The following is a 125,388-nucleotide window of genomic DNA, read 5'->3' as shown; positions in this document are numbered from 1 at the left end:
GATCATTTTAAGATTGAGAGAATCTTGAGAGGGGCAGAAAGGGTGTGTTAATTGGTCTATCTAAGCAACATAAGAGTTCTAATTGGAATATGACCACAAGTGCTTTTTACACCACTTAGCAAACAGTAGCAAAGAAGTGGTCCTGGAGGGAAAGGTCAGGGTCCATTCTGCTCCTGCTGAAAGGATGCAAATTATTGGCTGCCCAGCCGAGTTTCTGATGCAAATTGGACTTTTTGGCAGGCTTGCTTCAACGTGTCCTAAAGACATTGTCAGCCCTGTCCTGGTTCCTGATGGAGCAACCCCTTTTTGGAAGTCAGACTCCTGTGACTGTTCTGAGTGTCTGTTCTCCCAGCAGTGCTGATTATGGAGAGATCTATGGGGGAGGGGCAGGGGGCAGGGGAGAAGAGCTGTTCTAATCTCTGAGGCCTCGTGATTTGTTCACGGATGGCCAGGCTGATCCTGAGGACCTGGGGCCTCTTGGAGAGTCAGGAAGGCGAAGCAGTGTAGGAAGGAAGGACCCCAGCTGATGCTCGCAGATCCTGGGACCCGCAGGGCCATAGGGCACTCTGTGGGCCTCTCCACAAGAGCTGGCGTGAATGGGAGACACCGTGCGCCTTACTCAAGTCTCCATGGCCCTGGAAAGAGATTTACTAAAATATTTACCAAACGCAGAAGCCACTGGCATAAAGTACCTCTTAGCTTTCTGTTTCCCTCCCCTTTGTTTGGTTCTCGTAGGAGCCTCGGTGCTGGTTGGTCTCATTCAGGAACATCCTCAGAAACAGAATAGTACAGTATACCACATGTACTCACGGGCCAGGTTCAGCAAAGCCCCCCAGGCCACTCCTGTTCATCTCTACAGCCTCCCACACCCAGACACTCCTGTGCACGCCACGCTGGATCTCTTCGCAGCAAAACGGCAGTCTGGCTTCAGAGTTCACGCTCTTGATCATTGAGATCTACTGCCTCTTAATACTGATCTCCTTCATTTCACTCTGCCAGGCTCCAGAAACCTTGCCTTCCCAGGTGTGACTGGACAGTCCTCACTTGGTAATAGTTGATACAAACAACCTTAGATGCCATTTGTAGACAGTCTGTGACTTCAGCTTTGCCCACTGGGTTATCTCAACAACCTGCTCAGTCCCTCGTCCATCACTCAGTGGGAGAGGAGCCATACCCCCACAGCTATCAAAGAACAATAGATAACATTTAGGTATTCTTGCTTCGGACATTTCGGGTGTGATGTGAGAAGAGCAGAAGCTTTGGGAAAGGTGAGTCCTAACTCAGCCACTTTTTAGCCAGGTGACCTCAGTCAGGTTCCAGACCCTGAGCAGCAGTTGCCCCGTGCCTCTCAATCTGGTTCGTTTTACTCTAGAGGGTGTCGGGAGGACGAATTGAAGGAGGAACAGTGCATGACGTCATGCCTAGTGATTTCCGGTGCTCGATAAAGGACCCTTCCCTTCCTGTCAGTGTGTTTGCCTCCCAGAGTGGACTGCAGGCCCGCCTCCCAGGGCTTCACTTGCTGGCTGACGCCTCGCCACACACTGTGCACTGGATCCTTTAGGAGCCTCCAGGTGTTATTGGCCTCGCTGTTTTCCTCTGCTGTCCATCAGGGGGCCTTGTGAATTGTACTGGGTTTTCAGGAGAAGGCAGTTACCACATGGGCTTGGTGAAAGAAGGCTGAAAGTGGACTTTTAAAAGTGAATATGCCTTGGACGTGAGCCACCTTCTGGCGGGGATGAAATCCCAAGTTACTGTGGACTTGCTGTGTGGAGTTCAACAATTCTCAGGGTGAAGGGTACTCCCGTGTGGGGGCCCTGGGTAATTTTTTTGAGAGATCAGCTTCCAAATTATTCCCCTTTCTTCAGTAGCTTGAAGGCACAAATGAATAATTAATTAGCAGTTTCACAGAAAATCATGCTGGGGCTCTGCAGTAGGACACGGGGCTCTGGCTTTCAGAGTCCTCATTACCGAGCCTAACAGTTCTTGAAGAGCAAATTCCAAGAGGACTTAGTTTGGAAACAGGAATAGAAAGCATTGTCATTCATTGCAAAGCTGTCACTTGATGTGTTTTAAAAAAGTAATGATACCGCGATGTGTCTGTAACTGCTGGTTCTGAAGCCACCAGCCTAATTCCTTTCCTGTCAGTGCAGCGACAGCCGCACACGCCGGTCCTCCCCTCCCGTATCCTCCGTGAGGCAGGAAGGAGGACCCCTGCAGCCGGACTCACCTGCACAGATGCTAACACCTGCCGTAACGTCCTTCCCTTCCCTCCCCCCCAAAGGACCTCCCATCACTATTTACTCTCTAGGGGTAGAAAAAGAAGGAAATCCCTTGAAATTGTGAGTTTCCGATGTTTTCGTGGAAGCCTGCCAGCATTTGTATGTATTTGTGTGTGTGTGTGTGTCCACCTTTGATAGCCCCGTATTGAACACATCGCTCTTGATCTGCCACCCAAAGATGTCTGCCTTCTTCTGAATGCAGTTTTGTTTTCAGGAACCATGTCTGATTCCGTTCTCTCCAACATTTACCACAGACTGCATAAGCATTAAACATGAGATACACAACCTTTGGGTCAGGGAAGTAGGAGGAGCGTCTGCTCAGTCCTTCCAGAACGTGTATGCACTAGACCTGGAGACGGTTTGCACACCGTGTGCATTCCTGTCCTCCTCTCCCCCATGCCTAAAAGGTCAGGAAGAGCAGTTGTGCACATACGCTTCACCTCACCCACTCCTCCAGGCCTCATTTTTCCTTGTGGGTCTCTTTGTACTTCAGTAGCCAGTCTGTCGTCCTCTGTTTTCTCATTATTCTACAAGCTTGTGTCTCTGACTTTAGTGTATTTCAGTTGGGTCGTCTGTATTATCTCCCTGCCTGCCAGTTCTGTGGAAAGGAGCCAGTCTGTTCAAAGAGCTTTTAATCTCTTGAGCTGTTGGGTAATAACTTAAGGAATGGAGACCAGAATGAGCATTTGGATGCTCAGTAATGCCGTGGTTAAGCATCTCTCTCCTTCCTTTGTTGTTCACTTCCCTGTTGTCACAGGAAGGTTGTCTGTCTTTGAACTCTCCTAGGACTGAAACTTTCCTCCAGCCTGGAACTATTCCTTTTCCATTTGATACAAGGCACAGCTGGCCACACGCTATTACCTCAGCTCTTTCAGAAAGCACATTAAGCCTTTGGGATTAGGCCTAACTTCCAAGGCATAACTTGTTCAGATTGGAATAAATTAAAGCCCATTACGAACTTCTTTTGCAAGCCGCTTTGCCTTGAAATACCTCTCCCTGCAGCTGCATTACTGGCTCAGTGCAAGGTCGGCCCATCTATTTCAGACCAGATTCTCCAAGAAACATTGACATTCCCTGCCTCCCATGGCCCTCATGGGTTGGGTTTTAAAAGGCGTAGCAATGTGTATAAAAGCTATATTTAAAGTAAAAGTATACTAAACATTGAAAATGGAAAAGATGGAAAACGGTATGTAAGGCAAATTGAATAAAAGCCATAGCAGTAATTTTAACCTTAGCAAAGGTTAAAATTAACCTTTTGCTAATTTTAACCTTAGCAAAACTATTATAACATGAACATCCCATCAGAGGCACAGGATGATATATGCTAGTAACATAATATCAAATGATATGATCATGTATATGTATGTTGCTAACAATATAGCCTCCAAATATACAAATGATTATGGACAGAGTAGAAATAGATCAACAGTGTTGTCCAAGATTTTAAGATATACCTTTCACAGGTGGATAGATCGAATAGCCAAGAACAGCAAAGATGTAGAAGATTTGATAAAATTAATTAACTTGATCTGGAAGATAAAAATAGGTATTTTTACTCAACCAAGAATAAACATTTTTTTAGGAATACACATGGAACATTAGTAAAAATCGGCTTACAATTTTTAAAATTTGATTAAAAATATAAACCCTCAGATTCAAGGAGTTCAACAATTCCAAGCAAGATAAATGGAGTCCTGGCCAGTGTAGCTCAGTTGGTTGGATATTGTCCCTCAAACCAAAAGGTTGCAGGTTCAATTCCTGGTCAAAGCACATGCTTGGGTTGTGGGTTCGGTCTCCAGTTGGGGCATATGTGAGAGGCAACTGATTGATATTTCTCACATCCATGTTTCTCTACCTCCCTTTCTCCTTCACTTCCCCTCTCTCTGTAATCAATAACAGAAAAAAAATTTAAAGAGATAAATGGAAAATGTACAGCAAAAGAATTTACTAGAGGATAACAGGGTGAACTGTGGAAATTATGGTTTGAAAAATGCTTTAACGTTGGAAGTTGGAAGAAGGGAGAAGGTAAAAGGTGACATAAGTGTTCTGATTTCTTACTCTTCTATTACTAGGAATAAAAATTAGTTAAAGTTGCTATTATTCTTTATAAGAGTAAGTACTGAAAGAATAAATAAAAATAATATAATGAGCTAATTTATTGGAGGGGATTATGAAGAAGTAAATGCGTACTATTATTTTGTCATTACTGGAATATGGTGCCTGTAGATAGAAGCTGAAGTACCATATTTAAAGAAAAACACTCAAACTGGATTATGAAGGGAAACCCAAATACACACTATATAAAAGAGAGATATCTTAAGTGATTCCAAACAGCAGAAAATAAAAGGATGGACAAAAGTACACCAGTGACACATGGAGAAAATAACAATAGCACTAACAGAGTGCTGAGAGGAAAATTCATAGCTCTCATCTGTAAGTGCAAAAAATGAAATTGTTAGGGAAACAAGAAGGAAGTGGGGTTCCCAGCCCTGCTATTAAAGCTGAAAGGGAGCAAAAAGCTGTAAAAGAGAGAAAGGACATCTGATGATGATAAAGTATATAACTCACGATGGAGATCTAAAAAGTATGAATATGTACAAAATGGTCAAATTTTAACAGAAATGATAGGAACTGCAAGGAGTGACGCAAATGTGTTAGTACGTGGAGACTTTGGTTCACCCTTGTTGGCCATGACAGAGCAAGTTAACAAAGGATGAATGTTGAGAAGACCCAAGCAACAACATAAAAGAAATCTGACTCATATATATCAAATTATGCCCCTAAAAACAGAGGCTGTGTTTTTTCAAGTTCCAAAACACTCACAAAAAATTATGCTATTTACTTACTTATTTAATGTTTGTCTGCATCCTCTGAGTCATGAGTTTTATGAGACGGGAAGGGACCTTGTCTGTCTTGTTAACCCTATTTCCCCAAAACCAACAGAGGTGACCAATATATAATTTTGAATAAGTGAAAGAACACATTCATAAAAGAAAAATACAAAGGGCCAGTAAGTCCATGGGGGGAAAGAAGCACAGCTTTAGAAACAAAGGTTTTCTGCTCAAATAGTGACACTATGCCATTTTACCTATCGACTTGGCAAAACTTAAAGTAACATGCTCTAAATCCTTGGTTTATATATGTAAATGCAAACCTAGATATAGTGTCAACTCTGAAAAATGTCAAGCAGCACAGATAATACAAATAGCTCTTCCCAATTTCTGATCCCTTCATGCAAACATCCAAAGTGAGCCAGGACCTTCCAGAAATGTGCTGCCTGTGTGTGTGACAGCCTGACATTCTCTTTATTTCAGTGGGTGCGTGGCCCCAGGCAGGATGGTGTAGCATTCCAGCGACCCGCGGCAGGGGTTGACTCATTCCTGAACAGCCTGCAGGAGCTCTCTGCCTAGCTGTTCTTGCCCCTCACTGAGAGTCTGCCCAAGTCTGCAGCTCTCAATGGAATATCTCCTTCAGCCTGGCAGCTAGCTTATTGCTGACATGAAAATTTGCTACCTGGGACTCAATGTACATTTTCACATAACAATAAAAGTGTACGTTTTGTGGTAAGATTTCCAGACTATCCCACGATTTTAGAACGTTGGACTCAGCCTATTGAGTTACTGGTTCAATTTCCTACCGTTCCTGGAGCGCCCTGATAGATTCTGATTAAGTATCTAGGATTAGGAGAGCCTACAACTGCTGAAGATGGACCCTAAATGCTGGTAGTAACAAACCAAAACAGGAAGAAGAAGATTTCACTGTCAAATAAGGATATTTTGCCATAATTCCTCCTTCAAGTTAGGCTTGGGATTTGGCCCCCTGCCCTCCAGTCTAACAACCTGCATTAATGGTAAGAACTAGTCTCAGCTACATCCAGAACAACAATTTGCATCCATGTGCATGAAGTAACCAGGGCGCAGGGGGATTTGCCATCTCAGCTCTTTACTGGATAAGAACAATGACAAACTCAGATGTCATGTTAAACCCTTGACATCAGTTGCTGATGTGTTGGCTCAGACTATGATTATTTGAATGAAGACCCCCGATTACTGATGGCCAAATGAACACATGCTTTCCCTTGGTGATAAAACAATAGTAAAGGAAAAAGGCCTAAATTCCCAGGAAGAAGAGAAAGTGAGCACAGATAAGAGCAATGAAAAAGGCGGAAAGCAAATGGGTAAGTGGTAACTCACTATGTAAATACAATATATATACACTATACCTGAGTGAACCTGAGAATGCTGAAGTATAAGCTAGCAATGCCGCACCTAAAAATCAGCCCAAAACTTTAACTGCAAATCCTCATAATGCTCAGGAATTGATATAACCAGATTCTCCTGGAAGCAATTGTGAAGATGGACTAGAAAAAAGGAGGTTGGTTGAAAGTCAGTCTAAAAAAGAACCCAGGCTTTCTCCTCAACCCTGGCAGAAGGCAAGTGACTCAGAAGGTGTCTTGGCTGATACAACCAACGTATAACCAGGTATAGCTGGAGGAAGAGGATCTGTACTTAAAAATATGGGGCTTTGGTGATAGACACCTACAATGCTGAGATCCCGGCCTTTGCCACACCCAGCCCCTGACGGATTTTACCCTTCAGACAGAAAATAAAGCATCTTCTCCTGGCAATCTAATAGGCCCAGGAGAAAAGACCTAAGAACACTAACATGGACTACCCAAAGACTGATCTATTTGGATGAGCCTTTGAGAAAGATCTGGGACAGTAAAACTCTACCAGGCCTCATGCATGGACACAGAGTGACTAGTGCCCTGCTCATATTCCCATACAATCAGCTAAGGATCCCAACACAGTTTTTAAAAGAGGCCACAATAAAGAAACAGGTAAGAAGCAGTGCAAAGGAAATAGAGTCTACTGAATGGCTGAATAATGATTGTTGTCCTGGATCAACATACATTTTCTAATATGAATGTGTTTTAAATAGGTGTTTTAAATATGGATTAAAATAATTGTATGTGCTGCACAGTGGACAAAACGGAGATTATAAAGGGAGATACTGAGAAAGTTAAAACCAATCTATACAATTCATGCAGAAACCCTGTTCAAGAAACAGTCATGTTTATGTGGCCCACAACAAAGTTGATTAAAACAAACCCCAACTTCCAGGATATACTGAGAATCCAGGATGTAGGAAAGTAAGAGCAATGCGCAGCTGGAGGAGATGAGCACACGATGCCGATATGAAAGCCATGAGAGATAGAGGACTTTGGAGATCCCAGATGTAGAGGAAGTTACATCCTCATTGCTCTTACCGCTTCACGTTTGGATTGGGAAGAGACACACACCTCTAGAAAACCACTGCAGTAATGACAAGAACTATGACTGAAAATACATTTTAAGACCTTTGATTGTATTTAGATCTTGTAAATTTTTAACTTCTAAGAAACCATTGGATGAGCTTACAGTGTATCCTGGTGTCTGCGTTAGACTATACAACTACTGCAGCCCGTGGGTCACATGCAGCCTGCCGCCTGTTTTTGAACAGACATAGAGCTAAGGAAAGTTATTTATTAAATTAAAGTTTTATTTTGAGATAACGGCATGTTCAGAGGCAGTTGTAAGAAGTCCTAGAGAGAGAGCCTGTGATTGCTTCCCTAGTTTCCCCATCGTTAACTTCCTCAGCCCCATAGTACAGTAGCCTAGTGCACCCAGGAGCTTGGCAAAGGCACAGTCGAGGGACAGAACAGACCACATGGGCCGTTCCTGTTTTTCTTCTACAGCCACACTGGCTGCCCTCTGGTACCTGCTCTCTCATTGCCCATGGCAACTACTAATCTGGTCTCTATTCCTATAATTTTGTCGCTTTAAGAATGTTATATAACGAAGTATAATTGTTCGAGCTTAACTTTGTTCACTCAGCATACTTCTCTGGAGAGTCCTCTAAGTTTTGTATGAATTCATTGGTTCCTTTATTGCTGTATAATATTCCATCACATGATGAGCCATTCTTTTTTTAACCATTCACCTGTTGAGGGACATGTTTTGTTTCCAGTTTAAGGCTATTGTTTATAAAGAGCCTTTCCACGTGTTGTGGGAATGTAGCCCAGCCCCCACTCAGAAAAGCCAGAGGGGAGCGAGGTCCTGGCACACAGGAGCCACACTCATGGATAGGTTCCTCCATGGAGAATCAGGCCTGCATTGTACCTAGGCTGCTATGAGATTTTCTTTTGCTAAAACTCCCTCACCCTGAATTGAGGCAGAAAGTGCTTACTGCAACTTCGTAAAATCTGAGCTAAACCTCCCAAGTATGGAGTATAACCAGTTCAACTACTTTTCCCCTTGATCTGCAATATCCTCCTCTTTGACGTAATTAGCAACATTCTTTCCTTTGTTATCTGTAAAAGGTAATGACCTACAGTGAACCTATACGTAGTAAATGAGGACCATCCTCGCATGTAATATACCCAGAAAAGCAATAAAAGCCTGTCCAGTCAGGGGCTGGGCCTCTCTCTCTTAGAGAGTGGCCATGCTGTCCTTTTTCTCCACAGGACATCTGCAGTCCATGTAAATTTGTCTCTTCAGCCACAACACATGGATCCTGCTGGCCAGAATCCACATCAATTGTTCATAAAGCCTCTATGAACATGCATGTGTAGGTTTGTGTGTGCCTGAACACGTCCTCACTTCTCTGGGATGAAATGCTAATGAGTGCAATTTCTAGGTCATATGGTGGCTGTCAGGTTTTTGCAGAGTAGTGACACCACCTTACATGCCTACCAGTAACATCATCCAGTTTCTCTGTTCTTGCTAGCAATTTGTGTTGTTGTTGTTTTTAATTTTTAGCTACTCAGGTATATGCATAATGATATCTTGTTGTTGTTTTAATTTGCATTTCCCTAATGGCTAATAATGTTGGACATCTTTTTAAGTGCTTATTTGCAACCTGTATATTCTCTTCAGTGAAATGTGTTTGTGTGTCTTTTATCCATATTCTAATTGGATTATTTACTTTTTGCTGTTGTGTTTTGGGAGATCTCTATACATTCTAGAGACTAGTTTTTCTTTGAATATGTAGTTTGCAAATATTTTCTTCCAGTATCTTTTATTGTTCTGTTAATAGGGCTTTTAGCAGAACAAGTTTTTAAATTTTGATGAGTTCCAATTTACTAGATTTTTCTTTTACAAATTGTGTTTTTTCTTTATGTCTAAGAACTCTTTGTCTTGCTTGTGGTTCCATAGCTTTTCTCCTATGTTTTTGTCCTAAAAATGTTATAGTTTTACATTTAAGTGCATGGTCCATTCTTGTATAATTGATTTTATAATTTGTTAATTACCAAAAAACGTAAATTTTTATACAAAGTATGTGTTTCATGAAAAGGCCACATATGCAGAGCAGTCCCCAAATGGTGAAGGAGCAGAGAGGTCAAAGAACAAAGCAGGCATGTCCAGCTCGTTGGTTTAAGGAAATTTAATAAGAAGCTTACTTGGGCGAGCAAAGGATAAAAAGGATACTTGCACCATTCACGCTCCCCACCCCAGACCACCTGTTTTATATCCCTCTAATAAACGGACCTGCTCACTCCTAAAGGAATGCAGGGGTGGTCGAGGGGAACAAAGGGACAAGATACTGGGGGTTCTGGCACCGGAGTGAGTTTAAAGATAGCAATAAAGGTGCCTTTTCCCCAAAAGAAGAACTAAAGGTGCAGGAAGGATTAATGGTAGTAGTTTGGATTAACCTGAAGTCTCTGTATACATTCCAGAGTTTACCTGTGGAAAATGGAGGGGCATGAAAAGATTCAGGTGGATTAGTTTTAAGATGGAATCAGCTTTTGAATGTAGAGTCAGGTCTATCTGCACAGTATATTACTTACCTGCCTTGTGTCTTGCTTGCTTTCCCTCTGTATTGGCTTGGCCAAAAGTTTGTTTGATTTTTGTCCCTTAAGATGGCTCTAGTAGTGCTCAGTTGTCTTTAACTTCATTAGAAATAATTTGTTAGATTGTATTGTGACAGCTTTCATACCAGGGTGCATTAAAAAAAACCATCAAAACTGGTGAATTTTTGTGTACTGATTTTAATGTTGAAGAGGGAAGAAAATAAGTGACATTTCCAGCATATTATGCTTTATTAGTTCTAGAAAGGTAAAAATGTAACTGAAATGCAAAATAAAGAGTTGTGCAGTGTAGGTGAAGGTGCTGTGATGGATCAAACATGTCAAAAGTGGTTTACAAAGTTTTGTGCTGGAGATTTTTTTGCTGGACTATCCTTCACAGTCAGGTAGACCAGTTGAAGTTGGCAGAGACCAAATGGAAACATTAATTGAGAACAATCAATGTTATGCCATGTGAGAGATAGCTGACATACTCAAAATATCCAAATAAGTACAGTTATTGGTGAAAATGAAAAATGTCTTTTAGTTGACAGGAAAAAAAACACACGAACTTTTTGGCCAACCTGCCATTAAGTCTTAAAATTGGGTAGATTGAATCTTCTTTATTCCTTTTCAAAATTGTTTTAGCTATTATAGTTCCTTTGCCTTTCCATATGAACTTTAGAATACTCTTGTTTATGCCTATGAAGAAACCTTGCTGAAATTTCAATAGGAATTGTGTTAAACCTATGAGGTCTATCCAGAAAGTATCTAGCCATATAATATTTAAAATGGAAATATTTATTGAGGAAGATACAAGAAACATTGTACATAGGACAGGGATGCCTCTGTCCCCTTCAAAGCTGTGACCTCTTTGAGGAAATCCTGTTCACTGGTAGCAGTTTGAACTATGTCATTAGTAACTACAGAACGATGTTCCTTCTGCTCTGGTAGCAGAAGCCACGGAGCAAAGTTTGTCATGAGATGTTTCATGCCAAGATCCTGTGTCCAAATCTTGGACACAGTAGTTTTGGAACCCCCAGATCAGTTTCTAGTTCTCTCACTGTCAGTTGCTGATCTTAGTTGATTGCAGCCTATGCATGTTTAACATTCTTAGGTGTTCTGCTTGTTGCAGACCTTCCAGACTGTGGATTATTTTCAACAGATTCCTGACCATCTTTGAAGAATTTGTGCCACACTTCTATTTGCACTCTACTCATTGCATCATCACCCCTGAAATCCTTCTGAACATCTGGATAGTTTTCATGGAGGAATGTTCAAGCTTAATGCAAAATTTGATGCAGATTTGTTGCTGTACACACTCAGTCATTTTTAATGAATGGCCACACAGTCCACATGCTCACTCAACTGTGTCTACCACCCCCACTGACTAGTACAGTGAAGTTATCATTGTTCACACATACACAATCCAGTCTGCTCTCTTTGGCTGCCAGGTTACACTGATGCCATGTAAACCATTCTTGTTATATTAACAATGGTTGGACTTTTTCTGAATAGACTTTGTATATTGAGTTTGAGAGGACTGAGATATATACTATGTTGAGTCTTCCAATCCATGGTATATTGTCATTAATTAAATCTTCTTTGATTTCTTTCATCAGTGTTTTAACATGCAACTCTTCATGTGTTTTGTTAGATTTACATGCAGGTATTTGATTTATTTGAATAATTGTAAATGGTATTGTTTTAACTTCAATGTCCATGTGTTCATTGCTGGTATATATCAATAGAAATGCAGCCGATTTTTTCTTTCTTTTTAAAAGTTATTTTAAAATTTATATTAGTTGTTGTTCAAGTACAGTTTTCTGTCTTTTACTCCCATTCCATTCCACCCACCCCCAGTGCTCACCATGTCCCTCCCATTTCCAACCCCTTTAGTTTCTGTACATGTGTCCATGTGTTCCTGTAAATCCTTTCCCTTTTCCCCTGAAATTCCCTCCCCTCTGGTCACTGTCAGCCTGTTCTCTATTTCAGTGTCTTTGATTATATTTTGCTTGTTTATTTGTTTTGTTGATTAGGTTCCTGTTAAAGGTAAGGTCATGTGGTATTTGTCTTTCACTGTCTGGCTTATTTCACTTAGCATAATGCTCTCCAGTTCCATCCATGTTGTTGCAAAGAGTAGGAGCTCCTTCTTTCTTTCTGCTGTATAGAATTCCATTGTGTAAATGTACCATAGTTTTTTGACCCATTCATTTACTGATGGGCACCTAGGTTGCTTCCAACAGTTGGCTATTGTAAATTGTGCTGCTATGAGCTTTGCGGAGCATAGGTTCTTTTGGATTGGTGCTTCAGGGTTCTTAGGGTATAATCCCACCAGTGGAATTGCTGGGTCAAAAGGAAGATCCACTTTTAGTTTTGTTAGAAAGTTTTGTACTGTTATCCGTACTGGTTGTACCAGTCTGCAATCCCATCAACAGTGAACTGGGGTTCCCTTTTCTCCACAACCTTTCCAACAGTTGTTGTTTGTTGCTTTGTTTATGATGGCCATGCTGACTGGTGTGAAGTGGTATCTCATTGTGGTTCGAATTTGCATCTCTCTGATAGCTAGTGATACTGAGCATCTTTTCATGTGTCTCTGGATCCCCTGTATGTTTTTGGAGAAGTGTCTGTTCAAGTCCTTTGCCCGTTTTTTAACTGGGTTGCTTGTCTTCTCAGAGTGGAGTTGTGTAAGTTCTTTGTATACTTTGGAGATTAAACCCTTGTCTGAGGTATCATTGGAAAATATGGCAAAAATGTTTTCCCATACAGTTGGTTCTCTTTATTTTAATCCTGCTTTTTTTTTTTAGTCGTGCAGAAGTTTTTTGTTTTGATGAGATCCCATTTGTTTATTCTTTCCTTTATGTCTTTTGCTCTAGGGGGCTTATCAGTAAAAATGTTGCTGCATGAAATATTTGAGATTTTCCTGCCTATGTTCTCCTCTAGGACTTTAGTGGTGTCACGATTATATTTAAATCTTTTATCCACCTTAAATTTATTTTTGTGTATGGTGTAAGCTGGTGCTTGAGTTTCATTTTTTTGCACATAGCTGTCCACTTCTCACAACACCATTTGTTGAAGAGGCTATTTTTACTCAATTTTATGTTGCTGCCCCCTTTATCCAATATTAATTGACCATAGAATCTTGGGTTTATTTCTGGCCTCTCTGTTCTGTTCCATTGGTCTATGTGCCTGTTTTTATGCCAGTACCAGGCTGTTTTGATTACAGTGGCCTTATAATACAGTTTGGTATCAGGTATTGTGATCCCTCCTACTTTGCTCTTCTTTCTCAAAATTGAAGCAACTATTTGAGGTCATTTATGGTTCTATCTAAATTTTTGAAGTGTTTGTTCTATGTCTGTGAAATATGCCATTGGCACTTTAATAGGTATTGCATTGAATCTGTAAATTGCTTTCGGTAGTATGGACATTTTGATGATGTTAATTCCTCCAATCCATGAACACTGTGTATGTTTTCACTTGTTTGTGTCTTCCTTGATTTCTTTCTTCAGTGTTGTGTAGTTTTCTACATATAGGTCTTTTACCTTCTTGGTTAGGTTTATTTCTAGGTATTTTATTTTTCTTTTTGCTACATCAAATGGGATGGTTTTTTTGATTTCTGCTTCTGCTGTTTCATTGTTAGTATACAAAAATGCCTTTGATTTCTGGATATTGACTTTGATTTTCACTGTTTTGCCAAATTCGTTTATTAGGTGGAGCATTGTTTTGGTGGAGTCTATAAAATTTTCCACGTACACTATCATGTCATCTACAAACAATGACAGTCTTGTTTCCTCCTTTCCGATCTGGATGTCTTTCATTTCCTTTTATTCTCTGATCACTGTGGCTAAAACTTCCAATATTATATTGTATAGAAGTGGTGAAAGTTAACAACCTTGTCTTGTTCCTGATCTTAGTGGAAAAAATTTTAGTTTTTGCCCATTGAGTATGATGTTGGCTATAGGTCCCTCATATATGGCCTTTATTATATTGAGGAATGCTTCTTCTATTCCCACTTTGCTGAGTGTTTTTATCATAAATGGGTGTTGTACATTATCAAAAGCTTTTTCTGTATTTATTGATATGATCATGTAATTTTTGTCTTTGTTTTTGTTTATGTGATGTATTACATTTACTGATTTGTGAATATCGAACCATCCTTGCATCCCTGGGATGAATTCCACTTGGTCATGATGTATGATCTTTTTAATGTATTGTTGGGTGCAGTTTGCCAATATTTTATTGAGGATTATAGCATCTATGTTCATCAGCTGTATTGGCCTGAAGTTTTCTTTCTTTGTAGTATCTTTATCTGGTTTTGGAATTAGGATGATGCTAGCTTCATAAAAAGACTTTGGGAGTCTTCCATCATTTTGGATATTTTGGAATAGTCTGTGAAGAATAGGGGTTAGCTCTGCCTTAAATGTTTTGTAGAATTCTCCTGTGAAACCATCTGGTCCAGGGCTTTTGTGTATCTGTAGTTTTTTGATTACTGCTTCAATTTCATCTGCTGTTATTGGCTTGTTCAGGGTTTCTACTTCTTTTTCATTGGGTTTTGGAAGATTATATTTTTCTAGAAATTTGTCCATTTCACCTAGATTTTCAAATTTCTTGGCATACAGCTCTGCATAGTAATTCCTTACAATCCCTTCTATTTCTGTGGTATCAGTTGTAATCTCTCCTCTTTCATTTCTGATTGTGTTTATTTGGGTTCTCTCTATTTTTTTTCTTGATGAGCCTACCTAAAGGCTTGTCAATTTTGTTTATCTTTTTAAAAACCAGCTCCTGGATTCATTGATCCTTAGAATTGTGCTCTTAGTCTTTATGTCATTTAGTTCTGTTCTGATCTTGGTGATTTTCTTCCTTCTACTTACTCTGGGCTATCTTTGTTGTTGTTCTTCCAGTTCTTGCAGGCGTCGCGTTAGTTTGTTTGCTTGAAATGTGTCTATTTTCTTTAGGTAAGCCTGTATTACTATGAACTTTCCTCTCAGGACTGCCTTCACTGTGTCCCATAAGTTTTGGGTTATTGTGAGTTCATTTTCATTTGTTTCTAGAAACTTTTTGATTTCTTTCTTAATTTCATTCTTGACCCATTTACTGTTTAACAGCATGGTATTCAATCTCTATGATTTTGAGTGTTATGGGTTTTTTCCCTTGGGGTTGGTTTCTAGTTTCAGTCCCTTGTGATCAGAGAAAATTCTTGGCATGATTTCAATTTTTTGAATTTGCTGAGGCTTGTTTTTTATCCTATTATGTGGTCTATCTTTGAAAATGTTCCATGTGCATTTGAAAAGAATGTGTATTTAACTTCTTTGGGATGAAGGGCTCTATATACATCAGTAAAATCCATTTTATCTAGGGCATTGTTCAACACCACAATATCTTTGTTGATATTTTGTTTGGAAGATCTGTCCATTTTTGACAGTGGGGTGTTAAAAATACCCTACTATAATTGTGTTGCTGTCAATATCTTTCTTGAAGTCCACTAAGATTTTCTTTATGTATTTGGGTGCTCCTATGTTGGGTGCATATATATTTATAATGTTTGTGTTCTCTTGGTGGATTCTTCCTTTTAGTTTTATGAAGTGACCTTCTGATTCTTTCTTTATGGCCCTTTTTTTGAAGTCTATTTTGTCTGATATGAGAATTGCTACCCCAGCTTTTTTTCCTGTCTGTTTGCTTGGAAAATTTGTTTCCAGCTCTTCACTTTCAGTCAGTTTAGGTCTTTTGTCCTGAGGTGGGTCTCTTGTAGGCAGCATATGTGTGGGTCATGCTTTCTTATCCATTCAGCTATCCCAAGTCTTTGACTGGAGAATTTAATACATTTATGTTTAAGGTTATTATTGAAAGGTACTTATTCATTGCCATTTTTGTACCTGTGTTCCTCTTTGTCTCTCTCTCTTTTTTTTTTTCCATTCCTTAAAGCAGTCCCTTTAGCATCTCTTGCAGAGCTGGTTTGGTGGAGGTGTATTCTTTTAGACTTCTTTTGTCTTGGAAGCTCTTTATTTGGCCTTCTATCTTGATTGAGAGCCTTGCTGGGTAAAGTAGCCTTTGTTGTAGGCCTCTGGTTCTCATTACTTGGAATATTTCTTGCCAGTCTCTTCTTGCTTGGAGCATTTCCATTGAGAAGTCAGCAGCTAACTTTATTGGGGTTCCCTTGTATGTTACTTCCCTTTTCTCCCTTGCTGCCTTTCAGATTCTCTCTTTGTCTTGGAATTTTGCCATTTTAATGATGATGTGTCTTGAAGTGGGCCTCTTTGGGCTCCTCTTGATTGGGACTCTCTGTGTTTCCTGGATTTGTGTGACTTTTTCCCTCATTAAATTAGGGAAGTTTTTCATCATTACCTTTTCAAATAGGTTTTCTATCTTTTGCTCTTCATCTTTTCCTTCTGGTATCCCTATTATTCAGATATTATTGCATTTCATATTGTCCTGCATTTCTCTTAATCTCTCTTTATTCTTTCTGAGCCTCTTTTCCTTTTCTTTCTCTTTCTGGGTGTTTTTTCTACCTTGTCCTTCAGCTTTCTGATTTGATCCTCTGCTTCATTGATTCTGCTTTTGATTCCTTCTACTGTGTTCTTCAGTTCAGAAAGTGTATTCTTCATTTCCTGTTGATTCTTGTTGATAGTTTCTATTTTTTTTCACATTGATATAGTTTGCAGTGAGTTCATTGTAGCTCCCCTGTAGTTTCTGGTAGTTCATTGTAAGCTCACTGAACTTCCTGATAAGCAGTGCTTCGAACTGAATATTTGATAGCTGACTTGCCTCTATTTCATTTAGCATTCTTTCTGAGGCTTCCTCCTTTTTTTCCACTTAATGATTGTTTCTATATCTTCCCATTGTTTGTGAGACTCTTCTTATTAGCTTCAGCTTCTTAAATTGATTTGTTCTGGCTCCCTGGGTTTATGGTGTGAATTTCTGTGGTGTAATACTTGTGAGATTTGGTGCTGTAGTCTCCTTGATCTCCCGAGCTCACTGGCTTTGGGCTGTTCTTTATGTTGGTTTTGTGTTTGTCTTTGGGTTTTGGTTGTTTTGGGGTCTTTCTATGTGGGTCCTTCCCACCAGCTGGTTGACTGATGGTCCCTCTGTCCACCACTTGTTTTAATGTGTACTTGTGAGGGCAGGTTGTGTTGAAGCTAGTTCTGTGTGTACAAGGTTTTGAGGATTCTCTTTTGCTCTTGTTCAGTTGTTTGCACTAGGTAGTTTTTCCACTATTGAGTTGTATTTCCAGATAGGTCCTGGATTGAGGTTTGTGTGGTTTCCACTTCTTCTTTCACCTTCTTCTATTCTTGTCTGTTCCTTTGTTGTTGGCTTTCTTCTTCCAGTGGGTATCCTGGTGCTCACCACTTCCACCTACTTTTTTGTGTGATCAGTTGGAGGGGAAAGCAAAATTGTTTAAGACAGCAAGAGAGTATTCTATGATATTTACAGTAGCAGCCAGTAGAAAAGAGATAGGAGATCCTTTGGCTATGTATAGTGTTAATTGTGATCTTCAACCCAACTAGCCACTTTTAAAAAAGGATGGAAAGAAGATAAGACTCTTGTCGGGGAGGGAAGGATTGTGAGTTGGATCTAGAAAGCAGTGAGGTTGTGGGAGGTCAGATTCTGAGGTGAGGTGAGAGTAAAGCACAGTAAATAGGTGTAGTGTGTGAGAGAATAGAGTTAACCATTACAGTAACAGAGTTCAGGAAACTGTCAAGTGGGCTAAGATCCGGGAGGGGTGTTTTGAAGTATTCACAATTGTATGGACAGCTATTATTTACAATAATATTAGAGCAACAATCATATGAGAGAATCTATGTGATCTGGATAACAAGAATAGGGAGTATAGGACTTTGAGTAGTGTGCTAATGGAGCACAAGTGAAGTGAAGGACAGTAAATTAACAATACACTGTAAAAGAGAGAACAAGGGAAACATTTCAAATGATACAATATAACCAGCCAAACAAAGAAGACTATACAGAAAAAAGAGGAATACAAAACTACTGTTAAAATAAAAGATGTAAGAATAATGAAAAAATAATGATACAAATATGCAGTAATTTGTAATTTCTCTGGAATAGCAAAGTGAAATTTATCTCACTGTTTCAACCATTAGGATTTCCCCTTTTGGGGTCCAACTCTGGTCCTTTTACATTTCCAGATTTTTTTGTCTCTCTTGTGGGTATCAAAAAAAAAAACTGGAGAAGGGAGGAAGAGGAGATAAAATTGGAAGAAAGGAAGAAGGAACAAAACAAGAAAGGGAAAAGAGGGAAAAGGTATTGAAAGATAAAACAATAATAAAAATTAAAAAAAGAGAGATCACTTTTAAAAAAAAAACAACCAACAACCTCTTGTTGGTTTCAAACTGGCCCAACTGGTTTTTCTGGTCTTGCTGGCTATAGCAGGCTGAGAGGCGATTGGTAGGGCTTTTCTCCCTTCTCGATGTGCACTCAGCCAGTCTTGTACTCACTGTCCCTAGAGCTAGTCTGGCGCCTCTCCCTGGCACCTTTGATGTGGGATCCATGTCTTCCTCAGAGTGTTAGTTCTGTGGGCTGGGGTGCGGGTGGGCATGCGTGGGTGAGCTCAGCTAGGCTGCCTCAGTCCCTTCCCAGTGCTATGGGAGTGCTCAGGGCCTTTCCCATGGCCTTCCATGTAACCTTCCGTGCAACCACAGGATTGCTACCTTGCTGGGTGGGGAGTAGGCTGAGTGGCTGTCGCAGAAGAATCCCCCAAACAGTTTTACTTTTTGAGAAATTCCTCCTACTAAAGCCTGCTGCTCCATACAGCCCAATTCTCCAGTCAGATCGGTGAATATCGGGGTCAGTGCATATCACTGTGGGGCTCTCAACTCTCCCAAGCCCACAACCGCAGACTCCGAAGGTGATCATGGCCCCTGTGTGTTTGTCCATTTGTCCTTATTCCCCTTTCTGTGACTTCAAGCAATCAAGTCTCTCCTGGTGCTGCTTAAACCTTGTTTGGCCAGGGAGGGAGAGAGCAGATGACCCAGCTCTCTCCCGAGGACTCTGTGGCAGGCCTGCTGCTCCCACCCAGCACTGGCGAGGGGTGCAGGGCCTGGGGCTACAGCTGTCCTTGTCCTCACACTGGTCCCTGGGACCTTATTGTCCTGAAACACTCTCCTTACTGTCTGGTTTTTCAGTATTCACTACAATTTTTAGTCTCTTATTTTCATATATGCAGGGGTACTGTTGGCTGATTGCTCTGTTCCTGCATAGATCAGCTAGGTTTTTCACCTGTATGTAGGGGGAAGTGGAATCTGCTCCCTCCTACTGCATCACCATGTTCCTTCTATCTGATTTTTCTTTTTTTAAGTATATTTTGTTGATTATGCTATTACAGTTGTTCCATTTTTCCCTACCCTTTATCCCACTCTACCCTGCATTCCCCCATCCCCCAGCATTCCTCGACCCTTAGTTCATGTCCCTTGGTCCTACATATAAGTTCTTTGGCTTCTCCATTTCCTATACTATTCTTGCCCTCCCCCTGTCTATTTTCTACCTACCATTTATGCTTCTAATTCTCTGTACCTTTCTCCCCATTCTCCACCCTCCCTCTCTGCACTAATAACCCTCCATGTGATCTCCATTTCTGTGATTCTGTTCTGTTCTGTTCTAATTGTTTGCTGAGTTTGTTTTTGTTTTTTAAGTTCGGTTGTTGATAGTTGTAAGTAATTTGTTATTTTACTGCTCATAGTTTTTATCTTCTTCTTATTCTTAGATATGTCCCTTTAACATTCATGTAATAAGGGTTTGGTGATGATGAACTCTTTTAGCTTGACCTTATCTGGGAAGCACTTTATCTGCCCTTCTATTCTAAAAGTAGCTTTGCTGGGTAGAGTCATCTTGGATGTAGGTCCTTGCCTTTCATGACTTTGAAAACTTCTTCCCAGCCCCTTGTTGCTTACAAGATTTGCTTTGAGAAATCAGCTGACAGTCTTATGGGAACTCCTTTGTAGGTAACCGTCTCCATTTCTCTTGCTGCTTTTAAGATTTACTCCTTATCTTTCATCTTGGCTAATGTAATTATGATGTTTCTTGATGTGGTCCTGCTTGGGTCCAACTTCTTTGAGACTCTTTGAGTTTCCTGGACTTCCTAGAAGTCTATTTCCTTTGCCAGACTGGGGAATTTCTCCTTCATTATTTGTTCAAATCATTTTTCAATTTCTTGGTCTTTCTCTTCTCCTTCTGGAACGCTTATGTCAGTGTTGGTACATTTAAAGTTGTCCTGAGGTTCTTAAGCCTCTCCTCATTTTTTTTGAACTCCTCTTTCTTCATTCTGTTCTGGTTGAATATTTATTTTTTCCTTCTGCTCCAAATCATTGATTTGAGTCCCAGTTTCCTTCCCTTCACTGTTGGTTCCCTGCACATTTTTATTTATTTCACTTTGCATAGCCTTCACTTCTTCCTCTATTTTGCATCTATAGTCAACCATTTCTGTGAGCATCCCAATTACCAGTGTTTTGAAATCTGCATTTGATAGGTTGGCGGTCTCCTCATTGCTTAGTTCATTTCTGGACCTCCCTGTTTTGATCTGTTCTTTCATTTGGGACTTTTTTTTTAATCTCAACTCACCTGTTATATTGTAAGGGGTGGAGCCTTAGGTATGCAGCAGGTGGGGCAACCCACTTAATGCATTTGTTAATATTTTGTTAAGGATTATTACATCTGTGTTCATGAGGGATATTGTTCTGCTTTTTGGAATTGTCTTTGTCTAGTTTTGGTATCACAATAATTTCACTTCATGAGATGGACTGGGAAGTCTGTTTTTTGGAAGAGACTGTAAAGAATTAATATGTTAATTCTTATTTAAACCTGTGTTAAAATTTTTTAGTGAAACCATTTGGGCCTGGAGATTTCTTTATTTTGGTAGTTTTTAATTTATGAGTTCAATTTCTAAGAGTTTTAGGGCTAATCAAGTGATTTATTTGATATTGAGTGGGGTGTGGTAATTTGTGTTTTTCAAGGATTTGGTACATTTCAACTATTTTTTCAAGTAAATATTTGTGTTCATAGCACTCATAATAGTGTTGTTCATAGAATTCCCCTGTTACTATTTTGATTTTCTGATTTCTGCATGGTCTGCAGTAATATCCCCTATTTCATTTCTGATATTGGTAATATGTGTTTTCTTTTCTTTCTTTGTCAGTCCTGCTAGAGATTTGTCAATGTGATTAATTCTTTCAAAAAATCAGCTCTTTGTTTTATTTGTTTGTTGTTTTTCTGCTTTCAAGCTCTGATTTATATATTTTAAATTTCTTTTTCTTACTTTGGAGTTATTTTGACCTTTTTTACTAGAGTCCTGAGAGAGAAGCGTAGATTATTGACTTGAGACTTTTTCCGATTTTTAGTGAATGCATTTAGTGCCATAAAGTTCCCTCTTGTCATTGCTTTAGCTGTTTCACACAAACTTTTTCTTTTTTTAACTCCTTACCTGAGGATATGATAAATAATTTTTCTCCTCACCCAAGGACATTTTAATTTGCTTATTTAGAGAGAGGAAGGGGGAGAGAGAAACATCAATGAGAGAGAAGCATCCATCGATTGCCTTGGTTCACACCCAGACTGGTGATCATAGGTGTCTGGAGCAGGGATGAACCCACACAACTTAGAGAGAGAATACATTTTACTGATTTTAGAGAGAGAGAGAGGGCAGGATGGGGGAGAGAGAGAAACAGAGAGACAGAGAGACAGAGAGAAACATTAATGTTGGTCAGTTGCCTCTCGTACATGCCCCAACTGGGGATCAAACCCATAACCTAGGCATGTGCTCTGACTAGGAATTGAATCTGCAATCTTCTGGTGTATGGAATGAGGCTCCAAACAGCTGAGCCACCTGGCCAGGGCCTCACAAAGTGTTATGCTATATTTTTATTATCATTCAGTTCAGTATATTTTTAATTTTCCCTTGAGACTTCCTCTTTGACCCATTGATTATTTAGAATGTTGTTTAGTTTCCATGTGTTTGGAGATTTTTCTGGTATTGATTTCTAGTTCTTTCTTTTCCTATTTTTGATTTTATAGTTTCTGTTATCTCATTTGATTCCATTGTAGTGATAGAACTCACTCCATATTTTTTCATGTCTTTTACATTTTTTGAAGTTTGTTTAAATACCTAGGGATATATTTTGGCATATATTCTGAGGGCACTTGAAGAGAATGTATATACTGCTTTTATTGGGTGGAATAATCTATACATGTTGATTAAATTTTGTTGGTTGATGGTATTATTGATTTTTCTCTATTCTTGCTGATTTCTGTCAAGTTCAATCAATTGATGAGAAAGGGTGTTGAAATCTTCCATTGTAATTGTAAATTTGTCTATTTTTAACTATTTTCTGTTTGCTTTATGTATTCTGCAGTTCTGTTTTTCAGTGTATACACATGTGGACTGCTTTTTCTTGGTGGATTGATGCTTTTATCATTGTATCATGTCCTCCTGTTTCTGGTAATTTCCTTTGCTCTGAAGTCTACTTTATGTGATATCAACATAGCCCTGCTGCTTTCCTTTTGTTAGTGCTTGCACAGTGTAACCTTCCTACTCTTTTACTTTTAACCTGCCTATATTATTATATTTAAAATGAGTTTTTTGTAGACAGTCTATGGTTGGGTGATGTTTTTCTAATTCACTCTGCTCTGCCATCTTTTTTTAAATTGATATATTTAGACCATTTCATTTAATGCAATTATTGATATATCAAGGCTTAAGTCCGACATTTTATTTATTTTTATTTTTTATTTTTCTGTTTATTTTTTCCTAACTTCGTCTTGGTTACTTGGACGTTTATAAAGAATTCTATTTTGATTTACCTATAACATTTTTGACTGTATCTTTTTGTATAGTTTTTTATTGGCTGTTCTAGGTTACATTATATATATGTAATTTACCATAATTTTCCAGTGTCACTTTCCCACTTCTAGTGAGGTGCAGTAAGCTTACCTCCTTCTATTCCTTCAACCCTGCCCTGTCTATAACAATTATACATTAAAATTATAACATAATTATAAATTATAAAATAAACATTAATTCTACATACAAACCATCAAACATAACTTCAAAAACAAGAGGAGAAAAACAGTTTACTGTATTTAATCATATTTTTACTATTTCTTGTGTTTTTTATTTCTCCTGATACTTCAAGTTTCCTACTTGTATTCATTTTATTTTTATGTTTATTTTGTTTACAGAGCTTTAACAATCCCTTTAGGGTACATATAATGATGGCAAATTCTCTTAGTTTTCCTTCATCTGAGAATGTCTTGACTTCCTCTTCATCCCTGACAGATAGTCTCACTGTGTCTAAAGTCTGGATTATGGTTCTTTTCTTTCATCACTCAACCATATTGTGCCATATACTTCTGGCCTCCATGGTTTCTGATGAGAAATCTGCTTTAATAAAAATTGTTGTCTCTGTATAGGTAAGGTATTGTTTCTCTCTTGCTATTTCCAAGATTTTTAAAGTTTTTAGAAGTTTGACTGTGATATATCATATGTGAATTTCCTTAGGTTTAGACTGTTTTAAATTTGCTTAGCTCTTTGGGATATTTTCAGGCATTATTTCTTTCAGTAATTTTTTAAACATATTTTATTTATTTATTTTTAGAGAGGGGTAGGGCGGGAGAGAGGGAGAGCAACATCAGTGTGTGGTTGATTCTTGTGTGCCCCCAACTGGGGACCTGGCCTCCCATACAGGCATGTGCCCTGACTGGGAATCGAACCAGTAATTTTCATTTGGCAGGCTGATGTACAATCCACAGAACCACACCAGCCAGGGCTCTTCCAATACTATTTTACCTCCGCCCTTTCTTTTCTCTTCTTCCAACACTCCAATGGCACCATTTTTAGATCCTTTGATATAGTTTCCTGCGTTCCAGAGATTCTGTTGATTTTTTCCCATTCTATCGTCTCTTGGTTATTCAGATTGGGCAGTTTCTGTTATTCACTGATCATTTTCTCAGTCCCCTTCAGACTATTGTTGAACTTATCTACTGAATTTTCATTTGATACTTCAGTTTTTAGTTCTGAGATTTCCATTTGGCTTTGTGTCTTCTATTAGTTTGCTGAAACTTTTCTGTCGTTTCATTTTTTCAGGTGTGTTTCTCATTGCTTGCTGAATCATTTTACGATGGCTACTTTTAATCCTTGTTAGATAATTCTAACATCTGTGTCATCTTAGTGTTGTCCTCTGTTGATTGTCTTCCTCATTCAACCTGAGATCTTCTATGCTCTTGGCATGACATGTGACTTTTGATTGAAGCCTGGATATTTGGGGCATTATATTAGGAGATGCTGGATCTTATTTAAGTTTTGTGTTTTTACAGGCTTAGTCTGACAAAGTCCAAGCAGGGAAATGGGGTGCAGCATCATGACTGCCAGATGGTAATTGCAGCCTGGGTTCTGGACTCAGCTCTGGTTGACACCTGAGCAGAGGGGCCTCTCATCACTGCCACGTTGGAGTGGGAGCTCCAGCTGCCCAGCAGACTTTCACTGATATCACACTGGCTGGGAGGCCAGGAGTGCCTCATGACTGCTTCCTATATGGACTCCAGTGACACTGTGACCAGAGTGGGGACCCCATTTCCACTGGGGTGAATGTGCAGCTCTCCGCTAGACCTCCACTGACACCACCACCCTAGTGGAGAGGGTGAGGGTTGACTTGATGTTGCCTTGTGAGGACTCCACACATAATTTTCACTGATAGTGCTGAGGGCGATGCCTCATTATCTGCCAGCAGGGATGAAGGTTCTGCTGCTCCACTCAGCCTCCTCTGACACCACTTCAGTGGGGAGTTTGGGCTGAGGGTGGAAATCCTGGCTGCTGTGGATGGGGGCCATGTTTTTTTCTGTGGTATTTGACTGAATTAGAGTGGTTATGGTCTAAAAGTTTTCTGCCTTTTTGTGGCTTGTCTTTTGTCTACAGAGAGCAGGCTTTGTTGGGGGCCTTTTGGTTTGCACCCACTGCCATTTCACATTGTCCCCCTTTTTTGTCTGGAATATATGAGTGTGTTCGTTCACTAGGGCTTCTGTAAAAAAGTATAACAAACTGCTTGGCTTAAATGGCAGACTCAACATTTGGGGTGCCTTACACATCTATCATAGTGTCTTCAATGAAATAAATGCATTCCTCCAAAATAAAGCTGTATGTTTGGGTCATGAAATCCTTTATTTTCTTAAGTGCATATATTTTAATATTAAAACTAGCAACTGAACTATGTGTTTATTTCCCAAGCTCTGAGACTGCTCTTGACTCATTTGTTTTTTTAAAATCATGGTATTGTGACATGATTGACATACAACAGGTGGTACATATTTATGTATACAACTTCATAAATTTGGAGGTAAATATACATTCATGAAAGTAGTACCACGATCTATGCCATAAATGTATCCATTACCCCCCAAGGTTTTCTCCCTCCCCCTTGTTTTATTGATGGTTTCAGAGCTTCATGTGCGCATATATGTGTGTACATGTATGTCTATACATATATACATGTGTGTATGTATGTGTGTATGTGCACACATGTGTGTATTTATTTTCCCAAAATTCTTGGGTGCAACTCTTGTTTATAAAAATCTTTGGTTATAAATTAAGCTTTGTATGTAGCAGACTTTATGTTTGAGGCTAAAGAGGTGTTTTAGTTTGTTTACTCATAATTTTATCTACCAAAATCATTTGAGAATGACTCATCAAATAATTTATCTCAGCCAAGAGATGCGTTTGGGATTGAAAATGGTTTTAGCTCCAACAGTACCTACTTTTGGAAGATTTTCCTCAAGCTGATGAAAATGAGAAATTTCAAAGTTGCAATATTCTTGTCTTCAGAAACAGAAAAACAGAAGAAATTATACCAAATGGGAAGAATGTTAGCTTGATTCTTTTGTATTTCATCATTTGAACACATGAAACTTTCTGATGAAGAGAGCTCTGTTGTTCACACCTCAGGTACAACAAGAAGTCTAGTTACTGTGGGCCCTTTAGCCTCATCTTTCGTAATAATATTTTTAGGCAGTTCGCTATGCCTGATAATAGACATATTGACCAAATAACATGAAAGCCTAATTCTTTATTTTGAGGGAACACACATAGAACCAAGTAAACTTTACCTCTGATGTTTCTTCCTGCCTGCGGAGCAACCTTATCATTTCTGTGTCAGTCAGGTCCCCCTTAACCAGCAGAGGTCTGGATGGCTAGTTGTCTGCTGTCCATGGCAAAGCAAGTGTGGTTAGTGTGGTTCATTCCAACCACTTAGGTCCTTGGGCATTTTGCTTTTTCCCTCTTGGCAGGCAAGACAGGAAAGGGTGTCTATTTAAATTGTTAAGTACAACCTCTGTCATTAGGTGCCTTCCCCAGACGGCGTATCTGTGAGCGCCATGCTGAGTGTTAAGGCAGTGATTCATAATGGGGCTGTAAAGGAAGCAGAACCCTGGTCTGTGGGCAGCATCAGGTTTTCAAGGAAAAGAAAAACTTGGATGGACTCAGGCATACAAAAGAGGATTGTGTTTAGTGGTGACTCTTGGAGAGTGGGAGTGGGGGTCACTTTAAAAAGCCCTGTGTCTGTTTAGAGGCAGTGTGGCCTAGTGGAAGGAGTATGGACTTCGGAGCCCCACAGACTGGCCATTTTCCACGTATCTGACCTTGTGATAAATCACTCAGTCTTTTAGGTCTCAAAATTAATTGGGCCTAAATCTTATTTCGCGGGGTTATTATAAATATTGAATTGAATTTGAAAGTCACAAATCACTGAAACTGACTAAAGAAGAAACAGAAAATGTGACTAGGCCTATAACAAGGAAAGTTTGCCATGAAGAAAAGCCTAGGCCCAGATAGTTTCACTGGTGAATTCCACCAAACATTTGAAGAAACAATTCTAATTCTTTATAAACTCTCAGAAAATGAAGGAGTAGGGGAAAGTTTCTAGTTCATTCCATGAGGTGAGAATTAACCCGGAGATCAAAGTGAGACAAAAGCATGACAAGAAAATTATAGACCACTATCCCCCATGAACATAGACATGAAGATCTTCAACAAAATATCAGTAAACCTATTGCATCAGTTGGGTACTAGCCTGTCAGGGGTGATCACTTTTTAAGTTACATAAATTTTTAACTACTGTGCTGTACAGCTAAAACTAATATAATATTGTATGTCAACTGTAATTGAAAAGAAACAAATTAATTAAAAATAAAAAGACAGTGCATCTCTTATAAACAGCAAAAAAAAGAAAAAGAAGTGAACTAAACCCAGCAACATATAAAAAGGATTATACATCATGGTCAAGTAGAATTTATCCCAAGAATATAAAATCAGTTTATACTAAAAAACAAATTAATGTATTATATATTAATAAAGAATTAAAAAACCACATGATCATCTTAGTAGATACAAAAAAGCATTAGACAAAATCTAATATCTGATCATAAAAACTCTCAATGAACTAAGCAAAGTAGATGGGAACTTACTCAGTTTGATAAACAGCATCTATAAAAACCTACAGCTAACATCTTACTCAATGGTGAAAGATGAAATCTTTCCCTTATGACTTGAAACATGTTGCTGTCACTTCTTCAATTTAACATTGCATTAGAGTTAACTAGTGCAATCAGAAAAGAAAAAGAAATAAAATAAACCCAGAATGGAAAAGAAGAAGTAAAAGCTGTCTTTATTGAGAGACAATATGATCCTGTATGTAAAAATAAAATAAAAAATAACCCTGGCTGGTGTGGCTCAGTGGATTGAGTGATGGTCTGTGAACCAAAGGATCCCTGGTTTGATTCCCAGTCAGGGCACATGCCTGGGTGGTGGGCTGAGTCCCCAGTTGGGGGCGTGGGAGAGGCAACCACACATTGATGCTTCTCTCCCTCTAAAAATAAATAAATAAAATCTTTAAAAATTTTGAGAAACACACACTATTTGAATAAATGAGCCCAACAAGGCCACAGAATACAGGAACAATATACAAACATCAATTGAATTTCTATTTATTAGCAATGAATAATATAATAATGAAATTAGAAAAACAATTTCATTCATAATAACATCAGAGAGAATAAAATACTTAGGAATAAATTTAACAAAAGAGCTGTAAGACTTACACGTTGAAAACTGTACAGTATTTCTAAGAGAAGCTAAAAAAGATCTAAATAAATAGATATTTCACGTTCAGTGATTAATTGGAAGACTCTGTATTATTAAGTGGTAACTCACCTGAAATTTGGGGAGAATTACTATTTTAATTCCTATCAAATCCCAGCAGGTTTTTTTGTTTGTTTGCAAAAATTGAGATGCTGACAAGCTAATCCTAAAACTTATGTGGAAATGCAAAGGGCCTAAAAGAGCCAAAAGGTCTTGTAAACTGGAGGATTTACACTGTCGAGCATCAAAACTTCCTCCAAAGCTACAGTAATTAAGACCCCGTGGTACTGGCACAAAGACAGACGTACAAATCAATGGAACAGAACTAAGAGTCCAGAAATAAACCCTTACATTTATGGTCAATTGATTTTTTTAAACAAAAGTACCAAGACAATTCAGTGGGGGAAAGAATAGTCTTTTCGAGAAACGATTCTCTGACAATGGCCTATTCACATGTAAAAAGATGAATCTAGGCTCTTGTACCATACAAAAAGCATAATTCAAAATGGGTCATTAACCTAGTGTAAAACCTAAAATTTTTAAACTTTCCAAAGAAAATACAGGAGAAAATATTTGTGACCTTGAGTCAGAGACAAATTTCTTACATATTATACCAAAAGCATGATCCATAAAAGAAAAAGATGATCAGTTGTACTACATCAAAATTAAAAATGTACGGCTTCAAAAGGGACCATTAAGGAAATGAAAAGTTAAGCCATAGACTGGGAGAAAATATATGCAGATCATATAACTGATAAAGACCTTATTTCAAAATGTGTAAAGAACCCTTATAACTCAACAAGAAGGAAAATTATTATCATGTAAAATGGGCTAAAGATTTGAAAAGACATTTCACCAAAAAACATATGTGAATGGTCAAAAAGCAGAAAAGAAGATGCACAACATGATCAGTCATTTGGAAAATGCAAATTAAAACCAGGATGGAATACTTCTCCACATACACTGAAATGTTATCAGCGAAAGTATAGACAATAGTAAAAATGGGAGAGGATATGGAGAAATTAGAACCCTTATACATTGACGGTGGGAATGTAAATGGTGCAGCTACCTAGGAACACAGTTTGACAGTTTCTTTTAAAAGTTAACTGTATAAGTTTACTATGTAACTCAGAAGTTCTACTCCTAGAAACCTACTAACAGAAACAAAAACACCCACACACAGACTTGAATGTAAATGTTCATAACAACTTTATTCATAACAGCTTCCAAACTGGAAACAAACGGCCATTAGCTGGTGAAATGGATAAATAAAATGTCATTTATTCATACAGCAGAATACTATTCAGCAATAAAAAGAACAAAATATTTATACGTGCTACAATGTGAACCACAAAAACACACTAAGTGAAAGAAGCCAGATGCCAAACCCCACGTATTATAAGACTCCATTTATGTGAAACATCGAGGTAAATCATAGAGACAGAAAGCAGTTTAGCAGCTGCCCGGGGCTGGGCATGGGAACGGGGAGTGACTGCAAATGGGGTCTTTCTCGGGGATGGAAACGTTCTAAAATTGAGGTGTGGCATTGGTTGCACAGCATTGTAAATTTATTAAAAGTTATAAAATTATCTTCTTAAGTGAGTGAATTTTATGGTGTGTAAATATTTCTTCATAAAGTGTTCATGATTAAACACGTTTAAATGATATGACAGTGGCTGGCACATGGTCCTCGGTAAGTGGCAGCATTATTCACTGAGGACGTGTTTCATCTTCTGAGCTTGGACCTGATGCCTCAGAGGGCAAGGACGGCAAGGAGTGCTAACAGCCAGCACTTACGGAGTAGTGAGTACTCACTGGGCTCCAGACACCTTGCTAACGGCTCTGTGTACATTACCTCCCTCAGTCCTCCCAACAGTCCTCTGACACAGGTAGTATTATTATGCTGTTCTGCCGATGAAGAAATGGAAGCTTTGTTAAGGTCATGGGGCCAAGGCATGGAGAACCCCTTGCCGCCAACTGATTTAACTTGTTCTAATGTACTGAGAGCCCTTAAGACCTAAGAATTTCTAGTCAGGTCATGGGGCCTGCCAGGTGGCTCTGAGCATCTCTTCATTCTATTCTTGGCCCTGCTGAATCTTTCCCTGTTTGAAACCTTGATACAAGTATTAGAGGTCACCTGGCCATTCAGCTGTGTGATGAGACTGTTAGTTGCCACAACAGTAATTATCTGCCTGCCTGAGACTCATGTTAATCCTTGTTATAAGACTGTGACCTCTCTTGCCCCATGGTGGAGGGTGGTGACATGAGCCACTTCTGAACATTGCCTGATTGGCTTCTGTGACTGGGGCCAAAGATTCCACCTTACTTCTGCCCTGGGTGGTCCCTGGAGGTCAGGAAAACTTTTCCCCAGGGGTTTCCCTCAGCCAGAACTCAGTAGGCCCATGGTCCATTCATTCTCTTCCTTGGGCCACAGTGCAGCCTCACTGTAGGACAAAAGAGTTTGGAATGTTTTATTGCTAAGGATTTAGCTCCTGGCAATGCTGTATTCTGTGGGGCTCCAAGGGTTGGGCAGAGTGTCAGTTGCTAGTTGGGCTTTAAGTCCTTGGGCCCAAATCCACATCACAATTTTACCACCTTGTTTTAGTCCTAGGATTCTTATGGTTTCATGGGCTCTAATCATTAAACACATGAGTCATGTTCTGTACTAGATTCCTATTAGATATTAGCTGAGGTCAAGTGTGAGTGAAAAATCTTCCCCATACCCACAAGCATTCAGACAAATTCACAGTGTAATTTTCTGCAGCTGACCATTTGATATATTTAGTATTTTGTCATTGTATCCTAAACTACCTCGAATTTCTCCTACTCTTTGTCTTTACTAAAGGCAGCCCCCATGTCTGGATTCAATCCACTGACTGATCACTAATCAATTAGCCCCCATGGCCAGGTCCTGGGCTAGGTGCACAGGGGAGGCAATGAAGCCTAGGAATACGCCTCTCTTTTAGGAGATTTCAGACTGGTTGGAGAGACAGGAAGCACATCTAGAAAGAGGAAATTTACATTCATTGAGTTAACGGGATGGGGAGGGATTAATTCCACATCACTGTTACACTGCAATAGGTTCTAGATTACCTGGGTCAGATTAATCATGGACGAGGTTTGGCAGGGACCTCAACAAACCCATCTCCAGGGCAGGCCTCTCTACCAAGGCAGTTCTGATCGCTCTCCTTGAGCGGGACCAGGTAGTCAGGGACTGGGTTGGGCTGAGTCTCAGAGCAGTTCTGTCGACAGATAATCAAGACTAACCTCTCATTTTGTTCTAATTGAAATTTTGGGGTTATCTGCGATTTTCCAGCAGCTCTCCATCCCCCTAAGTGGGCTTAATTCCCACTCCAGTTCATATGCTCCTGAATAATTGAGAAGTGAAAGTATATATCTAAGCCTTTATGAGGCAAAAGTTAACTCAAAGCTCACTTTCCCTTCGCACTGACTTCCAGTGTTCAAATGGTGTGGGCTTTCTCTTGCTTCTCTCCTATACTCCTTCCCTCACGTTTTAGCTAAATTATGTGCTAAATCAGCCTTTGTAGTATGGAGGTCATAGCTGTTGATGTGGTTTCTGCAGGAAAATGCATTCTGTGGGAATAACAGAGCAAATCAGGTTCTCCTTCAGTTCCATGGAATGAATCCCTTTGGTCTATGGAGGGGAGGCAGGGGAGTGGAGTGCAGGTGGACAGCGAGTGGGCCTTACTCCTCCTCCCCTTCCAACGTTCAACCTGAGCTGCTTCATTTTTGTCTTGGTTATATGTTGGCCTTCAGCATATGAATTCATTTGAATACCAAATCCTGTTGTTAGGTAAAAAACTATTGAAAACCACTCTTATAAGAAAGCCAGTATTCAGTGGTATCTAGTAATTTGAGATAAATTTGCTTATGAACTTGAAATAACAATCCAGAGAGGCAAATGAACTTAGTCCTGGACATCCCCTGTGTACAAGCCCTCCCGGCTCTAAGTTCTGAGAACACTGTAGCCTAGAGCTTTATTTCATCACCTGACTTTAAACCTGTGTTAATCTCCAAGAGGATAAAGGGGCATTCAGATTTTGGGTATTAGACAGGGACTAGAGGAGGGAGAGGAGGGAATTTCAGGAGAAAAGGGGAAGGATTTACATGGACAAAAACTAAGGGGGGTGGAAATGAGTGGGAAGTGGGGAGCACTGGGGAGGTGGACTGGGATGGGAGTAAAAGACAGAAAACTGTACTTGAATAATAATTAAATTAAAAATTTTTAAAAAACCAAAACAAAACAAAAAAGAAAGTTATACTATCTTTAAACTTTTGTACAAAGGTTTTAGACTTTTTAAACTTTCCCTAAATGTTCTTTTAGTATCTTCCTATCTTCTTAAAGTAACACCGAAAATGATTTTCTTTTCTTTGCATCCAGGTTAGAAATTATTAAATAATTTTAAAGGATTATGGTGTCTGTACTTTTTCTCTCATGGGGCTTTTTTTTGGTCACTAGAGGTGCTGTACTCCTCTGATGTTTTCATCATGAACTAGCTTCTGCAGATCCAGCCTGGTTCTCCACCTGCTTGCTCCTCACAGCTGGAGCCAGGAATCAGGAGCCAGGCCATTCTCTCTCCCTTGCTCACCGTGATTCTAGGAAGTTTCTCAACAGCTTCATTTCCAGGAGTAAGAACACGAGCCTTGCTGGCTTCACAGGCTTGTTCTGAAGTGAAATTAATTACAAAGCTATGTGAACTTGTTCTGCGGATATCAAGAGCTCCACAAATCTCCATGGCCAAGTTGCCCAAAGTGAATCAGCCTCTGTGTTTTTCACACGACAAGGACACTTGTTATTTAAAGGCATCTTGACTTATTCTTTAGTAATTTGAGGCTGAATTTCTTTCAAGAGAAAAAGAAACAATAAAACTGTGGGACTTACCTTGAGTAACTATGTAGGGATTTTTCCACAATCTATTTATATAAACATAATTTATAAAGAAGAATAATGGGCTATCATGTGTGTATATTTGTAACTTGACTTTATTATTTATTCCCATGCTATTACTGTTTCACACAGATCTGGCACTTAAGTCTTAAGTCCATAGAATTTTGCATTCTTTTGTTAAAAACAGAGGTTATCACAAAGGAGAAGGCAACAACAGCAATGCTTTATGTTTCTCTTCTCTTGTTTGTGTCCATGAAGTAATTGGTATTAACAGGAAAGCATTCGTATTTTGCACATATATTTTAAGTGTGTAAACAGCACAGTCCATTGTACTAAAACAGAGAGATATTGCAACAATGAATGCAGAAATAGTAAGCCTAGATTTTTTTTCTAAAAGAGATTGTAGAATGTTTACATAGCTCAAAACACTGAATATTTTTCACTTTTAAAAATCCTTGAGTTTTCAAACTAGTACAACTGAGCTGTATTTGATTCATTAATATTTGGAACATAGTGTTTCCCTTCCCTCATTTTGTGTTCTGGCAGAGGAAATGGGTTTCAGTATACATGATTCAAGTGGAAACAAACTGCATATTTAATTCTAAAATATTCACAGACTGAAAAGAAACTCTTTTGGAGTAGTGATGTTTATTTTATAGTACCTCTATAGCCAAATAATTTATTATGTTAATGCAGAAATATAAACAGCTTTCTTGAACAAAATACTTACTATTTTCTAGCTGCCTTACAGAAATGATTTACTCAAGAAAACAGAACCAAATTTCTCAGTGTCATTAATCAGCTTTGTAAATATTTTGCCAGAGCTTTTTCCCCCCTTGGGATAGGGGAAACAAATAAAAAAAGTTTAAAAGCTCATATGTGCCTATTTTGTTTTAGCTTGGTGTATTTATTAAGGGTAAATTCTGTATGTCTTTGGAGTTCATCAATATGTGTGTTCAGAAGTTTCTCCAGTTCCTTTGCGCGCCTCTCTTCCTCCAGAAGGAAATGCTGTGCAGCCAAGGAAGCTGGGAAGGACACGTCTGGGGGGGACTGAGGAGAGAAAGAGAAGTTAGGTGAGGAACACAAAGCTTTTTTAAACCTTCATGTTTCTAGGCATTCCTCATCCCTGATATACTGTCAAGTACTGCAACCCTTAAGGAAAGAACGAACCTCAAGCTGAATTCCCTCTACTAGTGCGACGCAGCCTCTAAGGAAATCCTCAAGGAACTGAAACAGCACAGCTCCGTTACATCAAAAAGCTCTAGAACTGATTATTACAGGGGCCAAACGCATAGGCAGGGATAACACAAGGACCATGAAAGCTACCGAAAACATACTCCACCAATTTGCAAAGCCAGTGATTTTCATTTGCAAATAGGCAACTCTGACACGCTAAAGTAAAGATTATAGTAGAATAGAGCAAAGAACGTTTATATAGGAAAAAATCAAGATTGGCTGTGAAAGGGGGCTAATTGCTGCTTGGAGTTAGGTGGGTGAGGAGGGCTGGCAGTGTGATCTCAGGGGGAGGAGTGATCTCTAAGTGAAGAGGCCCCTATGCTGGGAGGGATCTTGCTTGTCCAATTATTGCTGAGAGATCCTCAGTGAGGAGTGCCCAGTTCGACCCTTCACGTGATGAGGAAGTGCTCATTTAACTGACCTACTTTTCAGTGCTTACTTTTACACACACGCACACACAATCTGTGGCTGAGAATAACAGGGAATATTAGATAATTTTATAGCACTTCACTCAAAATGATATTTAAGTAAATTTAAAAATGTAAGTTGGGGAAATTTGTACTTAAATTTCCTAGTTCTATGGTCCCTAGACACTTCTTCAATTTTTGTTCTTTTAGGAAGAATGGGTTTGAAGAGTCAACAATTTGTATGCAGGTGAGCTTTGTTACAGGGGGTCTAGTTCACAAGTCTGGCCTCTGCCAGAAGGGTATGGATCACGGCAGATGATGGCGGAGTGCTGCAGACTCGCACAAGCAGTAGCCCCAGCTGGCACTGCTGTGCCAACTACGGCATCTTTTCTAAAGTAGAATATCACAGCTGTGGGTACATGGAGTGCTGCCGTTGGTCTGGCAAAGGCGCTCTTTTTAATACCGAGTAAGGAGCAGGGCGGAAGCCGTTAGCATTAACATGAGTAGACGAGAGTGCGTTCCATGTTTTTTGTCCCACATCGTGTCATGTTAACAATGCTGTCACAATAAATTCTGAAGGAGCCTGGGTCATCTGGATATGCCAAGGACTCCAAACTACAGCACTTCAATCATATATTAACAATAACATCACACTAAGACCTGATGAACAAGAAGTGGCAAGACATGTGCTCCAGAGAGTGAAAGACAAAACCCATCAGCGATTCAGGGACTTGACAGAGTGTGTTCAGGCGCCAGTGATGTGGACCATGTCAACATGATCTCCTCTTACACACAAATTAATGCACCTTGCATTTCTTATCACTATGAAAGAAGCATAAAACTTGATAGGTCTCTTTAGGCTTCAGGTTTTGGAGGTAGCGTGTTCTACTTTTGGGTGGAATAATCTGACTCATTTATTGGGGGACACAAACTGCTTTTTTTGTTGTTGGTGGTGGTTGTTTGTTTTTTAGCAGGGCCCAGAGAAAGAAAGGGTTCTGCAGTGGGGTGGGAAAGGGGTACAAGCGGTCCTGCTACCTGGGCCAAATGACTTACTAGAATAATCTTTGGCAGAGAAAGATGCCATGTGGAGCTTCTAGCAAGTCTCAGTTGGAAAGTTTCATTGCAGACCCTTAAACTTCTGAAGCAAGACCACACCATCTATAGCAGAAAATGGTATCCTGTTTGCAGAACAGTTCCTGTCATGCTCCTGAGTCCCAGTTGGGACAGCATTTCAGAAAATGGACAGGGTGACTTGATCTAGCCTCTGTCCTTGGCCATGTCAGTGGACATTTTGCACGGGCCCAATGGGCAGTCTTTCTCTCACCAAAGTTAATCTAGCTACTATTCCCATTGAATGTATAATCTGCCTGTGGTAAAGACCAAGGCCATCCCTCAAGGAGACCCACCAGTCTTGTCTCTTGGTGGTAATTAGATTACATGAGGTCCTTTCCATCTTGGAAAGGGCAATGTTTTATCCCTATCAGAATTGACATGTATTCTGCCTTTCCTGCCTTGGCCAACAGCACTATTGCTCACAGAGTGACTGATACACTGACATGAGACCATAATTGATACTAAAGGAACCTATTTTCCAGCACAGGAGTAGGGGCATGACCATGGTATCCACGGGTCATACCACATATAGCATCATCCAGAGGATGCTATCCCAGTAGGCTTTCTGAAAGCACAGATGAGGTATCAGCTTGGAAATTATATCCTGCGAGGACAGGGTGCCATCCTTCAGGATATGGTAGACTCTACACCAATTGCTGCTATCTGCCACTGTGTTTCTGATACATGGAATACATGGATTGTGGAATACATGGATCTGGGAACACAAGGGAGGATGGAGGAATGGCTCGACTCTCTAGCACTTCCATTGACCAATTTAGAGAATTTGTGCCTTCTGTCTCTGTACTTTTGGGCTTTGTTGGTCTACAGGTCAAGGGTCTAGAGGGAGAATGCTTCCACCAGGAACCTGTAAGAGTCTCAGCAAATTTAAAGCTCTGACTGGCACCCAGTCGCTTTGGGCTTCTCATGCTGACAGATCAGAGGCACAGAAATGAGGTTCTATACCAGCAGAGGCAACCAACCTTAATCATCACTAAGAGGTAAGACTACTACTACATAATGGAGACAGTGAGAAATATGTTTGGTACTTATTACTTACTCAGACAATCCACTGAGGTGGTCTTTTGGCACTCTTATGCCTACTTTTAACTGTAAATAGCAAACCACATCCTGATAAGGGTATGGGAACCAAGGGCTCACCCCACAAGGCAAGCCACCTGGACTGACAGAAGTGCCAGCTGAGGGGGAAGGGAATCTAGAATAGGTGAAGAGATGGTGAATATCAGTTAAGCCCTTGAGACCAACTACAGCATCAAGGGATATACCACTAACCCTCCTCTTATAAGTATTCCCAGAAATTTTGACCAGCCAGAATCTTGGAGAAGCTATGCCTGAAAGCAATGAACAAGATGAAAAGAATATAGATCTGAGTGATTCAAAAGGAGGACTATAGTGAATGCTGCTGGATCCCCTTCACCAGACTGGTGCATCTATCCTGCAGCAGCTGTGAGTGTCGGCTACTAATAGCTCACAGCTGGCCAATTCTCTGGAGACCTGCCCTCAGCTGAACAGAGCCTCTTGTTGCATCTGAGAAGTTGCAATCCCTCCTTCAGCCTGTTTCCTCTCAGAGGCAAGACTGACAGACACAGGTACACAAAACACCAGACTTCTCAATAAATCCTCTCACAAGAGTCTCCACCTCAGATCCCAGGGAACCTGACTGACCTCAGACAGATTCTGGCTTGAGTAACTGGGTGACATCAATGCCATTTATTGAGAAATAAAAACAGCAAAGGGAGCTCAGTAAGGGTAAGGTCTTATTTATTTTTGATTCCCTCAGGTTCTAGCCCACATTCTGAATATTTAATTAACTTGTGAACAAAAAATGCATTAGATTTTGGATAAAGCTGAGCTAGAGGTGATTTGGGGCTCAGACTGTTAAGTAGAGAGTGAGGTATGTCAGTCCAGATTTCAGAAGATAGGTCTAGATCAGGGATACACATTTGGAAATTATAATGAGTAAAGCCATAAGTACAACTGAAGTCATCCAAGATATGCAAATAGAAGAAGTTAAAAAATAGAATCCTGGGGAACATTTCATTTCAGGCACTCACTCCCATGGTCGTGTTCTTAACATTGCCATCAATGATAACTGCATTATTTACTAATCCGTATTTTAAGCAAAGTGCATGTTATCCTTCTGGCTTACTTAGTTTAGCCTACAACAAACCTCATGCACAATGGTGAAGTACTGGAGACTTTCCCTCTGCAATTGAGAGAAGGATGATGGCAACACCAGTGTCACTGCTCAGCGGTAACTGTAGTGTCTTGGTCAGTACAACAATGCAAGAATAAAAAAGGTGAAAAGATTTGAAAGTACAAAAGCAAATTGCTATTATTTTGATTTTGAATACAGAAACATTCAAAAGAATCTTCAGGACTGGAATATATGTGCAAGTTCAAGTGAGTATTTCCATGGGGAAAAAGGATTGAGAATCCTACCTAATACCATATACAAAAAATTAATTCCAGATGTAGATGTAAATATGAAAAGTAAACAGCCAAAGTCTCCAGAAGAAAATACAGGATAATATTTTTATAACTCTGGGATACGCAAACGTTTAAGTAGGACACCTAAAATATTAACCATAAAGGAAAAGATTTTGTAAGTTTGAATATATTAAAATTGAGAACTGTGGTCATCAAAAGATACCATTAAGTGAAGAGGCAAGTAAGAGTGGAAGGAGAAATCTGCATTCTATATAACCGGCAGGTTTATATCCCAAATATATAAAGAACTTGTACAAACTAATAAGAATAAAGACAATCCAATAGAAACTTAGGCAAGAAAATTGAACAGACACGTTACAGTAGAGTACCAAAGTAGCCAATAAATGTACGAAAAGATGCTCAACCTCATTAGTCACCAGAGAAATAAGAATTAAAACTGTAATTAAGATGTAACTAATTATTGACCATACAAGTTAAATTTAAAAGACCAATCACTACTAAGTGTTGAAAAATATAGAACAAAGAAAACACACATTTCCTGTTGGGCTGTTAATTGGCTCACACAGTTGGGAAAGCAGCTTGGCAGAACCTCCTAATGCAGACCTTATACATATCCTATTGCATAGCAATTCCACTCTCAGGTGTATACCCAATGGAAATTATACACATGTGCACCAAGAGACACATACAATGTTTTTAGCAGCATTATTGGTAATGGCCCCAAACAGGATATAAATGTCTGTCAACAGTAGAATGGTAAAACTGTATTATCACTCCATGTAGTACTTATACATCATGGAACACCATGGAGAAACAAAAATGGATAAACAACAGCTGTGTAAAACAATATGGATGATGAATCTCATCAACAGTGATGAGCAAACACAGCTGAAACAAAAGAACACCCAGAGTATGATACTATTTATACAAAATTTACAAATGGCTACAACGCATTTATGATGTTACAAGTCAGGATAGTGGTTACCTTGGGAGCGAGTGGAAGGAGTGACGGAAGGGGATGTGAGGGGAGTTCTGGAGTGCTGCAGCTGTTCCATGGATTACCTGGGTGGTAGTTGCATTGATGTGTTCCCTTCATGGTAATTCACCAAACTGTCCAGTTCTGATTTGTGTGCAAGGACTTGTATGCATGTCAGAGCAATAGAAAAGGTTTTCTAAAACAGGCACAAAACATCATCCATAGTTCTTTAAAATACAGAGATCCTTGTGGGCTTATGGAATGTCCAGGAGTGAGACCCAAGCACGTGCACTTTTAAAAAGTCAGTGGAATTCTGGCCTGCGCTAGAGGTGAATAACCTTGACTGAAAAACTTCATGACACATTATGGATCTCTTTTCCTTCTGTAGATAAGCATGGCCAAATGACTCAAGCACCCACATTTTTCTTTAACAACTATGTCTACATCAGTATATTGGTATCTGTGTAATAGTAATCACCTCCAAAGAAAAAATTCGGCAACTCACCAGCGGGAATACTTCTTCATCGCTAACCAGAGGACTTGTCATTTCTTTCATTTGAAGTGGCAAAGGTGGCACTGGAGGCGTTGTGCTCCCCCTTGGCTCACAGTCTTGGCTGGGGCTAAAAGACAGGGAGTGGTTGTCAGCGTTGCTACCCAGGACACCTGTTCATTTATGTGGCTAAGGATTTTAACTTCTCGGATGTCTAACTGAGGAAAACACATCAAATTTGGGGGCTTCTTCTCTAGATATCTCTTTGATAAAAAGGTGAAGGGATTAAGCAAAACCAAAACCAAAAAAAACACTCATAGATGCAGACATTATGGTGATTACCAGAGGGAAACAGGTCGGGGAGGAGTAGGAAAGGGTGTAGGTGGGCATAAGTGGTGATGGAAGGAGACTTGACTTGGTGTGGTGAACACACAGTACAACATACAGATGATGTATTGTAGAATTGTACACTTGAAATTTATACAATTTTATGAACCAGTGTCATTCCAATAAATTAAAAAAGAACTCCCAACCTGGAGTAGACAGTAGCAATGGGAGACATATAGGGCTATGGAAGAGGTTTGGAACTGGAGGGAGGGGCGACAAAGGTAGGGAGACAGACAGCAAGCAATGGCAGATAGAAGGGGAGGGGCTGCCAAGATAGGGGGCTCAGTACAAATAAACAAACAAGTAAGGGCAATAAAAAATTTTTCAATGAAAAGATATTTGTTTAAAATAATTTCTACTCTACTTAAAAGACTTAGAATGATTAATAATAAAGCAGAAAACTTTGTACTGTAATCGTTAAAAATGTTCTGCTATCCTTGTGACTTATATTGATCCCCTCTCTGTTTTACTTTAAAAAAAATTATTTATTTATTTTAGAGAGAAGGGAAGGAGAAAGAGTGGGAGAGCAACATCATTGTGTGGTTGCCTCTCATGTGTCCCCTGGACCTGGCCTGTAACCCAGGCATGTGCCCTGACTGAGAATCGAAGCAGCGACCCTTTGCTTCACAGGCCTGTGCTCAATCCACTGAGATACACCAGCCAGGGCTTGTTTTACTTTTGTATCTCCGCCATTTAAATAAATAACACGAAACCGGTTTGAGAGAAATCTTAAAACAGTGAACAATGCTGCCTTCACAGTTCTGAATAGATACTTGTTTTCTCTTTTTCTATTTCACTTAACCTCAATGTCTTTCTTAACAGAATTATACTTTTAAAAAATTCTAGAACAAGTGTTTGTATAATAATAACTCTCATTCCTATAGAAATTAATAATTTATAAGGCTTTGAATTTCCATCATCTCCTAACCTCCTCCACACTGTCTGTTGACTTTGACCAGGTGACTTTATCTTTCTGTCTCTTGAGTGTTTTCATGTGTAAAGAAGGCTGTATGGGAACTGAACTCCACAACTCGTATGAAAGGCACGGTGCATAATTTGCTGTTTGTGCTAAATATAGGGTAGAAACCAGACTGAATAAAATGCCAGTGAGGTTTTAAATTTTGGCATGCTGACTAAAAAAAATGAGTGATAAAACCAAGAAACAAAGTGATTGGCCCTAAAATTGTACCCAGAAAGTCCCAACTGTATGGGCTGTGTGGGTCTAAATATTTTTTGAGCATTAAACCATGATAATGGGGTTTAAATTTAATAAAAATCATCAAAGACCATGGAAACATAAAAATCTCTTTAATTTAAAATTATTTATTTTTACTTCTCATTCAAACTCTCTGCAGGTATTGATTAACCATTTTCAAAGTCTTCATATTTTAATCTTACACAGTTCAAAAAATTTACATTATTTTTCTCTTTTTATCCAAAGACTATCTACACATACTTGTTTCTCATTATGCAAAGATTTTCTAAGTTATGCATATAAACAGCAATAAAAGTTAAGTGAGGCATCTGTAAATTAGTCCACAAAAACAAATGTGATGTGTTCCATTTTTACTTATCTTGAAATATATCTTTTTTTGAATTCATTCTCCTGAACCATAATTACCATGGAAACAAAACAACAAATTAAGCTGAAATAACATGGTTTGTGATGTGCACAATCAGATGAAACATCCCCAATCAAACACAATTACAATAATTGCATAGTATGCCTATCTATGTAGAATTTTCTGTTGAAACTTTTAATTTAAGCGAGGCTACCATCTATACTTCAAAGCACAGTGGCAAAAGTAAGATAATTATAGAAGTGATTCAAGAAATATGTGTATCTTTCTGTAATCTCAAGTATGCAGAGATTTCAGAAAAAGTATTTTTTCTTCTAAATTATCTAAATAATTATCTCAATTACCCATTTTCCTTTGGATGTAGAGATATAGTTTTATGGCGTTATTTACTAAAATTTATATAAGAACATTCTTTTTATGGTAAGATCAAAAAAGCGTAGAGACTGAAAGGAAAGACTGCATTATGAAGTAAAGTACTTTTGCTTTAAGTCATCTTTATATCTGACACATCCTTCTTCTAGGATATAGCTATTCACATACTTCATAAAACCACCTTGCATAAAATGCTAAGTATATCAATTTAAAAGCCATCTGAAAAATTATTTCAGATGGCTTTTAATATCCCCTCATTAGCTAGTCTGTTCAGTTATCTTTTCCATGGGCACTATTCCAAGGCCTCTGTCTATTTTTGCTGGCAGGGCAGGATCTGATCACTCTGTTGGGGAGAACTATACCCACTTGAGATTTGAGTCGACTCTTGGCACAGTTTTCAGAGTGGTCTGACTGTCATCCATCCAGTCCTGGCCCTCCACTAATTCTCCCCACACTGCAGGACAGGGTCCTCAGCAAGGAGCAGGATCCTTTCCCAACTATGCTAATTTACTTGCTTCTGGCCTCACTTTCCAGCATTCCACATAATGCTCCCAGTTCTATAGACTCATTATCTCCTGGCCTAATTGTTCAGCCTGCTGTTTTGCTCCTTATGAGTAACAGCATGGTGCAAATTTTCTCAACTTACTTTACTTCTTAGTTGACTTCTTGATAAGGGATCCTGTGAGAGTGATTATGACAAACTTGCTGAGTACGTGTTTTTTTAATATTTATTGAAGAAACAGATAGACTAGACTTTTATTATACTAGACTTGAAGCAATTTTAATGATTAATTTTGTGATTATTAAAACTGTTCCAGTACATCAAAAAACTTTTAAAACCACAAATTAACTTTTAAGTATTTATCTTAAGTAGAGACAAAACTCCATTTATTATAGCATGTATTTGTCATTAAAATTGGTTATATATTACTAGCTGTGGATACCATTACTCCAAATTAGTTTGCAAATTATCCTAAACTTCAAAACTCTTAACTATTAAAAACATTAAAAATATTCAATGCATTCTTACCCAATTCAATTACATTTCATTTATATTTTTGCTAAAATGCCAAATTACTGTGTTATTAGTGAGGAAATCCTTTGGTATATCCTTAAATGCTTCACATTTTAAGTCAATGAGCATTAAAAAAATAACTTCAAACAGGAGTGAAAAACAACAAAAACTGACTTGCTTCTGAGAAAATCAAAGATCATTTTAATAATGTATTACACAAATCATGTTTATTTGTTTTTTAATGCTTGATGGCTTCCTTTACTTTTTTAAATTGCATTTTATTGATTATGCTATTACAGTTGCCCCAATTTTTCCACTTTTGCCCCCCTCCACCTAGCATCCCCCACTCCCTTAGGCAATCCCCCCACCATTATTTGTGTCCATGGGCCATGTGTATAGGTTCTTTGACTACTCCATTCCCTGTACTGTACTTTATATCCCCATGGCTATTCTGTAACTACCTATTTGTACTTCTTAATCCCCTCACCTTTTCACCCATTCCCCACACCCCCTCCCACCTGGAAACCATAAAAATGCTCTCTACATCCATGATTCTGTCCCTGTTCTTCTTGTTTGCTTAGTTTGTGGAGTTTTTTAGATTTAATTGTTGATAGATATGTATTTATTGCCATTTTATTGTTCCTACTTTTGACCTTCCTCTTTTTCTTAAATGATTCCTTTTAAAATTTCATATAATAATGGTTTGGTGATGGTGAACTCTTTTAGTTTTTTCTTGTCTGAGAATCTCTTTGTCTACCCTTTGATTCTAAATGATATCTTTGCTGTGTAGAGCAATCTTGGCTGTACCTCCTCAATTTTCGTGACTTCAAATATTTCTTGCCAATCCCTTCTAGCCTGCAAAGTTTATTTTGAGAAAGCAGCTGACAGTCTAATGGGAACTACCCATAAGACTGTAAGTAACTAACTGCTTTTTTCTTGTTGCTTTTAAGATTCTTATCTTTAATCTTTGGCGTGTTAATTATGATGTATCTTGGAGTGGGCCTCTTTGCATCCATCTTGTTTGAGACTCTCTCTGCTTTCTGGAGTTGCATGACTATATCTTCTACCAAATTAGGGAAGATTTCTTTCATTATCTTTTCAAATAGATTCCCAATTTCTGGCTCTTTCCTTTCTCCTTCTGGTAACCTTATTATGTGAATGCTGGACTTCTTGAAGTTGTTCCAGAGGCTGCTTATACTATCTTCATGTTCTTGGATTCTTTTTCCTTCTTGCTCTGGTTGGTTGTTTTTTGCTTCCTTATGTTCCAAATCATTGGTTTGATTCTCAGCTTCATCCACTCGACTGTTTTTTCCCCTGTGAATTTTTCTTTATTTTAATTAGTGTATCCTTTGTTTCTGACTGGATCTCTTTTTATGCTGTTGAGTTCCTCACTACATTGAGCATCCTTATAACCAGTGTTTTGAACTCTGCATCTGGTGGATTGCTTATCGCCATTTTATTTAGCTATTTTTTCTGGAGTTTTTATCAATGCTTTCATTTGGGCTATGTTTCTTTGTCTTCTCATTTTGGCAGCCCCTCTGTGTTTGTTTCTATGTATTAGGCAGAGCTGCTTTAACTCTGTGTCTTGGTAGTGTGGCCTAATGTAGTAGGTGTCCTGTAGGGTCCAGTGGCACATCCTCCCCTATCACCCAAGCTGGGTACTCAAAGTGCAGCTTCTGTGGTGGTGAGTACACCTTCCTCTTGTAGTTGAGCATTGTTGGCTGGTGAATGGGAGGGATTTACTCAGACCAGTCAGCTACAAGGACTGGCTGTGACCATAGGCCACCAACCCCTGCCCTCTGTGGAGGATCAGCTATGCAGGGGCAGGGTGGTGGTGCTCTGATATGGTCTGTAGCTGTCCACTGGGTGCACAGGCTCTCGGGTTTCCCCTGTTGTGCAAGCCATATTCAGCCTCTAACTATGTGTTGCTTGGGGCCACCCTGCATGAGCTACAAAGCAGTCTCCAGATGGCTGCTACCTCTGCTAGGCTTGTAGGCTCCTGGGTGAAGCCAAACTGTGATCCAAAGCTGGCTGCTGGAGCCACTTAGCCAGATGAGTCAAGATCAGCCACTCATATGGAAAAGTCACTGTTTACAGCTAAGTGGCAGTTCAGTTGGGTGGGGCAGAGCCTCTGGGTATCTTGAGGGCGGGACAAACAGTATTAGCCAGGTTGCTGGAGTTTTAGATGTGGCTAACAACCCACATCTAACAACCCACCCACCAACCCGAGGCTCTGTGAGGGGAGGGCTCAGAAAAGGTACAATGGCCTTTGCCCTCATTTCTGTCTGGTAGAAAGCTGTCCCCCAGTGCTGCATTGATGCCAGAAACTTCACTTCCTCCTTGTATGCCATTGGTACCTTTCAAGCTGCTATCCTGGTGCTAGAGCTCAGAGTGAATAAGTCTGAGTATATACATGTGCGGGTTCTTTAAGAAGAACTGCTTGGCACACTAGAAGTTTCTTCCACTGACTCAATCCCCACCATTTTTTTTTTCCAGCCAGAAGTTATGGGGACTTATCTTCCTGGCTTGAAATCCTGAGCTGGGGGGCCCCAGTGTGGTGGTGGGACTCTTCACTCCCAAGGTTCCCCTCCCGAATTTTTATCCACCATATGTGGTTGTGGGACCAGCCCATTCTGCATCTCTACATCTCTGCCCCTCCTATGAGTTTGGGTGGATGTGGTCTCTTTAATTTCTGTAGTTGTCAGATTTCCATTCAACTTAATTTCTGATGGTTCTGAGTGATGGTTGTTCTATAGTTTAGTTGCAATTTTGAAGTGGTTGTGTGAGGAGGCAAGCCTTGTTTATCTACACCTCCATCCTGACCAGGAGAGATACAAATTGTGTTTAATTAAAAGCAAGACCCAGCTAAAGATTAGATTACAGGCTTTAACATTTTGTGGCACATTATCTTCCTGTATTTTTAACGCAACTCTTCTTCTCTTCTCAAATAGTTTAATAAGACCTTTTTACATTAGCGACTGATATGTAGATATAACATGTATTTTTGGATTATTTATGTCTAACCAATATATATGTAGCTTTCACTATTTGGCTTTGCTGAGCTGTGTTGTGAGGAAAAAAGAATATTTCACTCTTCACTTGCTAAACTTAATGGCTATGTACTTTACAGTTCTCTGTGGTGAATTCACAGTGCCCTTGCATCTCAACAACTCTTTCCCCACAGTGGCTTTTACAGAGCAATAATTTATTCAGAACACTTGAAACGCTGTTTCTCTGAAAAACCAGGTCACTGGGGAACACTGAAATCAGACAAGGCATTAAAACAAATTTAATGGAACCTCCAGCAAACAAGAGTGGCAGGACACAGGTTTGCAGCAGGAACACTAGTCCACACTGCTTGTTAAGATGGTCTCCTGCTGAGCGTTTCCCCTCCTTTGCTGCATTCTGGGTCCCTGGCTACCTTGTTTTTGTCAGGCATTTCTGACACATTTTGTACTTCCTGACAAAGGGAGAAACGGGGGCAATCTGAACAATACAATTCTTTAATAAAAATAAAAGGCAGGATAACTGTGTTTTGCTTAAATAACAACATCTGGTTGCCTTCATCTAAGGCTTTCAAAGTTATTTCCAATAAGCAGGGATAAAAATTAAGGTTCTGTACCTAGTGGGTGCTCTATACAGATAGAAGACTAACATTCCTAGGAAGACCCTTTGTAATATCTTTAGGGGCCTCCCTTTCTCTTACAATGAAAACACTATAGCCACGGGGTCGCAATTTGGCCCATGGAGAAATGAATCCACAGAGTAGTGAAACCTTTGTAAAGGGTTTACTCTATATTAGAAAATATATTCTTACATCTAAATCAAGATTAGACCCCTTTAGAAAGATTTTCAGTTATAGTGGCCAGTTAACATGGGCACATTCACCAGAGAACTGGCCCATGGCTTTCTCAGTGACCTCTTCCATCCTCCCATACTGCTTCCCCCCACCCTCAGTGCACCACAGCACCCCACCACCAGTGGTTTTTGGGGGTAGCAACTAGTCTTCCCTCATCTCCTTCTTTAACCACTTGAAGAGGGGTAATTAATTTAGCACTTGTGAGTGGCTGCTGTTTCTTGCATCAGATTGGGATATACCCAAATACATACAGGGCTGGAAGTGGTGAAAGTAGGAGAGCTATAACTACACCCACTAGAATGCTGAAAAGGTGTGTTTTTTAAGTCTGTCCCTTGGATTTTTGGATTTATGTACCTGAAAACTGGGCATGCTTATTTACAAGGATGAGCTTGGCATGACCCCTCCCTCATAGGACTATTGTTGAGGAAATGTCAGATTCAGCCACTCATATATCCATCAAAACATACTTTTTAGGCATGTGAGTTGTGGCAGAAGTATTAATACTATAACAAACACTAACAATTTTGTTAGTAATAATAATAATAATGATGGCTAAAATCTATGGAACTGCTCTAGTTGTTTCACATGAAACTATATTTTCTCCTATAATCCTCACAAAAACCTTATAAGTATCATCCTTATGTGTCAGATGGGAAACTGAGGTTTACAAAGGTTAGGTAAATTTCCTAAGAATATAAATATTATTTTGTATGAAAACAGCATTTTCATGCTAAGTATGCTAAGCTTTTGAGCAAAAGTTGTATTGAAGTTGGGTCTGGACCTATTAATTCACCATTTCTCAGCACCATGGAATGTGAATAAATCTGTTTACACAACATTTCCCTTCTTGAAAACCCACAATGTACATCAGCAAAATAATGACTGAGAGATCCTGTAGAAAAGAAACTTGTTTATTTTACTGAGCATTTTCTAAGTTTAGAAAAACACTGAAAGCCTCCAGAGAAGGTTTTGACTCCATAAGTATTTTATTAAAGTTGAATAAATTAGTCTAATTTGGTGGTTATGTTTACTTAAATTTTGAACTAAGACATTTTTAAAGAACATGGGGATAATTTAGACAGCAGATAATGATTTTTTTCCATATGCTTCTCTTCGCTCAGAGAAAACCTTTCTTACAATCCATTCTTCCCCTCAGAATACCCAGTGGTGTTTTGCTGATGCTGGTGTCAATACAAAGTGTACTGCAGTTAAGTCAGAAGTGGGCATGGAGTTCCTATATTTTCTATTTTGTTTGAATAATATATGTATCATTAAAATCTAGTTTTTCTACTCCTATGACATAAAAAGTAAGATCATATATTTGTACACTTTGTACACCACGTTAGCTACTAAGAAGTCTGAAGTGATTAAAATTTGCTGTAACACTCTACCCATTTCACTAGCATGTTTTGAAAGCTATTAACAACACAGAATTTCATAGAAAACAATATATCTATACTACTCTATTAGCACTATAAAATAAAATTTAAACAGAAGACAAAATGTGTAGTTATAATTTGAATTGTTTAAAAATTAATTTCAATTAAGTGTTTACATATTTATATCCTTATATAATGGCATCACATACCTGCGTTCATTTTTTTCCATTTTTATTTTGTTTTGATAGGCATACTGTCCTGGTTCTTCGTAGGTTTTGTGATTACCCCATGCTGATTTTCCATTGGCATGAAGTTTTGCAAGATCACTTCGGAGCCTTTCATTTTCATACTCCAATTTGTTAACAGATATGTGCCTTGAGTGTTCCCTGTTAGTGCAGTCCATGCTCTGGAGAATAAAATACACCATCACTGAAAATTTGTTCCTCGTAAGTGACGCATATTTTCTGTGCCTCTGGATCCCTGTCTTGGAAAGGCCCTTTCATTTGCATCAACTGACGTGGCTCTATTCTTATGTATCTTCTAAATGCCATTTCCCACCCTCACCTCCTCAGGACACTGATACTCAGTGACAGCTGCTGCCGAACACACTGCAATGTAAGCAATGCAAGCAATGCATACACTGTTGCTCATGTTCCATACAGAAAAAGGCTCATGTGTACCCAGCATTTTCTGTATAACCAACTCTAGAACTTGGTTATATTGAAGAGTTTGGAGTTTATAGGGCATGCCTTCTAGTATTAATAATGGAACCAGAATTAACATAGGTTTCAATTTGAAATACTTTTTTTCTGATTGAAATAATACATGTCATTATGGAAAATCCTGTATTGATGCTCCACTGTTGGTGATATGACCAATTCTATACTAAGTCCATACCTTCTGGACCATCCTCAAACAATGGTCTAACAGTTGAGACTGTGCTAGTTTTGAGCAACATAGTTTCATGATAAAATTTTACTAACTGGTATGGACCACCTAATTTTAATACGTCTCCAGAAGAGAATAAGAAACACATTTAAAGCACAAAATGAGAGGCTTAGAGCAAGAATTAAAGATTTCTGGTGCTTTTTTTAGTTAAATGCTATACGACGTTTCCTAGGGAGAGTTTCAACTTCTCACAACGTTTTAACAAAACCTATATTCTCGCATGAAGATGCTTTAAGTGACTCTGCATGGTCCTTTGCAGTCCTATGATTTGAATATTTATGAATTGTGTAGTTGTTGATGGAACGACAGTTCTCTACTGTCAGAAGGATAATACATAAAGTTTAGCACAAAAAAGCATACTGTGTATGAAATATCTTTTCTGAAGACCCAAATTTCTATGGTTAAAAAGCCTGTAAGACCATAGATGAGTATGGCCAAGAACTTCCATTGTAAAGTTTCTAAATTTAAGGTGTTCAGTGTCATTTCAGGGCATTACATCGTAGTGATTAAAATTCAATACACCTTAGGCATTCAAACATTTACTTATTTGTTTTACTTTTTCTTTCAAAGGATAAGTCTTCATACTACATTGTTCACTGCCCAATGTATTACAGAAGTTTATAAATCTTTAGAAAGATCTCACTTTTGAATAAAAGACTTCAGGAGGGCAAACTTCCTCAAAATAACACAGGAAGGGTTATATGCCTATATGTCTCTTGACTATAGTGCCCTCTGGAAAAGAAGGACCATCGAAGGTATTTCTCCACTTTTTAAGTCCCTGGCTGTATGTGGTATGTCTCAACAGTTGCTCGTCTGAGATACGCTAGTGCGGATAAGAGTAATCTGGGTCTGCTTTAAGAGAAAAAAGATTGCTTGTTCTAAAATTAGATCTTTGATACATATAAAGGGGGCAGAGTTTTATAAAAGTTTGCCCTTCTTAGGAAAATACTCATATGAGCAGATTGGTTGGAAAAGTTCATGGATTTGTGTAATTGTACTCCCCCAAAGATTTCTGCTGTTTGTTCCAAATGTATAATTTCTTGGTAGTCTGCTGCGCAATTACATTTCACTCAAACTTTTTCTTAGATTTTATTTGTGACTCTTTTTGGCCCAGTGTTAAAGTAATTAAGAATAATAGTAATGATTTATTTAAAAGCCTGCACTTTTTAAAATGTACCATAATAAAATAAGTGTTGTGAGCATGACCTGGAAGCATTACACTGCTAATGCACTTACATGATTTATATTTATAAGCATATTCCATTTTCCTCAACAACAATGTTTTTGAGCTCTCTCATTTCATGTTTTTTTAAGTACTTCTCAAGCAATATCAGGAATATATCCTCTGCTAGATGGTTACCATCGTTGAAACTAGACATTGATTAAATTCTGCCTCTGTATTTCTGATGGGTTATTTTAAGGCCTGTTAGCTCAATTTCTTTTTTTTTCTTAAAAATTTTAAGGTTCCATAACTTTAATCCATTTTTTATTCTTGAAATGGCAAAACTTCTGGTGCCTATTTACCTGAACACACTAGCATTAGAACAGCTGAATTCATGGAGTGTCTGAATAATGGTATTTGTATGTGCACTTACTCTTTTAAATTCATGTATATTCGACCATAATACTTGGGCTAACAGAGTATTTCTACAGGACTGGCTTTAATCATGCCTTATGGTTAGTATGCTGATTTTCGGTGTGTAAATGGATGTTTTAGATACTTGTGAGGATATTAATTTTTATGCTATTATTTTATTTAGCAAACTTTATGGATCATAAAAGGCAAATTAGTCTTTTAAATCACCATAAATTCTGAAATCTGATTAAACTTCATTTTATGACGCTTTCTTTAAATGAAAGAAAATTTAATAAATATAAATACAGGCCTAAGTAAGTATGAAATTACACAAATTATCATGATAGACTGAATTTTTTGTGAGCTCTCCAGGAGCAGAATAAAGATAAACCCCTCACTTTTCACCATGCAATTGAATTTTTGAACAAATCTAAGGAAAACATATTTTTCAGAGCCAAGAACCTCTTTCCAGCACTATTACTAGGGTAAAAACCTCACTGAGATATGAGGAACTCACATACCAGGCGGTCAGTCCCGTCAGCATGCCCTTTGGAGGACAATGGGAGCTGCCCCAGAACCCCACACTGCATCACTGGATAATGCTGCGTGCAGGGCTCCTGTGGCTGCCCCGGGTGTGTGCATTTTAACACTGTCTGATCCTGAGTATCAATCAGCAGGGAGCCTCAGTCAGCAAAGCAGAAAAGTCCTTAAAGCTCTAACTATTTAGAAATAGCTTACCTTAGTATCAGTGACTTCACATATCTAGAAATAAAAAAATAATTGTTATTTTAATGTTATATAAATACCATGTATTTTAGAAGGCCTAACAATAATGATGTAAATACTTTGTTTCTTCTTTCCTGAGGTAAAATTTTAGCACCAATGACTTAATTCCATATTTACTCATCCAAATACTTCAGGAGAAAGTAACTAATTATCTTGCTATGCAATAAATTAATAAACACATAAGAGATATGAGTTTTATTCATGAAATCTTTAAACTAAGTCCTAAATAAGTTATATAATAGATTGTAAACTCTCAAAGAGCAAAGAATTATACTAAAGTCTTTTTAAATTTAATAGATGTGAGATTTTTCTCTTTGGGGAGTGCTTTGACTATTTCAGTTATCAAAGTCAATTCTAAATCTTCATACAAAAAATAGAACAGTTATAAAGTAAACTTCCAATATGAATTATAATCATACATAAATATATATATAAGTAAATCCTATTTCAGTAGGTATCACATGGAAGGCCATATCTCAATGGTATTCCATTTTGTGATATCCAATTATCCAATCTCTAAACAAATGTACATTGTATATATATATGTTCTAAGTGCTACAGTGGTAATCAAGTATGAAAAAGAGATCTTCCCTTCATGAAAATACAATAAAAATCTGAATAGATTAGAGCTTCTGGCCAAGATGGAGGCATAGGGAGACATATATTGCTTCCTCGTGCAACCAAAAGAAGGACAACGACGAATTTAAAAACAGATAACAATCAGAACTGCCAGAAAATCAAACTGTATGGAAGTCCAGCAACCAAGAAGTTAAAGAAAAAACACTTATCCAGACTAGCAGGAAGGGCGGAGACAGGCAGCCAGGGCAGAGAGGATGTGCGGTAGGTAAGGCAGTGGCTGGTGGACCAGGTGGTCCCACATGCAGATAAACTGGAAGGAAACAACAGGGGAGCGAGACAGACCATGCAACCCAGGGTTCCAATGCAGGAAATAAAGCCTCAAAACCTCTGGCTGTAAAAACTTGTGGGCGTTGAGGTGGTGGGGAAAACTCCCAGCTTCACAGGAGAGTCCATTGGAAGGACCCATAGGATCCTAGAATGTGCACAAGCTCACCCACCTACAAATCAACACCAGAAGGGCCAAATTTGCTTGTGGATAGTGGAGGAAGTGACTGAAAGTCAGCTGAGACCCAAGCAAGCAGTCGTTCCCTCTCCATCCCCTCTGTCACATATAGTGCCACAAACCAGTGAAGTGGTTACCCTACCCTGTTGAATAGCTAGGGCTCTGCCCCTTGCAATGTAGCATGTGTGCTGAGACAAAGAAAATATGGCCCAAATGAAAGAACAGAACAAATACCAGAAAAAGAACTAAGTGATGAGGAGGTGGCCAGGCTATTAGATACAGAGTTCAAAACACTGGAAGTCATGATGCTCCCAGAAATGATTGAATAGAGATGTAAAATAGAGGAAGAAGTAAAGGCCATACAGAATGAAATAAAGGAAAGTATACAGGAAACTAACAGTTAAGGGAAGGCAACTGGGACTCAAATGAATGATTTGGAACAGAAGAAAGAAATAAACATTCAACCAGAACAGAATGAAGAAACAAGAATTCAAAAAAATGGGGAGAGGCTTAGGAACCTCTGGGACAACTTTAAATGTACCAACATCTGAGCCAGAAGGGGAAGAGGAGGAGCATGAAATTGAAAACTTATTTGAACAAATAATGAAGGAGAACTCCCTCAATCTGGCAAAGGAAATAGAATTCCAGGATTCCAGCAAGCTCAGAGAGTCCCAAAGAAGTTGGACCCAAGGAAGAACACACCAAGGCACATCATAATTACACTACCCAAGGGGAGTCAGGAGAAAAAATAATTACACTACCCAAGATTAAAGATAAGGAGAGAGTCTTAAAGCAGCAAGAGAAAAGGAGACAGTTACCTACAAAGGAGTTCCCCTAAGACTAACAGCTGATTTCTTAAAGGAAATCTTGCAGGCAAGAAGGGGCTGGAAAGAAGTATTTGAAGTCATGAAAGGCAGGGACCTACATCCAAGATTATTCTAATCAGAAAAGCTATCATTTAGAATGGAAGGGCAGATAAAGTGTTTTCCAGACAAGGTAAAATTGAAGGAGTTCATCATCACTGAGCCCTTATTATATGAAATGTTAAAGGGACATATGTAAGAGTAAGAAGAAGATCAAAACTATGAACAGTAAAATGACAACAAACTCACAACTATCAATAACCAAACCTAAAAAATAAAACAAACAAACAAAAAAACTCCGCAAAGAACTAGGACAGGAACAGAATTACAGAAATGGAGATCACGTGGAGGGTTATCAGTGGGGAGGAGGACGCAGGAGACTGGGGGAAAGGTACAGGGAATGAGAAGCATAAATGGTAGGTACGACATAGACAGGGGGAGGTTAAGAATAGCATAGGAAATGGAGAAGCCAAGAAACTTATATGTACAAGCCATGGACATGAACTAAGGGGTGTGGGGAATGCTGGAGGGAAGGGGGTGCAGGACAGAAAAGAATAAAAGGGAGAAAAAATGGAACAACTGTAATAGCATAAATCAATAAAATATACTTAAAAATACACCTAAATTGAGTTGATTAAACTAACATGCGTGGAAAAATAGCAAATAATATAAAATGTAATTGTATGTTAAATTATGCTGCACCAAGTAGGAATTCTAATGCTTTTTAATCAATGAATAACAGCAGCATGTGGACTGAGATCATGCAGGAAGTAAGATAAAACAGGCTTTGCTGATCTCTTTCATGATATTAGCAATGGTTTCCATGGTAATTTATTCATGTCTCTTAGACTACAGGTGAGACTCATAGATCCATAAGTATTTATTGAGCTGTACTCTATACCAAACCCTGTATGAAGAAAAAGGATGAAATATAATCATTTCTTTTCTATAGAATTTTATGACTGATGAGACAAAAATACATATACTTACATAAAAATTAAAAAAGAAGACAATTCAAAAGTTAGTGCTAAATTTTTATAACTAAGAGTGCTAAATAAAGTCAAAGAAAGGAGAAATAAATGGGGCCTAAAGTAGTTGGAGACAAATTCATGGAGGAGATAAAATTTAATCTAGGTTTATAAATCCAAAAGCCAATACCTGTAAATACTAATAAAATAAATAATCCCCTTGTGGGTCAGATTTAAAAAAAGGAGAGTGAGAACTACACTGTACAAGCTTGGGAAGGAAAAGAACATAAACACAAAATATAGAAGAAATGAAAAGAATTGTAGGATATTACTACCTTTGATAATAAGGAAACAAACTGAAATGGGTAAAGATTTCCTAGAAAAATACAAATTACAAAAAATGAAACAAAACAACCTAAGAAGAGAAATTTAAATATACTGAGGTAACAAAAAGGTAATTGAGATTTACTTCACTAAAACTTCAATGTCTAGATGGTGTGACAGTTAAATTCTTTCTAATCTTTAAAGGACTGATATTTTCCACATTATTTAAACACTTTTAGCCCACTCATAAAGATAGAAAGCTTCCAGTTTATATTCTAAAGCCAGCATAATGTTAAAACAAGTAGAAAAAAAGAGAATTGTACACAAATCTCATTTATACATACAGGTCTTAATTTCCAAATAAAGTATTATCACGTACAATCCGGTAATATACCAAACTTGTTAGAGTATGGCTGTTAGGTGTTGACACCTTTGGACGCCCAGCTTCCAGAACTTCACAGTAAGTTTCTGTTGTTCGAAGCCACCCACTTTGTGGGTGTTTGTTAGCCCTAGGTACTGCATGCAATGACCCAGAAGAATTATGCCAGGAATTCAAAGATGGATCAGTAGTAGAAAATGTCTGCCAACCATAGTCTATCACATATCAACAAGTTAAAGAACAAAGACCACATGATATCATACATACTAAAAAGACTGAATAAAAACCAGCAGCAAATCTTAACTCTAAGTAAATTAGGAGTATAGAGATATACGAGGGGTGGGAGGGGGGACTGGATGAAGGAAGGTGAAGGGATTAGCTAAAGAACATATCTGCATAATCTATGGATGTAGACAACAGTGTGGTGATGGCCTGAGGAAAGGGAAATGACATCAGGGGGGTGGGCAAAGGAGAAAATGGAGACATTAATAGTAGTGTCAACAATAAAAATAAAAAAGAAAGATATAGTAGAGACCATAAATCAAGAACAAAACAGTATCCTAAACAGCAAAACACTCAAACAATTTCATCTAAAATCATGAATTAGACAGATTTGTCAGTAATCACTATTATTTAATATTTGCTTGGACAATATTATTATTTAATATTCTCTTGCAATATGACACAAATAACTGATATGAACAATAGAAAAGAAATAAAGCTTTTTGTTGATAAACAATTGTATATCTCAAAAAAGTTAAGAATCTCAAGTAAAATGCCTACTAAAACTAACAGATAATTTGGCTTTTTTTCTATATTAGCAATAAATTCTTACATATGGGAAAAATTTCACTTACAAAAATGGCAAAAATTATAAAATACTTGGAATAAATTAAAAATAAAGGCACAGATTCTATACAAAGAAAATAGCAAGATCTCATTGAAGAGCATAAAATAAGAAATAAAGAAATGGAAAGCCATGTCATATTTTTGGATGGGAAGACATACTAGCATAAAAATAACAGTTCTTTCAATATTAATACATAAACTTAATTCCAAACAGAATCCAGTAGGAAATTACCAGGAGAAACTAGATAAATTAAACTTGACACTGATATAAAAATGTAAATTGGGTTCCTGTTTTCTATCACCTGCAATATTACAATTCAAATGGATAAAAGACTTAGATGAAAAATGTAGAAATCTTAGAAGAAACACTAAACATTACATATACCATGTAGGCATTGGAAAACCTTGTTATTCAAGGAAGGAAACCCTGAAGCTATAAATAAAAACATACACATGTTTGACAAATCCAAGTTGAAAACTTTTTATATGGCAAAATAATTTGTAAATAAAATTACAAACAATAAGTTTAGAAAAGTGCTAGTATAAATTGACAAGAAAAAAACAGCCCAACAGAAGAATGAGCAGAGACTACAACTAATTCATAGTACATTGCTAAGTAAATATTAAAAAAGTACACAGTGTAGTCAGGGAAATGCATATTAAAGCACTATTGAGAAATCACTTTATACCCATCAGACTGACAAAAATTTAAATGAGCTATAACATATACTGCTGGTAAGAATGAAAGAGAAAAGTAGAGCTATGATTTGAAAAGAAATGTTTTAAAATTAAAACATAGATATCCTTTGAATCAGCAGTTCCATTATTATGGTTACATGTGTAAGGATGTTTTTTGACAGTATTGTTTATTTGTGCAAACACCTGGAAACAAAACTGAATTAATTATAAGTAAATTAATTCTAAAGAATAGTTGAATACATTTTGATACAGTCACATCGTGGGATATTACTAAGCCATTACACAGAAGAACATAGACCTAAACCAGCTGACTTCTAGGATTTGCAAAGGATTTTGTTGAGTGAACAAAAACAGGACATGGAAAAGTGTTTGTATAATATGACCCATTTTCTCAAAAAAGTAAAAAGCCCTAGTTTTATATGACCATATACATATGTATGTATGTATGTATTCACACACATAGGGATTCATAAAAATGAAAAACTACAAATTGATGCATACTGCATAATTAGCATGTTATCTGGTAGATGTGGTGTGAGGTGGCAAAGAGAAAAAGAAGAAAGGAGAAAGGGAGAAGCAAGAAAAGACCACTAAAATCACAAGTATGTAAGTTACGATTTACTTTATTAAAAATTATATATGTTACATAAGAATGCATCTTTTCCTAAGAAATTCAGAAAAAATCAGAAGATATTTTTCTATTGACTTGTAGAGATATTTATGATATATAGTTAAAAGGCAGTTAATATATAGTGTACATTCAACTCATACCCTGCATATGTGTGTGTGAGCAAAGAAAATAATATAGAATGCTACAATGGGTATCTTAGGAATCCAAACTAGGACTGGGGATAGAAATAGGGATAATTAGCTTTTTAAAACATCTTTATTTATTTTATTTCTTGAAAAAAAACAAATCAATGAGCAAAGCTAAATGCCTACAGAGTGAAGCCAGAGTGAAGCAAGCTCAGTGGGGGTTGGGAAGATGCAAAATACACCTAAAAATATTTTAAAAAATAACACAAAACCATTTTGTGAAAGAAAAAAAAGACACTTATGAGGGCAGGATCCAATTTAACTTTTGGTGTTTCCAGTGTTCAGAAATGAAAGTCCTAGGTGTCAGGAAGACTTTAAGTAACAGATGGGAAAACTGCATATACTTTACTTTTTATTCTCCTATAGTACTCTGATCACAGGACCCATGACCAGGCCCAGAGAAGAGGCCCAAATGCTCCCAGAATGCCTCTACTCTTTGGTGCTAGAACATGGACTATTATGAGAAAAATGACATAATATTACAGAAATGCAGGGAGGAGGGAAGGTAGGGTAGAGGTAGAAGAAGGTATGGGGGGATAAATGGTGATAGAAAAATAAAATTAAATAAAAAAGAAATACAGTATTATGGTTTAAGAAGGGACCATGGGGAATGCTTAATCCAACTTCCTCATTTCACAGCTGAGGAAACTGAAGCCAGGTTAAGCAATGACCATACTCATCTCTTACCCTCTCCATTCCCCAAATAGTAGAAAAATTACTTTACTTCAGAATTTTCTTACAGAGCAAATAAATAGTAAACAAATAGCGAAGCTATTTCATTAGTTCAATAAATAAGAGTTATCTATTTACATATAAAAAACAGCCCTCAACTATTATATTAAACAGTTGAGATGAAAGGCACAGAACCAGTTTAAGCTGCCTTGTGTAAACCTGAAGGGTCACTGGTTAAAGCCACAAGATAAGTTCTCACTCCATTTACTCATCCTTTCTTTTCAACCAACATTCACGGAACATTTATTATACCTCTGATGCGGTGAGGTGCTGGGGACACAAACATCTCACTGCAACAGGAGTTCACCATTCAGTGGGGAAGTGAAGCTGTGAAACAAGTCAGACCAAAATACAAACCAAGTGTGGATTGAACCATTTGTTCTGACTGGAGTTTCAGGGGCGGTTTCTTTTAGAGGAAGGTGGACACTTGAGTCAGGCCATGCAGGATGTAGGATTTCAGAGGCAACGGCAAGAGCAAAAGCAAGGAAGTAGCATGTTTGAGGAAATGATTGGAATTGAGCCCTACCCAAGAAAAGAGCAAGGTAGGAAACCAAAATTTAAGCGTTTTAGCTTGAGGATAAAAGTAAATTCAATCCATGTGCAAGACATTTTTTCACCCTGTAGGAAGTGCTTAGCAAATAATGGCTGGTTAAATCCTGACCAACTAAGTAACCTCTGTGCAATTTACTGAATAACTTCAGCATATTACCATGTACCGTCCAGGGTCTAAATCTCCCATCATTCCTTTCAGGTGTGCATTTTCAGCTTTGACAGCTTTATATCTTATATCTGAGACCTGAAAGGAGATTAGTAGGTAAAAGTAAATGTAAAATTCATGATAAAAGCTCATAATTCTTTTATAATTAATTTTATTTTGTTAGTATAAATATTTTCTAAGGGTAGTGAAAGGAAATACTTCTTGGGCATGATTATCACAAATCAGGTATTCTCATTAAGTTCTATTTTTGGTAGGCCCCACTTTACCCTCCTTTTCTGATCAGTGCTAAGATAAAAATAGTCAACTGAAATAATGATTCATTTACATTTTTCTTCCCAATTCCCAAGTTCCTTTTCTCACTTCTATTTTCTGGTGTATTCAAATTATCACCAGAAAAATCACAACTTTAAAAGGACATTTGAATAACACTATCCATTAAATTTTTTTATTACCTGATTAGTTTTGACAATATGCAAATAGGACTTTCATGTTTAATTTTGTTCTTTCTGATCTTTCTGCCAAATTTCCTTTTTTGGTGACTATTTCATTTTTGTCTCCTAATTTATTTTCCCCTCATTTCTTCTACTTGACAGTAGAGAACACGGTATCTACCCTTTAATTTATCTAGGGCTCATTTCTACATAAAACACTTTCCTCAAAAACATTGACTTTTGTAAATTACAAAATATATTCATTCTTCTTGACAAAAACCTAAAAATACATAAGAATATAATGGTGAAAATAAAAACTCAATGCAACTACCCAGATCATTGTTACCATGTAAAATAACCTTTCCTATATGGGTACACCCAATGCCACTATCCCATCTATGCTGTTTACCTGGGTATTGTACAAATTAATCATTTTAAGGCTCATAATTGGGCAAAGGCTGAATCTTTTCTTGCTTTTATAATACATAGATTTAAATGGCCATGTTATTTCTGAAGTGACCCTTAAATGCCTTTAAAGTTATTGAATGGTGCTTTCAGATCCTCTAGATTGGGGTAAAAAAGCAGATAAATCCTATGCTTTGAATAGCAAGTCATCAGTTTGATGGTGAATAAGGGATTGAGGGAATTTCAGAATAAATAGGATGAAAGGGAGGGAGTGAGGAAGGGAGAGAAGGAGGACTCAGGATTTACTTGCAATATTTTATCAGTAAAACATAACTGTTTTCCCCCATGAGCCATTCTGTGCATTGAATCAATGTTTAGTAAATATGAACTAATTTTCATGTTTCAATGTCCATTTTTTAAAACCCCAAAATAAACATATAAAATGGGGGTGGGAAATATCCAGGTGAGACTGGAATAGAGGCTTTTTAGAAAGATAAAAATGGCCTTGGCTCTGGTGTAGCTCAGTGGATTGAGCTCAGGCCTGCAAACCAGACAACTGTGGTTCAATTCCCAGTCAGGGCACATGCCTGGGTTGCAGGCCAGTTCCCAGCAGGGGACGCACAAGAGGCAACCATACATTGATATTTCTCTCCCTTTCTCCTTCCCTTCCCCTCTAAAGATAACTAAATAAAATCTTTTTTAAAATGTTCATGGAAGGAAACTACAGAAAACAAGTTCAGGAAGAAATCTTTGACTATGGCATGCTGTGGGAGATGAGCCAAATGTATGGGTCACAAGAAAAATTTCAGATGAGAGTTAATGAAATTATCTTGCACTGTCACTTATTTCCCTGGTCCTTCTTTGGATAACACTTTGCATGATCTGACAAAAGTTTAATGTGACTCCACAAAACATTTGTGTGATGCTAGTCTCAGAGACAATACTGAGAAACACAATGCTTGTATTAGTCCGTACCGAAGGCTACTGTCTCCGCTGAGCAAGAGAGTGACCTGGGCAGGTACGGTCCTGCCTACTTTCATACCTGATGTTTTGCTAACATTTTTTCTTTTATTTCTAACTCCATTTTTAACTGTCTCTCCAAAAGGGCAGCTCTCCTCATGATTGTTGCTATAGTGATCTCCTTCTGATGAAGCTCCTCTGTGAGGTCAGAGATTTCATTCCTCATTCTTTCCTGCGCAGAGCTGTGGTCCTCTTCCTCCACACAGAGATGGCTTTGTATCTGCAGCAGATAATTTCCAGAACATATTAATAAACCCTTTTATTTATGAAGCAGCTTAAAGCTTTTATTGGCCACATTCAATCTTCTTATCCTATCTTAAAACTTAGGCAGGCCGCATCTACCCTCCTTTTGTGATTAATGCCAAATTAAAAACAGATACTTACAATAATGATTCATTTACTCTTTTTTCTGTTGCAAAGATTTTATTTTACATGTTTATTTTTATTGTAAATACTAACGCACATGTCCCCAATTTCCTCCCAATTTGCCAGGCCCCACCCTCCTCTTCCTCTGGTGCCATTCATTTAGTCTTTCCCTTCCAATATCAAATTTTCATTTCTCACTTCTATAGCATTGTCTACTGTACATAAATCATCACCTACTACTGGTACTACTTTAATTACTTTGACAGAAAGGTGAAAAAAACATTGTAATGGGGTGCAGAGTGTAACCCCCACAATTCTTGATAGGGGGCAGTAGATGATACATTGCATAACCGTGGCAGGTTAATAGCCACACCTCCCTGACGGAAAGAGGGCTGCAGCCCAGGGCAAGTTGTGTATGTGACTGAAAACGTTCATGGCCTGGTGACACAGAGGTCGGGAGAGCTCATACGGCACATACAGCACTCATATACCACCTGCACAACACGCAGGGGGCAGATGCCCTCCTAGATATCCATGTGTCGCTGGGAACTTTTGCCCTGACTAAAGATGGCAGCTAAAAAGGTAAAAGGTATGGGGGAACTGGCAGAAATGGTGGACACTATCACATTATAGGAGGGGCCAGATATGAGGTCACGTGGGAAGTTCCAGGTCGAGCATTTAAATGAGGGTGGGCTGAAAGAGGAAAAGATTAAAAACCCCCACGGGGTCTGGAGTAAGAGAGAGAAGCCACGTGGTCTGGAATAAGAGAGAGGAGGTCTAAAAGCCAGAAATCTAGTGAGTCACCAGAGCTGGCAGTGCGATGGGGGACCTGCCCACCCACCCAGATTCGAGTCTGCCTGGAGAAGGCAGCAGCAGCGCTGATGGGGCTGCGGGGTCCCTGCCTAGCCACCAGGATTCATGAGAGATGTTTGGAGATGAACTGTGACTAGAAAGGCTGATCTGCAGACTTCTGCTTTTCTGAAAGATGGTATCTCGGACGGGCAATTTCTGAAACTGGCCTGGTTTAGCAAAGTGAGGCCGGACTCTGTGTTTTGGGGTGTTTTTAAAGGAGGGAGAACTTAATGGCAGACATCTGCCATTATTCCAAATCTCATAATCTTTGTAAACAACCCATTTCCTTTTTCACCAAATTCTTGGACTAGGAGTCATGCTTCTTGTCAGCAGGCAATGGAACCCCACAGCTGTTCAGGAGCAGCAACAGCGAGGTTCTGTAACAGTATTATCAAAGATTTTCCTCCAGCTTTATTGATATATGTGTATACTTGGCACACACAAAAAAAACCCTGCACATAATTCATGTACACAGTTTTGTGAGTTTAGACCTACACTTGTGCTACTACCACCACAATCAAGATGATGATCACATCCATTACCTCAAAAAGCTTCCCTGTATCCCTTTGTTGTTTAATGTGTGTGTGTGTGTGTTTGTGGTTATAACATTTAACACAAGATCTACCCTCCTTAATTTTTAAGGGCACATCCCCTTTCTGTTAATTATAGGCACTGTACTGTGCAGGAGATTCTGGAACTTACTCATGTTGTTGAACTTGACTCTGTACCCACTGAACAAGCACCCTGGAGTGGTGTGGTAGAAGAGCACTGAACCCACAACCCAGAGCAAGACTTTCTCGGGGGAATAGTGACTCAGAGAGGGTAAGCGACTTGCTCAGATTCATAAACCTACCAACTGGTGGAGCTAGGACTGGATCCTAGAACTCTCAGCTTTAAATTCAGTGCTTTTTTTTCTTTGACTAAACTGCGCTGTACTTTTTGTGCCTAAATGCTATGTTTTTAGAATCACGTTATAATAAATTTCAAACTTCATGTGTCCATGAAAACATATAACCCCCTCTTCGTAGCCGGTTGAGTCTCATCTTGCCAACCTTAGCCCAGCCTTCTGTGTTGGGGACCTCTGGAGCACCTCAGACCCCCACTGGCCCTCATCCTCCCAAATCCAGGTAAGCAGCCAATTCTGTGTCTTCTGTTTCAATCTCTCTTAAATCTTATTCCTACTCTCTATTCCTACTACCACTATCTTAGTCCAGCCTCTTAGCATCTTTTTAAAAATCATTTATTGTCTCTAAGTTTTGAGGTTTGGAGGTAAAAAAATCATAGTTCATTGGGGGAAACAGAAAGTTAACAGTTATAAGACAGTGTAGCAATCAATGTCAGCATTATGCAGTGGAGGGGGGACTTAACCCAGCCTGGGGGTGTCAGGATAGGATTCCCAGAGGAGCAGACATCAGACCAAATATTGAGGAATAAATGGAAGCCGCATGGAAAACGGAGGGGAGAAGGGCGCCTAGGCAAACAATGCAGCCAAAGCGCAGGGGTGAATGAACACTCAGTGAACCAGAAGGAGTTTGGAATGGCTGGGGCCTAGCGTGTTGTGAGAAATCGGGCCAGAGAGTTACTTAGGGGCCATTCACAAGAGACATGTATGAATGTACCCAGGGCGCTTACTTTGAAAATAGATTTGTTTCTTCAGGATATAGCTCTGAAAGAACAAGGGTATCCGCTCTCTTTCCTTTTTTGAACATAGCCAGAGTATTATACCATTATAGTGTCTTCAAAGTATTAACACCAATTCTTCACTATCATCAAATATCCAAGAAGTATTCAAATTTAAAATTGTATCAGAATGAAATTTTTAAAGTTCATTTGAATTGAGATCTAAATATGAGCCATGCATTGCAACTAGATTGTATCTTTTCAAAGCCTCTCTTTTTGTATGTGATTGTGTGTGTTCTAAGGACTCTACATGCATCATCTCATTTAATCCCCATACATCTCTCCATTTCACAGATGAGAAATTTGAGTTCATATAACTGGTCATAGTCACATTCCTGGTGACAGGCAGTCTGATTCCAGGACCTTACACACACTGTGCTGTATAACCTCTGTGAGCAGAGCCCTAGAAGGTGGTTCACAGGTTGGGATCACCCTGACATGGAAATTTTGCACATCTAGCAGGCAAACTTGACCCATCCTCAGGCATTATACTACCTCCTCTGATTATATTCTTATTACTAACACTTTCATAATTTCAGGGCCGGACATACCTTACAAATCACATGGTCTAAACCCATCATTTAACAGAAAAAATAAAGACTCACAGAGCAGGGAAATGATTGAGTCTGAGTTAGGCATCTGCTACTAGCAAAAGAGGAGACTAGGAAAGTGAAGTACAATATCTTCACCCTGAGGACAATGTTACAAGTCTCCTTTCACCTCCAATCTTCTTCCAGCTTTTTTCTTATAATTTGATGAAACAATTGGGTTCTCTAGTTGGTTCCAGTTTGAATTTTGCTGTTTGCATCCCTGAGGTATAGTTTACATGTTTTCTGAAAATGAAACTTACCAAATGCTAGAACATGAATATGCTATTGTGAAAATGGAGTAAACTCTTTATGTTATTTTCGCAACATTTAGTTATTAAAGCAGTGTGCTATATACTGCAGAACTTCCTTTTAAATGAGATTAATTTGCCTAGCTGCAAATGACTTTCGGCTTTATTAAAAATGTCAATTTTAAAACAATCAAATGACTAAAAATAGTTCTATGTTGAAAATAAGAAGATATATAATACATGGCTCTTTTGCTTTTATTACAAGAGAATGAAAATGCTCTCCACAAAGAAGTCCTGGAAGCTATTGCTGCTAATGCACAATTCATTTGTTACCTTTTCTTGCACAGCAATGCATTATCTAGAGGTCTCCAACAGCCTATAAAGAGATTTGTGCCTTGTATTGTCTCCTTTCATGTCGAAACTGTGCAAAATCAGTATATTTCTGGTGTTACTCAAAGTTTTATTATTCTTTCTAAGTCTATGACGTTAACAACAGTATAACTATACTTTAGGTGGTTTTAATCAACATTTTATCATAACACATTCACTAGGGGCACCGTAAAGAACAGTGTTTTAAAGTTATATTTTTAACTATCAGTAAAATTAGTTTTATGAGATAATGTGAAAAATATAAGAAAAATGGTCATTAGTTTACATCACCTTTTCTACACTTAATAGTTGCCTGACAGTAAACACTTTGGGAGTCAGGATTTATCTTTTACATAATCATATTTCCTGCAGAAATAAGCAGAATAGCCAACAGTTCTACTAGATGCTTAATAAATGTTTGTTGAATTTCTACAAACAATAACTGAAGTTATGACACCATATAATTATGGGGGACCTTAGCCTTAATATTAAGTCATTCTCTAAATATTTACTTTCACTTATTGTATGTCAGGCACTATGCCAGGCACTAGATGGTAATTCAAAGCGACACCCTTCCAAACATGGATTTTTCCTGCTTTTAACAATTGTTTAGATTATGTAACACTGAATATTCTGTGTGATCAAACCTAGAGGACCGGAGAAGGGTATAGTAGACTGATAAACTCATGGAAAATACTACTGGATTTCCTAAGAATGTACTTTCTGTCAGAGTTGAGAACCACAATGACCAGGTCTTATTCTTCCCTGTATTTCTAGCTCCTGGGAGAGTACTTGGCACATGTTCGGTGCTCAGTGACAAAATGTGGGTGTGACCCATGACAGTAGCAGCCGGTGTTGTAGGAGCTCCCTCTGAGCTGGGTAGGCCCTATTCTAAGCACTTCACATGCACATTTTATGGATTTTAACTTAGGAGAAGAGTATGAGCTTTGGAGCCAGATTGCTTAGATTTAAATCCAGCTTCTGCCAGATTAAATTTACAATACTGGAAAAAATTACCTAAATTTCCTATGCCTGCCTTTCCTCAAATAATTAAAAGAGGATCATATTAATGCCTACCTTATAAGATGGTTGTGAGGAATAAATGAATTAAGATTTGTTAAGCTATTAGAACAGCTCCTTAGCACATGGTAAGTGCTATTTAAGTAGCAGCTATCTACTTCTCATTAAACCCTCATCACAGTTTTATGAGGCAGGTACTAATTATCCCATTCCCATCCTGGAAACAGGGACCCTGAGCAACTTGCATACACAACTTCCCCAAGCTTATGCACATGACATATGGTTGAGTCCAAGCCTGTGCTCTCATGCTTCTTGCTCTAAGCTACCTTTCATGGAACCATGGCCTTCGAAGTTTCACATGCTCTCACCATAGCAGAGCGACATCCTAAAGCCTGGGGTTTTTATAGCATCACACAGAAGAATGTCAATTTTAGCAGCTTGGGGAAAATATAGAAGGAAAAAGAAGGGAGTGAGAAGAAAGACGCTTTCCCCCTTTGTATTTAAAGACTTCAGATCTGCCTGAAAGAATGGAGCCCATTATTTTCCATACCTTATTCAATTCTTTTTCATGATTTGGTTGATCTGGGGTCACTGAAAGCAGCCCTTGCTTTTTCCTTTCTGGTTCTTTAATACAAGGTGAATAAGATGATTCAAATCTACAAATTCAAATGAGTAAAAATCAAGCTTAATTTGATAAATTGTTAGGATTATATTGTTACTTTTGGCCATTGTAGAGAACAGAGATAGATTATTAGTGTGTTGGAAACATTTCTAGGTACAGAAATTGCAAGTTATAACACATCCAGATCCCTTAACTAATTACCAGTTTAACTGAGTGCAAATGGCTTCAGAAAAAAAAACCCAGGTAGTAATTAATATGGAATTTTAATTATACATTAAAAATTGGCAGCATACTGGGTTTGCATATGAAGATAAGATTTTTGTATAAGAAGAGAAGACGGTCTCCTACAATAAAATAGCTTGGGAACGCATTCAAAAAAAGGAAACAGACCTGAGTTGCTTCCGCATCATGGAAAGAAACTACGTCAGGAGAAGTCTGAGGAAGGAGAAACCACTCCATAAAAGTGTTCCAAATATGACTGACTCTGAGAGTCTACCCGAGAGAGCTCAACTGTATCTATTTTTTGGCTGTTCAACTTATAACATGGAATGGCAACCACATATAGATACTAAAGAGGAGAAACAAAGAATTAATATAAAAAGTATAGTTTCCATAGGAAGCATGGAGAAGTATAAGCAGGTAATGCTTACACCAGGGAAGTTGGTAAAATAAAAATTAAAACAGAAAAAAGAAGATAACTAGGCAAGGAAAGCAGCATGCTTTCTATTGCCTGACTAATAGGTAGAGTCCAGAGTTTTGAGGCAAGGTGCCCACTCGTAATTACAGTTTTAGGTTTGAAGAACTTTTAAAAATGTTCCACAAATCAAAACCTTAAATCATATAAACAAACACCGCATCTGAATACTAATAGAAAAATAACTAATGAAGAGATTAAAAATAAGGGAATCTTTTAAAAGGTATAAATTAATAGTAATATTAATATTACTATTTGTTAACAAATATATTTGTTATCAAATATATGTTAAGTGTAGAAAACAGAGTATATGAGAATATGTACTGCTACAATGTCCTCCAAGGAAAACATAGTCAGCATTTTTGTGTATATTGTCTTTCTTCCCTATGAGTGTTTATAAATGCATAAACATTCCTGATACAATTAGAATGTACTTTACATATTATTTTTCAGTCTTTTTTTGTTTTCCACTCAATAACACATTGTGAGCATTTTACCCATTATTCTCCTAAAACATTATTTCAAGACCAACCTTGAAATGTTCTTATTCGCTGTGATTTGGAAGGTAAAATGAAATGAAATGAGGTAAAATGAAATTTCTGTGATTTGGAAGGTAAAATGAAATGAAATGAGGTAAAATGAAATTTCTTTTTTTTTTCACTTTTTCCTAAGCAGTTTTAGGGAGTGGAATGCTGAACTGAATGGTTAAGAACCTCATGATGATCTCGTAAATTTGAGTTAGTGAACAGAACAAATGTCAAACTTCAATGTGGACAAGTTCATAGAAGAGAACGATAGTTGTGCTGATGTAAGAGGGTAAATATAAAACACCAGGAAACTATCTTTGTCATGAAGGAAAGGAGTGTTGGAATTATTTTTAATAACTCAGAACATATCATCCCAAGGAGCTGCTACAACAGAAAACAAAAGGAAAGAAAAAGCTTAGCATTATTTGGAAAAGTTCTGATAATGAATAAAAACATTACAATGCTACTTCTATAAAACTACTGTATGTCTGCATTCGCCTTAACACAATTAGAAAGAAGAAACAAAATCCAAACAAATATAAAATGCAGAGCCATGTGCACATAAAAACAAAGTAGGATTAGAAACTTGCAATGGGAAAGAGGAACATTGAGAAGACTATGCCCAACATCTAAAATAGGATGGAAACTGTGAAAAGTCAAATATCTGCTCATCGAATCTCAGAATACTAGAACTGAGTAATACCCTCCAAATGGGAAAGATGTAGTCTGGAGACCAAAATAAATACCAACTTAAATAGAGGATGGGAAGCATGCTTCCCATGTTATTTAGGCATAACAAAAGAGTTGCATTGGCCAAATATGTGAATAATTGTACGACTTTAAGTTAAATCATGATCAAAGGACAATTGGTACTATTTGGAATTCAGCATTGGCCTTGTGAAATGGCTCTACAGAAAGCATCTACAGCCCTGGCTGGTGTAGCTCAGTGGATTGAGCATGGACCTGCAAACCAAAAGATCATGGTTCAATTCCCAGGCAGGGCACATGCCTGGGTTGCAGGCCAGTTCCTGGCAGGGGACGAATGAGAGGCAACCATACATTGATATTTCTCTCTTTCTCTCCTTCCCTTCCCCTCTAAAGATAAATAAATAAAATATTTTTTAAAAAGATGGAGTCAGATCTGCCTGCTCATTGTGCCCTTCTCATCTGGCTCATACTATCTCACGTGCCTACCTCTTCCACAATGGTGCCTGCACCTTAGAGAGGGCATTTTGGGTGTTTAAGACAAACAAAATAAAGAAATAAAGAGTAACTTTCATTACTGTGTTTCCCAGGACCCAAACCCACATTTTCCTCTCCTTCCCTTCCCCTCTAAAGATAAATGAATAAAATATTTTTTAAAAAGAAAGCACCTACAACATTCTTCACAAAAATAAAAAGAAATGTAGTTGAATGGTTGGCTCTTCTAGGAAATTTATGCTTTTAGGCATATATATTCTTTCTTTGAGGACATTTCTCAGCAACTTACTACTCTGGAACAGTGCCTTACACATAATATATTTCCAATAGATTTATTAATGATTGGTGATGATGGTGTATAGCTTGTATCCAGAGCACTCATTAATGCTGACTGTCTCATAGGCATTCTACCACCCTTGGTGAGACATACAATAGGTCATTTTTTCCAAAAAAAGTATTTTATAATTGAGACTTAATAATTTTTAAGAACCTTAATTTGCCACTTATTGTAAAGGGTAAACCTCAAGGAAATGCTAGCAAGTACCACAACTTTGAAGAAATGATTATTACCTTTAAAACAATGTAATCATCTTTCAATAAAATGTCCCTCACAATTTGGCTATTCAATTTTGAAAACCCTGTCACTGGTCTGTCATTGGCCTTCAGATTTGAGAAGGATTCAAGTTCTAATGAGAATTAGAAAACATTAGTGAATGGTTGAAATAATCACACCATTCATTCACAAGCATAGACAATAATGTTTATGTGGTTATGGAATATGTAATATCTATCTAATTTTAAAAGAGGAGAAAATATGTTCTAACAAAACTCTTAATGGAAATAACAAGGTGCTGAGTATGGAGATCACAATGAGTACAACATTTATAGGTGAAAAAGTTAGCAGGTTTACAGGCAATCAAAATAAAAGCATTTAAAAATATGGAATAAATCTTATTTAATTAAATATCAGCTCTATAGTATTATTTTAGCAATATCCTAAAGAACAAAAGTTCTAAGAAAATTTCTGACTCAGTATAACACATAAGTGTCCATAGATCAGAACATGATTTAATTTTCTAGGTAAGTAAAGGTATTAATTTTTAAAATAAAATAACCATCAATTTTATTTTAATATCTAATATCTAATAATTAACAGCATATAATAGAAAAAAGCCATTTAATTCTAGTTTCAAGTATGAAAAAGTAAAACATCATATTTTGAGCATATTCCGGCTGCTGAATATAAAGAATATACCTTTTTTTATTTTCTTGAGCATTTTGGTATTCTCCTATTTTTAATAATTCTCTGTGCAACTGCAATCGTTCCATTTCTATAATTCTCAAGAGATCATCACGTGACTGTAACTCACTTTTCACCTCTGAGAGTCCTGCTTCCATGGCCTAAATAAAAAAAAAATTCAGTGCTCATATTTGGATATCATGATATATAATAATTTTATATTAAAAAATGTTTAACATCTATGAACCAGCCTAATTTCAGATGAACTGATAGCCCTTTGCTGGCTCTGTCTTATAGAATTTCATTTCTTCATTCATTTATTCAGCAAATATTTACTAAGTTATTATATACTCAACACCAAGGATAGAGACATAGAATCTCTCCTAAATGAACTGACAGTCTAGTGATAATGACAAAGAGTAATCAAATAATCACACGAAGATGGCCACATTGTATGTAACTTTGAAGGAGGGAAACATCAGAATATGAATAAAATATCAATGCATAAAATTTGGATTAATGCAAATAATTCCCAAATTAAACCTGATAATAGCCAAGAAAAAATCTAATTTTAAAGCTGGCCAACAATGCAATTGATAAATTATGGTTCCGCTATTGTCCAATAGCAGTCTGACACTTCAGCTGATATCTAGAAACACCAGCAATCCTGTGAGTTTAGTGTTTTACCCTGTTAGTAGGAGAGACTTTGGCAAGTGTAAGAGCTGTTAGGAGAGAGAAGGGGTAACAGTGATGGTGTCGGGATCCCGAGAAGGCGAATGGGAGGGTTCCCAAGCACAAGTGGAAGTATTGCCTAAAGCAAAAGGAAGGCCCTCCTGTTTTGCAAAAGGAAAGAAGGAAGGAAGATGGAACCTAGCCAAGTTCATGCATGTGCATACGAGGTGATAAGACAGTGGCTACCAGTTGGTTTCTATTTTCCTTGTGAACAAAAGGGCAATGTCAGGTGTTGAGGGTGGAAGGGAGGAGGGGGGCCGGTTTGAGAGTTATTTTTAGAGTGAAAAGGATTTGAAATGACCTGCACTGGGAATGGGAGAGTGACCTGATTGGAGCGGCACGGGATTCCTGGCAGTGTGGAGCTGTCATGCGAGGTTTGTGACCATGATCTATTGAGCAATTTTCTCCAGCAGTACTTGGCTGTTCTCCGGGAGAGAGGAAGGACAGAGTCCCTCCATCTCATCATGTCTCTGACACTCAATTACACAGGGAAACTAGTATTTAGTGAGTGTGCCTCACCCTGTTCGTTAAACCCATTGCCATTTTTACAGATGAGGAAGTTGAGGGCCAGACTTGATCTAAAGTTACAAGCTCACAACTGGCAGACTTCAGAACAGAAATCCAGATCTTTTGCCTAGTAGTCCAGCTAGAACATTCAAGATGCAAAGGAACTCGTTTCACACTAAGTAGGTGCAGTGGACCTGTAGCTTATTGGTAAAGATGGGGTGGGGTGTTCATAGGGCAGGAGGTTTCTCTACTAACACAGGCTTTAGAAAACCTTACAGATATTTTTCCAAAAGTCATTTGTTCAAGAATCTTAATATATATTCAATAACATATTTATTCAAATATAATCTACATATTTAAAATTAATCCATCAAAGGCATACAAGTCAGTGAATTTTAGTATATTCACAAATTTGTGATTCATCACTACTATCTAATTCCACTACATTTTTATTACTCCCCAAATAAACCTAATACCCATTAACAGTCACTCCACATTTTCTCTCCTCCCAGCCCCTGGCAACCACTAAGGCATGTTTTATCTCTATGGTGCGTATTCTAGACATTTCATACAAATTAAGTCATATACTATGTGGCCTTTTATGACTGGCTTCTTTCACTAAGCATAATGTTTTCAAGTTTTATTTAAGCTGTAGCATGCACCAGTACTTCACTTCTTTTTACTTATTTCTTTATAAAATTTTAATCCTCACCTGAGGACGCATTTATTGATTTTTAGAGAAAGAGAAAGTGGGGGGTAGGCTGGGTGGGGGAGAAAGAAAAAGAGAGAGAGAGAGAGAGAGGGAGAGAGCAAGAGAGAGAGACATCAGTTAGTTGCCTTTGATACGCATCCTGACCAGGGATCAAACCTACAACCTTGGTATGCATCCTGACTGAGAGTTGAACCTGCAGACTTTTGGTGTACAGGACAATGCTCCAACCTGTGCTAGGCAATCAGGGCCATTTCTTTTTATTGATAAATAATATTGATTTATTATTTATTAATTTTTGTATTTATTAATCACTTAATGAACATTTGGGTGTATCTTTTTTTACTATCATGAAATAATACTGCTTTGAAAGTACATGTGCAAGCCTATATATGTGGATATATATTTCCTTACTCATTAATTCTTTCCCCATATTCATGAAGCTTCAAAATTTAATGATGTAGACAGCATAGAACATACGAATTCCCAGATAACTTGTTTAATGAAAGCCTTAAAATATACATTCTTTTTCAGGAGACCTAAAGACCTGGGCTCATTGAAGGACCTAGTTGCAATATTTTAGCCGCAGAAGTTCCTGGCTGACTTGGAGGTAAGTCTAAGAGTATATTCAAAGAGGTGATTTAATAAACTTGTTTGGATAAAGATTTGTTTGGGTAAAGTGCCTGTTTAAAGAGAGGGATTTTTTAGATGGGGTTAAAATGTCAAAATAAACAAAAGGAATGTGAAACAATAGATTAGCAAGCAGTAACACAAATTAATTTGATGTGAATGTCATCCATTATTTCGGCCAATTAAAGAAGGCACTATCAGGGCTCCTTGTTTGCACAATCGCCACCAGGGAGCCACCCACCAAGAAGCTGCTGTAGAAGAGCTGCGGGCCTTCACTCAGGGGGGTGGGGCCAACCGGGCTCTCACTCCAGGCCAATGAAATGAGGTGTCACCGTGGGCTAGCGCGAACTGAAATTCTGTAAACTGTAGTAAAATGGGGTCTTTTTGTTTACCGTTAATGAAAACAATACCTATAAGAGTGACGTCTCCATCATTAAGGGAAAAAACTTATTCATGATCTAGCTATACAAGTAGGAGAATTTATGTTGAAATTGAAAATCTTCATAATACAAATCAATAGTAACGATTTGATACATTTTTCTAATATGACTAGATATGCAAAGTTTTAATTATAATGGCAGCAGTAAGTAAATGGAATATAAAAGAGGCTGTGTTGATATCGATAAAGTGAGAGTTGTTAATAATATTGAGTGGATCTAAGAATTAGCGAATTTAAGTTAGACGTAGTTTTAAAACTGGCATGTTTTTGCATGAAAGTTAAATCAGTTATTTATTTTCAATGTGAATGCAAATATTCAGGAAAATTATTCTTCAGTATGTATTTTAGCTACTAGAACACTTTCAAGTTTATTTGGAACAACTTGGTTATGTAAATCTACTTTTTTAACTGTAAATTATATGAACTCTAGGTACAGATTTCTGATGAATACTTAGCATCTAAATTGAGATATGTTTTAAGTGTAAAATACATACCAGCTTTGAAGACTTATTATGAAATGTAAATTATCTGAATAATTTTTATAATGAACTTGTTGAAATGATAATACTTTAGTTAGATGTTGTATTGAACAAAATATATTACTATTATATATTAATTTCACCCATTTGTATTAATTTTTTAATGTGGCTATTAGAAAAACTTAAATTATATTTGTGGTTTGCATTATATTTCTACTGCAGAGTGTTGCTCTAGTACTTAATGACACAGTGACAAACAAAAAAAAGGTCAAGATTTTTTTGAGCATAGATATTTGAAAAAATTCAGAGGAATTTATTTGTCATTAATCTCCAATGGGAAACACCGCATATTTTTATACACGTGAGTGTGGTGCAGCACAGTGATTAAATATATGCAATGAAATTTATATGTATATTGACACATTTCAAAGTTGTAAAAGGACAGGTGAGAAGATGTGACGTGAAAATTCAGATGCATGTGGCATTAAAGTGTGTTGTAAACTGAAGAGAATTTTATATACAATAACTGACAGTAATTCAGATGAAAATGGCTGCCTTTTTAAATTTCTGTGCAACACTGTCACATGACAGTTTTGCAAAAAGACAAACTTCTTTCTAAATGCACACACTGGTTACAGTGATTATTTACCTCTAATTATTCCCATTGTGTAAAATATAAATTTTATAAAACAAGTTTAGTTACAAATTTGCCTAATTAATGTTTTGAGAGAAGCTGTGATTTTAAACCTTCAAATCATCTACCAAATAGTAAATAATTGATATTTTATCACTTAATATTTATCCTAAAGCAAAAGAATGAAGCACAAGTAAAATTTGGAAATAAAACAGAGACATGTCCAAATGAAAGCATTATTTCAGCATTTTTTCTAAATACATCAAAAATAGTGTTTTTCTGGGAATTATAGTAAATTAAATTTTTAACCTTATATTGAATTTTTTTAACCAAATTACTTCTCAAAAATCTTTTCATTAGAATTTAATTATATGTACATGTGTGTGACATACTCCAAAAAATACATTTATTTTTTTAACACATGCAATTCTTCTGTAAAACAAAGTGAAAATTCTTAGTTTAACATTCATGATGTTCCTAGATCCAAGGTTAACTAAATTATATTTGAAATGAACAAATATTTGTAAAAGTAACTTTCTCTTAGAAATGGTGGACAATGAATCAGTAACAGTCACATTCATCACTAAGATTATCACTAACTATGGAAAACATTAAAAAGTAAAGTTAGAAAATTACTGGTGAAGAATATGAGAAAAGGAACATTATAAAATTTAAAGCAGAGTTTCTCAACCTAGCAGTATGTACAGTTTGGTCTGGATCATTCTTTGCTAAGGGTTGTCTTGTGCATTGTGGGACATGATACCTGGCCTCTACCCACTAGATGACCTTCATACTACTCTTCCTTGTAGTGACAACCAAAACTTATCCAGGTATCACCAAGTGACATCTGGGAGCAAAATCACCCCAGCAAAGAACCACTGATTTAAATGAAAATTATAACAATTAGACAATTAATAGTTATTTTATAAACTCTAGTATAAATATCAATAAATATGTACTTCATAATTATATTGACTTCTATAAATAGATGGGTTTTTATTTTGGTAGAATATATTCAGGGCATTTAATAACTTATTAAATACATTAATATGCATATGTATACACAAGGAAAAGTCAAAGTCAAAGTACGTGACATGGACTTTCCTCAGCCCAGACAACCCAGAGAGCCTTCTTAGGTGTATGTGTAAGGCTCTGGAAGTTTGGGTAAATCTTGGGTTGAGGGGTGAGTTATACCCTGTTGGCCTTGGGTGAGGAGGGTAAGTCAATTACCTGGAGGATATGGCTAAAGGACAGGGTGGCCTTGGCCACTCGAGGGTTTGAGTTCTGTAACTTCCTGCTGCCTGTTCAGACTTTCAGGACACACGTTCTCCCTTCTTGTCATTAAGGGCATGTCAGTGTGATAAGGGTGAGCAGCACAGGTTTAAGATATCTACTTGGAGACAGGGTGGAATTTACAATGTGAAGTGGGAAGGTTAATTTATTAATGTTTCCAATGTACACTCTCCCTCTGTTTCTAACATTCTTTCTTTTAACAAAATTCTCCAAATCATTTCCTGGAGAAATAGAACTGATCCAGTTCTGAGAAGCAGAAAGGTGAGCTTGTTCAAGGAAAGTGTCACAGAGAGAGTCAGTCATGATTCCCAAAAAGGGCAACAGAGGCTCTTTCTAGAATATGATGTAAGGGCAGAGATTTCTATTCTACATGTCAGCCAGGGCCCAAGAGCTGAAGCTCAGGCTATGGAAGAGAATATTCTTGGATGTTGTAACAGGTCTGAACAGAATTCTTTGGGGGGTGTTTAAGAGAAACTATGTTGTTGAAGAAGTTGAACCTCACTGAAGGGTAGAACCAGACTTGTGAAATATATTTCAGGCAAACTAAAGATTTCTAGGGACCAGGGCCCAAAAGTCTTTAAGAAGAGACAAAGAACTCCTCTGTGTGTACAGGATAACCTGAAACCTGGGGGAGAATATTCAGAAAACACCCAGAAAAGTAATCTTTTTATCTATTGACTCTGATCTCGGCACAGGCTCCAGCAGTACAAAGACAGCTGCGTAACAAAAATTTAAGTTGTCTTTAAATCAGGGCCAGAGGCATGACCAGCTGCTCCAGACCCAGGGAGATGAATTGAAAGCAGCCTCTGAGTGTGAGAGAATCCCATCAGAACACCAGTAATCATGAAAACCCAGCTTCCACAGGACTGGGTAGGCTGACTGGTGAGCTGAACACTAGACACCATGTAGACAACCTGGAGAGGAGGAATAAGAGCTAATCTCATGTACGAGATCATCATATTGAAGGCAGGGAAAATGTCAATACCTTTTCTATGTCTACAAAATGTATGCCTTCCTCGGTGTTTAGTATTTGTGGTTTAGCTTTATTTGTTTACATCTGTATTCTAATTTGTATTAGAATAAAAATCCCTCCCCAACAGAGCTAGAATTTGGGATGGGGGAGAGGCACTTCTCTTAGAAATATCACGGAATAGTCTCAAGAAGCTGGGAGCCGTGTGATGTGCCCCCTTGAAAACTTGGGGAAGGGGAATATAGAAGACTAGATGCTGGTGGAGAGAGAAATTAAAGGACAAACCCCATTCTATAATCCATGTTATGTAGCAGGATGTGGGGATGAGGAGTTGGCCCAAGACAAATAAAGGACCCTGGGAGTTTAAGTGGCAGAAGATCTTGTGGTGGAATACCTTAGAGAAGTGAATGAAAGTCTGCTCAGACAGTGAATAAAGTGGGCCAATGGAGGAAAAAAACTAAATGTTTGTAGGTGGGAGATGAGACCTAGAATGGGCGATAAAACCATAAAATGTCTCCAGTAGCTGGGATATCATGAATCAGAAATACATATTTAGTAGAGAAATTATAATGAGCATTTTTGATGAATGCTATATATCTTCAGCGGTTAGTAGAAAGAAAAGACATGATGTTTTCAAGTTAAGAAATTAGCTAATTAGAAATTAGCTTGGAACAACCATCAATCCCATCTACCAACATGCAAGTTAACGAAACACTAGCAAAGAAACAAACAAAAAACTCAAGGCCACTGTTTGATAAGTGATTATGGTAAGGTTAACAATGCCAAATCACGGGGAGTGACCCTCACACTTCTCACTGAGGTTATTAGCGTGTTGAGCCGTTACTAAATTCCTGGATCTCCAACCCAGGATTCCTGCAAGTCAAAGAGGCACAGGGTCAGTGAGGACAGAGGCGGGTGTGAGGTTAAAGGGCTGTGGGTTTTAGGTATAAAGGTCCTAAGTGACCTCTGTGACACCGCACTGGGAATACATTGTTATCATGCCACTGCAGAGCCGCAGCGCACTGTAGTGGGTAAAGTACCTATGGGTTTCATAGATGTACTCATCAAGTGACAATTAGTTATGAAGAGGAAATATGAACTGAATTGACACATGTAATATAAAATTAGCTTTCTGATCCATATAATTGTTATCATTTATACAAATCATGGGCAATATCAGTTGAAAAATAAATATGTATTCACCTGGCACTGTCTTTGGCACATTTTCAGTTCCTGTAAGAGCTTCTGATTTTCATCTTGTAACTTATTCCGGCTTAACGCCATTTCACTCACAGCTGATTTTAATTTTTCAATAATGAACTCATCTCTCTCGCTGGCTTCACAACTAGGATCTAATTCATATATCAGGTGAGGAATTTCAGAGCTGCTGTCTTCTTCTATGCACTGTTTTTTACCACTTAGCTGAGTTTGGTAATTTTGTGCCTGTCTCTGAGAAATATGAAAATTGTGTTAATTAAATGGAGAATATTATGTTTAAGCTTAATCAAGTTCAAGAATAACAGAAAACAATTAGAAAAACACCTTTAAATACATTATTAGATAATGAAGCATTACCCTCTATTATTCAGTCTTGTGTTTATTCTAAAACCCTAATTTTAGATGACATAAAAAGAAAATATATTTGTATAACCTCAAAGCAAAGATGTAGAGTAGTCAGAGCTCTTGACATAGGAAATTCTTATTCACAAGAAAGAAAATCTTGAATGTATAAAAAGAGTAAAATTATAGACTCAGTTACACAATAGTTGAAAATGTCTCTATAACCAAAAATAAACAAAATGACACAAACAATACGATTGTAGAAAAAAGTTGTCAACATATAGAACAAGGGTTAATAATTTCTCTGTACAGAAATTTCTACACTTCAATATGAAACGTACAAACAACAAGAAAGAAAAATGGGCAAAGTTTATGAATAGGCAATTCACAGAAGAGCAAATGAAAAAGGCTAGTGAGAATACAGAAAGATGCTCAGTCTTATAAGCAGTCAGAATACAAAGCAAATCAAACCAATATTACTATTAGTCCATCAAGTCGGTGGAAAAGACTGGTAATATTCTATGCTGGTGAGGGTATGGGTAATTCTCACCACCTACTCATGAATTGTAAATTACTATAACCTTTGAAGTAGTAATCTGCTAGTATTTATTAAAACTTTGAATGGACATATCCTATGGCTCAAAATCCATTCTTATTTCTAGAATTTTTATCTAATGATAGAAAACTATTGGTATTTAAATGTGCACATACAATGATATTTGTTATAATGTTGGAATAATATAAAAATGGAAGCAACCTGAATGTACATCAATAAGGAAATGATAAAAAGAATTACAGTATATCTATTTTATATTACGGTATATCTGGTGTATCTACTATATTCTATGAAATACTATGCAGAACTAAATAGAACTTTGTGTAGTAACTCAAAAAGATATCCATGGATTATTATTAAGTAAAAACTTTTTTAAGAGAAAAAATATGCAGCTTCCACACAAATACATATTTTTACATGTTTGTACAAACAAAAGAAAAAGTAGTAAAGATAAACACCTGTTAACAGTATTTATCTTAAATGGACAAAAATGAAGTAAAAGGATAAAAGTATTAATTTTACAACAAATTGTTTTGTATTGTTGAATTCAGAGAACATTTATGACATATAACTCAAGTAACTTAAAGAGAGAATGAAAAGTATATCAACCAAACAATAGTTTCTTACTGGCTTTAATAAAAATTCAAAATTCTTTATCCAAGTGTTAAAAGCTTATTACAATCTGTATCCAATTCCCTACCTTTCCTTACCACCTACCCTTTCCCACCTGCCAAATGAACTACCAGCCCACTGACCCATTTTCCAGTTCCAGAATTTGCCTTTTGCTCTCTCGCTCAGTGACTCTGCTGGTGTTATTTCCACCACCTAGACTGCATTCTCTCCTGTCTCACCACATACCATTCTTCAAGGTCAGGCCCAGTCCCACCCCTGCTGGAGGATGTTTCCTGGTTGAGTCCAAATTTTTCTCTTACTCCTTGACTTCTAAACGGATTTGGATCCCTTCCATTCACTTGTCATTATTACCTGTAAATCAGGACATGTATTATCTCAATGTCTAGGTTGTGTTGGTGTTGAATGCAGGGACCAAGCAACTGTCAACTTTCTAAGTGACTTGCCCACAGGCACGCAAAAACATGTGCTACTCACAGTGGACACTTAATGACACCATCCTTTGAGACATGCAGACTAAACTCACCATTACAGATGTCTCATGTGCTTATGACTTTAAAACCAAAGCTGGACCTATTCTGGTTATTTTCTGTTAGTTGGCAGTTCTGTTTGTAAAAAGATTATATGCTGAATGGCAAAAATAGTAATATTTAACCTCTAATTTATTCTAATTTTGAGGGTAGAATTAGATAATGTACCTGAAATTGATTACACTTCTCAGACAATACTTTTTGTTGAGCATCTAAAGAAACCAGATGAGTCTGATATAGTATCTCTTGCTTGTCCCATTCTCTGGACTTTGCTCTAAATTCCTTTAAAAAAAAGTGGAAGGACAAAAATAAATGGGAGAAAATTATTCATTTTAAAGCACAATGAACAGGCCTTCTCTTATTTGTAAATCTTCATTCTGAGAAAAAATTAAGTGCATTTCCCCCCTTAGGAAAACAAAAAAGTATCAAATCACTCATCTTGGGTTTATTGCTAGATATATCTTAGTTTTTTATCAGGAAAATATGGAATTTGTAACTTAATCCTTGTACAAAAATTAAGCCTTTTTGTTAAAAATGAAAGAATTCTCTTATAACAAATGCTGATTACTAATAAGGAAGTTTCAAATAGTTTTCTGCATCCAGTACTTCTTTTCTATTTCCTGAGCAAAGACCCGAAGTGTTTTGCCTTCTTTCATTCTCTATACTCAGTCATCAAACCCTTTCCCCTGTTTTCTTATGGGATGGTGCTTGGACTGATCACTGACTGTCCCTGTGGTTTCCAAAGCTATCAGGCAAGGTGAAGCCAAGATCAACTCCTTCCTGGGAACAGAAGTTCAGGCCTCACTTAGGCAGTACCAGCTGAGTTAACCTGGGGAAGAAGTGGTCAAAATAACTTGTTAAAGCATGCTCAATTCTACAAGATTTTGCTCAAGGAGTGTATTCAGGGAGAATGATTACCTATTCATAACTCAACTCGAGGAAAGGACATAGCTTTGGGAATGCCAAAGGAAACTTCACTATTCCTCAGTTTTGCCTAGGGCTGGACATTTTTACCTTTTCTCCTTGTCCAGGCTACAAGCGACTTAAGAGTAAGTACTACACATTTCATTACTTTTGTATTCCTCCTGGTGCCTGACAAAGTGCCAGACACCACTTATATTCCACGAATGTGCAAACAAAAGCAAGATATTAATACTTCCTAGAATTTAAACATTTCTCACTAAATTTTGTCAAGAAAACAAAATGGTTGGAAACAAACTCTATAACTACCAAGCCTTTGATCAGCTATCATTGCATATAGACACACAGCATGAATGTATTGATGTGCTCAATAATCAATTCAGTAATTTTTATTAAGCACCTAGCGCCCACCAGGTACTGTGGAGAGAAGAGAATTTGGAAACACTTCATGATTTAAAAATTTTTTGAAAGACACAAATCAAGGAATATACAATAAAGTAGGGAAAAGGTACATGTAAACATAATTTTACAAATCATTTTACAGTACAAGTGCAATGTTAGTGTCACATAAAAGCCATGCAGAGGACGTCATGATCATTTCAGCCCCCTCTGCGAAGGTGTCAAATTGGAACACTTCATTGGGCCATAGTGATTGGTGTTGTTCTGGAAGATGGCTGAAATGACTGGATTGGCCATGCTGGGAAATAAATATACTTATTTAGGGAATGATTGCTGTATCTTGCTTAAAATGAGAAGAATATAGAATTTCATATTTTCTATAGTGATCTGATTTTAAAGGACATTTGAAAAAAAATTTATTTTTTAAAGCCACGAGTTTCAAAACACTCAGCGAAGAAAGGCTGTATCATAGGAGGCTTTCCATAGTGACTAAAGGTGACCTGAAATTGAGTGGTGGTAATAAGACTGGGCAAATATGGATGGACCCCTTTGAAATACATAATAATACTTTATGATAAATTGACTACAGTTAACCCTTGAATAACATGGGTTTGAACTGCATGAGTCCACTCACACATGGATTTTTTAAATAAATGCTGTAAATGCATTTATTTTCCTGATGGTTTCCTTAATAACATTTTTTCTAGCTTATATTGTAAGACTATAGTATATAATACACATAACGTACAGAATATGTGTTAATCAATTATTTATGTTATCAATAAAGCTTCTGGTTAATAGTAAGCTATTAGTTGTTATGTTTTGGGGAGAGTTAAAAGTAATACATCAATTTTGGTCTGCATGGGGTAGGGGTGTCGGCACTTCTAGCCCACTTATTGTTCAAGGGTCAAATATATATTAAGATAAATGGAGATAGTTTATTTAAAATTATTGACTTTGATTCTGACATTTGACAGTTTAAAATTTGGGTACATAAAAACAGTGTTTTTAGTAAGTGACCAATTTATAAGACTCAGTTCTAATAAAAAATAGGTAACATTTCAAATCAATAGAAAGCACATAAAAATTGCTGTTTACTTTTAATCTAGAAAGGAGTTTTTGGAATCAGAAGTCAAAAGGTGGGCAAGGTTGACTTAGTTTATATCTTTCAGATAATACTAATATTTAGCATCTCCTACCCAACAACATCAATCTGGAAAATAAGTAGTTCCCAGGACAATTTAGGAAGAGGCACGAGCATTAACCTGAATCACAAATTCTTCAACAGGTAGAAAGGAGGCCAAGCAAGGCTATAAATGTAGTTGGTTGCCTAAAGAATCCATTACATTTTTTCCACAAAAGACACATTTTTCATTTTCACCAATTACTTTATTGATTTGGATATTTTGAGTACACAGGCTATCTCTTGCTATTTATTGGCTTCTAGTGGGTAGAGGCCAGGGCTGCTGCTAAACATCTCCCAATGCATGAGACAGCCTCACAGCAAAGGATTATTTTGCCAGAATGTCAATAGTACCACAAAACTTTGCAAACCACTTTTGACATGTTCGATCAGTCACAACACCTACTCCATGCACTGTCCCAATCTTTTTTTTGCATTTCAGTTACATTTTTACCTTTCTTGAAATAATAAAGCATAATATACCAAAAATGTTGCATATTTTTTCATCTTCAATATTAAAATGGCAGCACAAAAGTTCACCAATTTTGAAAAGTTTTTAAAATGTATGCTGATATGACAGCTGTCACAATACAGTCTAACAAAATTGTTTTGAATGAAGTTTAAGACAACTAAGCACTACTAGAGCCATCATATGGAAAAAAACGTAATGGACTTTTTGGCCAACCCAATATACATTAGTAAGGGCTTAATAGTTGTGGATGGCTTTGTCTTACAGATGAATTGGTTTCAAGATTAGCAAGTGAGCACAAAATATCCATTACTTAGGGGGCCCAGAAGAGACCTGGAGGGCTTTATAAGAATTTTTGTAGAGACTGGAGGTGTCAGTCCAGGTCCCAGAGGGTCTGTAGACTTGCCTCAACCTCCAGAGAAAGGTCTCCACAGCTGGGAAGCCTTCTCTGGGCCTTTCAAGTTGAGAGTGGGTCCAGGTTATTAAAATTAAAGTTTCTAGTGGAAGTTGCATTATTTTATTTATACATTATTTTAGATATTTAAATACATATATATATTTTTAATTAAATATTAAATATTGAAGAATAGAACAAACATTTCTTTAGTAATTATTGTATGTCAGGGACTTTACACACCTTAACCTATAAGATAGTTTTAACTTTTTATTATGAACATTTTCATACATAAAAATAGAGAGTATAACAAACTTCTATATACCCTTCAACAGTTTAACCTGTGTTGACTTAGTCCATTTTTATTTCCCCTCTCTCTTCACCCTTATTTGTTGGAAATATTTTAAATCAACTTTCAGACCCCACGCATTTTTATTCTTAAATATTTCAGCATGCACCTAAATTAATATATATGTACACTTATACATTTTTCTTTCATAACCACAATGTCACCTATAAGATATTTTAGCCCTATTTATTGTTAATAACATGGAATCTCTGTGAGGTGAACAACTTGCCCAAAGGTCACAGGGTAAATAAATGAGTCTGGCAGGACCTGTCTTATGTCGTAAATTATCCTGTTCTCTCACTGAGCACGCTGCTCCCCGTTGCCCTATTGCTATAGCAGTGTGTGAATGTTTGTCTCAAAGGGGAAAAAGCTTAGATACAGACTAAAACTGGAACAGCCCATCTCTTACATATTAATTTTCAAATGGCTCCAAGTAAAAACAGGTACGTGAAGTGTTTCCATAATTATACAGATTAAACTGTATCTACAGAGTGTGCTTAATAATTTTTGTACAAACACAAGCTGATCACAATTTTGGACTAATTTTTACTACACTTTTATGATATATTCTATGCAAATACTTAGTTTCTTAAATGTAAGATGTATCACACAAAGTAGTTAATGTTAATGTAAAGCTTTTCTTTGTCTAAACGATCTATGTGAATGTGGTTCTCCCACTAAACCCCACGAGGCTCAATCAAATGGATAATGGGCAGCTTGGCTTGTGCACCTTCAGTGAAAGCAAGTATCTTGACAGTGTGCATCTTTCGCCATCCTACATAAGACCAGGATATTTCTAACGCCACACTAGTCACAGCACTGCAAGAGCCAGGGGTTATACATGCTGTACTTAACTAGAGTGTTAACCTTAGTAATTTTGTATTAAAAACATATATTCATTATTCAGTAGAATATCAAAGTTGCAGGAGTTTATTTATTTTTTTCTACACCTTCACAGACACATGCACAATAATGTTGTACCAAATAACTAGGCACCCATTACCCAGTCAAGCTAATGTGTAAAATTAATCATTTCAATAATGAAAAGATGGATTTATTTATTTTTTTAAAATTTAATTCTTATTCAAGTACAGTTTTCTGTTTTATATTCCCTGCCCTGCCCCCCAAAGTTGCAGGAATTTAAAAACCCAACCCCCAAGCTTCTGCAAAGTTATTGCTATATGCTGCTTATAGGTCTGTGATCTGAATTCTTTTTTCTGCTCTTAAAAATATTTGGGAGGACAAGTTTGAGAAAGACTGTTAATCAAAGAGTAAGATGATAAAGTATAAAACCAGACAATGAAAAGTAGATAGGAGGAAAAAGGAGATAAGAGGCACTGGATAAAAAAAGAGAGGAAAATCTGGGTTGGAGTATGAGGAATAAGGGAAAGGAAGAGAGCTGAGATTCCCAACAGGTTCCTACCTGGATGATGGGGAGGTAGAGAACAACATCAACAAAGAAGAAACTGAAATTACTGGCTGGCTGTTGGTAGGAGCTGGGGTTCAGAGCTTGAGAACAGTGTGAGAAATTGAGTGAGATAACACTGTGAGGGTCAACTGGAAGTCAGTTACAAAACAACCGAGCAGCACTGGGAACTCATCTACTGTTAGAGAATAGGAACGTGTAGTAGAATCTGTATCCACTGTTCCATGACCTGTAGGAGGGATGCTCAAGAACACAGGGAAGAAAAACAGTTGGTTTGTTTTTCCCAAGGTTGAGAAGTTAGGGGGATAAGAGTACATGCATCTGTGACATAGTAAACCTTTTCAGGGACCAAGATGTTAGAAGACCTAGGGGACATAGGGTGGCTGTATTGGAGTGGCACTACCTCTTTAAAGAAAAAACCCTGACACTTCAAGCTGTGTTCTGAAAACTGTTACAAGGCTTCACTGGGATTTCAGAACCTAATAGTTAAATAGGCATTAAAAGATTTATTAGATATTCGCTCTCACAGACCCCAGGGATGTCCTTCAACATCACTCAACATGTGCAGTTTCTTTGAACTTTTTTTTTGGAGCTCCAAAAGTGCTGACACGTGTAAAAGATGTATAAATCAAAGTGATGTTTTAATTCACTAAGTGCCTGAAATGAAGGTGCCCTATGAAAATATATTCAATAAGAAGTTGTGTGTCATTGTGTGTGTTACCACAGCTGCACGTGCCGTTGTGTGCACTAGAGACAGACAGCCCCCGCCCCCACCGCAGCAACGCAAATCCATCTTCCACACACACGAAGGGGCCAAGAGAATAGAGCTCACCTCTAGTTTCTGGTTCAGATTGCTCGGTTCAAAGGGTATGTCTTCTTTTAGGTGTGGTAACTCTTTTCGCCGAAATTTATTTTGTTTCATCTGGTGTAATCTCAGTTTTTCAAAGCTATTAGTTAGTTTGGAAAACTGTAAATAATAGAGAATGCTAATGTTTTACTATTACTGGTAATTTCTAACTTGGTTTCACTATCATTCTTTTCTTGTGTACCTCTTTGAAAATTTAAGTCATGATTAGAAAATGCAGTAAAGCTTAAATATTCCAATTAGTGAAGATAGAACCAGTTATTAAAGCTAAATTATTGAAGCTGAACACAATTTAGCTTTCACATAAATTTGGGACTTCCTTAACTGCACAGTTAAACAGTGGTTCACTTGATAAATGTTTTGTTCAGTTTTGTTTTAACCATATGAAGCCAAGCTTATAATTTTTAAAAACTCAAGTTTTTTCTTTACTTAATTTAGTGCCATCTTGTGTTGACAATTTAAATTTCAAGATCTCAATCTATAAAATTAGCAGTTTATACTTTATTCAAGAAAATGGAATACTTAATTTAAAAGACAGAAACAACATAAATGACTTACTCATGTTGATTTAAGCTTAAATTTAAATATCAAAATTAAAATATTTTTCTTACCAATAATTTCTTTTACAATTTAGACTATTGTTTTTTTATGTTTCTTTTTCTACTGTCAAATAATAGATTAAGAGCAGCATGGTCTATCAACATCTGTGAGAAAATCTTTATGTAACCATTTACAAAAGTTTTTCTTTTCATTTTCAAATAATTATAGATTCACAGTAAGTTACAAAGATATTACAGGGAGGTTCTGAGTCCTCTTCACTCAGTTCCTCCCAATACTTACACCTTAAAGGGCGATATCAAAGGCAGGAAAATGACTTCAGTACAATACATGTGTATAGTTCTGTGGCATTTTTTACTGTGTGCAGATTTATGTGACCACAACTACAACCACAACCAAGGTACAGAATCGTTCCATCACCACCAAGATCTCCTTGGTGACACTCGGAACGCAATCCTTTACCCCTGACCCCAGGCAACCACCCGTTGTTTTCCATCTCTCTATTTGGTCACTTTGTGAGTGTTATAAAATGGAATCAGACAACATGACATTTTGAGACTGGCATGTTTTTACTCCGCCTAATGCCCTTGAGATGCACGTGCGCACCAATAGTTCATTTCTCTTTATTGCTCAGCATGATTCCATGGCACAGGTGTAACCACAGTTTATTTAACCACTCACATATTGAGACATTTTGGGTATTTTCAGTTTTGGGCTATTACAAATAAAGCTATGGACAAATGTGTCCATAGCTTTATCAGATATTAAATAGTCACTTCTGCTTTCTTTTTTCTTTCTCATGTAACTTAACAATTGAGATATAATATACTTGCCATAAAATTCACCGTTTAAACTACACAATCCATTGGTTTTTAGTACCTTCACCAAGTTGTGCAACCACTATCTAATTTCAGAATATGTTCATCATCACAAAAAATGTCATACCTATTCATAGTGACCACACATTCTCTCCTTCCCCAAGCCCCTGGTCACTACTAACATTCACTTTCTGTCTCTATTGATTTGCCCATTCTGATCATTTCATATTAATGGAGTCATCCACTATGTGGTCTTTTTTGTTTGGCTTCCTGTCAGTCTTTGCTGGGAACCTGGCCAGTGCCTCAAGTGTGAGCTGTGCAAACAGTAGCAGAGGGGAAGGGCTGCAGGAGGCTAGCACGGGTGCATGATAACAGATTCCCCACTCCTGGGCAAAGACCTGTCAGGAAGAAGTTACTGTGTGCAAACCTAAAAGCCTTCCTACTCTCTCCTGATGGATCTCCCCTGGGTGGGCATGCGACCAGAGGACATTGTTGCATATGACTGTACAGGTCAACATGAAGGTGAGGGAGATGCTGTCCTGTCAGTCTAGCCTGGGAAAAGGACAGGATTGGCTGAGGGGGTGCCAGACCCTCCCAGAGAGCACAGAAGTTTGGGCCAGGAGATTTGAATTGAGGGAAGAGAGAAATGTGCTCTTCCTCTTGGATTCACCTGGCAAATGGGTTGGCTGGGGCTTGTGGTTTTGGCTGGTTCTGGAAGCCACAGGATGAATAGCAGCTCTGACAACACGTGCAGATTCCAGGAGGGAACCTGAAGCTGGAGAGCTGCTGGCATAGCCACCTTGGGCTCCAAAGGACAGATAAGGAGGTTCCAAGGAACCCCATCCTCCCAAATTATACAACATTTTAATAAAGACCTCTTTCCTCCCTCACCAACCTCTGTCTCCAGAATTTGTCTGTGGGTGGCAATGGGCAGCCAAACCCCTCTCTTGTTCAGTAACATTCACATGGTCTCCACTGACACCATGGTTTGGGGAGGACTTTGTTAATGCCCAATAGGAGTGAAATTCCTGCCCCTTCACTCAGTCTTCTCTGATATCTGCCAGGTGGGGAAGGGAGTACTGGTCTACCTCGTTATAGCCTGGTGGGGGTAGAAACTTAGGTTGTCTATCTTACTGGGGTGGGTTTTAGATTGTAGTCTTTTTCTGGGGTTTTTGGCTGGAATAATCATGTTTAATCTTGCTAGGTTGTCTTTTTTCGGGTCTTTTTGCTGAGAAGAGAAGGCTTTGTGTGAGGCTTTTTTTTTGTTTGTCTGTGCCCACTGGAGTATCTGGGTTGCCTGCTTCTTTGTTATGCAGTCAGGGACATACGAGGCAAATAGAAATCTCAGGAACGCAGTAGCATGTCATTCCTTGGTTCCCAAGTTCTAATTGGTCTGTCTTCTCTCTACACTTCTTAGAGTCTTCTTATACTGTTGTATAAATAATGTCCAAGGTTTCTAATTGCATTTAGCAGGAGGAGTAGGACAAATTAAATCTATTCTATCTTTCCAGAAGTGGAGATCTCAAATACATATATATTTTGTAGAGTTCTATAAAGGTTAGAGGGAAAAGAAAATACCCCTACCCCTTTTTCAAAAAAAGCAATTTCTACATGAAAGCTTTGACAGAGATGAGTTATTCAGGGCAGAGTATGATAAAGTGTATCCTTAAGACATTTTAGGAAAATGAAATTGTACATAAAACAGGAATTTCAAAGAAGGAAGCAGTTGAGTAAGCTGGCAGCAACAAAAGCATGTTTGCCACAAGACAACATTTTTCTGATTAGAAAAATGACGTATTACTAGCTATCATGCAAACCAAGTCAAGTTCATGGTACTTTTTTCTTTTTGTCTTTTTATCTCCTTCCCTCTTTCTTTTTCTTCTGCTCTCCCTAATTCTATTCTTTCCTTTCTTGTAACCAGAGAAGAAAAGAGAGGCAGAAAAATGGTAGTTGAAACAGATGGCGGTTCTCTCAACAATAACGTAGTGTTTCCAAAGTGTGTCCTGTGAAATACCTACTTACAACATTTACATTGTAATACTAAACTACAATACTGGTAGGTTTTGGCTGAAAAATAAAAAGTGTTCTATGGTCAAAAATGTTTGGAAGATGATGGATTAAAAAGGCTAAACGCACTTGTTTAAAGTAGGACTTCTCACAGCCTCTAATATGCTAATCATTACTCTGAATACCCAGGAGCAGAGGAGTAAGCATTTCCTAAACTCTCGGTATCAGCAATGCCTAGAACAAATTCCTGTGAAATTGCCATAAAGATGCCTGTTGGTTAGCCAGCAGCCGCACAAAGCATCAAATGGCAAAGATTCATTTATTAAGTGCCTGCTCAACACCTTTAAATATGGCCCCAACATTTTTTAACAACAAGCATAATAAATAACATAAGAAACTGAAGATTTGGTAAGCATGACTGAACTAGTCAAATATAATTTAGAGATTATATTTAATCTGTATTTAGGTTTCTATATATTTTCAAACTATTTCCAGATCATAATCTCTTTGTTTATACTGGAGAATTATAGTGACTTAAAATTTATACTGCAATTTTAGACCTTTATAGAAAATGCAAGGTTGATTGAATGAAGTGTTAAAATCTTAGAGTTTTAGCAAGAAAAAAAAACATACAATGTTTCATAATTAAAGCTACCAACTAGTGGCAGCTATTTACATTGCAGGCAAAATGTCTTAAGAGCTAGTCTTAAAAGATCATACGTATTATGTGGCCTCAAATGTTTCCTATTCCAATATTAATGGCTGGTAATCTCTGTAAAAAGGTACTTAAGGAGGATGCATTAATTACTTTGGGCTCCTTTAGTTATATTACCATTTGTGAAATCTTTGTACTCCCAAGAAAGTTGGTTATAAAGTACAATTTTATAATCAAACCGTATTTTACATCTATTCATCTACTAAGTTAAGCAAAGGATATAGCATCTACTATACATCAGACGCTCAGATGATTATTGCCCTGTATGGTATCTGTGTAAGGGAGAGAAGACTTTTTGCTTTCCAGCAGTGGGGGAATGTAGAGATAAATAAGGAAAAAATCAGCATCCCTCTCATCACGTATGCAGAATCCTATCATCTCTGAAACAGCCTACCAGTCACAAAGTAATAAAGCACCAGTTTTGTTCCTTCAATTATCCGTTTCATAATAGCAAATGTGCATATTTTAAATTGCCATAGAAAAATGGACTTCCTTATTAGGGAGTAATGACCACAAAACACTAATTTTGTTTTTTTGTTGTTGTTCACACAGTTATGTAGTGTAATTAATCAGCAAGTCACTTGATAAACAGAAAGCTATTAGTCTAGCACTGAGCTAACAATTCAAGAGATACAATCTAGTAAAAGACAAAAATCAATACATATAAAACAATGAGAGACAGTGTCAAACATATAGCCTGTAGTTAAAATGTAAGAAATTTGTTTGTATTAAAAACAATTATTTTAATAAAATTAACACAAATTTACAGGTCAAAACATAGATCGTGATGCAATATTCAATAAATAAGTCTCCTTACTTGAGCTTTTAGGGTTTGTAGTTGTCCTTCATAATTCTGAGTCATTGCTAAGTTACATTTTTCCAGATTGTCCAACTTCTGTCTAAGTAATCCCACCTGCATTGAGAATATAATTTAATTTTCATTTTACTAAATTTTGCCTGACCAAAAAAAATGTGCAAAAGAGGGATACAATTTAAATAAAGCTGCTGTACCAAACCAAGAAGAAAGATTTGTACTGAAGTGCTTAAAATACCTATTAACAATTAAATTCACTAAAACCAACACTGCTGGCACTATCCCACTGGCCACACCTTGGGACAGCATGGAGTGGATGTTTGACAAAAGATCCGTGCCACCAGCCCATTTCACACTGAGGTTTAGACTTTGCTTTGCATTATCTTTTTGGCAGGCTTACGTTACTGTTGGGCAGGACCTCTACCGACTTGCTTCAGCTCTTATTTTAGGCCCCACTGCCTTCGATGGGAGCTCTGCTTCGGTAGGTTGGTAGACAAAATGTTATATTTTTATAAGAATTAACTTATTAAAAATAAAAAGAAAAATGTCTAACAGGAGTTCTTAGGGATATGGCTTACAGAATTTGTCTGCTTAAAAACCAGGTGAGGCACCTGTTTACACATCTGTGTCATTCCAGGTATGGAAGGGAGAGAATAGTCCCTTGCATATGTGCTGTGAAGAGAAACCAGAAGCCAGTAACACAGTTAACTTTACCAAACAGTAACACAGTTAAGTGAGCCAAAACTGAGTTCCAGTGAGAGGCCAATCAAGGTAAAAAGACGGCTGTTAACCACATCGACTGACGACGTTTCAGGATATAGTTAGCAAACATTTCTGCCTCGCCCAGAAGAAAAATTCACAGGCACAAAAGTCCACCTTGGGCAAAGCATGTGGTGTTCCTGAGCTCCCTCCCCTGCAGGCCTGGGAGCTCTCATACAGTCTGTGGGCCGAGGGCTCGCCTCTTGAGTGGGTGCCCAGGTACACATACACATCCTTCACCAAACTCTTGACATTTCACTTCTTTCAGTAGATTAGAAAGTGCAAATGCTCTTGAACTCTGCCTTGTCCAAGGACCCAGCTTTGACAGCTATAGACTTGTTCCTACAGCAGCAAAAGCACTGACATCTTTCTTGCCCACAGTATTTATTATACATACATATTGAATGTTTGTTTACTTTTCTAGATGGCACTGATACTATATTTCTGTCTGCATCAGCAAAGTTTTATAGGTTTAGGCTCTGTCACTTATTTTCATAGAACACATTCAGCACACTAGGACAGAATTTCAAACAAAAATTGCTATTGCTGATGCCTCATAGAAACTATGGGTAATGAAAACATAGGTTGATAGACTAACTACTATTTAGAGCAGTCTGAGGAATTAATGGTATATTAACACAATTTATTCAGTACCTCTGAATAAATTAATTAATTAATATTTATTAACACAAATATTCAGTACCTCTTGACCCTTTTGATCCAGACAAGTTTGTGCATTTGCCAACTCTTGATCCCGAAGATCTAATCTTGTTTCCAAAGCCCGCATCTTCCTTTCCCAGTCCAGTTTTTTGTTGTTTACCATGATGTCAATTTGTTCCATCAATTCCTGAAGCTCAGCCTCACAAGGAGAAGTTCTGCCAATTGTAGAAAAGTAGAATACATTTTTAAAAAGTTAAATGTGAGGGCAAGAAAAATTATTACATTGCTCTGCATGAATTATTATTTTCTCAAACTGTTCGATTATGTAAATAGTAAGAAGTCAGAAGTTAATTTTTAAAATGAAAACTAAAAGCTAATTTTAGACCTAACATTGTGCATAAATTAATTTTTTAATGACATTTGCTAAAATATAGCTGCTGTCGTAATACAATACAATACATTGATAAAGTCACTGTCTGCATTCTCTTCTTCATGCAGGTGATCGCACATGGGTCTCCCTGAACCAGAAGTTTTCACTTAGAGAAGCAAGTTCAAGAATGAAAACACATTGTGTGGATTATGTCAGAAATAAGTTTGTACTACAAATTAGCTAAATAAATAAATAAACAAACAAACAAATAAATAAATAAAAATTTCAGAGTGTACAAATTCTAAGGGAAATTCTAATTAAAAATGGTTCAGTGTTCTTCCATGTGAATGTCCATGTACCTGTGTCTACCTTAACTAGAGGGGGTTTGAGAACACACAAACTGGGACTTCAGTTGTGCCTGTCAGGGTCAGAAGATCAAGCCCAGTCAAGGTAGGACCAGATTCAAAGGTACAACCTGCTCTATGGAACTGCAGGGGAACTTGGTGTGGTCTGACCGGTATCTGAAAGGAATCTGATCAGGCAAGTGTGGGCAAAAGAATGTAGTAAGTCTTTGGAGAGTGGGGATGCTATCAGTCAGAGGTGGTAGCATCTTGGGTCTCTGAGGGTCTGTTGTGTTTGAACCAAAGTCCTTGGTAATAACTAGAATTACAGAGACTCAGAGAGTGGTGAGAAGAGAAGTGCTGGGTGCTTCCAGGGCAGGGTTCTCCTTCAGAAAAGCTGACTCACTCCCCAGGAACCTGGCACAGTTCAGCCATTCAGACCAGATTATGAGGTAGACATTGAAGCCTCGGACGCCAGCCTAAAGAATACATGCATGTCCATATTAGAAAGTACATTATTTCACTATCCATTCAATAGTGGTAATGGGGCTACCGATATCTTTGTGTAGCTGGGAGGAAGGCAAGAGGAGAGGCAAGTACAAAATGATATTTCTTCCATTTAGTTTCACCAAGTCAGAATTTTAGGACTAATAAAGATCATGTAGCATTTTGAAAAAATTGAGGCCTAGTAAGGTCGAAGCCACACATTAATTAGTGGAAGAGCCAGAACTCGATTATAGGCAGCTGCTTCCCATCTTGAGCTCCTTCCTGTGTACCACACAGAACAACACGTGGTGTTTTGAATACAAACTTGCTTGAAATACAGGGTCTGTCACAAATAACACCACTTTTTATTACATAACATATTTTATTACAAAATCATAAGCATGTAACTCTTTTTTAAAAGAAACTCTGTACCCCTTAAGCAGTCACTCTTTTTTTAAAGATTTATTTATTTACCTTTAGAGGGGAAGGGAAGGAGAGAGAAGGAGAGAAATATCAATGTATGGTTGCCTCTTGTGAGTCTCCCGCTGGGAACTGACCTGCAACCCAGGCATGTGCCCTGACTGGGAATCGAACTGCGATCGTGTGGTTCGCAGGCCCGCGCTCAATCCACTGAGCTACGCCAGCCAGGGCAGCATGTAACTCTTTAATATAACTATATATCACACTCAAGCACACCACATGACATTTTAGGTGAAATGTTCACATTGCAGTCCACCCTGTGTGAGACATTCACGCACCCCACCAACCACGCTCAGTGGTGTTACTCCTGCTGGACCCTGTGTATAATCCAAGTTAGCTCCATTGCAATAGGGTTAGAAAGGGTGGTTAGAACCCAAAGACTCAGAATTGCAGAATCACGTACTAAAACAACCAGAGTCAACCCAAACCAGGGATTTCCCTTTGAATGGTTTATTCAGCCACAGAGAGGTTTTAAATACAAAGTGCCATTCTGAAGTCTGCTAGCACTCCTAGGCTAGGGCCCAAAGGCTGTCAAGTTTTACTTAAAACCAAAACAAATCCAGGGAAAGGAAACACTAATTTCTCTCTATAGAACTTGATTAAATTTTAATTGGAGTTATGATGTGGAAAAAACAACAGAATAACAACAATGGTTTTCACACCATTTTCCTTTCCATAACAACATGTATCACCCTTTACTGTAAACATCGTTTGTTTATTTTCCTGCTATATTATTAGCTCTGAAAAAAAAGACTCTATCAGTTTTGTTCATCACTATCTCACTAGAGCTCAACGCAGTACCTCGGTACATAATGGATGCTCGATAAATCTTTGAAAAATAAACGTGAGTTATTTTTTAAATTATATTGTATTGATTATGCTATTATAGTTGTCCTGAACTTGCCCCTTTTGCTCCCTTCCACCCAGCACCCGCCATGCCCTCAAGGAATCCCCACACCATTGTTCATGTCCATGGGTCATGCATGTAAGTTCTTTGGCCACTCCATTTCCTATACTGCACTTTACATCCCCCTGGCTATTCTGTAACTATCTATTTGTATTTCTTAGTCCCCTCACCTCTTCACCTGTCCCCCACACCCTCCATCCATCTGGCAACCATAACAATGCTCTCTACATCCATGATTCTGTCTCTGTTCTTCTTGTTTGCTTAGTTTTTTTTAGATTCAATTGTTGATAAGTATTTTTTGCCTTTTTTAAAATATTTTTTTAAAGGTTTTATTTATCTTTAGAGGGGAAGGGAAAGAGAGAAGGAGAGAAATATCAATGTATGGTTGCCTCTCATACATCCCACGCTGGGACCTGGCCTGCAACCTAGGCATGTGCCCTGACTGGGAATCAAACTGCGATCGCGTGATTCGCAGGCCCGTGCTCAATCCACTGAGCTACACCAGCCAAGGCATTTTTTGCTCTTTTATTGTTCCTACTTTTGATCTTCTTTTTCTTAAATAAGTCTCTTTAACATTTTATGTAATAATGATCTGGTGATGATTAACTCCTTCATTTTTTTTCTTGTCTGGGAAGCTCTGTATCTACTGTTTTATTCTAAATGATAGTTTTGCTGGGTAGAGCAATCTTGGCTATAGGTCCCTGCTTTTCATGACTTGGAGTATTTATTGCCAATCCCTTCTAGCCTGTGAAGTTTCTTTTGAGAAGTCAGCTGACAGTCTTAAGAGAGTTCCCTTGTAGGTAGGTAACTGCTTTTCACTTGCTGCTTTTAAGATTGTCTCTTATCTTTAACCTTTGGCATGTTAATTATTATGTGTCTTGGAGTGGGCCTCTTTGCAACAGTCTTGTTTGGGACTCTCTGTGCTTCCTGGACTTGCATGTCTATTGCCTTCACCAAATTAGAGAAGCTTTCTTTCATTATGTTTTCAAATACATTTCCAATTTTCTGCTCTTTCTGTTCTCCTTCTGGCACCCCATCATGCAAATGTTGGGCCTCTTGAAGTTGTCCCAGGGACTGCTTGTACTAACTTCATATTTTGGCATTTTTTTCCTGTTCCGGTTTGTTGTTTTTTGCTTGCTTGTATTCCAAATCATGGATTTGATTCTTGGCTTCGTCTACTGGACTGTTGTTTCTCTGTGGATTTTTCTTTATTTTAATTAGTGTATCATTTGTTTCTGATTGCATCTTTTTTATGCTCTTGAGGTCCTTACTAAGTCCTCTGAGCATCTTTACAACCAGTGTCCTGAACTCTGTATCTGATAGATTGCTTATCTTCATTTTGTTTAGTTCTTCTTCCGGAGCTTTGATCTGTTCTTTCATTTGGACCATGTTTTTTTGTCTCCTTGTTTTGGCAGCCTCTCTGTGTTTGTTTCTATGTATTAGGTAGAGCTGCTTTGACTCTGTGTCTTGGTAGTGTGGTCTAATATAGTAGGTATCTTGTAGGGTCCAGCGGCACATCCTTTCCTATCACCCAAGCTAAGTACTCAAGGTACTCAATCCTTTGAGTTGAGTATACCATCCTCCTGTAGCTGAGCCTTGGCTGCTGTTAGCAGATCAATGGGATGGATTTACCAGGCCAGTCAGTTGCAATGACTGGCTATGACCACTGACCACTAACCTCCACCCTCTGTAGAGGATCAGCTGTGGAAGGACAGTGTGGTGGTGCTCTGATGTGGTGTGTAGCTATCCACTGGGAGCATTGGCCTTGGAGTTTCCTGGGTGGTGCAAGCCGAGGTCAGCCCCCATCTGTGTTTTGCCCAGGGCCATCCTGCCTGAGTTATAAAGCAATCTGAGATAGCTGCTACTTGTACCAGGCTTGGAGATTCCCAGGCAAAGCCAAGCTGTGAATCTGTTGGCTGCTGCCAGTTCTTTTCCTCACTATCTTCTTGGTATGTAGGACGGCACCATGCTAATGGAATTAAAATATAGGCCTAAAGTAAAGTGTGGCATAATGTAAGCTACTCAATCAATACTGTTAAATAAATGAATAAATGGTTTATTTCCCAGTTACGACTATGCTATGCAAAAGTTAGGCTATTATACTCTTGGGGTAGAACAACTTTTGCAAGTCATCTAATCCAACTACCCATACAGTGTCTGCAAATGTTTTCACAAATGTTTCTTAAGAGAATCATCCTTCATATGCCACTGATCAGATACAGCAGGTCTAGGATAGAGCCCGAGATTCTGCATTGGTGTCAAAGATATCAGATAATTCTGGTGCTTGTCAGGATTTATGGTTTGTTTTGCCATATCACTGCCAAAATGTTACCCAGCCTATGTCTGAATTCCTCCTTTAGCAGGTGTTGACTGAGATTGTATTTAGATATTTTGAGTGTTTAAAAGTTCTTTCTTTTACCGAAGAACTTTTTCATCCACTAGTCCTAATTTAATCTATTGATACTATTAAAAACAAATGCTTTTTCAATACAGTCAATCTTAAAGTATTTGCATACAGTTATCAACATGATGAAATAGTTATCAGTGTTCCTCCTTATTCTTCTGAGTCTTCCATTCTTAATGTTCAATATTAGAAACCAAACGTATAAACAGACAATGGCCAGAACACATGATAATAAGCTCTACAGCAATAGTCCTAGAATGGTCAAGGACTGACAACTTCCTTAATGTTTGCCTTTACTTTCAAATCAGGACCAATTAGAGAAAGCCAAATATGCTTCCCAAACCAATCACATAAGATGCCCCACTTCTAATATCCTGCCTCCAGCTTCTCTGCACCAGCAGCCTCCAATGAGAGCGCACCTGAAGCCTTTTGTTCACTATAGAGCTTTTCTCCTCCCCTGCCTGCCTTCGAGTCTGTGCCAAATGCAAGTGGTAGTTGCTGTCTTCCTTGCTCTATGCTCTAGCAAGCTCCAAATTAGATAGGCTCCATTTGTTCTCATTTGGCTGGTCTTTGTTTAGCTCTACAGGTATCTTTATTTCCTTCAATTGATCATAGAAAATGTTTTTCTCTACCAATCACTACCTAGTATACAGCCTGGAAAATACTAGATGCTTAATATACATGTGTTAAATAAATGAAAGCAGAAATGACCAAGATTTTCAGAACCTTCATAATCCAGGTGGCCCTCCTCTGAACATGCTCCTGTTTGTTGATTTCCCCCCTAAAATATACCATTCAGAACTTTAACATGGTAATACCCTAGGTATGATCTAATCGTCTTGGAGAAAGAAGGTCACATTCTTTGTTTTAAGTGCTAGACACTTTATTCAAGCAGATGAAGATCAGCTTTGAATTGGGGAGGGGTAGGGCAAAGCAGTGCTATTATACCATCTCAAGGTGCTTTTATTCTCATCTAAATATCTCATTTCTTTTTCATAAATGCTATGAGTAAAACCACCTAGCTACTACCTTGTGCTTGTTTAGTTTCTGGGGGTGTACCAAGGGCAGGACTTTATATTTCTCCTTATTAAATTTTACCTGGTTAGCCTCAGCCTTTGAATATGACTCATCATGATTGGTTGTAAAATGAAGCAAACATTCATTAAGTGGCTGCTGTTCACTGTGTGAGGAATAGAGACACAAGACCCACTGCCTGAGGATAGAGAGAGACTTACTAGGCAGGCAGATTCAACAAGAGACCGATGAATACATGCCGCTCTCATGGGAAGAAAGGCAGGGTACTGCATCCAGACTTGGACAGGGTGGGCTATCCCAGAAGTTACCTAAATGAGGTAACATCTGAGTTATTTTTTGGAATCCTGTTTCTGTCAGATTGAATTCGCTATACTTTCCAGTTTTATGTCAGCTGCAAATCTGGTAAACATTCCTTGTTTTATATACACATGTGTTTTTACATACAAGTGGTTATAAAATGTCATGAAGGCCAAGATGGAGAGCAGAGCCTTACGGTATTCTAGCCCTTCAGGGTGACAGTGATCCACTGATTATTTCTTGTCTTATACTCAGCCGCTAATCCACTTAATTAAACTTACACATTTTTCTTTGTTTCCCTCACAAAAATGAAAAGCCCTGTAAAATATCACGTCCAAACCCAAATACAACTCTTTCTGCCTGTGCCCTAGTGCACCAGCATAGTAACCCTGTGAACAAAGACTGGCTGTATGCTGTGTCAGGTGTGTCTAGGCTGCATTCTGGGGGCCACTGCTTCCTCTTCTGGGCGCTGACAAGTCACCGACTATCTGTTCCAGAGTGTTACCTAGGACTTAGTCAAATTCATATTTGTATCAAACTTATTTTTGGTCAAGTTTTATGTCCTCTTTAGAAAATCAATTGTCCCATCTTCTTATACATTTTTTTTCTTCCTCAGTTTTTTTTTTTTACAGAAAATTAATAGTAGCACCTGTCTCTGTAGTATCAGTATTTGCTCCTAAATCTAATGCACTTTAAAATAAAACACAAAGGGCTTAGCTTAGCCCCCTTCTCAGATCTGGGCACTAATATATTTTCATTTCTTCCTGTAGTCAAATGCTAACACTATGGTAATTATTTTCCCTCATGAATCCTCACAACATCCCATCAAGTAGGTTATTATTCCAATTTTAGAAAAGTTGATTGAGGAACTAAAAAAGAAAAGAAAATCCTCTGAGTCTTCCAGCTTTGGAGACTGGGTAGATTGTGTCTAAACACTACACTCAGACTTACAAACCATGACCCTTACCATTTATTAGGCTTAACCTTGGGAGCAATTCAAGAGGGAAGGACTCTGGGGTCATCCCGAGGTCTAAATGCCTCAAACCAATAGGGAGGGTGCTCACTGAGACTTGCAGTGTGACAGACCCAATGGGTGAGCCTGAGTCAAAATATTAGGATATGAAATTTGTAGAAAAAGAGGGAGCAAAACAGAAAGCTGATGATAAGAATGGAGCTAGTAGTGGTGTGTATGTTGGGAGGGGGCAGGAGCATGGAATGTGGAGAGTCATTCAGAGTAAATAGGGGTGGGGTAAGATACACGGACCGCTATGTCATTCTGGTTTTTGTGTGTTTTTTTTTAACATAATAGGCTTACATGCACATTCTTAAAAGGGCAAACCTTCATCGGGCAGGTAGCTATGGCAGACCATATCATCTGTTATTGAAACCAGGACAATTTTGAAACTGAAAAGGACTCTAATAGTAATTATGCCAGGAAAACAAGTGTTAACAGTGATTGCTCTGGGAAAACCAGAATGTAGGGCCAACCCACCCATCACCAATCTGGAAAACAGAGGTGGATAATCAGGTATGCCCAAGAAAAAAGTGAGTTCAGTTTGGGACCTGAGAGAGATATCTGAATAGAAATGATTCTCCAGCTCGAGAAAGAGAAGAGGAGGTTTAAAAGACAAATATGGAAGTTGTCACAGAGAAAGGGGTTGGAGAGAGGAAGGGAAGCACAGAGAAAAGGAAGAGGAAACTGTTTCGTGCAACATGGAATGGTCTAAGGCAGTGAGTTTCCGAAAGGCTGATGAACAATCACATTAAGTCTTAACTTTTTCAAAATAGTTTAATGTAATTCATTCTAAAATGTATGAGTGTGCATTTGTCTGGGTTATATTACTATATATTTAGCTACTAAATACAACTTAGCTTGTCTGTGGTGGCTCACAGACCCTACTTTGCACATCGCATGCAGTATCACACCAGAAACACAAAAGGAACCAAATGGGAGAGACTCCAGGAGAAGTCCTAGAACCATTTTCCTAGACATGTCTGTGATGCAGCCTGCTCTTCAGCCAGTTGTGTTCTGGAACAGTGAAGTGAAGGGTTTATTACTTTATGATTTTAGATCATAGTGTCATGGTTGCCTTTGTTCAAAATTATTGGTGCATTTATAGCTAACAGTAGCTTTGCCTCAAGCACTTTTCTTGTCCAAAAAATGTTATTTACATTATCCTTAGTGTTTGCTGACTGGGCAACAGTACCATTCCTATTTTTACTACATATTTGAGATGGTGGCTTATATTCAGTCCATTCTTCTCTCTTATTTGCAGTAAGATCGGTGTTGGGGTGCGGAGGAGGTATAAATCCCCCTAGCCTACAAAGGCATGCTTAAATATATTGTACTCATAAAAGCCTTCTTTCAAAGCCTTTGTCATAATCATCAAAGGAAGACATTTATAGAAACAAAATGCAATGTGATAGCTCCCAAGTCTCTCAATGTTGTATCAGAATTCTAGGTACATACAAATTTAAATTTTCCTTCTTTATGTTCTAAAGAAAATAGAAGATCTGTTAAATTACCTACATTAAAGATAAACTTGTTCTACAATAACTACATTCTGAGTAACATTTTGGCTCACAGATTAAATGAAGTAAGAAGACAGTGAAGATTAGCAGGCACTAACCTTTCTTCGGGGTGATTTTTATAATTATCTAGAAGGGTAAGTGACTTCACTATTCTCATAAACTTGTACATCTGAAATACCTCATATTAATACATATAAAGATATGATACAATTAATAATAAACAAATGTTTATCTAAACATGCTTTAGCTTGGATTCTACAAGCCAGTTGCTAGGACAGTTAAAATTCCCTCTTTCCAAAAGGTCTATTTGATGAGAGACTTCAATGAAAGTGTAAGTGAGGATAGTAATTTTGCCATTTTCTATTTAAAACTAGAGCCAGTTATTTCACTAAAACCTAACAGTGAGAAATTAGGCAAGCATTGATAAAATCTGTTTTCCCAATGCTAGAAAACTAAAAAGCATACATACTGTTTCCTGGATGTTGGAAGTTTTTAATGAACCTTCTAATGCCAGCTTGTTCTGATAACTTCCACACTTGTATCTTATTCTTATGTGGTTAGTGTCCTACACAATATTCATCATTCCTTCTATACTAATGGGGCTCTGATGTTATTAAGAGTGGAAATGTGTCCAGCTTCAAACTCAACTACATTTTTAGTTTCCTCTGGAGCTGGCATGGCCCTGGAGCAAAATCTGGCCTGTGGAATATAACGGAAGTTGCCACGAAGCTCTTTAAAAGAGGGCAACAGAAGTTGGTGGTGTCCTATATATTCCTCACACCCAGCACTTCAAGGCACTTGGCCTGATGTCTAGTGTACAGCTTATATAGTCTCTCAGAGGAATCTTTGCCTTTCCTTCCTCCTCCTCTCCCTCCCTCCGTCCCTCTGTCCATCAATGCCTCCCTTCCTTCTTGCTTTCCTCTCTCTCTCCCTGCCCCCTTCCTTCTCTCTCCTACTCCCTTTCTTCTTAGTTTCCTTCCTCCCTTTCAAAATCTCTCATTGAATTTCTACACTCAGCACTGTGCTAACATTTCAGGATCTACCTTCAGTGTTTCATAGATCAGGATTTTACCCCAGGTCTACCTTACTTTTCTTCTTCAGAGAAACAAGAAACTAGAACTTGTCAAATTTGATTATTATGGCCCTGGCTGGTGTAGCTCAGTGGATTGAGCATGGGCCTGTGAACCACATGATCGAGGTTCGATTCCTAGTCAGGGCACATGCCTGGGTTGCAGGCCAGTTCCCAGCAGGGTACTCACGAGAGGCAACCATACATTGATACTTCTCTCTTTCTCTCCTTCCCTTCCTCTCTAGAATAAATACATAAAATATTTTTAAAAATTGATTACTATGGAGAGGAGTATGTAAGGGTTGGTGGGAACAAAATATGACAGGAAGAGAAGAATAGGGTATATAGTCTGGGCCAATAATAGGCAAGAGAATCATCAGTCAAACTGAAAAGAATTTTTAGTGGGCAAAAATTATGCATTACTAAATTTATTAAACTACCAATATAATGACTTATATTAGAATTCTTTTACAAACTATAATTAAAACTGTACTTAACTCATAAGAAGTTGAGAAGTAAAAATATGATTATTAAGTAACATATTCCAGTGTTGAAAAGGACACTTGAAAAGATGCATACATAGAAGAGTAGTGTTTTGAAGGATTTTTCTGAATTCAGATATGAAAAGTCATGCTTCGATATTCATCTGCTTTGGTTCTTTGAAAATATGACCTTCACAGCAGATAAAAAATTTGGCAGATTATGAAGCAGTACCTACATTTTTTGGAAGGATTTGCCCAGATTCAATAAATGAGATCAATGGCTAAGATGTAAGTTACAGAACAAAACGTAAATGATTCAGTAGAGAAAAATGAGACTTCTGGTTGAAGATGGATAAATATACATAGTTTGTTCCCTTCCAAAATCTCACTAAAATAATGCACAGAGATATTTTTAACTTATAAAGTTAAACTTACAAGGACAAAAATAATGGGAGCTGGCAGTGGAGAACCCCCAGAAATAACTCAAGTAGGTATTTCTTGTAGGAAGTAGGGAGTAAGGGGGTAAATGCTGGCAGCCCAATGCATAACCTCCAGTTAGGAGACGGTAAAAGAGTGTTTTCTGGCTTTGATCAGCCTGAGGCAGATCACTGAGACGGACAAGTTGGATGACATACAGTAAAAAGCACTGTCAATGAGCCCCACCAGGTACACTGGAACGTCCTGTCAGCTTTCGACTCTGCCATTCTTAAACAGGAGCAAGCAGTCAGGAATCACAGCCACTTGGAGAAAGAAGTTCACACACATAGGTCAAGTGCAAACAGACATTTTCTAAGAAAATTATGCAGAAAGAAGAGAACTTCAAAACATGCATAATTAAGATACTAGAGTTATTAACTCCCAGAAAAAAAAAAGTTGTTCAGGAAAGGAAAAGCAAACACAGCATGCTATATGGCTCCAAGGTCAAGACCATTGATAAAGTTGTTAGAAGGCAAACAGAATCTTGACCCAAACATGATCCTGTTGTACTGGGAGAGGGGAGGAATTGGAACTGTGACTGCATGTGTATGTGTAGCATGAAAAAATAATTCTTGTGGACATCCATAGATGATGTCTAAAACTGAAAAATCAAAAAGTAGCAATATAAGTATGTTATTTAGAGATTGGAGGTAAAAACTAAAAGAATTACCCAAAAGAAGTGCCTCCGCGGAGGCAACAGGAGATTGTTGTATTTAGTAGCTGCTGATAAAGAACCATATGATTTGTGAAACTCTATGTATGTATAACTAAGTAAAGAAAGAACTGGATATATGTCCATTTTTCAGTTAGAAATGAAGTAATCCATCATATGTGCATCCACTTATATAAGGAAATGGACACTTTTAAAAAACAGCACTCCAGAATTTGTACATTTTGGGACTCCATGTATGTGTTTCATTGACCTTAGCATTAGTCAATGCATTTATGGTATTGCCATTTAGAAATGACTTTCAAAGATAAGTTTATTAAATATAAGCTTTAATAACCTTAAGTATATTAGAATGCATAACATGTTGGCCAGTGGCTATGCCTGAGCCCTCAGGGAGTTGCAGCTGCACAGTAGTTGGCCAACAGATTTCTCTGGAAAACCTAACTGAATTCTTTTTTACAGTAGTGAGGCTAGAAGAAAGGAGGGGTTGTGGAGAAATTGTTAGGGTTTAGGGTAAGGCACAAATTCAAGGATGTGGAGAAATACACCAGAGCCGTACCCACAGAATAACTTAGTGTGAAGAAGTTACTTTAGGAGTCAAGGGATAATTTCAAACAATCATTCATAATTTCAAACAATTAATGAGTCAAGGGTATTTTGCATTGATTTAAAAAGCAATTTAGAATGTAAAGAAACAACCAAATAAACATACAAAGAAGAAGTTCTTGGAGATAAAAACATGGTTGTCAATACTAAAGACCTCAGTAGAGGCAGAGAAAAAAATGTAATTATTGCTGAAATAAAAATGAAAAAACTCAAGAAATTCCTCTATAACATAGAGCAAAAAAGACAATGATGGAAATTATGAGAGAACAGATATAGGCATCCTAGGAGATAAGAATGATACAAGATAGTGGAGATTTATTAATCACAGAAATAGAAAAAAATTTCACTGAGCTGAAGAGATTTGAATCTTTAGAGTGAAAGTGTTTACAAAATGCTGTGAAAGATTATTAAAAAAAGATCTATACCTAAAAAGTCATCCTGGTAAATTTTTAAATCCTAAGGATAAAAATAAATCAAATAATCCTCTAAACAACATAAAGAAAGAAGGAAAAAAACTTGAAAGAAAAAGAGAGAGATTGTGATTAGTCTTTCCCTCTGCAACTCTCAATGCTTCAAGGCAATGGAAGCAATGTTACAGAGTTTGTGTTTAAAAGTAAAAGTAAGGCATTTGGATATGTAAAAAGTTAAAAAGTATACCACTCATATTCACTTTTATGAAAAAATTACCTAAGAATGTACTTCAGTCCAATTAAAAAGGAATTCAAAAATTTCTAAAAATTAAGAACAGGGAAGATTTTGTATATAAATAATAGTAATAAACAATGCAATCAAACTTAGAACTGTTAAAGAAGAATTCTTAAAATATAAGAGGAAAAATAACAATTAACATTATCTATATGTAATAATTTACATATAAATTAATAGCAACCAAGACCTGGAAATGCAGATTACACCTTGGAGGTAGAATAAGAGAAGGAGGAAACAAAGGCATTACTAAAGGTTAAGTGTTATTAGGGGTGAGTGAGGTCAAGGTTACTGATAAAATTCAGTATGCCAAAAGAGAAATTCAAATTTAAAATGTTTGTAAAAAATGTAAACTGACAACTTACAAAATAGTATATAGAACTTCTAAAAGAAAAAAAAAAGAAAAAAGAAAACTAGATCAGACTAGCAAATGCTGTAGAAGTAAAAAGAGTCAAGTGTTGACATATTAATGATTATAAAATTCTCTTTTTAATGTCAAAGACTCTCCAAATGAGGTATATATTTTTTTATCTAATTATAGGCTATTTACAAGAGACACACCGTGATATGAAAAAAAGATTGAAAACGAGGGGATGATCAAGGGTACTACAGACTAAAGTAAATTAAAAAGAGAGTGGAGTTGGCAATATCATACCAGGCAAAGTAGAACACAAACAAAAGAACATTAATGTATAGTTGTGAGATATCTTATAAAGCTAAATTATATAATATACTAGGAAGCTATAACATCCATGGATCTGAATACATTAAACAGAACATTGAAATATGTAGAACAAAAGCTGCTTGAAATACAAGAAAAATTGGACAAAACCATAATTATAGTAAAGATCTTAAAACTTTTGACAAATCAAATAGACAAAAGTAAGGTAATAATGGATTTAAAAAATATAATTTTAACGTACTAACAATTAAAAGGTTTGATTATATATGTATAATCCTTTTAACCTTTTTATTTAACCAACAGAGAATATACATTTGATTTTAAATGCCCAAAGAAGATTTATAGATGTTGAGCATCCAATACATCACAGAAATAATCTTAATGAAACTGAAATATCACTTGGGCCATATGCTATAGCCATGGTGGTAGGGAGTTTAGAAAGTAATAACAAAAAAATAATTATCCCACCAGAAGTTACATTTCCTAAGCAACTCTTAAGCCAAATAAGAAATAAAAATTGAAATAGTGGCTATTTAGGAGATGCAAAAGCTATGTAGAAAATGACAGTGGGAACATGAACCCTTCAGTCCACAGTAAAGCTGTGCTAAGTAGGAACTTTAGCTGTGGCGTTTTCAGTATTTAAAGAAATCCTGATGACTTCTGGCCAAGATGGAGGTGTAGGCAGAAACCCTGTGCCTCCTCGCACAACCAAAATTAAGGACGACAAAGATTTAGAAACAAAAACACAACCAGAACAGATGGAAAACTGAACTGAATGGAAGTCTGACAACCATTCAACCAGACCAATAAGAGGGGCGAAGTCGGCAGCCAGCGGAGAGGGGTCTCTGCAGGAAAAGGCGGTGGCTGTCAGACCCGGGAGGGCAGGCAGTGTGGGGCTAGCAGACACCAGGCACGGAGAGAAAATGAGCAGACCCAGTGAGGCGCGCAAGACCACTGGCTGATCGTGGTCACACATTCGTGCCCAGACAAACCAGGCAAAAATGGGCAGCAAGATAGACTGCACAACCCAGGGCCCCAGTGCCAGGAAATAAAGCCTAAAAGAACCAATTGAAAAGGTGCCAAGAGAGACTCCAAGCCTCACAGGAGAATTTGTTGGAGAGACCCACAGGGTCCTAGGACATACACAAGCCCACCCACCCGGAAACCAGCACCAGAAGGGCCCAATTTTCTTGTGGGAAGTGGCAGAGGGGACTGAAATCTGAGAGAGCGGAACAAGTGTCATTGTTCCCTCTCTGGCCCTGCCCCCACATGTAGTGTCACAACCCAGAGACTGGGTTGACCTGACCTGGTGAACACCTAAGGCTCTGCCCCTCACATGTAACAGGTGCTACCTGACCATAAATGGCTCAACTAGAAGAACAAATCAAAGCTCCAGAGCCAATACCTTTAAGTGACCTAGAGATAGGCAACCTATCGGATACACAGTTCAAAGCACTGGTGATCTAGATGCTCACAGAATTGGTTGAATTTGGTCGCAAATTAGATGAAAAAATGAAGGCTATGCTAAGTGAAATGAAGGAAAATGCACAGGGAACCAATAGTGATGTGAAGAAAACTGGGACTCAAATCAATGGAGTGGACCAGAAGGAAGAAAAAAATTACCAAATAGAAAGGAATGAAGAAACAAGAATTCAAAAAAATGAAGAGATGCTTAGGAACCTCCAGGACATCTTTAAACACTCCAGCATCTGAATTATAGGGGTACCAGAAGGAGAAGAGGAAGAGCAACAAGTGGAAAACTTATTTGAACAAATAATAAAGGAGAACTTCCCCAGTCTGGCAAAGGAAACAGACTTCAGGAAGTCCAGGAAGCTCAGAGAGTCCCAAAGAGGGTAGACCCAAAGAGGGTAGACCCAAAGAGGAACACACTAAGGCACATCATCATTACATTACCCAAGATTAAAATGAAGGAGAGAATTCTAGAAGCAGCAAGAGATAAGGGGGCAGTCACCTACAAAGGAGTTTCCACCAGATTGTCAGCTGATTTCTCAAAAGAGACCTTACAGGCAAGAAAGGGCTGGAAAGAAGTATTGCAAGTCATGAAATGCAAGGACCTACATTCAAGATTGCTCTATTCAGCAAAGCCTTCATTTAGAATGGAAGGACAGATAAATTGCTTCTCAGATAAGGTCAAGTTCAAGAGTTCATCATCACCAAGCCCTTATTATATGAAATGTTAAAGGGACTTATCTAAGAAAAAGAAGATTAAAAATATGAACAGTGAAGGGATAGCAAACTCACAGTTATTAACAATCACACCGAAAACAAAAGCAAACTAAGCAGACACCGAAAACAGGAGTGGAGCCACAGAAATGGAGATCACATGGAGGGTTAGCAACAGGGGAGTGGGAGGAGGAGGGAGGGTAGAGAAGATACAGAGAATAAGTAGCATAGGTGGTAGGTAGAAAATAGACAGGGGGAGGGCAAGAATAGTGTGGGAAATGTAGAAGATAAAGAACTTATCAAACATGGACATGAACTAAAGGGGGGGAATGTGGGTGGGAAGAAGTTATGAAATCCAGAAATCATGAAAATAACTGAATCATATTGTTCAACTCCAAAATTAGAAAAACAAGATAAGTAAAAAAGTAAAAAAGAACAAATTAATGAGTAGACATATATGAACAACAAAAACAAAGCAAAATCTAGACATGGTTCTCTCTCTCTCTTCTTTCCCTCCGTCCCTGCCTTCCTCTCCTCCTCCTCTCTCTCCCTCTCATAAAAAATGTTTTGTTTATTAATTGAGAAGGCACCAACCAAGAAGACAGGAGACTTGCAGGTACCTCAAATCCATGTTAAGAAAGTACAGAATGCAGGCTTCTTTTGTGTCAAGGGAAGGGGGAAACAAGAGTGGCAAGAGATCATTGACTACAGAAGACATCTGGGTACCAGCAGAGGTCCGAATTAGGTTGTGCTTAGCCTGTTGACCCTAGATGGTGTGAGTCTAGTTATGCAGTTCCTGCAAACTTTTGTTAAACAATGTATATTTCCCTTACTTCCCAAGGAAGTATGGATTGTTTTGTAAAACTCAAGCCAAAAGCAGAATTTCTCTAATGATTAGCATGTCTACATGCAAGACTGAGCAGAAGCTATTGAATGAAGGCATGGAGTCAGAAAGGTGGAGCGTTTCACAATTGCCCCCTTTTTGTCATTCATTCCTCACTCTTGAGGAAAACAGGGCAACTGGGTCCAGGTTCAATTGAGAGGAAGGCCCTGGCTGGTGTAGCTCAGTGGATTGAGTGCGGGCCTGCGAACCACACGATCGCGGTTCAATTCCCAGTCAGGGCACATGCCTGGGTTGCAGGCCAGTTCCCAGCAGGAGATTCATGAGGGGCAACTATACATTGATATTTCTCTCTTTCTCTCCTTCCCTTCCCCTCTAAAGATAAATAAATAAAATATTTTTTAAAAAGATGGAGTCAGATCTGCCTGCTCATTGTGCCCTTCTCATCTGGCTCATACTATCTCACATGCCTACCTCTTCCACAATGGTGCCTGCACCTTAGAGAGGGCATTTTGAGTGTTTAAGACAAAAAAAAAAAAATAAAGAAATAAAGAGTAACTTTCATTACTGTGTTTCCCAGGACCCAAACCATGAATAGCTGGCCACTGCACAAACACTTCCTTGTCCAGCTAACAAGTGACCTAAAGTGACTCTCTTGCCTAAGAACCCCACATGCCAAGAACTCTAAGGTATGCATGGTTTGCTCAGTGAAGTGGGCGCCCAATCACTAGAGATTGTGGAAAGTGTACGCCGTGTGGGAAACACATTTTCTGAGTTTCTTTGCCATTGTGAGGGCATCAGACTCGCGGAGGGGAAAGCTTCAACTTACCCAGATGACATACGCACAGAAATAAGAACATATTGATGACCCAAACCAAATGGCAGTTGAGTGAAGTCCTGCTTAAATATACTATGGTGGATGGAGCTGGATTAACCAAGCAGCCCTTTTGGGTTTCCCATAGCTCCAAGTATTCAATTTACAGTCATGTTTACCCATCTAGTTCTCTCATTAGGAGCAGACGGTTGCATGTTATAAGAACATAAGGCTGGCAAAAGTGTGGCAACAAGGGGTATTTTTGCAAAAACAGGATGGATTTTATCCACATGTGCCACACTCTGATACTCAGGTTCAGTCATTTTTAGCGTGTCACGCAATTTTGATGACAGACATATTTCCAGCAATTTCACATACATTTCTGGAACACTGATAATACATACTGTAAAACATGAAGAATGCTCAATGTTATTTTTTATTTGACAATGCTTGCCATTTAATTTCAACACACCAAAATCAGCCTGATTAGTTTGATCTTTGTCATTTGTAAGGAGAGAGACCAAATCTTTTGAGGTGTTCCAGGGCCCTTCTTGAAAACCTTCAGCTATTCCCAGGTCAAGACTCCATTTCTAATTTAAATTTTACAAAGTTTTAAATTTGGGGAAGTTTTTCAAAATATACGAAAAGTGTGGAAATGGGTCTTTTTTAAATGCCAGTGAGGGAGATCCTTTATTCATGCTAGAATTAGTTATGTTCTGGGCATACACTCTAAAAACAAATAAAAAGGACCAAGTCACTTAAAGTATGACTAAATAATACTTAGTTACTATTGGAAGGAGTTTAGATTGATTATTATGGCACAAATACAAACACCTACATTTGGGAGAAATCATGGACAAATTAAAATCAAACCTTGTCTGTAGCCCAGATGTCAGAGAATAATGATTCGCCTGCATTATAAATGTCCTGTGTAAAAGCTAGCAGCTTCGGCCTTCACACTTTCTGTCCCTGCTGTCTGGAACTTTCTTCACCCAGATATAATCTCTGCTCAAATGGCACCTTACCAGGAATCCCAGTCTGATCACCCCATTCACACTCTATTCCTCTCTTCCTTAGCTTACTTTATTTTGTTTGTATCACTGTATGAAACATGTTTATTTCTCCTACTGTCTCTCTCACTGACTGTCAGCCCCTGGGAACAGTGGTCTCTGTTTTATTCACTGCTATCTTCCTGGTGCTTTCACCAATAACAGGGTCATGGCAGACTTTAGGTAAATGTTTGTTAAATGAAAGTTGCTCCACAAAACATTATTGTATATGTCGGTGGCAGGTTTTGATAAGCACATAACCAATCCCTGGCGAATGATGTTAGACTGTCTTCATGATCTAGATTTTTACACATTTCTCAATAGCATATGAGACTGAGGCAAAGCTGACCTGGCTCTGTGCTTTGGAGAGCATGGTGGACAATGTCTGGTCCTGTGTCTGCTGTGAGAGTGGAGCACTTCCTCATGGAAACTTCCAGTAATTCTCATTCATGTTGGGTTTGTAATTATGTTGTACCCAAACAGACTCTATGGTTTTCTACCAAACTCCAAGTTCTTTAAGACCTGTTTCTTAATGATCTTTGCATGATCCATAGTGGTCAATGTTGTGCCTGGCATACATTCAGTACTCCATACTTTTTTCCCAAAAGAATGAATGAAGAGGAAGAGAAGGGAGGTGATATCTGGTACCCAGCCTTAGGTTTGAGACCTTCAACCTGCACCTTAGCTTTCTGTGCCTGTGCCAAGGACCTAATGCCTGCTCAATCTAGAATCCTATCAAGATACTAGGCAGGCTGCTCCCACATCGCACTGCCATCCATCTCCAGTGCTGCAAAGAATGCTGGGATTGGAGCCAGACATATCTGAATCCTACCTCCTCCACTAACCAGCTGTATATTAAGTGCAAGTTCCTGCTTTATTTTTCTTTTTTTCCTACCTTTCGGAGCTCAAGGTAGCAGAGGCTGCTAATTGTCCACCAACATCCGTTTTTTTCCCTTTTGTTATAAGATTCTGAGCTTTACCTGGCCATATGGCTGTCTAGTTAGAGACCAGGTTTCCCAGCCTTCCTCACAGTGACCATAGCTCTGGGACTCAGTGTTGGGAACCGCTCTGCCTGGTTTCAGGAGTTGTAACCACCCCCCCGTGAATAAGGCTGAGTGAGTGACCTTTGGATTGTGAGACTCTAAGGAGACAAAGTTTATCTCCCTGGCAGGAGTGCTGCTTCTGCTTCATCTATCTCTTGCCCCCAACACTTGGTCATTTAGTCAATGATGGGTACAACCCCTCAGAGGAGGGGGCAACCTAAGCCAGACATAACCACTTGGGAGGCCCTCAAGGAAGGACTCAGGGGGCTGCAGCAAAGAGGGGGTGATAGACCTTAGCCCCCCAGCTATTCTGACATAGCCCAAGTCCCCATTTCCGTCTGGGAGAAGCACTTCCTGGCTCTAATCCACTTAAGCCTAAAAACCTATGATGGGGAAGGCGGTGCAGCCCTTTGCTGGCTCGAGCAAGTTCTGGGGCAATTGGGCATAAGAAAAAATTCGTAAAGTCCTGTGAAGCCTGCTTTGCTAAGAGTGTTTTCATTCATATGATAAGGGTCCAAGCAGGAAATGAGTATGTCTCCCAAAGTTTTTGCAACCCCCTTACCTGACAGACACTGACTCAGACTAAGGCCTCAGATTTCTTTGAAATGTTATCTATTGTTTGATCCTTGCTGCCTGACATTGATTGATGAGCTTTACCTATATTCCTGTGTGTTACAAACCTAGTAAAAGCCCTTAAGGAAGGGGCTCTTGGTTTTTCTCCTTTGAGAGATTGACCACCTCTCCTCCCCAAGCAGATCATCTCTTGGCAGTTTTATTTTCATCTGTGGTGAACAGGAGGACTTGCGGGCAAAGTTTCCCCAACAACTCAGTTCTGGCTAATGGGAAGTGAACTGAAGTCAGGCCTGCCACTTCAAGGTCACACTTCTAAAAGGAATGGTCCTACTCTCTCCTCTTGCCCTTCCCCCCTTTCTTCCAGCAGGAGAATGGCCCATGATGATGGGAGCTGAAGCCATCACTTTGGACCCGGAGAGGGGAATCCTGTAGTGAGGGGGACAGAGCTGCTCTGCCACCCTTGGTCTGCTTATACATGACACAGACTTGGACTTGCATATGACACAGAGATACACTTCAATCTCATTTAAACCACTGCATTTTGGGATCTTTTGGTAACAAGAGCTCAGACTATATTCTAAATAGTATGTCCAAGTTCTTAGTTACAAAATGACAGTAATGCCTAGTAGGACAGGGGAGTATGCAGTAGGCCTTAAAAAAGTGATAGCTAGAGTTATCCAGACTTGTGCAGCTTTCTGACGGCCGGATGTCAAACTCATGGTCTGAGTGGAAAAACTGAAAGTGAATTACCTAAAGTGGCCTGACTAGTACAAAATCAGTCACAGTCAAAATAGGCACCTCCCCTCCCTGTGGTCCTGCCCCTCCCCCCACCCTCATTTATCTCTGGGGTCAGCCAGGGAGGGGCCAGTTAGCTAATGAAGCAATAGAAAGAGAAACCTTTGTGGTGCAGGTGGCAGGGAAGGGGGGAAGGGACAGATATTTGTGAAAAGGAATTTAATTTTTTATGATGGCAAATACTATATAAATTATGCTTCGTATCTCTTCATGAAACTTTTGGTAAATGTTACAGTTCTTGTTGCTGTTTCGAGAAGCTAAATTGGTTCTGAAGCTATGTCTGCGTTGTGTTCAGCCTTAAGGAGCAGTGCGGAGGTGCTCAGACACTTGGTAGAACAAGAAAAGATCTAGCTGGCCCTGGCTGGGTGGCTCAGTTCGTTGGAGCACCATCTGGTACACCTAAAAGGTCACATGTTCTATTCTTGCTCAAGGCACATATGTAGGTTGTGGGTTCCATCCCCAGTCGGGATGTATGTGGGAGGTAACCAATATTTCTCTCTCTTTCTCAAATCAATGAACAAACATATCCTTGGGTGAGGATGAAAAGAAAAGAAAAGGAGAGAAAAGAGGAGAGAAAAGAAAAAGAAGCAAGCTGGTCAAGAGCTGCAACACTGTGAAAACCCAAGAGCACATAGGGCCTGTGTGTGCATCCTTCACCCTAAAACACTAAAAAAAAAACACCCCTCACTGAAAGTTGGAAAATGGTGATTTTTCAATTGTAGATCTATAGTCAGAGTTGGAGACTTAAGCTACACATTCTTCAAGTCACCTGGAATTCCCCCCACCCTCTTCACCAGAAATAACTGGCATATCCTTCTATTAATACTAAATTTCAAAATTCATGCATGATCAGTGAGTTTTGAGCATAGTTAAGTACCAACTTATTAAACAGAAATTTTCTTCACTTACCCCACTGTATTCTGGGCTTGGTTCTCCATGTCGAAAAACTGCTGCATCTGGTTTATATTTCTTGATTTTTAACCTGTAAGGGGGAAAAATGGTCTAGATTCCTAAAATGCTAACATTACTAAACCTATAAAACTAGAAAATTTTGCTTCTGTCAAATCATTTAGTAAGAGTTTTTCTGAGTGAACTGGCTTTTGGTTCTACAAAAATGTAGAAACTTTGACATGTGTGCGCATATGCGTGTGTCTCCCCATGCATTTATGACATTGGCTTAGCCGATATGTTACTTATTTGTTAGAACATTCACTCGCTGTATACAGATCAGCAGCTTGGTGCCAGGTGCACGAGATAAGCACAATAGAATTCCTATTCAAGAGAAGTTCCAGCTAAATGCTCTCAAACTTTTCTGTTTTGTGGGTCCATTATAAAGGTTTGCCTTTTTTTACGTAAATTATTTACTTAGCTCTATCTGGGTTTTGTTAGAGACTTAGGACAAAAAGACTAAGAATTTCCTAAATATAGAAATCTTACAATACTTCAGAAGGCTCTGTGGGCGCCTGCTCAGCCTTTTGACAAAACAGGGGTGTTAGTATTTGCCTACGTAAAACAAACAAACAAAAACCTTTTCCCTAGCAGCAAAGTTTTAATTGAAAAGCAGTTGTGAAAATAATTGGACAAAGTATTGAGAAGGAATTCAACTCCTCTGAATTAATGAATAAAAGTCAACTAAATAGCATTCACGATGGTAGAAAGAGGAGGAAGGCGACCAACCCCTGCGCTCCTGTCCCTCTGCAATCAAAGGATCTGAAAGAGACCCTGGAATAGTGTGTGTTGAAGAAGGGCAAGGAGCAGGGGTGCAGAACAATGCGCAGATGAATATATTATTTTGTAGGTTCTCAGTTCCTCACTTAAACCTCAGGGAAACTGAGGCACAGCGAAGCTAGGTGATTTGTCCAAGGCTACACTGCTAGAACCTCTGTTGCACATTCTGCAAGGATCACCCTGGCCTCCCGGGCTCCCTCCACCCTCCTTCGCGCGCCCCAGCTTCCTACCTTGATTTGCGTAGGGTTCAAGGCCAGCCACCAAGGGGCAACCTGCTAGTTGGGGTCCCCCGCCCCTTCGGGGCAAGTTTGGTGGATGGGGCCAGGGTTTGGGAGAGAGGTGGGGCAGGGGAGGCCAGAGCGGGTTACCTGTGCCGCACAGCACCACACTCCCTGCAGAGGTCTGATGCCCGAAGAACAGGATCGCCAGGGTCACCCCCAGCGCGTCCGCCCCTGTGGCCCCGCCGCTGGCTGCCGCGCTCCCGCCGCTTGAACCTCCCTGCAGCCGGGCCTCGGCGGTTCCCGCCTCACCCTTGGTGCGTGGCGCCCAGCAGCCATCGCCCATTGGTTGCCATGGGGACGCGGACGCCGGGTGCACAGTGGGGTAGGGTTTGGGTAGATCGGCGGGAGGTAATGGCGGGAGCCTCCACCCAGTTGCTCCCATGCTGCAGGAACTTCACCTCCGAGAGCGTGGTATCGCTGGCCCGCAGTTCCCGTCTAGTGTCTGCTCGCTAGACTGGACGGAGGGCTCCGTTCTGAGTCCTTTTCTATTTGTGCCTCCCACGCCCAACACGGTGTCCCGCACACAGCAAGGGTCCCAGAAATATTTGTTGAATGAACGAACGAAATAACAAACAAGTAAACAGAGGGGGGTTTCTAAAACACCTCCGACCCTCCTTCCTCTCACCCACATTTGAAATGGTATGAAAGAAAAAAAAAACTTGGAGTAAAGAGAGCTGCCTTTCAATTCACCAAAGTGCCTTCCTGTTGGGAAGAGCTGGTTTTCTTTTAACTGTATCGTTCAGTGCACAGCTACTCCGGTCGCGATAGCAGCAAAACTGTACTTTTCTTCCCCGCACAACTGTACCTGCCTTTCCCATACAGCAGCACACTGGGTCGTTAGAACAGGCCTGAGAGTTGGGCGCCTTAGGTGGAGCAGTCTTGCCTCCCTTTTAGGGAGAAGGAAATAGCTCCTTAGTGGGATGGAACCCAGAGTGACTGATTCTAAATTCTTTCCATTTTCGTCAAATTCCAAGAATGATTGATGACAGAAGCTGTCTCATAGTCCTGATTTCAAAGAAATGATAGGAAAGAATATGTACATGTGCGTGTATTTGTGTGTATTACATATATTGAGTGATATTTTTAAGCATTAGAATTTTGTATAATATTTGGAAAATAGTCTCCCATCTATTTTAGGAACAGAATTCCTTCTCAATGCATACAATCAATTAATTTCTAATTCCTAAAATCTTTCATTTGTACTCCACGCTCATACCATCAACAGTTTGCTATGTCAATATGACATCAATTCAAAACCAGCAGCCGATCCCTCCATTCTGATTTCACCGGAGTTGCAAAAAAAAAATTGCTATTTCTTGACAAATTAATTTTATAGGTGAATTGTGTAAAAGCAACCCAGGTTATTAGTTCTAATAAGTGTTTCTCAGATCTTGTATTATGATTGAAGAGAGTAATCATTTTACCTTAACTTGAAACTTTCAATTATTCTGAAAACTTTATTCTTATTCTTTATTCTTGTTTAAATTGAATGGGTCAATGTACTTATTCTGACCTGAGGTAGGGAAAATGGAACTAGGAACAAAATTTAATGAAGTCTCAGGATGCTCAACATCATTCCCACTGTTAGCTCTTTACTGTTGGTAGGTACTTCCACGTCCCTTAGTTCCTTAAATGTTTAGACGTGCCATGTGACTCTAGAATCACCCGTGTTATAGCTCCTTTTAGTAGATTAGGAACTTAATGGTTAGAGAGAATAAAGAATTTGTCAAAGATGGCACATCTCGTTCAAGTGCAGTTAAGAACCTAGATCATCTTACTCCAAGTTCAGTGCTCTTCAGACTCTCAGATGTAATGCTGAGTAGGTTTCTTTGGCAGTCAGAATCTTTCATAGGTAACTATAGATGTATCTAAAGCTACATTTTTCACAAGAAAGAATGGGTGTGGGCAGGGCTTTCAAAGCCTAAGTATGTAAGAGAACACATATGGTGACGGAGTTTAAGAAAAATTATTTATTTATTTATTTATTATTTTACTTTTATTATTTTTATTATTTTTAAAATTTATTTAATTATTTCTCAAGTACAGTTTTCTGTCTATTACTCCCATTCCAACCCACCCCTCCATGCTCCTCCTCCCTCCCATTTCCACCCTTCTTAGTTGTTGTCCATGTGTCCTTTATATTTGTTCCTCTAAATCCCTCCCTTATTTCCCCTGAAATTCCCTCCCCTCTCCCCTCTGGTCAAATACAGAGCAGACCTTCCCCACCTCCCCTTCGATTTAATAGAAATGAAGGCTTTCACTTCAGGATGAAAATTAAGGCTCAAAATGCAAAGGTCTGCCTAGATCCTCACCCCTGCAGTAATGTCAAAGAGGACTTTACCTTGAAATGTGCCTGTTATTAGATCTTTTGGGGTGAAATTACTGAAGAGAGCAGGAGTGTGACCAGGGTGCTGGTGAGAACTCAGTCCCGAACAGGAGCTGGAGGCTCAGCAAAGTTTGGATAAGATATAAGATATAGTCAGAAATGATTATTTTTGATATATAAATGATTATTCTGATTATTTCTGAAAAAAATAATTTTTGTTATATAGAAGATATGACCAAAAAAGTGTATGAGGCATATATGACTGAGGAATAAGGAAAACCAGCAGGAATAGAGCACAGAAGTTTCTGATATTGGATCAGATTATAAAAAACTATGGCTAGTATGTTTAAAGCAATAAAACCCAAGATTGTCTTTCACCGCCTGGCTTATTTCGCTCAGCATAATGCTTTCCAGTTCCATCCATGATGTTGCAAAGGGTAGGGTCCAGAGGGGAGAGGGGAGAGAATTATAGGGGAAAAGGGGATGGACTCACATGAACAAGTATAAAGGACACATGGACAATAACTAAGGGTGGGGGGTGGAAAGGGGACGGAGGTGGGGAGCATGGGGCGGGGGGGCGGGCAGGGTTGGGAATATAAGACAGAAACCTGTACGTGAACAAGAATTAAATAAAAATTATATTTAAAAAATAATAAATAAAAAAAAAGAAAAAAAAAGACACCTGGACAAACCCAAGGCTGGGGGGAGGGGTGGTGAAAGCAAGGGAGGGAGGTGAGTTTGGCTGGGGTGGGGGGAGTGGTGGAGGGAAACTGCAGACAACTGTAATTGAACAAAAATAAAATAATTAAAAATAAAAAATAAAGCAACTCTAAAAAAAAAACCCAAGATTGAAAAAATCTGCCAGGACCACTAAATATTAAAAAAACAACTTAGCATATTTGAAAATAAACCAGTGGAAATTTTAAAACCAAGAGTTACTAAAACCCAGAATAAAGAACACAACAAATATGTATAACAGTTAACTTGATACAGATGTGGAGAGAATTCATGACCTGGAAAACAGGTCAAAAGAAAATGTCCAGAGTGTAGAGAAAGACAAGATAATGAAATAATGAAAATATTTTAATATTAAGGTTTTTACAACATTAGTGTTATTTAGTAGAATTATTTGTTGTTAAGAAAATAAAAATAGATGATATGTATGAAAGTAGTATGGTACCCTGGCATAGAGTGGGTACTCAAGAACTATTTGTCTAGTTTAAAATTTTTTAAAAGTATGGCTATTTTGCAAATCATCTTTGTCATTTTTTATAATTTCCATTTCTCTGCCAAAATGTTCAAGCTTTTCTTTTAATTTTTAAAACATATATATCATAGTTATTTTCTATTTTGTGTTTTATGGTTCCAATCTCTGAAATGTTTGGGATGTATTGCCTCTATTTCTTACTAATGTCATGTTGTCTTGTTTTCTTGTATTTTACAGTTTTTGCCTATGAGATAATTTGGGGGGTGGGTAACATTATTTCCAACATATTTGAAGCTAGGATTGAGGTTAGCGTCTTCCAGAGAACATTTACATTTGCTTTTGAGAGTTGCCTCAGGGCCTGACCAACCCCAAAGCACTTTACATTAAACTCTTCACAGGATATTGTTTTCAGACAGTGCAGGTAATATGAACCAATGAAAAACAAATGTTAGGGACAACCTATGGTACAAAATTTCCAGAGAAAGGATTTTCCTTCACCCAGTGCCAAAGTCAGGATGAGCATCTTTTTTTTTTGCGATTTCATTTTTATGAATTAAAAAAATTAAGCTTTTTATTTTTAGGACAGTTTTAGATTTATAGAAAAATTGTGAAGATAATAAAGAGAGTTCCTATACACCCCACATCTAGTAGCCGTTATTATCAACATCTTACCTTATTGGTATGGTTTACTCATCACAATTAATAACCTATGCTGACACATTGTTAGTAACTAAAGCCCGTTCTTTATTCAGGTTTCCTTAACTCTTTTTGTTGTTGTTGCAGGATCCCATTCAGTATACATGTTGCATTTAGTTATCACGTCTTCATAGCCATATCTTGGCTGTGACATTTCTAAGAATTTTCTTGCTTTTGACGATCTTGACACTTTTGAGAGGTGCTGGTCAGATAATTTGTAGAATGTTCCTCAGTTAGAATTTGGTGTTTTTCTCATGATTAGACTGATTAAGCATTCAAGGGAAGAAGATGACAGAAATAAACTTGTACTTTGGTCATAGTATATCAAGTGTACATTCTACCAACATGGCTTATGACTGTTGATCTTGGTCCCCTGGTTGAGAGAGAGCTGGTCAGGTCTCTCCACTGTGAAGTTCCTCCCCCTCCCCTTTCCATCCTGTTCTCTTCAGATGGAAGTCATTGTGTGCCGCCCACACATACAGAGTGGGGAGTTATGCTCCATCACCATTTTAAGGGTAGAGTGTGTATATAAATTATTTGGAATTCTTTTGCATGGAAAATTTGTCTCTTCCCTCCCATTTATTTATATCAGTATGGATTCATGGATATTTATTACTTTGAATTATAATTGACAGCTACTTGATTTTGTTTCTCAAATTGTTCCAGCTTTGGCCATTGTGAGCTCCTTTCAGTTAACTCTTTGCCATCCATATACTCATAATAGTGGGTTTTAGTTTTTTTGAGCACTTTATTATTTTTTGGCATTATAAGACATCCCAGACTCATCTTGCACGTGTATAATTTTTGCTTTAGTCCAAGAATCAGCTATTTCTCCAAATCAATTAGAAAACAAGATCTGAATATTAAGTGTGTTCACTGCTACTGTTTGTCATTGATTTTAGACCGTCCTCGCTTACAAAGCAAGGAAATATGTGTCCATACTAACCCAGTTGTCTCTTGATTAGGCTAAATAGGAGTTCCCACTGTAATCTCCACCTCTAAGCTTTTATGCAAATAGATTATTCTAGCTTCCTTCCATTGTAAACTCCTACTCCAACAGTAAAAAACTGGCTCCCACTATCTACTATCTAATTTACGTCATTATCCAATTGCAGTGTGTAGGTACAGGAGTATTAGAATTGTTAACTTGTGCCCTCTGGGAAATGACTTTATCAATTTGAATACAGCTCTTATATGCAGTTAATATTACCTGTTGTAAAGATTCTATTCATTTCTAAAGTTATTTAGGTCAGTTCCTCTTCTCCCCACCCCATTCAGTAAGGTTATTTCATATATTTGTAATACCCTTAGATTCATTTGTCACAATCTGCCTGCCATCCTGGGATCCTCCAACCTCCTAAGTAATGTTTTTAAAATGTGAATACCGTAAGGCTCACTCTCTGTGCCTCACTTTCTCTTATAGTGAGGATGGATAGCCTTTGGAGATCCCAGTTTCACACAGAAGTCTTCTGTTGGAATCCTCCCCTGGGCTGGTCTTGGGCTTCCCACCCTGTTGCCCATCTGCAGGTAGCCATCATGGTCTAAACAGAAACACTCAGGGTAAAGCTACTTTTATCATTCACCTCCTTGTTAGCATCCTTGCTTTCACTGGGTTTTGAAATCTATCGGTTTCATTCTTTCATTCTAAGTCAAAAACTATTTATATTTTGTATAATAATTTTTGTTTAATGAGTGTTGTTCAGGGTATCTAATCAAACAAGACATCAGAAATGAGACTCCTTTCTATATTATTTAAAAACTTTTTGTATTCCATTATATATAAATGTCTTTTAAGTTCCTCAGCTCTATACTTTTGGGAAGAGAAAGGGTGACAGTAATGAATGGGTTAAATAAATAATGCTTCCAGATCCAACTCCCATCTGCTATGTATTGCGATATTACTGAAAAACCGGCATGATATTCCTCTGTATAAAATAAGAGAATATGGCTTTATTTATAACACAAAATTTTATATGAGGAAATTCTGTTATTGTTACTTTGTTGATGTTTAATTTAATTGAAATGATTTCTGTGATTTGAGAATTAGTTCCTGTGCATCTCCAAGTGTCATGTTTTCTGATCATCCTATAAACAATGGTTAACATGCAGATGCTGAATAAAAACCGAGCTAGAGATATACGACAAAGCACTTTAAACAAATATTAATGAACAAACATTCTGTTATCACCATGAGAGACTCCAGCGCCATCTGTTTTAGGGAGATACCAGTGTTTTTTCCATTTTAATGTCACCCTTCAGTGACTGTGTGGAACAACACGCAGGGTGAGAGAAATGACTTGCAGGACCCTCATTACTGAGGTTTGTGTTGCAGGATCACTCACCGTGTCGCCACCATTATGCCTCTTTCTGTTCCTGGTGGAAAGCCTTCTAACACTGTTGTTGGTGCTACTTAATGAGCTGTTATGCCCAAAAGAAAACATTTGTTTTCTTTTTCTTTCCTCGGGCTCAAATTATGAAAATTCTTAGATATGTCTCAGAAAAGGCAGCAGTGAAATGTGTGCCGTGAACTCAAGTTCACAGTGTCCTCATTATGGTGTGGTTGACGCCCAGATGGTTGCATTCTACAGTGTGATGATGTTGTATAAGGCTTGTTAGAAAACAACTTTTGACAATTTAAGGGAGTTATTGTCTCTTCAAAATAAATTTACATTATCCTGATGGAACAATCTGGGATGTCACCTGGAAAATATACTCACTTTCAGTCTGTGGTGACCTCAACATCTAGAAATCCACATTATCTCTGAAAGTTTTTAAATTGCTTTGTGAGGAAGGCATCAATTCCATTATCCTGGTGTTGCATTAAAATTCATTATGCACTCCTATTTCTGAACTGACTGGGAGAATTTTCTCAGCTTTACATAAATCCTTAGATCGTAGAGACTGATAATCACTGTGAGAGGGAACCACACTTTCTTTTCTTTTTGTTTTCATAAATGTTTTGGTTGCATTTTCTCACTTTAATTGGGTATAAGTCACTTACTCATTGATCACTGAATTAAGACTGTAAGTCATGAAGGAAAGGGAAATTTTCATTCTTATGAAAAAAAATCTAGTACTATGTAATCCTTTCTAGGCAGGAAAAACATATAACCTCAATGTTCATTATTTTAAACTGTGGAATTCTTCTCTTGAGCCCTCCTTTTTCTTTGGGCACACAATATGAGAAATCAACTATATAAATGATTTATATCCAAGAAAGTCAATAGAGCATTATAGAAAGAATATGAGCTTTGAATAGAGTTTGAATCCCAACTCTACTGTTTAATAACTATACAACTGTAGCTAACTTATTTAATTCTATTAAATATTGGTTTCCTCTTTTCTATAGTGGGAAATAGTACTACTTACAAGGCTGTAGCAAATATTAAGTCGGTGTATAATGCACTTATCATATAGTAGGTACCCAATGATCATTGGAATTAACATCATTATATTATTGTTACTAGTATTATCACTGTAATTATTATTTGTTACCAAACTATCATGCTATGTTGACAATATCAGACAGAAAAAATATATGGCCACTTTCAGAAACAGATTATCTTGAAGAAGTTACAATATAAAGAGCTCAGACATAGAACACTTGAATGATAATTAAGTAGTGATAAAGAGGGAAGGAGAAGATAATTGAAGTCATTGGTTGCTAAGGATTTTTTCCCCAATTAATAGTCAAGCCCATCTTTCTTTCTGCAGCATAAAATTCCATTGTGTATATGTACCATAGTTTTTTGATCCATTCATTTACTGACAGGCACCTAGGTTGCTTCCAACTCTTGGCTATTGTAAATTGTGCTGCTATGAACATTGGGGTGCATAGGTTCTTTGGGATTGGTGTTTTAGGGTTCTTAGGATACAATCCTAGCAGTGGAATTGCTGGGTCAAAAGGCAAGTCCAATTTTAGTTTTCTGAGAAAATTCCATACTGTTTTCCATAATGGTTGTACCAGTCTGCAATCCCACCAACAGTGGACCAGAGTCCCCTTTTCCCCACACCCTCTCCAACATTTGTTGTTTATTGCTTTGTTTATGATAGCCATTCTGACCGGTGTAAAGTGGTATCTCATTGTAGTTTTAATTTGCATCTCTCTGATAGCTAGTGATATTGAGCATCTTTTCATGTGCCTCTGGATCCTCTGTATATCCTCCTTGCAGAAGAAGTCCTACCTTTTGCAACAACATGGAAGGAACTGGAAAGCATTATGCTGAGTGAAATAAGCCAGGTGTTGAAGGACAAATACCATATGATCTCACCTTTAACAGGAAGCTAAACAACAAAACAAACAAGCAAGCAAAATATAACCAAAGACACTTAAATAGAGAACAGGCTGACAGTGACCACAGGGGAGAGGGGAGGGAATTTCAGGGGAAATAGGGGAGGGATTTAGAGGAACCTATAGAAAGGATACATGGACAACTGAGAAGGGTGGAAATGGGAGGGAGGGGGGAAGATGGGGGGTGGGATGGGATGGGAGTAATAGACAGAAAACTGCACTTGAAAAATAATTAAATAAAAAAATTGGATAAAAAAAATAGTCAAGCCCACTTCTGGGAATATAGCCTAAGAATCCCAAAACACCAATTCAAAAGAATATAAGCACCCCTATGTTCATACTAGTGTTATTTACAGTACAAGATCCGGAAACAGCACAAATACCCATCAGTAGATGAGTGGATAAAAAAGCTGTGTTACATTTACACAGTGGAATACTATGCAGTCGCAAAACAGAAGGAATTCTTACCATTTGCAACAGCATAGATGGACCTGGAGATAATTATGCTAAGTGAAATAAGCCAGTCAATGAAAGAAAAATACCATATGCTCTTGCTTATATGTGAAATATAATGAATAAAATAAACTGATAAACAAAATAACAAAATAGAACAGAGGCATGGATACATGGAACAGACCAACAACTATCAGAGAGGAGCAGGGAGGACAGGACTAGATTAAAGAAGGTGAAGGGATTAGCCAAAGAACAAGTATACATAACCTGTGGACACAGACAACAGTGTGGTGATGGCCTGAGACATGGGGAGTGAGGGCTGGATGGAGATGGGCAAAGGGGGGAAATGGGAACATTTGTAATAGTGTACACAATAAAAATAAAGAAAAAATATGTCACACATGGCAAAAAAGTCAATCTCATGGGGCTAAATACTTTATACATATCCAAATTTCATTTGTTCCATTATTCATTCATTCAAAAAACTCCACACTTGTATTGTATGAACCATCTGCTAGCCATTGTAGAGGAAAGACCAACGCACAGGAGAATGCAAAGAAAATTTTATCTGAAATAAACAAGGTGCTTTTTGAAACCATAAACAAAAGTTGCCCATCCTCACCAAGAGATAAGGACTACAAATTGATAAAAATATCAGGTACTTTCATAGGATTGAGAAAAATTAGAGATATTTCAAATTGGTAAAAATACACAGACACTTATCCACCATTTAGGAGAACATTAACTGTGGCATTATTTGGGAGAGGTAATTTGAAAATATCTAAATTTAAAATATCCATAGCCAGAAATTCCAATTTTAAGAATTTATCATATAGAAATAATATGTTTAGAACATAAGGATATACATACAAAAAGTCTGGCTGCAACATTGTTTATAACTGCAAAAAAGGAACAGGGAGAACAACATAAAATATTAGTCATGTACTGCTGTGTAACAAATTATCCCTAAAACTGGTTGTTCAAAAAAACCAAACATTTATTATCTTAAAATATTTTATGGATCATGAATTTGCTTGTGGCATACCTAGGTATTTTGTCTCTCAGGTGCTTACAGTCAAAATATATTCGTCTTATTTGTTTAGTTTTTCTTTTGTTTCCCTTGTCAGACATA

General features: G+C 38.1%; 1 protein-coding gene and 1 long non-coding RNA gene across 3 annotated transcripts; one reads left to right on the top strand and one right to left on the bottom strand.

Annotated features, from left to right (window-relative positions):
- The first annotated feature begins 23,411 nt into the window (after positions 1-23,411).
- On the top strand, positions 23,412-48,846 carry LOC118976275 (uncharacterized). The gene is made up of 3 exons (XR_005064232.1): positions 23,412-23,517; positions 34,080-34,213; positions 48,672-48,846. It is a non-coding gene; the product is annotated as an uncharacterized LOC118976275 (long non-coding RNA).
- Positions 33,974-115,549, bottom strand: DEUP1 (deuterosome assembly protein 1). 2 transcript variants are annotated; one of them, XM_037030682.1, is made up of 15 exons: positions 115,371-115,549; positions 114,184-114,256; positions 92,476-92,647; positions 91,017-91,112; positions 86,069-86,203; positions 80,264-80,377; positions 78,023-78,268; positions 70,442-70,587; positions 66,694-66,799; positions 61,041-61,238; positions 59,154-59,240; positions 51,686-51,709; positions 48,633-48,829; positions 39,847-39,961; positions 33,974-34,190 (listed from the first exon to the last, which is right to left on the bottom strand). In XM_037030682.1, exons 2-15 carry the CDS (start codon positions 114,228-114,230, stop codon positions 34,014-34,016), a joined length of 1,860 nt encoding a protein of 619 aa, XP_036886577.1. In that variant the 5' UTR covers positions 114,231-114,256; positions 115,371-115,549; the 3' UTR covers positions 33,974-34,013. The 2 variants fall into 2 exon arrangements, with proteins under 2 accessions (XP_036886577.1, XP_036886578.1); XM_037030683.1 differs by lacking the exons at positions 80,264-80,377; positions 114,184-114,256; positions 115,371-115,549 and having other exon boundaries at positions 92,476-92,567.
- Positions 115,550-125,388: the final 9,839 nt, after the last annotated feature.

Source organism: Sturnira hondurensis, unplaced genomic scaffold, assembly GCF_014824575.4.
Source record: "Sturnira hondurensis isolate 20B ecotype Veracruz unplaced genomic scaffold, ASM1482457v3 Scaffold0020879, whole genome shotgun sequence".
Lineage (NCBI taxonomy): Eukaryota > Metazoa > Chordata > Mammalia > Chiroptera > Phyllostomidae > Sturnira > Sturnira hondurensis.
The sequence above is the reverse complement of the archived record's forward strand: the minus strand, read 5'-3'. Positions and strand labels throughout refer to the sequence as shown.

Coding starts and splice junctions, on each gene's coding strand:
- DEUP1 (XM_037030682.1), bottom strand. CDS start 114,230: ATGCAGCAGTTTTTCGACATGGAGAACCAAGCCCAGAATACAGTGGG. Junction 91,113..92,475: donor TGGATCAAAAGGGTCAAGAG/GTACTGAATATT, acceptor TTCTCAATGCAG/GTGGGATTACTTAGACAGAA. Junction 59,241..61,040: donor AAATGTTAGCAAAACATCAG/GTATGAAAGTAG, acceptor ATCTCCTTTCAG/GTCTCAGATATAAGATATAA.